This window comes from Epinephelus lanceolatus, chromosome 19 (genome assembly GCF_041903045.1).
Source record: "Epinephelus lanceolatus isolate andai-2023 chromosome 19, ASM4190304v1, whole genome shotgun sequence".
NCBI classification, from domain to species: domain Eukaryota; kingdom Metazoa; phylum Chordata; class Actinopteri; order Perciformes; family Serranidae; genus Epinephelus; species Epinephelus lanceolatus.
Window position 1 is genome coordinate 38,487,368 of NC_135752.1, and position 102,737 is coordinate 38,590,104.

The window sequence follows — 102,737 nt, forward strand, 5'->3', positions numbered from 1 at the left end:
CATTTCCTGTCTCTGTATCTCGTCACATTTTGTTTTCAGTAAATAAATTAAACACAATAACTGAGATAAATCACATTTTACTGTTTGTGCCTTTTTACTTTGTGTTTGTGTTTCTTCCAACTCAAGGAATCACGTTTTAATTAAAATCTGGAGTTTGACCTCATTCATCCATGTCAGGAGTTGGCAAACTTTAAATAAAAAAAGACTGGATTACATAATCTAATCCAATTTTAGATATTTGTATTCTCTTGAACAACTTATTTTCAAGATTTGATCCAATCAAATAGCTGAAATCTGATCAGACAACCATCCAGATGGTCGGACTTAGTAATTTGAATATAACAAATGGAAATAAAAAGAGCTGGGAAATAAATGTCTTAAGTGATGGAAATAACATTTTGGAGTTCTTAGTCAAGGTGTTGTTCCCATTTTAACCCCCAACCCAGTGGCATGAGGCCATTACAATGGGCCCCAGTGAACACAATCATGCACATACTGTCTCGTCACATGATCAGAGACTTGACAGTGGATAACATTAACATACATATTACACAGCAATCATCACTGCATATCTGTATATAACAAAAAATACCTAAGAAAAGAAGAAATTATTGATTTAATTTAATAACTTTAAATGCTGATTTATAGAATAGTTAATTTATAGAATACTGTAAAACTTCAATTAAAAGCCCAGTCGCTTTTACGAGGCTTGTCTCTATTAGAAACCTGGTCTGGTTGCCAAGCAGTTCATTTTTATAGAAGTTCTTTGGATGTGTAAAACGGGATTGTTGACCACCTACTTGAACGAACGTTAGTTGTCAGTGTGGAGATGCTACATATTGTTAGCTCACTTCAGTTTATTTTACTGAAACCATGAGCACCAGAAAAGACCTTAAGTTATTCTGATTTACCGGCATGACTTCCCTCTTCCGAAGCTGTCATAAAGTCAGAATAAGTGTCCATTCCTCAGTTATGTGATTAAGTTATTTATATTTCTTTAGTCTGTAAGGGTCCACAGATCAAATGAATCAAACATGTTTTTCATAAAAATTAATCCAAGTTATGAATATTGTTTAACAGGATAAAGTGATGTTGTGTTGGTATGCTGGATGCCATGAAAACAGTGACATAACATTACACATGATTGATAGGTTATTTAAAGCCTAACTTTTATACAAGTAATATTCATACTGGCTCAAATAAACAATTTGAATTTGAATCTTTGCTGAGCAACAGTTTTGCGTTAAACACATTTAATATAGATACCTGTCCCAAATATAAGCCTGTTGACTTCAGTGATGTCAGCCAATAATAGCCCAGGCTACTATTTGAAGTTTTACAGTAGCTGATTTATAAAATAAGCATGTCCATCCATCCATTTTCATCCGCTTATCCAAGGCTGGGTCGTGGGGGCAGCAGGCGCAGCAAAGCACCCCAGACGTCCCTCTCCAGCTCCTCCTGGAGGACCCCGAGGTGTTCCCAGACCAGATGAGATATATAATCCCTCCAGTGTGTTCTGGGTCTGCCCCGGGGCCTCCTACCAGTGGGACGTGCCTGGCACACCTCCAGCAGGAGGTGCCCAGGAGGATCCTGATCAGATGTCGAACTACCTCAACATGAAGGAGCAGCGGCTCTACTCCGAGCTCCCTCTGGATGTCTGAGCTCCTCCTCCTCCTGTCTCTAAGGCTGAGCCCAGACACCCTACAGAGGAAGCTCTTTTCGGCCGCTTGTATCTGTGATCTCATTCTTTCAGGCCGTGTTTAGACGACAACGATTTCTCTAAAAACGGAAAAGTCTGTCCTTTGCGTTTTAAAAAACTTCTGCGTTTATATGACGACGTTATTGAAACGATCCCGTTCACACAGAGCCGCAAAATCTACTGGAAACGCTGTAGTATGCACGCCAGGCCAATGGGTGGCAGTGTAAATTTGCAAAGCAACACCATGGCGTGACGCCATGCCTGCGCTGAAGCGCCTTCCTCTGCAACGCTGTGATTACAAACCAAAACAAAGAAGACACAATGGTGAAAGCACGCACAGATAACTTTGTCTGGATGGACGACGAGGTGGAGTTGCTACAGTAACAGATCTACACTTCACTTCAAATCAACAGGGTGAGCAGCACAAACAGAGCTCGCCATTGTTGTTGTGACGGTCAGCATGCCTCGTGACTGGAACCGCAATGCGCATGTGCGAAAAGTCTCCGTTTTCAGAGGAACTGCATATTGCAAGTTTACATGACAACGGAGACGCTGCCGTTTCCAAAAAGTTGCACTCTGGAACCCGTTTTCAAAACACTGCATTTTCAGGCACCCAAAACGCCGCTGTCGTGTAAACGATCGGCCAAAACGCAACTAAAGTTTACTGTTTTCAGTTGAAATCGTTGTCGTATAAACGGGACCTCAGTCACTATCCAGAGCTCATGACCATAGGTGAGGGTTGGGACGTAGATGGACCAGTAAATCAGAAAATAATTCTGTTATACATGCTTATTGACTATTGTATAAAAAAAGAAAAAAACAAACATGACTGAGATGGGTTTGTGTTTTTCAAGGGCATGTATAGCAAATGAAACTGTTTTTAAATTAATGAGAGTTCTTCTTTGAACACAGGCATATTTTCAAGGGCCCATTCTGCACTCTACACATCGTTGGAGGGCCCACTCTCACTGTGGGCCCCCCACATCATGGGCCCCAGTGCAACTACACTGCCCACACTGTCTGTGTTTACGCCCCTGCCCCCACCTTCCTATAAGTCCAAATGCTGTTAGTCACATTTATTTATCAGTGTATCTCTTCTATTTAATCTTTATTTACAAAGCGCTTTCAAAACAGATTTACAAAGTGCTTTACATGTCTGTTATTAAAACAGACAAGGCATTAAAACAACAACTTTTAAAAGAACTGATAAAAAAAACACTTTAGTGTATAAAAACTGAGGAAATAAAAGACAGTTTAAAACAACGTAAAACTCAAGTAAAATCAAGAAAGGCTTTCTCTCTTTGCTGCCTATCACAATAAGATAATCCTTAAACTTGTGCAACTGCCTGTTTCATAATTTATTTTTCCAAATGATGGTTCCAGGGTTCCCTAAACTCCACAATTAGCCGATGTAAGTATGGGTTGAAAAAAGGAGTTCGGATGTCCGAGCTTAGGAGCAGTCCATGAAAGCATCAATAGTTGCCACGATGACGTCATGCTGGGGCTGGGCTGAGAAACGATGAGCGGCTGGAAAAACATGTAACGGTGCAAAGACACGGCTGCACCCACCCACACCATCCTTTACTGAGCCTCAGTTCACCAGCGGAGACCAAGTAAGCTTCCACGACAACTTTCTACACACCTGTCTGCCTTTATTTATATTTAAACACCTTCTCTGTAGGGCGTTGTTTGATGCTAACGTGAAGCTAGCTAGCTTTGGCAGTTGGAGCGCATTCCAACAGGGACCAAAGCTCCAGACACCAGATATGACATCAAGAGATAAGTTTAAGCACTCTGTTAAATAACATGTGTGATCAAAATAACCTGACACTTCGATTTTTAACACGTAGGGTGTTTAATAAGAAGTGTTACTAAGTTAGTGGCTCCAGAGATGCAGCAAGTAGAGCCCAGCCCAGACACAAACAACACGGTGTCTCATCATCTGTTGGTCGGCCAACAAAGCATCAGCAGTGATTTATTTAACATGTAACGGGTCATGTGTGATGGTGTAAGGCTGGAGATACAGGAGGCTGAGGTGTTAGCAGATACAGGGGGACACAGGAGGGGTTTGACAGCTGTAGGTGTGCTTGTTGTTTTGGTCCTGCAGCACCGGCTGGGCAGGGGGAGCAGCACTGTTGAGGTAATGTTACAGCAGGTTGCTCAGGTTACCTGCTCACTGGATGGACTGAAACACACCTGTTTTCCTCCTGTGCTTAAGAGCTGAAAAAGATGCTACAAAACAGATATATATTTAAACTAAAACATGCTTTTATTGGATGGATATCTGTGGAAAATACCTGCAACACTGTCACTTGTAGAAGAAGTATTCACATCCTGTTCTCAAGCAAAAGTATTAATACCACACTGTGGAAATACTCCACTACAAGTAAAATCCTGCAATCAATAGGAAAAGTACTATTACCACTAATAAATATAATAATACACTGGATTTATTTAGCTCTTTTTCTGGATACCCAAAGACGCTTTACAAAGAAGAACAGCACCAGAACAAAGATGAAATAATCCATAAGATGGGAGACAATGCTAGAGAGGAAGAAGAAGAACGCAGTTTTGAAGAGGTGTTTTAAGGGATTTCTTGAAGTTGGAGCATGAGGGGGAGATTCTGATGACTTTAGCGAGGGAGCAGCAGTGGAGAAGGCCCTGTCCCCTCCAGGTGCTGTGTTTAGTCCTGGTGAGGAGGGAGCAGGACATTGGAGGAGCTCAGACAGGTGGGAGGAGCCAGGTTGTTGAGGTGATGTTGAGGAGTTTGAAGTGGATACGCTGGGGGAGAGGGAGCCAGTGGAGGTTAAGAAGGACGGGTGATACAGTCAGAGGTTTGGATGATGAACCGTAGAGGAGACTGTTGCAGTCATCCAGTCTGGAAGTGATGAATGTGTGAATGAGTCTCTGCGGCTGAAGAGGAGAGGGATGGACGGACGCAGGTGATATTTCGGAGATGGAAGAAGGCTGTTTGAAGTCATGCAATCAAAACCTTACTTCCGTAAGAGTTTGCTTCTTCAAAACATACTTAAAGTAAAAGTATTCATTGTGCAGTACACTGTTCCCTGTTGGTGTTTTCCGAATCAATATTCCTGCTGCATTAATGTGTATATGGCATTTTTCTGCTGTAGATGTTTAAGGTTGTGCTCATTTTAACTCCTTTATACACTGTTGGGTAGTTTAATGTGAAGCAACACATCGTATTCTTGAAGATCATCATGTTTGTAGCGTGGCTGTCCTGTGAGTGGAGTTGCAGCGGTACACGATATACCGTGCTATAGGCTAAATATTGACGGTACATCTGGTTATCTATGTCACTGAAAAAGAACGCTACCGGACAGAGTATCTCACCTTTGTTAATTTTCAAAAGAGAGATTTTTTACCCATACGTGTATGGAAAAAAAAAAAAGTTAGAAGTTTCAGTTATTATAAAATGTTTGTTCAACCAAAAAACATTCCTTTAAAGGTCATTGTTACTGATAATAATAATAGTTTTATTCTGTATATCGTGGAATATAGAGGCTCATGCACACCTTCAGAAACTTGTAGTGGAAAATGTCCATAGGTGGAGAAAAAGGGAATTCCTTTATTTGATAAACCACGGTTCAGTCACCAGGCCTTCACCAGGTTAAGCACCCTATTGTGTACGGTATTTGTGACAAAGCATTTTCCAGCTGATAAAAGAGGTTTTTTTAAAGCGTTAATTTTGCTTAAGAGGGAGGAGAATTTCCTCAGCACATGAAGGAACTCTTTATCCTTCAGTTTATCACAAACATTTAACAAAAATCTGGAGATACATCACCGGACAGGAAGGGGATGAAAGCTGACAGACAGATGTAGTGGAGTAAAAAGTACAATATTAGTCTAACCTCTGAGATGTGGTGGAGTAGAAGTATAAAGTTGCATTAAATGGAAATGCTCAAGTAAAGTACTACTGCGTCAAACATGTACTTAAATACAGTACGTGAGTGAGTGTAATCTCTGGTTCTGCTGATTTTATAATTCTTATAATTCTATAAACGGTCCCAGTGTGAGTCCAACAGTGTTACTGGCTGCTGAATCAGTGGAGTGCTCTTAAATGTAGCGTGTGATATGTAAAAACACAGCCTCTACTGCACTGTATGAAACATATTATCTGTGTTGACCTAGTTGCACTCGGAGTGAATCATCTGCTTTATGAATAAAATGGCCGCGTGGTCACGCTGCTGCTCGACACCTACGAAACAAGACCTGCGGAGAAATGAAGGTTTTACAGTGGATATAAAAAGGCTACACATGCTTGTGAAATTGCAGGGTTTGAAATGTTAAGACAGAAAGATCAACAACATAAATGTCAGACTTGTTCCATCTTTAATGTGAGCTTACAACAAACACAAATCCAGAGACAAATATTTTTTTACTAGGAATATTTAAAGGTCCAGTGTGCAGGATTTAGGGGGGTATATTAGAAAAAATTGAATATGATATAATCACTGTGTTTTCTTTAGTGTATAATCACCTGAAAATAATAATTGTTGTGTTTTCGTTACCTTAGAATTCGCCTTTTATGTCTACATAGGGAGAAGGTCCTCGTCTACAGGGATCACCATGTTGCATCTCCATGTTTCTACAGTAGCCCAGATGGGCCAAACCAAACACTGGCTCTAGACAAGGCCATTTACATTTTTGCTTTTTCGCATCGGCTACTGAATTATCAGCCCCTCTGCAACGAGCAGCCTTGGAAAAACACAGATTTTTTAACGTGAAACTGCTTTATTCAGTGTTTTTAGTGGCTCAGGTCAGAGGGTTTGTTTATTTCGGAGAGGCTGGATGAAATCTGCGATCTTCACTGACAGATGCCACTAAATTCCCCGAAATCGTACACACTGGACCATAAATTAAAGAAAACTAAAACACCCTGATCATAAGTCTGCACATCTTTTATAACAGGGGCTCTAGCTGTGTTCAAAGTTAACTAATCACATTCAAAATCATGCTTGTAGGTACGTAGCATACACCTGCCATCAATGAAAGTGATCCTGATTAAAACCAGTGAAGTCAGCTGTTGCTGTAGGATTTGCTGGAGTGTTTGGGGTTGCATCCTAATGCTAAAGCCATGTTCCTCAAAGAGTTAACAACGACACTGCCAGATCTAATTGCTCAGGACAGGGATGTAAAAGAATATAGAAGGCATTAGATGTACCATGGAGCGCTGTCAAAACCATCATCACAACCCTCCAGAGTTGATGAGAGGATGAGGTGAAAGCTAACCAGGGAGGCTATAAGGAGACCAGCATTAAAGGAACTGCAGGAATGTCTGGCAGGTGCTGGTACTCCTGTAATCTCCACATCTATGGGGAAGGGTGGCAAGATGGAAACCCTTTCTTCCAAGAGGGAACCTCAAAGCTTGTCTGAGTTATGCCAAAAGACCTAATCAGTCAATGCAAACCATGTTGTGTGATAGTCTGATGAGACAAAGGTTGAACTTTTCAGCTTTAATTCTTAAAGATATGGTTGGCATAAAAGGGCTTCTTGATATACCACTATTGAGGAAAATGGCATTATTTAAAAGTAAAATGTTGATATCATGTTAATAATACACACATGATAATGTTATGTAAGTAATGCAGCATCTCTTAGTGGTTCCCAACTGGTGGGTCACGGTCCAAAAGTGGGTCACGGGTCCATTCTGAATGGACCACAAGTGTCTGGCAAAGGTGTCAAGTTTGTAAAGAACACACTTTATTTTGAAGTACAGTGAATTTCTGGTACAGAGCTTTTATTCTGATGTGCCGTTTCTTGCTGTAGGGTGAATGACTAACAGACAGCTACTTGACAGAAGCCCCTTTTACACTGCCAGATTTTCGGCAAATGTTGGGCTGTTTTGCCAGCCAGCTGCGAGCGTTTAGACACACAGAGCCGGATTGGCGAGTTGATCCCAGGTGCCCAATTTTCTGCCTCGTAGGGTAGACATATTGGCAGTTTAAACAGACCGAAGTGCCCTTCCGCAACGGGAGGGGCTGTTGATGAGTTGTGGGAGGAGCTGTTGATGACGCCGCACGTGCGAGCCACTGGCGGTGGATAAACAGGAAACAGCTGATAGCAGGAATTAGCGAGCAGCTAGTAGCAAGAGGGAAACGAACTGACAGACACTGTAAAGATGAGCAACTGGGGAGACAAGGAATTGCGCGCCCTCCTTGTCCTCGCAAACGAAGAGGCCATTAACCGTCAGATGACGGGGACGGTGAAGGACGGGCCGACTTACGAGAGAGAATCGCCGAAGGACTGACCAGCCGCAGCTTCCCTCCCACGTCACTGTTTACGTCACACGCTGAGCTACACGTTTTGTTACTTGCTCACGCCCCCCATTGCCCCGAAAAAGGCACATTCTGTATAAACAAAAGTAGGTAGGCGGCATTTTGCTGCACTCCCCGATTTTGTTTTTATACTGCCAATGCTGAAAAAACACTGATTGGGCTTTCCTGCAAATCTGCACAACTCCTATCTAAAAAGGGCTAGAGACAGCAAACTAGCTCGATGACATGGCCAAACACAAGTATGACGCTGTATGTATTGAACTGTGTGGACCTTGAACTGATGACTAAGGAGAAATCTGGACCCTGTGGCTGGACCAGTTGGGAACCACTGTCTTAAATCATTTACATTTCTTTCTGTTGTCACTTTGTCTTCCTCCCCCAGTGCCATCTGGTTGACTTTCACTAACCATTAACTGTAATTGCTCTTTTGTACAGTTATGGTTGTAAACTCTCCACCAGCCTACACTTGTATTTTGAGTGTAATTCATTCACCACGGAAAGAGACAAAACTCACAATAAGATGATTTGGACTGATGGCAGTTTCCCCCCTCTATTATCTGTATATACCGGGATAATATTGTTATCATGAACACTTTTCGCCACAGTAATCTTGTATTTAAAATCTAATATTGTGCCAGCTCTCGCTCAAAGACAATACAGAGGAATACCCTACCCACTGTGAAGCATGCATGCATCATGCTTTGAGGCCAGCTTCTCTTCGGCTCGACCATGGGCTCTTTTCAAGATAGACGGGATAATGATATCTCCAAATATCAAGATATTGTAGTGCAAAACTTGCCGGCCTCTGTCAGAAAGCTGAAGATGAAGCAGAGTTTCTCATTCCAACATGACAAAGACCCAAAGCACACGTCCAAGTTGACCGCAGCATGGCTTCAAAAAATGAAAATCATGGTCCAGTCAGAGCTGAGACCTCAGTCCCATCAGAAATGTGTAATGACCTAAAGAGAGCTGTGCACAGGAGATCCCCTGGCAATCTGAAGGAATTTTAATCTGCAAACAAGGGTGGGACAACATTCTTAAGTCTAGACGTGTAAACTTAACGGAGACTCAACACTAACAAATGCAAAAAGATGCTTCCACAAAATATTAACCGGGCAGGGTGCATACACTCAGGGTGTTGTAGTTTTTTTTAATTTAAAATGTTCCTAATAACTATTTTTCTGTCTGGATTTCCTAAATGGATTCTTGTCTTTACATTTAAAGAACATGCAGTTTCATAAGGGTGTGTAGACTTTTTATATCCACTGACTTTGCTTTAGTGTCTGAGGTGGAAAATCAGCTTCACTACATTTCATTAGTTCCATAAATTCTAAGGTATTTGTTTTTTTATGGCTGTTATAGTAGAAACATTAGAGAGTCTAACTGTACACAACGTGACACGAGGTCAGCTGGGCTTCACATTTATTACATGGGTGATGATAAATAGCTTGCTAATATACAGTGGGTTGTGACTAACAGTAGGAGGTGTTTCGAGAGTGTCATTATAACAGGGCAGGGTTTAATATGTGGAGCAGCTCTCACAGATACTGATGTAGTTATGGGTGGAGTACAGTGGCTATAAAAAGTATTTCCCTCTCTTTTACTGACTCAGTGGATTTTTATTATTGGTTAGTTGGTCAACAGAAGAATGATCTCAGTTTTTTTATGTAGTTTAGTAAAAGTGCCTCAAATTCACTGGAAATAGCTTCTCAGAATCAGTTTTACTGCTATTTTTTATTTTCACATTCAGGGAATTATTATCCTTGGTATCTTGTTGTGTAACAATAAACACTAGAGAAAAGAGAGAGTATTTAAAAAGTCAAAAATCTTAATTATGAAATAGAAACTATCACAGTAAATTTCTGTTTTTGTTTTTTTTAAAAAATGGTTTAAAATGAAAACAGGTGTACAGTCATTAAAACAATAGATACTATATTGTGATCTGTATCGTTGATTTTATGTGATTATGAATGTAATGTTTTTGAGTTTTGGACAGCATTTGGACGAAACACAGATATTGTGATAGCAATGGGCAAATTTTCAGTATTTTTTAAAATTTTACCGGCCAAACAATTAATGAATTAATCATGGAAATAACCAGCAGGTTTATCGACAATAAAAATTAGCATTAGCATTAGTTGAAGCCCTGATGAAGATCAACTTGACAACTTGAACCATCACATTTGAGACTGAGAGTGAACTTTGTAATGACAGGAACAGCCACATCCATGTTTGCTTATAGAAGGTTTAATTAATTGAGTTTCTGCTTCTATTACCAAGCACGATGAAGGTATCTCTGACAAAGTTAGCTGAGAAAATATGGACTGTAATGAGGTTTAAGTCTCTGAAAGTGGTCGGCAGCAATATATGACTCACAGTTAACAGAATATAACATGAAATGGATCTTTTTTGTTTGTAAAACCATCTCCGTTAACTGATATTTAATAACAGTAATAATAATCTCACATAACATCCTTCTAGAGAGACTAGCTACCACTGGTATCACTGGTACGGCTCTCGACTGGGTTAAATCATATCTCTCTGGCTGTACTCAGTTCGTTCAAATTAGAAATTTCAGATCCAACTCTTTTCCAGTTCCTAGTGGTGTTCCTCAGGGCTCTGTCTTAGGTCCCCTTGTATTTATTATCTGTCTTGTACCTCTTGGCCATATCTTCAGAAAATTGGGCATTCAATTCAATTGCTATGCTGATGACGCTGGTTGGGGATTATTATTATTATTACAATTATAAAAATGAGGTATAAAATCATCATCACTGAGTCATCATCCGTGCAAGTCTCGATATGTGTGTCACCATTAAATCGGACCGAATATGCCGGCTTGAGAAGGAGTTTTCAGACAGGATTTGGAAGTAGAAAGGGAGGTGATGTCATGGGGGAGAGAGTTCCAGAGGCGGGCGGCAGAACGACTGATGGTAGTCAAGCAGGCAGATGGTGATGTGAGCTGGATTGCAAAACAGGATCTAAGAGTCGGGGAGGGTGTGTAGATCTGAAGGAGGTCAGAAAGATACAGAGGCGCTTTTGTGTGACATTCCACAAAAATGTTGTTTTCTGTTTCAGCTGATTCATGGGACTTTTTCTGTTTTCCAGTTCCCTTCACATCACATTGGGACTTTGTGGGGTGGTGGGGAAGGCCTATTCCCCCACCTTGATCAGGCCCGACACCCCACAGATCCCCCCGACACTATCCATGGAAAAACAAGGAGCCATGAGTACACCAGGCAAAGTCAGCGGGCTCAAACCCCCGAGCAAAATAGTCCGACCGTCTGGGGTGCCATCAAAGACGTCTCCATCTTCTGGTATGAAATTATTCAAATACTTTTTTATTTAATATCTGAGGAAATATTAGTGGATGATGCGATGAGTGTACGTACATACAACACAACAGGGAGAGACAAGAGAATGTGTTTGAAATACTTTGTAAACAAAGGGAATATCAGGCAGCTTTGAAGACGATGTGGGATGTTGTGTTGTTTGTTCTGACTAACCATTTGTCAGGGTTCATACGGGTAATCCTGGAAATCCTTGAAAACACTTGAAGCCTTTTACCGACCGACCCCCCCCCCCCCCCAAATTGGATATCAGATATTGATTTGACAGCACAGTGCTGCAACTTCAGCTGATTTGACTGATCTGATAAATCCCAGCATCACTGGTGTATCATAGCACAGTGAAGACAGAGAACACAAAATAGTTTTCTTAACAGAAATTAGTGAAATGCTGAGATATAGGGCTACTGATTATTTTTGAGGACAGTTTTTGCACATCCCATAAAATCAAGAAGGTTTCAGGACTCCTGTGAAGTTTTGGGGAGTTCTAGTATGGGTTGGGAAGCAGTGATGTATATAGTATGTACTGTATTTAAATATGCAATTTACCACAGCTGTAAGGTGCTGGAAAAGCTTGGAAATGCACCTTGAAAATGCTTGAAAAGTGCTTAGATTTGACTTAAGAATAAGTGTAAGAACCCTGATTTAAGGCCCGATCAGACAGAGCACTTTTTGCAGGTTGCAACAGATGAGGCATACCGCACTGCAGCCACCCAATCACCTGTCTTCTCATTTTATAAAATTAGACAATGAAATAACCCCCACAAATGATGTCGGGTGCTTCTCTGCTCTGACTTAAAGTCATCACAACTTGTTGTGATGAGGGCGCTCCTGCAAAAACACGAGGTGCATAGAGTGGAAAAACAGGAGGCGCACAGGAATGCAGAGTCAGAGAGCAAAAAGCTTCACTCTCATTGAAAACAAGGACGACAGTCCGTCTGCTTGCCTGCTAAAAAGCACACTGTCTGATCGGGGCCTTAGGCCGCTCTAAACCACAGCAGGGTGTCAATCAGATTACAAAGTCCATCCTTTAATCAGCCAGCAACTGTTGGAGAGCACACCAGAGAGATGTGGATGTGATCCTCTGACCTCCATGTCATGGGAGAGAAAACAGTGCTTATCTTTTAAGTGATTAAGCACCCTATAAACTTATTCACACTGAACAAAAATGTGAACGCAGCACTTGTTTTTGCTGTCTACTGCACTTCTGACTGCAGGTGCTTCAAAGCCAGTTCCTCCAGAGAAGTCCCCTGGCACTGTGACCTCCCCAACCCAGGATGGAGCGGCAGACTTCCAGGTCGGGGACAGGGTCTGGGTCAACGGCAACAAGCCCGGCTACGTGCAGTTCATCGGCGGCACGCAGTTTGCTCCCGGGCAGTGGGCTGGGATTGTGCTGGACAAGGCCATCGGGAAGAACGACGGGTCTGTGGCAGGGGTCCGGTACTTCCAGTGTGAGGACGGGAGGGGGATATTCACACGGCCGTCAAAGCTATCCAAGACTGCACTGCCAGAGAAGGAGGCCAACGGGAGGCAGGCCAGTCCGGCGCCAGCAGCCTCTGCACCGAGCGAGCCTGCACCTGCTGGCAATACCTCAACTGGTAACATCCTAATACATCAGTGAAAACAGGAGTATGAACTGTGTGTTTATCAGAAGAGTGAAGGTGTTTTTCTTTGTTCAGCTCAAGGGACTGGCATAAAGACTGCACTTAACCGAATGCTCACGTCCAGCGAGTCAGTGTCTAACATCTCAGACACAGAGTCAATGAAGAAGAGGAGGGAGCTGAGGCTCGGAGACCGTGTGCTGGTAAGAAGCACGATGAGAAATCACCTAATGTACTCTGAATGAATGATTATGTTAAAGTCATTTTTGGGGCCTGTGTTCCATGTCACATTTTATAAGACTAAGTATCATCAACAAAATAAGTCATAGTGGCAGGCCTAATTCCAAACTGGCCCAAGTGTTCGTGGAGGTCAACAAGAATTTATTTTACTGGTACAATTTGTTATAATATCATTCCATATACATTCCACGTGGTATTATTGTTGGCGCCGCGGTTGCAAAGACAACCACATCACTTTTTTTTTTTCTCAGAGCCTGGCAACCCCCAACAACACAGAGTGCACTTTGTCCTCCACAATTACTTTGGTTGTTCCACTGTCTGCCATTTCTGCTACTGGGGACAGTAACTGCAAAGAACTTACAGTGATGCTCTTCAGTAGCTGGGGACAACTACCGTCAGCTACCGGGGAGAAAAACAAAGGCGCTATCCTCTCTGCAATGGTTAATGCACTTCCTTTGTGCTGGATATTAAGTGTTTAATTTCCCAGGAGATTTTACCAGGTGGCAGAGAGAGTTGCATAGTGAAAATGAGGCTTACAGGGAACCAATCTAAACACAGATGGGGTCTTTATTCTATAGCCATTATGTTGTGTAGTCAGCATTTACTTAATTATGATAAGTTAAAGCAAAAAACTGTTGGAGTGGAGCGTGAGACACCGTATCCACAGAGTGACGACTTTAACGTTAAATAGAGGACTGAAGAACATGATTAATCATTTGGTTTTTGTGTGTAGGTTGGTGGTAACAAGGCAGGAGTGGTGCGGTTTCTGGGAGAGACAGACTTTGCCAAGGGGGAGTGGTGTGGAGTGGAGCTGGATGAACCGCTTGGCAAGAATGATGGAGCTGTGGCAGGCACCAGGTAAAGACCACTGACAGAGGACACATGTTTAACATTTGTTTTAACACAATCATGCTATAACCTGCGAAGAAAATGTTCCTAAAGCTCCAGTTTCTTCCTCTCAGATACTTTCAGTGCATGCCCAGGTACGGTCTGTTTGCTCCAACGCACAAGGTGACACGTATCGGCTTTCCCTGCACCACGCCGACCAAGTCGAAGAGCTCACGGAGGAAGTCCACGCTCAAGAGGAGCCCGAGCGCTTCCTCTGTCAGCACACTTAGCTCTGCCACCTCCTCCATCAGCGGCAAACCCAGCCGGGCAGGACTGGTGAGACTCACACTGCTGTTATCCAACTGTTTTTGAATTTTTCTCTTGACTTGAAAGAAGTCATTGCAGTTAGTAAATTCTCCATGGTGGGACTGCGTATCGAAAATTTCAAGGAGCCTCTGACACAGTTTAAACACCAGGTTGCACTTTGGTCTGGAAGACAGTATCAGATAACATGTAAATGTTTAAGTCACTGTATCCTTCTCCTCCTTCCAGCTGACGGAGACATCTGCTCGGTACGCTCGTAAGATCTCTGGCACCACAGCGCTGCAGGAGGCTCTGAAGGAGAAGCAGCAGCACATCGAGCAGCTGCTCGCGGAGAGAGACCTGGAGAGATGTGAGGTGGCGAAGGCAACCAGCCACGCAGGGGAGGTGCAGCAGGAGATGGTTCTGCTGAGGAAAGGACGGGATCAGGTCAGATACATGCACACGTAAAATGAGACAACAGATAAATGAATATGAAGTAATTTCGCATTTTCATCCAGGCCTTTTTTTGTTTGTCCAACACAACTCATTTATCAGGAATGACGTATATTTTTTGCCCTCTCTTTTAAGTTTCACGTTTCTCTAGAGAATTTGAAAAAAAGAAAAACTCTAGTAGTGGAGATGAATGTGACAGTCACCTAGCTGTTGTTTCAGAACCATGGACAGCACTGTTATTTGTGTGTGGGTGCGGTGCTGTCCACAACACTGAAACAGAGCAAAGGAAAGACAGATAAGCCCTGTTTCCACCAAACACTTTCAGTACAGTACCTTCAGACATGGTACCTAGACCCTCGGTGTGTTCAGACAGTCCTCTTAAATGTGGGCGGGGTTGTTGTCACTCACTGCTCCGTCCAGCACTCGCTGTATTTCCTCATCAGCGGTGACACAGATGGAAGTCTGCACCTGGTTTATCGTCCACAGAACGAGGCTGCACGCCCACATTTTCACAACAAAATAGAACAGGCTGCAGTGAGAGTCTCTCTCCATGGGATATTTAAAAATAGCAGCTTTGTGCATTTAGTCCTTCTCAGGCAAGCTCAGGGGTTTAGTGTTGCTGTAGCCCACAGGAAGTGAGGATTAGAATATATGACCTTCACATAATCTGCTCCAAATTAATCTATATTTTTAAAGTCATTACTAAAAGTATGTGTCATATAAAAACTAAAGTGATGCTCAAAGTTGTCACAGTGAAATTTAAGGTGTGCTGATGGATTCACGTCATCAACTCATGCATTGAGTAACATTACAAGTTAACGTTCCACCTTAAAAGTTGCCGGCAGTCGGCCCAGTGAATAAAGTTATTTTTTCTCTTTCATTTTATAGTTGTAGTTTACTGATGTATGAACAGAGGTTACATAAAACCAGAGTGAGCGTCCTCTACTGACCAATCAGACTGCAGGGTTTCTAGCTCCACCTTTTAGTACCAGATCTGTGTGCTAGGTACCCCAACAGAGGGGGGACCAAACATGGGGACGCTAAGGAATGCTTCTGTTGGGACCATCCACAACTTTACACTGTGGAGACAGAAAAAAATGTAGCGAACAGAACTGTACCATACTGCTTGGTGGAAACAGGGCTATAGACAGACAGACAGAACATATCACTTTGTTCAGTTTCTTAGCCTGCTTGTTTTTTGTTGTTCGAAATACAACTTTCGTCCCTAGTTCCATTTACCCCGCTCAGTTATAGCAATCCACAGAGAGTAAGCTGCAAACAGCTGTTTCTATGCGCCTCCCCCTGCTGATTTTGATTCTGAGAATTGTTAGTAAATTCAAAATATATTTAATGCTCTACTAGACTGCTCTGATTAATAAATGTATTTGAAACAGTAGTCTTGTGCTGCTGTTATTCAGCCTTGCTGAGGCTATATCCTGGTGAAATCAATGAGTTTTATGTTATGAAAATAATTACCCCCTCACAAGTTTTAACAGCCCCCTCAGTCACCTCACCCTGGTGCCTGGTCTAAATCAGGAGAACTGCTTAAACCAATTTGTTTGTGTGCATTCACTGAGTCAGCTCATGCTGAGTGTTCTTCATTCTGTGTGTTTGTAGTATGCAATGGAGATGGAGGCAAAGTTGGACCAGCTGCGTTCACTGGTGGAGGCAGCAGATCGAGAGAAAGTGGAGCTGCTCAACCAGCTGGAGGAGGAGAAGAGGTAAGTCTGACTCCACCTATGAACTGCACATGACAGGGCAGCAGACAACAGGTATTTGCACACCAAGTCCGTATTTCTATGTATGCGTGATTTTAATCCATCAACTGACCTTGCACGCTGAGTACGATGTATTTTGTTATTCTATCTGTTGTGAATATTTGCAACACTAGACAAATGGAAAGACACATTTCTTATTTTGCTTCTCCACTGGAGGTTCCTCCCTGGCTGTCACCACTCTCTGCCAGCGCCTTACATTTGGCACTGCAGCTAATTGAAAAGGCTGAGCTGTCCTCTTTGACTGTCTCGACGAGGGTTGCAAATTGTCAGCACTTTCCTTAACTGATTATAGGTGACAATAAACTATCAGTAATGTGATTGATTGTGATTTAAAAAGAACATTAAAACTTTGTTCAGACCAAACAATAACAAACAAGTTCTGTTTTCTCAATCAAAGCTCACAGAGACATGTTGAATATTCTCTGACAGCATTGCAGCCTATGAAACATATAAAGACATACAGGCCAAGACATGTGAAACACATTGAACTTAACTGAAAAATGCTTCGCCTTGCCTGCGTCGTTTTCTGGTGTTGCCGCCACACTTTTCTTTGAGACCCTGAAATGGCCGCCTTGTCATATCATAGTTACACTGTGCCCTTTGTTTGCTAATGCTAGTCATTGAAACACACTTTCAAAATGCACAATTCTACTGATATGTAGAATTAAATCGGAGACTTAGCATTGTTTATATTTCGGAATCAGAGCATTTGTTCAATTGAGATTCACATGTCCGATCAAATTCTTGACGACCAGTTGATCCTTTGTAAAGTCCCTACCTTCGAACGCAGACCAGCCAATCATAGCATAGCATCGAATAGCTCAGACAAGAGTCCGACAGCAACACAGCTGTGCTCCATTGACTCTAATGCAGTCGTTTCAGATTTCCTTCATTTTCAGGCTGGTTTTGTGGATGTGGAGCTAAATGTTGTGCCTGGGGCACGTTGTGTATTAATGATACTCGTTACCTGGAGAGGTTGGAAAAAGATATACGTTTCTTCCCTGTTCCAAAACCAAAATCAGACCCTGAAAAGTGTCGGGTTAGCTAGCTAGCTACTGAAGATATAGCCTACTGAATGTATACACATGCTGCTTTTGCTTTGTAATGATTATAACAGTGAAACAAAGACTGACCCTGCTGTACAGGAACCAGTGAAGGGAAGCAGGGAAACTGATATTGAACTGATATATCACAGTGTGTGCAGATGAATGTTGTTAAGGGGCATGGCTTAGTGAAAGGTCAATCGATCATGGATTTATTGTTAGCATCCCTCGTCTCGACACTGCTGTCCTCTCTCAGTCTCTCTCTGTCTGTGTATGGTCTTCATCCTTTATTACATCCTCCTCCTTGTCATCATCATCCACCTGTATATCACGGTCTGAGCCATTGAAATCAGAGTTATGAAATGATTCTGCGCACCCTGTTCCCCTCTTTTGTTGCGATATTTGTGTCCTGCAGGTTCCACCACGTTTTTGTTAACAACTCTTTATTAGAGTCTTATAAAGGCTCTTTACGGGTGTGAAGAGACACAGAAAATCAAACCTGTTCCCCGTGCAACAGTTTTAGACAAAAAGTACGCAAAGGTCTTCATGTGTCCAGTTGGAGAATATTTTATATTTGTCCCTGTTTGACAGAAAAGTGGAAGATCTGCAGTTCAGTGTGGAGGAGGCCTGCATCACCAGAGGAGACCTGGAGGTAACCTTTGGTTATATAATCTTCTTCTTAATTAAACATTTCTCTCACTCACTCCAGATATCTTCAGTATCTTTCACTTGTCAGACTGGATTGATTTTTCTCAAATTCATGTGTGAATTATTGACAAACTTGGTGTATAGTTGATTAACTTATTTCACATTCTCACTCAGTTCTTTATTCTGTTAAGTGACTTTAAAGTGTGAAACTACTGCTTTGCATTTTCCTCCAAAGAATAAATACGAGCTGATGATTCAGTCAATCATTCTGTCTCAGGTTTTTCCTTTTCCTTCGCTCTTTGAATCATTCATTTGCTTCCTTGTTCCGACGCATCTTTCTTCCCACTCCTTTTATTTATTCATTCGCGCTTAATTCACTCAACCTTTTCTCTCAGATTTTTTCACCCCTCCGCAGCACTTACACAGCCATCCTCTCCGCATCGTTTCATCCACATGCCTGTTCTTGAAAGCTGTTTTTGCCCTCACCTTCAGTGCTTTCATCTTCCTCTCTTGTCTGCATCTTCTTCACCCGTCAGAGAAAATTAGAGTTCAAGTGCTGGAATACGAGCAAACAAGTGTGACGAGAAGAGAAATAAAAGTGAGGAATCTGAGAGTCAGAATGAGATGATTGAAATAATTAACTCCTGATATTCAGAGCAGAAAGAGTGAATAACAATATCTACTTTTGTTTGCAACCAACTGATGTGACTGATCAGTGCTTTTCTTACTGACTGGCCTTCTCTTTAAAGTCTTGTCTTCTCTCTGTTCGTGGCCTACAAAGCCGGCATGTCAGTGCATTGGTGTTTGTTCTCCTCTTCTTCCTGCTCTCTCTTACTAACAGACGCAGACCAGACTGGAGCATGCCCACATAAAGGAGCTTGAGCAGAGCCTGCTCTTTGAAAAGACCAAAGCTGAAAAACTCCAGAGGGATTTAGAGGACACTAGGGTAATGCTGGCAGTCCCAGTCCTCCAGCAGGACTGAGTGATGTGCTTTTCCCTCCACTGGGTTTAATAATGATGCACAGACACAGAATATACTGAAGGAAGCACAGCGTGCAAACATTATGCAAATCACCAGATTTATCACAAGTTGCTTCCCTCATGGCCTCGGTTGCGGTTAGCCCTGACACAGGGACATTAACATCTCATCGGCCTTGAGCTTTTCTAATAACCAGGTCTATCATACTCAGAGTTATGCATGTGTGCATGGACGTTTTTTTAAATGATAGAGTGCCTGTGCTTTTGACGATGCCGGCCATCATTTTTCTTTTTCAGCACATCCCATGAAAAGACCAAAACGAACAATGTGTTTGTGTTTTTTACTCTTTCAAACTTCTCTTCTCTGTCGCACCCATACACAGACACACTGGTTTACTAGGGCTGGTCGGGACCTGATAACTTAAGGTATTGAGTGAAACAACCCAGTACCAAATAGTAGTGTAATTACAGTTGTCAAAGCTCCAGAAAAATTTACAACCTGAACTGGACCGACCTGTTTGAGTTTAAAGCCCAGACCTGGCCTGTCAGACATCATCACATAAGATACTAGGACCAAGCCCGACCCCACCCCTAGTCGGCTCCTAAGCCGACTGTGTGACAACACAAGACACGTGTCTCCAACAGAAAATGGACCTGATCACCGGCTCTCCACACTGTCCTGCCAGAGAAGCTTCCTGCTCCAGCCAGGAGGAAGGACAGAGAGCCTGGCATGGAGCTTTTTTTAAATATCTATTTTTTTTCCACAGCTTGAGCCGTACCTGACCCGGCCAATCAGTGTACATTTTTGGCCCAACTTTGTTCAAACCCGTCATGCTTTCTGGGGCCCGTCGAGCCTGGGTTGAGATTGAGAACTCAATCAAATCAGAGCTGTATTTCCTTATTCGAACTGTGTTTCATTTTCCTGCAACACTTAGATCCCTCGTCCGTTCGGATATTTTTCAAAAAATCCTGAGTAAAAACTTCAAATCTTTCATATGATTATTTGACATGTACACGTACTATAACGTCTCTTGTTTACGTTAAACACAGTTTAAACACACGTAGGGCTGCCACGATTAGTCGACTAATCGATGACTAATCGACTATTAAAATAATTGGTGACTATTTTAGTAGTCGACTAATCGGTTTGAGTCATTTTTCATAGAAAAGTACTATAAAAGTACCCCAACGTACTCTTACTACAGTTTTTTACGTTGAAATATTGGCAGCTTTACACACTCTCCTCTGACAGTGAACTAAAACCCTTTGGTGTGAGTATGAAACAAGACATTAGATGACGTAATTTTGGGGTTTGGGCAAGACAGACCGACATTTTTCAACATTTTAACACATTTTTCGATGAAATGATTAGTCGACTAATCGAAGAAATAATCGACAGATTAGTCGACAATGAAAATAATCGTTAGTGGCAGCCCTAAACACAAGTGATCACCTCACGGTTGTTAAAAAAGGGGCCGTGGCTTTACTGCAGTCCACTTTAGAAGATGTGGAACACTGTGATTGGCTTATTGACATCCCATTAAATAAGTCTGTGTACCTGGGTGGAGTCTGATGACAGTAATCATAGATCTGGTGGTCTGTGCTTGGTTTTTGGGGAAAATAATATCTTTAATAACAGAATAATAAAAATTCTTGATCTATCAGTTTTCTACTATTGTTTACTTCCATTGTGCATTGTGCAACACCTTCTGTTGATGACACATCCTTGATTACATCCTGATGGAAATAGGCACTCGATCACGAGACCAAAGTTCCAAGAGGCATGAATGAAACCGGTTTAAGAGCCAGAGTGGAAAAGAGATACCACTGCAACAGTGTGGCTCACTGATAAGATTTCAACAGCTTTTTGACAACGATGGAGCTCGATGACACAGAGGAACAAGATATGTCAGGCCATAGACACACACACAATACATTTATTGTTGGTTTTGGTCTTTTCATGGGATTTTTGTTGACAGTAAGAAAAATGCAGAACACTGCTTTCCTTTATCCTTTAACCAGAAGGTTCAAACTTTGACCAGTCTTTCTCTTGGAGCAAGACTGAATTTCGATTCTCTGTCGGTGGTTAAAACTTTCCTCAGGTCGTCCTGTGGAGAGGATTTTTCTCTCTGATGAATTAATTATTTTCAATCAAAATGAATGTGGTTTATTTTAGCCTGTTTTTATATTAGATCAATGACACAAGGTTTAAAGACTGAAATTCTTGTTTTAGAAAATCTTCTTGCATAGTGATGGGAATTGATACCAGTGCCATTATCAGTTCTGCTTATCAGTCCGATTCTTTATCAATTCCCTTATTTATTCCTGATCAATTTACAGTGTGGGGAAAAAAGACTATGCCTACACAGATTTTCAGCGTCAGCGCGACCGCTTTATGACCTCCAAGTCTGAACACAGTGTGGAAACAGAGTAAAGAAAAGGCACGCGTGTGACTCAGGTGTGCAGAAGCTTCGCTCTCAAACCACCACCAAGAAAAAATCTGCAAAACCTCCCTGTGTGGTGCTAATGTTGTTACAACAAGATATTTCCCCTCTGTAACAGACGTGCTGCCTGGTTGGGAAGCGGTGACACTCATGTGTAGAGTGACAAATTCATGGTATTCCTGGAATTTACACCCACGTTGAGTAGAAACCCTTGAAATGATCATTTTAGAGACATTACATGCAACACTGCTGTCATATTTCTCAGTGAAATGAAGCCACATTTGGACCGTTTCTTCCTCTCCACCATGACTCCTTGTTGTTGCAAGTTTCCAGCAGCATAGACGCATGAGTTTGACATTACTGTTGTGCAACTGTTAAAAAAACATGCCTGCATGGATAAGAGGAATTGATAAGCTTGGAGGTATGTGATTCCCATGGATCAGACAACTCTTTTTCAACTGGAGCTGGTTCTCACTTCCCATCCCTATTCTTGCAGGTGTTTACAGTCCACAAGAAATATTTGAATATCAAAGTTTTGAAAATATACCCTCTCAGATTGGGGTCCCTCCACAGGCATCAATAAAATGTTTGGTAAGAAAGTGACGATGTTACTGAAGGTTTATTCAGCAGAACTCTGTTTTTGACATCAGTCTTTCCAAATGAGACTAAACTATCTAGATACAGCTGTGTCCCTTAGTTTGCTGCTTTTTTAATACACTGAAATGTTCAGGAGTCACAAATAAATAGGGTTATTCTGTGCTCAAAGTAGGAAACTTTATTTACCTCATTGGGTTTACATAAAGATCCAAACTTAACCAGTGATTTCCAATTATTTGACAAGTAAAAACACAAATTCTTTGTTAGGTTATGAAGGGTTTTAATGTCTTATTAAACTGGAACTGTGTAATTCTGACTATGACAGGTAATGAAAGTAAATAATTGAAGGTATTTGCATAAATACTTCAGTAAGGTAAGATAATATAAAAGAGATATGAGGCAATGAGATTAGTAAATTTAGAGCTGAAACTATTTGTCGATTCACTGATTTTGATAATGAACTACTCGTTAAGGTATTTAACTGATATTTTTGTGAAGTTAAGTTGCCAAAAAAAAATCTGGTTCCAGCTTTATTCATTCATTTATTTATTGTAAATTAAATATCTTTTGGTTTTGGATCAAAACCAAAAATGTGAAGATGTCATTTTGGACTCTTTCACGTCCATTTTTCACTATTTTTCGATGTTATAGACAAATCTAATACCAAAAAATAATAAAAAGTGAAAATAATTATTGGTTGCAGCCCGATGATAATCACGGTGAATCAAAATACGTCACTGTGGCTGAAAACTTTACCAATTCAAAGTTATTTTGACACAGTTTAATCCCACATCTCTGATATAATAGTGTTAAAGGTCATATTTGTTTTACACTGATCAGCCCAAGTCTACTGTTTCCACCACTGCTCTGCTCTGTCACCTCTCCTGTCTCCTCGTTCTCTGTCTTCATGTCTCCTTTCCTACACCCTCCGCTGCAGGTGGCCACAGTGTCTGAGCGCTCCAGGATCATGGAGCTGGAGAGGGAGGTGGCCGACCTCCAGCTGCGGCTGCGGGCGTCCCAGCAGAAGGAGGACGCTGCGTCTCTGTCCCAGCAGCAGATCAGCAGCCTCAAGGCCCAGGCACAGGCTCAGGAGAAGAAGGTTTGTGGAGTCTGAGCAGCAGCTTTATGATACTCCCCACCTGTAAAATGTATTATTCATCATTATCATCATCATATAATTTACAACCTGTCCTTTAGTCCCAAATGTAAATAGTCACATGTTCCTTTTTATGTGCAATTTGTTTGAGCTGCTGTGACGATGCATAATTTATGGCTCTGCTCAGATGTACATATGTAGACTTTATGGTCTATACTGTGTGTCCCCAACAGATCAGCGAGCTGAGTGTAGACGTGGAGAGCAAACAGAAGGAGCTTCAGTCTGTGCAGCAAGATAAGAGCTCTCTGGAAGAGGAACTGACCGGCCTGGTGAGAGAGGAGGAAACTCAGAGCTTAATAATCACAAATAAACAGAGGAAAGATCATGTTGAGACTCCAACTCATGATGAGAATCAAGTCAGGGGAATCTCACATGTAGAGTTAGAAACACAAAACTGCCCAAAAAACATGACTTTTTTGCTAATAAAACAGCTTGAATCATAAAGTAATTACAAATATATTAATTAAAATAGTTGAATTTTTTTTATGTTGATCAGCAAATCAATGAATCCAGTAATTGTTTCAGCTCTAGAAGTGTGACAGAAATGCTACAAGGTCTGACTTTTACAGAAAAGTGATTCTGGTTTAGAGCTCTGATCAGGCCCAAAAAATCAGGCCTGACCCAACGTGAGCCCGCACAGTTTCTGTCCAAGCTTGACCTGAGCCCCGAACCACGGGAGCAGTTTTGGGCCTGAGCTGGGGCCTGCTGTAAAATATAAAACAATTATATCTTAGCCCACATATTTCCATCCATCCTTCCATTTTTGTCCTCTCATCCGAGGCCTGGGTCACAGGGGCAGCAGGCAAAGCAAAGCACCCCAGACGTCCCTCTCCCCAGCAACGCTTCCCAGCTCCTCCTGGAGAACCCCAAGGTGTTCCCAGACCAGATGAGATATGTAATCCCTCCAGTGTGTTCTGGGTCTGCCCCGGGGCCTCCTACCAGTGGGACGTGCCCAGAACACCTCTAACAGGAGGCGCCCAGGAGGATCCTGATCAGATATTGAACCACCTCAACTGACCCCTTTCGATGCGAGGGAGCAGCGGCTCTACTCTGAGCTCCTCCCCCTATCTCTAAGGCTGAGCCCAGACACCCTACAGAGGAAACTCATTTCGTCAGCTTGTATCTGTGATCTCATTCTTTCAGTCACTACCCAGAGCTCATGACCATAGGTGAGGGTTGGGACGTAGATGGACCAGTAAATCGAAAGCTTCACGTTCCGGCTCAGCTCCCTCTTCACCACACCAGACCATCACAGCGCCCGCATCACTGCAGAAGCAGCACCAAACCGCTGATCCATCTCACACTCCATTCTACCCTCACTTGTGAACAAGACCCCAAGATACTTGGACTCCTTCGCTTTAGGCAGTAACTCTTCCCCCAACCTGGAGGGGGCAATACATCGCTTTGCCGCAGACAACTACATATTATATTTTTTAAAATTCAAAACATTTATTACAGTTTCGTCGCACCATTTCTTCCTCATTTCAATAGTCTGTCGTCTAGCGCACGATACGTTAGGCAGAGCAGATTACACCCCTCAAGTTGCACGACAGTCTATGGTGATGCAGCGCCCAGGTGATGATCACCTCTCTTTGCTGCATGTGTCACACATCTCTTCTGCTGCTGGGGAGGCAGAGGCAAACACTGCCAACCAAATCGCCTTGGAGCCCCCGTCTCTTCCTCTTTCTCTTGTTTTTTGTCCCTTTCTCACGCACACTCTCTCTCTCTCCCCTAGCTTCTCCTCTTGTTTTGTCACTTTCCCTCTCAGTCGCAGTCCCTCCCTTTCTCTCACTTCCCCTCTTGATTCAGTCCATTAAAACTCCATCTATGCATGAGAACTTCAGTTTCATTAAAAAAAAAAATCAATTTAACATCTGGAACCTGACCTGATTTGAGCCCAGGGAACTAATGAAAAATTACAGCCCTGCAGGTTGGGTCAGGCCCATGTTGGCTTGGGCAAAGAATCAGAGCTCTCCTCTGGTTGTTTATTCAAACACATTTTGGTTGATAAGTTCACATCTGTTAGGGTGTGATTTGTAACTGAGTTTTTACCTTATTTGTCTTATTTTCCCCTGTGAGGTGTTTTGCTCGTGGGCATTGTGAAAGTGGCCTCATTAACAGAGGCATTTTATCCACAAACCTCGCATGTTTTCTGGACCCAGTCATCGTTAGCTCAAGGAACAGGAATGTTACTATGTGAGTGATTAGCTCGCTGATGTTTCTCCATTTCAGAGACAAACGCTCGAGACAGCTGAGGAGGAGAACAGGAGGACAGCGAAGACCATGCAAGGTAAACACAGCACGTGTCCCAGCTGACTTTGTTAAGACAGTGTGTGATGTTTTATTTTGTCTGCATGAAGACGACTGTTCGAGTTGATGTCGTCTTTCTGTGTTCTGACAGAGTTGGAGCAGATTGTGGAGCAGTCAAAGAAAGAGGTCCAAACCCTGAAAGAGGAGAATCAGTGCAGAGAGAAAGAGCTGACAGAGGTAGGTTCACACATGCAGTCACTGCTGGGATGTAACTGAGTACATTTACTCAACAGCTGCACCTAACTACAGATTTTAGGTGCTGGAATACTCCCTGATATGCTGGTATAACAACACATTTAAAAACATCAGTGTCACATTAAATCTCAACCTCATGTCACTGCACACAGAGCGTCTTTGCTGTCTCTGAGCAGAGCTGAAGTCACGGCTCTGACTGCAGCGAACAGTCGGATAACGCCGCATGTGGACGATGAATCAGCGTGTTGGCATTTACTGATTCTCACCAGGACAGCTCTGTCTGCTTCTGGCTGTCACCAGATTTCAGTTAATTATTTCTGGTATTCTTGGTTGTGCTGAAAATGTCACAACTAAAAAAAAAAAAAGTTTGGGGACTTTGAAGTAGCCTTTCCTTTAATAATCCCTCCTAAAATAATCTCCCAGCATGCTTTCATTCAGACTTAGTGAGGCTCTCCCACTCTAAAGCTGACTGCGGCCTCGGGCTAATGTGATGTTGTTAAAACATTACTAACACACACATGCACACGTTACTCTCATTCCCATTTGAGTTTGATAAGTCGACGCAGCAGTCTCCTTTTTTTATTCAAGCATCACAGTTTTGTGAAGTCTATCAGCTGTGGCTGCTTGTCATCGTGATGCGTTCAAATGCCCAAAACACTGCCTGAAAAGGAGTTTGTAGAATTATTAATTAGAGTAATGTAAAGGATGTATGAGGATGAAATTATGTGGAAAAGGTGATGGTGGAAGAAGGACTATGCAAGAATTTAGTTTTAGCAAGCTAACTAAGCTAACCACCAGCACTGACCTGTCCAACAGAAAACAGGCCATCTTTGTGTCTTTCTTCATCCCATCCTCTCCTTCAGGGCTCAACCCAGATTCACTCTTGTTTCAGAACGAGCTTCCTCCACTTTGCTATATTTGCATTTCGTCTGTGTTGTGTCCATGTTTGTTGTAGCTGCCTCTTGGATGTGTGCAGCTGCTACCTGGTCATTACCTGTTTTTATAAAGTCCCAACGTTACCTGCACGCTGTACCCAGAAACATCCCAAACACAGCAAAATAAGAAGAAAATAATGCACCACCACACACTTCATGTGGGTCGTAAATGATGATTGAGTTGGATTACTTTGTTATGAGTCTGTACTTTTTTTAGGGAAATCCTGCTCTGTAGACATTTAAAGGTAAGTAAGTAGGAATACTAAAGTATGATGGAGGATGAGGGCCATGTATAAGAAGAACAATCATAGAGTTTGAGAAAAAAGTCGTAAATCTAGGAGAATAAAAGTCATAATATTACGTGAATAAAGTAATAAATCTGCAAGAATAAAGTCATAAATCTACAAGATGAAAAGCCATAATTTTTACGAGAATAAAGTCGTAAATCTATGAGAACAAAGTCGGAAATCCATAAGACTAAAGTCGGAAATATACGAGAATAAAGTCGTAAATTTATGAGAGTAAAGTTATAAATCTACAAGATGAAAAGCCATCATTTTACGAGGATTAAGTTGTAAATCTGCAAGAATGAAGCCCTAAATCTACGAGATGAAAAGCCATAATTTTTATGAGAATAAAGTCGTAAATCTATGAGAACAAAGTCGGAAATGTACAAGAAAAAAAAAGTCATAATATTACGAGAATAAAGTCGGAAGTCTTTGAGACGAAAGTCGAAATATTACAAGATTAAACCTTTAATTTTAGGATAAAGAAGTCACAGATTAAGACTGTGTTACCACCGGAAAATCGTTTTGTTTAAATTTTTCATTCATTTGGGCCGGCAGTAGCTCAGTCCATAGGGACTTGGGTTGGGAACCGCAGGGTCGCCTGTTCAAGTCCCTGTCCGGACCAAATATGGAGCGTGGACTGGTGGCTGGAGAGGTGCCAGTTCACCTCCTGGGCACTGCCGAGGTGCCCCTGAGCAAGGCACCGAACCCCCCAACCGCTCGGGGCACCTGACCAAGGCTGACCACTCTGACATCTCTCCACTTTGTGCATGTACAGGTCCTGTTTGTGCATGTGTGTGTGTCTTTCGGACCTGTGTGTTAATGACAAAAATTGAATTTCCCCTCAGGGGGATCAATAAAGTATATAAAATTAAAAAAAAATAAATAAATAAAATTTTACACTGATCCACACCGCTCCACTTCTGCCAGTGCCCCATCACCTTGAAATCAATTTTTTTTCTTAAATGTGGCTCTAATCTTCATTCTGAATGTTTTTTTAACAAAATATATATTGATGTTAAGACTGAAACACTTACAACATAAATACTCATCATACATAAAATTAACTTTGATTTTCATTTTAAGGTGCGTTGAATGAATGAAGTTCCATTTACACTGTGATTTTGGGTTATCCCAGAATACAAACACGTGCAACATCAGCACTAACATGAACAGAATATTAAAACAGAGTCCACTCTTTCTGCTGCTCTAATATTTCTTAATCTAAAACCTCAGCAGACAAAACATTTTAACATTTTGCAGCAGCTACAGGAGAGTGTTTTGTTCTCTCTCCCCAAAGTCAGAGCTTTCTGCTCTTGCTTCACGTGACTTGTTACAAATGGATGTAAAAGTGAAGCAGCTGAACAAGCTGGAGGCTCTCTTTCCTTTTTTAGCCAACATTTTTAATGACCTCTGAGCACTCCGCTCTATTTATGGGAATGCTGTATTTTAAGTGCTGAAGTTGTTTGGGTGGTGTGTAATATAATGTCGAGATCAGGGAGTAATAAAACTGTTTTCTCTCAGTTGCAAAACAAATATCTTGTGTTCTCAGGAAAACAAGCTTTTCCTGCACGGTCTGTTACCATACCATGTGGAGCTGAATATTATTATTGTTTTCCAGGCAACTGAAAAGTCAGAGAGGACGGAGCGGTCGCTTGAGCAGCTGACCAATGAGAATAAGACACTGGAGACACAGGTGAGCAGACACATAAAATATGTGTGGCAATATTCAGCTCCAGCAGAAGACTGTAAACATCTACTGTCACTGAAGTCACCATGCTGTCATTCTATAAGTCGTATTTTAATTCCTTGGCCGTCTTCTCTTTTACACTCTCAACTCATATTCTGTTACGGCAATAAAAGTGTCAGATTTACCACACAAAATTAAAAATAATCTTTGACAGAATTTAAGATGGACCTAAACAAAAGCAGCTTCTCGTTTCCAGCCATGACAGCTCTCGCTAGCAGATTTTATCACATGTGGCTATCCAACAAAAAAAGCTAACGTTAGCTCCAAGAGTCTCAGTCTGACTTTTTAATGTTTGACTCATTTTAAAACAGGAAACTTGTTCAAAAGAGTCTTAAATATGCACTTGAGGGCTACATACATTTTGTAGTGCTAAAAGACCGAAGCTAAAGCTAACAGGTCCCAGGCAACATCACCTGCTTATCTTACATACATTACCCACTTTCCTGTCTCTCTCCAGCAGCACTATAATAAAGTCAAAAAGCCCCCCAAAATTTTTTTTAAAAAAGTATATAGCTCCACAAAATACTGTCGTTGGCTCATGACATTCTTCTTGGCCTCTGAACGTTTGTAGCTTAGCATACAAACACACTGTTAAAGCAGTTCCTTGCACTCCTGCTCCTTTTTTTGGTTTTGGAAAGGTTAAAAACTCATAAATATGTCTCTGACTGCAGCCTCGTGCACACCGCTCCAGCATTACTTTAATATGTCCACAGCCCCGTGACAGGAAGGATTCACACATGCACATACATAAGTTTAGCATTTATAGCCTGCAGGGTTTTATTACGTATTCACATCAGGATTTTCACACTGACCGCATGTGACTGTGGAAGTCCCGGTCATCGCATTCAATCAGCCACGCATGAAATACTGTGAACCATCTCTCTGTGTCTCATTCACTCTCCCCGTCTCGTCCCTCTCACCTCCATCTGTAACTTGATATTTTTATCATCTCATACTGGATCCAAGCTGTTTGTCTCACTGTGCTCCACCTGCAGCCGTTCACTCAGTCTGCAGCTCTCTGGTGCCCTCTTTCTCTCCCACTGTCACTCTGACTCCAGCTGTTGTTCAGCTCCAGATGTTCGGTCTCATGACAGCGAGGGAAGCAGGAGATTAGAGGCTGAACATAAACATGCTTTCTGTTGGGTCGTATCTGTTTTAATCATCCCATGACATAAACCTTTTCATGCACTACATTTCAGCGCTGCGACATGACACACAGTCCTCTGCCTGCTGTTCTTTTGATTCAAGGATTTGAGGGGATGATTCAAGGTGGAATAGATAATATAAGATGAACCTTTACTGATCCCAGCAGAACAAGGAAAGAAATGAGTACAGATAAATAGAGAATGATACAAAATAATGTATATAAAATAATGAAAAATTATACAAGAGCAATTAATCTCAACATTACCCACAACAGGTTTTGTATTGTGTCTCATACATTTGCCTGCCTGATGTCATGGCCGCTTTTGTAAAATATTTTGATGCATGTTGTGATGTTTATGGGCGTAGGTTTAGGGCAAGTGGAAATTGGAAAAAAATAGTTGTGATGCTATCTTGAATTTAGAGCCTATTATTTTGGATTTCAGTGTTTTCTGTAGAATTGTGATTAGTTGGACAGAGCTCTGAAAGGCGGTCTCTCTGAGTTGCTCTTCTTCTGCTCTTTTTGCCCTGTTAGCACGAGCTAACACAGCAGCAGGAGCCAACATTCACTGAGCTCCCAACATTCTCACACCAAGACCAAAACCAGTCAACTCTGTTGTTAAACCCGTTATTAACCGTTGGGTAACATTAGCTTGTGATGCTAACAGTTAGCCCTGTCACTGTGTGTAACTAAGCAAGTAAAATTTATTTATACAGCGCTTTTCGCACACATAGGTCACAAAGTGCTTCACAAGGGCAATATACAATGACCATGTGAGCCACGTTGTGAAAAGTGCACTACTAGCAAAACTATTTGCACAGTGCACACACACAAGAAAAAAAAAATAATTCACACTACACAACAACAATACACAAAATTTGAAAAAGTCCAGCTCTGGTACATACAAGTTACCCAAACACCTGTCTAAACAGGTGCATCTTTAGCTGGCTTTAAAATAAAACCACAGAGTTAGCAGATCGTGACGGAGCAGGCCGAGCATTCCAAAATTTAAGTGCTACAGCTGCATATGCTCAATCACCACGTGTCTTAAGGCGAGTGCGAGGGACAGACAAAAAATGTAGCGTATTTGATAGAAGAGTGCGATCTGAAGAATACGGGTGAATACGGGTGTTTGACTCTGACCAAGGTACAGAGCTCGCAATCCCGAGACAGGCAACAAGGGGCTGAGCGAATCAGTACGCTGCACGTAACTGTTCTTTGCGTTGTTGTGTGCCTCACGTGCTCTGAACTCCTCAAGTTGAAAAAACTTCAACTCAGAGCCAAAAAGGGCCTTTTCCCCGTCGTCCAATGGGATGATTTGAGAGACGGGGCTTCTGTGGTGGTCACAACAACAAGTTTACAGTTGGTAAACAATGGAGGAGAAACTGGTGGTAGTGGTTGCTGGATACCCAGAGCTATACGGCCTGATGATAGACAGCAGGTTGTCAAACTGCCCCTGAGTCGTCCTAAAATATGCCTGTAAACATCCATGATGGAGGAGAAGCTCCTGGACCAACTGGTGGTACTCCCCATGATCCAGCCTCTTTTTTAGGGTCTCATGTACCCACACAGCTCTCCGCCCATTTTGACTACAGCTATGAATACAGATGATGAGGTACTCGGCCATCCCTACTAATGATACTGTCTATAGATGATAAATAAGGGGTTAAAATAAACTGTTACCTGATAGGGTGTTTATTTATTTATTTATTTATTTAACAGTAGTCATTTGCAGCCCATAGTTGTAGCTGAGCTCAAACATAAAGAACAGAATTGAAACAAACCACGGACTGTTCAGCGTACTTTAAATACACATGCTTTAAGGAAACTGAAGGGATCAGCATGATGTCATCAAAAATTAAAAATATTTTTGCAGCTACAGTAAAGAGAGAGTGTCGTCTCTATGGAGGAAAACAAACACACGCACACACACACACGTAATTTATTCGGCAGGGATGCTCTTACATCTGCTTCTTCTGTCCACTCAGCCGTGTTGCTGTAAGTTGTGATGTAATAGTGCACATGTCAGAGTGTGTGTGTGTGTGTGTGTGTGTGTGTGAGATGCCTGGCTGGACACACAGCATTGCTTTAGTTAATGCTCGGTTGACTTGAGACTGCCCTTTTGTGTTGTGCTGTTATAAATCTGTTGGATCTACAGCTGAAACGATATGTTGATTAACTGATCAAAGTCAGCCCGCAACAATTCTGATAACCAGTTAATTGTTTAAGTGTTAATATTATTATTATTATTGTTATTGTTATTATTATTATTATTATCGTGTAATTTTTAAGACTTTTTTTAGACAGTGCCAGTAAAGAGATGACAAGGAAAATGTCCTGGTTGCAGCTTCTCAGTTGATCTTCTGTAGGATTTAAAAGTCAAGTGAGACAGCGACAGAATATAAACATGCTTTTTGTTTTGTAGTATTAATATTTAACATTACACAACATTTTTGTTTGGCTTCGTTGGCTTGATTAGCTGTCAGTAGTGGTTAGGGTTGGGCAATATGAAGATATTATATCGTTATCGAGATATGAGACTATATAGCGTCTTAGATTTTGGATATCGTTGTATCATGATGTGGCAAAAATTGTGTTTTTCCCTGGTTTTAAAGGCTGCACTACAGACAAGTGATTTAAATTTATGAACTTATCAGACCTATCTATTGTTTTAATGCTTGTCTTAAACCCATTTAGTCATTATATCCACATCATTGATGATTATTGATCAAAAACCCCATTGTGATAACATTTTCTGATAGTCATCCCTACAACTTTTTGGCATCAGAGAGGGTGTTTCAGGATCAGAAATACTTTATCGATCCCCGAGGGGAAATTACGATTCATTACAGTTGCTCTAATGTACAGAACAGAGAATTATAAGAAGAAAGAATAAGAGTATGAAATAAAAGTGTGTAAATATAAAGCAATGAATACATTAAAATAGAAATAAAATGTGTATTATGCTGCAGTGTTTAACACTAGTACTTAAGATATAAAATTAAAATATTAAAATAAAATATATATCGTCACTGTGCTGAGGCTGTAAGTGTGAAAATTTAACTACAATATATACATCAGAAGAATAAAACAACAATAGACTGAGAGTAAACATAAGAAATATAAGAAGTCTGAGCATTAATGAAGTGCTTACAAAATCAAGATACATATCGTGTATCGAGATGTAGCTGAAAAAATATCGTCCAGCCCTAGTTGTGGTTATTTGCTGGTTTTCTGATTTATTCAGATTTATTTTTATGATAAATAGAACACAGTTGGGTTTTGGAGTAATGGTCAGCCAAAGTGGGCTGATTAAATATGTCGAAAACAACATGGTTAAGGCAGCACAGTGGTGCAGTGGTTTGCATTGTCACCTCACAGCAAGAGGGTTCCTGGTTTGAACCCAGGGTGTGGGAGCCCTTCTGTGTGGAGTTTGCATGTTCTCCCTGTGTCAGCGTGGGTTTCCTCCAGGTGCTCTGACATGTTCTCCCTGTGTCAGCGTGGGTTTCCTCCAGGTACTCCAGCTTCCTCCCACAGTCCAAAGACATGCAGGTTAATTGGTGACTCTAAATTGTCCGTAGGTGTGAATGTGAGTGTGAATGGTTGTCTGTCTCTATGTGTCAGCCCTGTGATAGTCTGGTGACCTGTCCAGGGTGAACCCCGCCTCTCACCCAGTGTCAGCTGGGATTGGCGACCGCCATTGGTTGTACATATAAAGCTGTGTGTCCTTATCTTGTCCATGTCTGATGAAGTGTTGTCGCCTCAAACGTCACACGTGGTGATCAGATTGAAATTTCCAAAAGGAGCAGTTTCTGGTGTGCGGACCTGTTTTTGTATTGTTGTTTGTTCTTCTGTCCAGCACCCAGTATTTATCGAGTCGTGGTATTAATATTTGTCATTATTTGTCATTCCACAAACCTTTTTCGGTTGTGGCTATTTGCTGGTTTCTCAGTCTGCACTGATAGTTAAACTGTATATCAGTGGGTTTTTGAGCAACGGTCAAACAAGAGAAGCTGTTTAAATATGTCAATAAATGTAATCACCATTTTTCACAATTTTCTGGCATTTTATAGACCAAACGATTAATTACTAATGATAATAATTGTTAGTTGCTGTTATGTTGTCTTGGCACAGATGCCTCTGTATGAGGGACAGTGTGAATGGCTCGTTGTTTCTATCAGACCTCCGACTGTAAAACAAAACGGTTGCAGGCACCAGCTGATTCTTGTATTTGCTGTGATTCATGTTACACACTGTGAATGAAAGGTGAATCTTTTAGAGGAGTGCACATATGGTGTTGGAGAGCAAAGGAACAAGACTGTGAGCATCAGAGAGCTGGGGGGGTGTGTGAGTCTGGGAGGAATTTATCCTGTCGCGCTTACATAATGGAAGTGCTCGGCGTCTTTAATGCAACTGAGAGAGAGAGAAAGCGAGGCTGCTGAAGCGACACGCTCTCCATTTCCCTCTCGCAGCCGTGCACAGCAGGGGACGAGAGCTGATGGTTTATTGATGCCCAGCTTGTTTCAGTGCGTGCATGTGATGCTGTAGAGAGAGGCTGACATAGCAACAACGCTGCTGTCGTTTAGCAGGTGATCAGAGGTTGAATTCCGGCAGTGGAGAGCTGTGCAGGTATGGACATAGCTGCTCTGCATCAGGGTTACTCCAGTAACATCTACTCGCCTCGCTACCAGGTAGGTTTTGCTTTTTAGCTGGGGATTCAAACCTGATCAGTGCAGCAGATACAAGTGCATTTTGCTGTCAGTGTAATGAGGAGAAGATGGTGTTAATTTGGGCTAATTAGATCTCATGAATGATCCTTTTTCACAGTGTAAATGCAAGATTTCATGATGTATGTTAATGTGAGATCTCGTGATGTAGCCTGTGCTTGTGACCCAGCAGATAACATGTGTATATTCTGCATGTTTGCGTGTATTTGTGTATGTTTACACGTGTATGTGGGCATGCTCTGCAGACGAGATCTCACTTTGGAGGTGTAGATAAATACTGAGGTGTTTAAGAAGTCAGATACTCTCACTGAAAGGCGTCCAAAACACGGCTGATGTGCAAACAGAAACATGCTGCAGACAGTGTGCATCATGACACATGGTGTTTTACTTTATCTGAAGCCAGCTGCAGCAGAAGCATTGATCTTAAAGTCATACTTGTTAATTAAATATTGATTATTGCTATTTTAAAGCCGCGGTGCTGCACGTGTCTGAAAACCAGTTTGATGATTTATGAGATGTGGGTTTTTTTTTGGATTGTCAGACTTGAATGAGAGCTAAAAAGTTTGCATGAGGTGAAGTTGAAGGCACTGACGTCTCTGGGGATTTTATTTTTAGTTTCACGTGGATTGAACCCATTCTGCTCGCTGCTGACTCATCGCAGATACATCAAGGCTTTGTGTATTTTAAGAATTAACTGCAGTTTCACTCTTAATGACCCAGAAGTCCTCTTGTCTGGCGGCAGCTTTTCCTCTGATGCAGAAACTCTTAAACTGGAATATGATGTTGAATATATGTTTATGGCATATAGTGGAGCTGAAAGAAAGATTGAATCAGCAGGTTTTTAGAAAGTATTTTGGGGAAGGGGATTGGAGAGATGACAGGAAAAGTTTCTGACAAGTAGAGCTGCCACTAACTTTTAATTTCATTTTTTCCCCCAGTTTATTGTCATTTTCTTATATTAATGACAAACGATTGAAGAAACACGTAACAACAATACAACCGTTTGAAACTAAAATAACATACAATACACAGACAAACACATCATACACTCACACACTCAAATTATTTCCTTACATTTTTTTCACAGTTTCTGATCAGGTAATGTCTGTATTTATTAATTTCATTAATTAATTGAGGAGTTGTTTGGTCAATAAAATGTCAGAAAATGGTGGAAAAAAATTTGATCAGTGTTTTCCAAAGACAAAGACGACGTGTTAGTATTTCTTGTTTTGTCCACAACCCAAAGATGTTCAGTCTACTCGCATAGAGGATTAAATAAACTAGAAAATATTCACTTTTAAGAAGCTGAAATAACAGAATATTTACCTTTTTCCTCAAAAAATTACTCAAGAGTTGGAGATTAATTTAATTTTTTACAACTAATAGCTTAATCACACTACTAATCAGACTCCAACCAGGGACCTCCTGGTTCATGGTGGCCATCATAAGCTTCTATGATGTCCTACTCAGCTACTACATCAATAATTGCTCAGTTGCTTGAGTAATTTTTCAAGCAACAGTTTCAAACATTTGCTAGAGCTTGCAAAAACATTTCTGGCTTAACTTCATTTCAAATTTTTAAGGTATACTCTGCAGGATTGTCAGTTACTCTTTGTTAACAGTTCACTAGTGAAAGTAAAGCCAACCCCAGTTTCACTCCCCCCCCCCCAAAATCTGTTTATTGGGATTTTCCAAATAAAGCAGACAGAGAGCACAAAAATATTTGGTCAATCCAATAATGACACAACAAAAAAGTAAGTAGTAAGTAAAACAAGAACGATGTGAAGCCAAGACAGGACTGAGACAAGACAAATACTACAAACTAAATCAGCACCCCGAACAAGACAAAGAACAAAACAACATAGTAGTAAAATTAAAATATAAAAATGTGTGAAAATACGTGCATGGTGATAAAAATCACATGAAATACTAAAACATAATATAGTGGTTGTTGGTCGGACAACTGCCTGTCACGTCACATTTAATGTCTGTAAAATAGATGATCAATCATACAGGAATGTAAAGTCTAGCTCTTCTACATACTCAAAAAAGGATTCCCACATCATGCGAAGTTTCCTCAGGGAGCCGTTCATTATGCAGTTAAGTTAAGGACTTCACTTACCCATAGAGTGTGTGGAGGAGGTGTTGGGGACTTCCACTTGGCTAATAAGGTAACAAAGGCTGTAAAGGTTTCCCAGATACACTCTCATTAAATGTTTCACCTCGCTGTATTTGTGTTTTTCGGCACTGTTTCTCTTGGTTGCCTTCTATTACGTGGTCACTTCCTTTTTGTAAAGCCCTGACCTCACCTGAGCACTGTGGGAGTACACGCCCATAAACATCCTATCACAGAAAATAAGAAAATACAGAAAAATCTCTGCAGAAAGATACGCCAACACATTGAGGGTGGGTCATAAGTGATGATTGAGAGGGATTACTGCTGTGTGAGTATATGCATTGTTCTTTAAGAATCTCCTGCATAGTATGCCTTTAACACTGACCTCATTAAGAGATAAATAAAGTAGGAGGACAAGCAGCTCCTCATGTGGAAACATACTCACAAGATCCTCGTTAAAACACGAGGCCGTCGCTCTGGACGGGATTCAACAGTCAGTAATTGCAGCTGTTCTTATTACTGGAGTGAGGAGGAGAAATTAAACCACATCCACGCTCCAGATGGGATTAAAGTCACTGAGCAGCACAGGTGATGTTAAAATCACCCCACCACCCCTGGAGAAATAAAGCCAATCCAACCTATCAGCTGTAAATGTATAATTAAGATGGGAAACAACGACACATTATACCTCCCGTGATGTCTTTTTATTGTTGTGAAGTGGAGTGCATTTATTCTTCTCTGTGTCTGTTCCTCTTCAGCTCGAGGCTTTAAAACAGCAGAACTCCAAATACCAGGAGGAGCTCAGTCTGTCGAAGGAGCGCAGCAGCTCGGAAACGCAGCGCATCGGAGTCCTCTGCAAGGAAATGTGAGTACTCGTGATAACTAATGTGTTTTTTCCTGCCGTGTGTGTCCTGTAAAGGTGACCCCCAGCCAGCCAGTTCATTAGACTGGTGTGGTTAATGTGTCCTGAGGGTATGAACAAATGATTAAAAATCCACTCTGCATTTCTCCGAGCTCTTGATTCAGCACAAAGAAGCGCTGTGAAAATGTGGCTCGATTTAATTGCATTTAGACGTTTAGATAAACATGTGAAAACTGTCTCTATGCTGCAAATGTCAAATGTGGTATTAACGAGGCTCCATCTGCAGCGCTCCACAGAGATGCCTCCACTTGTAAATACGCCATAAATTGTTGTGTAAAGCCCATAATTAAGCCAGAGGGTGCTATTATGTGATTATGGATATGATGGCAGAGTGGAGTACAATGCACAACACTCATTATCACAGCAAAAAAAGAAAAACCTCTTGAGTGTTATGGCTTCCACATAAAAATATTTAAACCATGAGTCCTCAGTGTCGTCGTAAAAATGTTGTACATCAATCAAGTTGAAGATCCTTAACTACAGATCACATATACTTACATTTTACATTACACTTAATACATTATTTAATGCACATTATATAAGTACATTTCTGGTAACGTTTAGTTTGCATTCGATTTCTGAATGGATTCAAAACCAAGTCAGATGCTTGGAGTCTCCATCAGTTTCTGTCACACGTGTTTTTATTTAAGATTTGTTTTATTCCAAGATGCTCAATTTGCAGTGCAGCAGTAATATCTAAGGTTTATAAACATTTACATTCCTTCGTGAGAAAACAGATGTAAAAGAAAGGAAAAAGAAAAAATACTTGTGTGTGCACAGAAATGTTTTTGCAGAACAAAAGCTTATCTTTAAACTTAACAAAGATCGGTGTCTGGCAAGTTACTCAAAAACTGTGATCAAGCACTCATTCCACATGAGTCACAAGTCATGACATTACTTTATTAATTACTCAGCAGTAAAAGTGATTAGTTGTATAACTTATTGCTTTCCTTAGAGCGTGCGTCCACCTAGCGTTTTGTTTTTTTAGCAGCAAAGTGGTGGCAGGGCGCTGAGGAGCACTTCATGCTGGTGCTTATATTAATGACATGCTGTGTGTGGGTTTTGCTTCTATGACACTAATATCTTGACACTAGCATTAGCCCAGTAGCTAACATAACGCTACATTAACAGAGGGTTGACACAGGTAACTTCAAGCAAGTGATAAAAGCACAAGACTCACCAGCAACAATCAGTGTCCACTGGCTGATCTGCTCCCAAAAAATAAGCTTTTCTGTCTTTGTTGGGACAGCAGACAGTAGCTTAGCTAAAGAAGCAGCCGTGATGTCACTGGTGCCTTTTTGAAAAGTTCAGAAATATTCAACTTAAAGCGCTCAGTGCGGCCGCACAAAAAAGCCCTCTCTTCACTGAGGACAACTGAAAAAAGATGCTGGCGCTGAGATAAAAAAACACCATGTGGACACAGGCTCTCACTTAGCTTAGTGTACATCTCATTGGTTATGAATGAATGAATGAAAGCAAATGGATCCACAGAGACAGAACGTCACAATCTGAAAACCACGCTTACTGGAGGGGAAAACAGTCGGAATAACAATGTGCAACCTCAGGCTGAAAAGCTAACAAAACACTTGGAGTTAGCTAAAAACATCAGATTTCAGCATGTCAGAGGATTATTTTAGCACCTTCCATCTACCAGAGAGGAAAAGGTACCTTGACAAACTCAGTGTTGTCCGTCTGTCTCAGTCTCCTCTTCTCCTCACCTGGCTTATCTTTGAGAAGTAATTCCACTGAATGCCCAGAAGTGACATACCTTAATATTTACAACTATTTAATGGAATCATCAGATAAGATAAGATCATTATTTAACCTAACAAAGATCAAAATCAGTCATTACATAGCTTAGTTAGCTTCAACCTGTGTATAAGAGTTTGTTTGGCCAAATTCACGCCTGTAACTTTTTTATATAGCTTCTGCTTCATGACAGTTAGCCACATCCTGAATATAATATCCACTTTTCTCCTCCTAAAGGCTCAGTTTTCTGTTTGGCAGCTTATAAAACTTAGGAATTTTTGCCATGTTGGTAGTGCATCGCATTAGACAGCAGCTTTAAGACACTTTTCTGTTGTTTGCTAGCAGACGTAAGTAACAAGGAGGCAACTTCATGCAATGCAAAGTCAGTGGAGAGCGATGAATTGTTTCCCCTCCTGTGTGGGCGGGACCTAAATTGTGCACTGTCTCGTGGCGTGATTAGAAAATGCATTCAGACTTGTGAAACAGCACCATGTCTTTGCAAAATGGACTAAATGAAAACATGAAAAAGCATTATTTTGGTCCTTTAAAACCTCTGAGGACAGAAGAGCAAAACATGACTCAGCAAAATTTATTATCAACGACTTTGATGCTTCTGTGTTTTTGATGCAGAGTAAAAATACTCCAGCGCTTAACGATGTGTTTTTATTTTACTTTGTTGTGTTTGTGCTGGATCTCCAGGCTGATGTTGAGGTCTATTTATAGACCGTGTGTGTGTGTGTGTGTGTGTGTGTGTGTGTTGAAGTATGTGGTGTTTATGAGTCTTTACATCATCCTGCCACACCTCCCCTGAGTCATCAGAGGCCCCGAGCTGTGATGTCAGAGCTCCAGATGGATCTAACTGGCTGAATTGTAGTCATCAATATGTAGCGTCCTGTAGGAGGAGCAGATGGAGATGTCAACAAATATCTTTAGATACAGTGGAACAAACGCAGCTTCATCCTCTTTACGGAGCGTCTGCTTCTCTATATGAGCCTAAATAATGTTAAAGCTCAAAGAGGCCTCATGTTTGACACGTCTGTGGCTCTGTCACAGTTTCCTTCCCTCCACCTCCGTCCTGTCTCATCTCAACAATGTGTTCCTCCATCCTTCCTCAGTCTGCTGCTGTTATGTAATCCCTCCGTCTCTCCTCCTAGGACCGCCTGGCTCCAACATGGCCGCTACTCTCACTGTGACATCAGTGTGTGTTTTGTGTGTGTGTGTGTGTGTGTGTGTCACGTTGTGTGTGTGTGTGTGCTGGTGTGGAATCAATGTGGCTTTTGTGGCATCTGAGAGAGCAGCTGTAAGCACCACAGCTCAGGTTTTTTATTGTTCTGTTTCGGTGCTACTGTAGGTCAAACTGTGATCGGTTTGTCTGTTAAATACAGCAGTTAATATCAAAAATGTGTTGTTGCCGTGTAAATACAGGCTTTATTTCACCGTGACAAAGAGTCGTCGTTTACAAATCATGATTAAATAAGACTAACGCTGCGTCCAAAATCACATGTGCACTACATGTCCAATATGTCATCATACTTTCGTGTAAATAAACAGTAATATGCATCGTTTCGGATGAACAGAGCTGTAATTACCACGTTACTTCCTGAGAGCCTCCTTGCCAGTTGGAGACGTGTAACCATGGTAACTCTTGCCAACCTCAGCTCTTATGGCAATTTAGAAATAATTTAAAACCTATATTACGTCTAGTAAAGTGAAACTTAAAGTGTCATATTTTAAGTGCACAAGGATGTTCACACTGCATAGTACGGGAAAATGTAGTGTATTACTGCCGCACTCAAAATGGTCCAAAAGTTGAGTAAGGAATGACGGACACTTCTCACCCTCAATGGTCGCCGTCTTTGTGATGTAGTGGAAGCTACTGTTAGCTTGCTAGCTAACTTGCTCCGAGCTATCGTGGCACATTTTAATCGGCATTGACGTTGTGGCCTGTTTGGTTTGGTTTATGTGTGGGTGGAGATAGCGGTCAAATGTTGGCGATATTGCTCTAACGTCCATTTGTTAATTCGCCGTTTAAAAAGGAGACAAAGAAGGAGAAGACATAGTTTAAAAGATTTTTTAAAAAGCTGTTGTCAGCTGTTGTTTGGAACACTACCCTGCTGAAATTAGTGCCCCACGCAAGAAGTACATGGTGCAGATGCAGGATTTGAAATTGTAGTTGAGACCTTGACTGTGTTTTATTTCACAGTAACTCTCAGTAACATCTCTGCTGCTGGCATCACATCCTCAACAAAATCCTCAACCATGCAGGGCAAGAGAAAGTGAACTTTTTTAAAGAAATAAATCTCCTACTCAAACAGTAATTAACATTAAAAAAATGCATCAAATAAAAATAAACAAAACTGTCAAGTTAAACTAAATACGACTGAATCAATCTGAAAGGAATAAATGACCAACATAATGCAGGACGCTGACACAATGCTCACCTCACAGGACAAGGGAAAGTAAACTTTGAAAAACATGGCGTCCTAAGCAGAGCAAATGTCAAAGCTAAGGTGTCCTGCCAGGGACAAACAGTGTGAGCTGCCATGTTTTTTGCGAAATAGACAGCACAACAGCACCTCCTAGTGGCTAAAACAGGTAGCTGTCTTACATTTACACAGTAGACTACTTTGAAGTGTGCTTATGGAAGTATGCGGTTTAAGACACACTCTAACACTTCTCACATATTTACGCTTAAAGTGAAGCGTTATTGACGTTACAGAGTCTTGTCCTGCTCGCTGATCATTATGAACGTTTTCCTCGACAGCGTTGCACTGTGAGATATTTATGTCGCTGCAGTGTCCAGTGTTTGCGTACTGTCATATTTCATGGGAAATAGTTTGCATAAGGTTACGGATATGCTAAAAAATTCACACACTGTTTAAGGGCACTGAATAGCATGTTAGCATGGAATGTCGGACACAGCTTTAGAGTCTACAGCCAATGCTAGCAGCTCTGTGAGCCTGCATATTCACACGACGGTGCTTTGAGCTACATGCTAACAGCAACATGCTAACATGCTCACAGTGACATTAGTGACATCGTGATGTTTTGCAGGAATGTCCACCATCTTAATTTAGCCTGTTAGCATACTAAAATTCGCTAATTAGTGCTAAACACAAAGCACCGTTCAGGATGATGGGATTAGGATCAGTTTTGCAGGTATTTCGTCAAAACTAAGTGTTGAAAAAATAGTATTTTGTCTTCATGTTAAGCTAAGGAATTAAATAAAGCTGTTTAAGGGCATGAATGTTAAAGCCGAATTTCAAGGCTATTTATCTGATAGTTTTTGAGATATATCTCTAAAACACAAATATCAACCTCTTGGTGGCGCTAGAGTAAATATCGGGATCAGACAGTCATCAGGATTCATCTTCTTGAGAGCATGAATGTCTGCACATAACTTATTTGCAATCCATCCAAAAACTGATATTTTTTCTGGACTTAAGTGTTCAAACACACAGAAACTTATTAATGCAGCTTTAAGATTTCATGTAGTTTTCTTCCATGTGTTTTGGTAGAAATTTTATTTATCTGTTTTTCCTTTTCAGTTCTCTTTGGTGAAACATGAAGCATAAAACTACAGTAGTAAACTATTAAATCATTGATGACGCAGGAAACAATTTCCCCAAGTTAGATTGCAGAAGCTGAGCCTCAGCTGCTTCACTCTCTGTCAAATCTGTTTCTGTTTACACCCTGATGGAGAAAACAAGTGACAGAGACAGCAGTGATGTTTTATTTACAAAGTCTGTGTAATAAACCATATTTATTTTAAAGTGTAGTTTCCCTTCAACTCCTCCCTTGGCCGATGTGATTATACAGCAGGCAGCTAAACATTTCCCCAGCTGGTGCTCAGACCGAGCCATTCGTCACACATAGCTTCTTCCTTTGACACAAATCCTAAGAATGACCCACATGGAGCTAATTTCAATTTCTTCAGCAAATCGTTCGGCTCCAGCATCGACAAATATCCAGACTGATCAATTCCCAGACAGCACAGTCTGTGCAGCTGTCTCTGGGTCTAAATCTGATCTCATGCTCAGATTACAGCATCACTTTTATAATATTCTGATGGTATTTCTCTCTCGTGCATGTATGCATACTGTATCACTGCTGAATCTCAGCACTGCAGAGCGTATAAACCACTGAAACTGTGGGTTTTAAAGCTGTCAAATCCTTTAAGATGTTTAAAGTAGGAGGGTGTAGTAGCAGCAGATATGGACTAACAGATGGCTTTTGAGTCTGTAGATTATATCAGTGTAAGTCAGGTCCATACGGTTCTTTTACTATTGAATGTTCAGAGTGTTTTAAGTTTAACTGATTTCTTTTTTGACATTTTGTTGCTTTTAAAATGCTGAGAACATAAGTGACTGAAATAAATCCTAGATTTATTTTTCAGTAACCTTGGGGTGCTTTAAAGTTGCAACAGTCAATATTTTGTTGCAGATTTCCCTGCTATGGGACAAATAAAGGATTATCGTATTTTATTTTTATACTGACAATGAATGAAGTTACTTTTGTGCGATGTAAAAAGGGCTTGATCGTAGTGATGAACCCACAGAGAATTGTCATCTGACTCTGTAGGCCGTTGTTTTCAGCAAACAAACCCCTCAAAAACCAGATGTACATCGTGGAACATTTAGCAGCGAGAGACAGATATTTTCCTGAGGAGTTGGTGGAGACCAAAGACAGAGATAAAAGAAAGAATGACTGATGGACCTCACCTTCAGACTCCAAATGATGCTAATGTTGCTCTGTATCTGCTGGATGTTTAAACAAGACTTTATAGCAGGGGTGTTCAAAGTTTTGATTGAGGGCCGCACAAGGAAAGTGCAGTTGGAAATTTTCCACCGAAATAGCAAACTTAAGGTGACAGCACTAGCGTTGATGACAGAACGTAATTCCTGCAACACTCGCGAGGTGTCATACCTAACCAGCCAAACTCTTGTTAGGGGCGCCCCAATAGTCGATTAAACGTTAGACGACCAGAAAGGTCATTAGTCGGCAAGATTTCACTGGTTGCTTCGTTGCAGGAAAAACAAAAACAAAAGTGAAACTCTACTAGGAGCTGCACCTTGTCAAAATAAATCCAAACCTATATGACTGGAGCAGGTGTGACTTTACTTTGAAAGGACAGACACAGGAAGTGTTCTCGTCAGGTTAATTTCCAGGGCTGGTACCTGCGGTTATTCCACAGGCTAGTTAATAACATGTCGGGCAGGAAATCCAAAGTGTGGGATCATTTTGAGAAGGTGAAGGACGAACCCAAGGTGATATGTAAACTCATCTTCATTGGTCGACTACAAACATGACGCATCATCTGAAACATGGAAGTAGCTACATGCCCATTAGCCCACAGCGTCATTAACAGGCGGCTCGCTCAGTGTGTGACGTGCGCTTGTAGATAAAATATAGGCCTATATTAATGAAGGTTCATTAGTACGGTTTGTATTACGTATGTATCATTTAATCATTAAACTAACATCAGAAACATGAGGGCGACTCGTCGACTAATGGCCCTAAATGACAACTGTAGGTCGACTAGGAAAATTTGGGGGCAGCTCTAGTCTTCAAGTCACACATTTCATAGAGCAATGTTTATCACTCACTCACTTAACAGCTCATAATCAAGTCTGTAATAACTAAATTTTTGCACCCAAAATCAAACCAGGTGAAACACTGGATTCTCTTGTGGTCTGTGTGTGTGTGTGTGTGTTTAACAGATGTGAACACATCTGGCTCCACACCAGATTTAAGCAGAGAGCAGTGATGGTGACACAGATATACCATCACACACTCTGCTCCTTCACTGCAGCACTTTAAAGTGTGTCACCTCTCCTTTCTGTCTCCTCCCCCCTCAGTGAGGAGCTGAAGCTGGCCTCCCAGAAGTCTCAGCATCTTGAGGAGGTACTGACCTTTCTAAAACTGTATATTATTTTATTAAACATATGAACGATTTCCTTCATCCTGTTATATAGATCAGGGTTTTGTTAAGTCAGAAACGGCGATTTGATTAATAGGTTTTGGCATCGTGAGGATTTACTTCCTGCTGTGACTGAACTCTTAAAGCTCAGACGGGTTTAGCTTCTATTTAAATGCCTCTATATTTGTGTGTGTGTTTGCTTCTCAGCACAATGAGGAGCGTAACAGTCAACAGCCAGACATGAAAACCAGGTAAGAAACCAGGAAATGTGTTAGTTATATGTGTGTACGCTTTATTTCTGTCAAGTTCTGATGTTTTAACACAATCTGATGAACTCTGGCTTCAATGTAATCAGAAAAAATACTCTATTTTTTTAATTTATGTGATTTAATTAATAATTACAGCTCTCTATTAACTGAGAGACAGTTAAGTTAATGGTTATTAAGTATTCCTCCACCTCTGGCAAGATTATTCACTGGCTCATAATAGCCAGCACCTTTTAAAGGGATAGTTTGGATTTTTTTAAGTGGGGTTGTATGAGGTACTTCTCCATAGCCACTGTGTTACCTACAGTAGATGGCAGTCAGCATGCCCCTAGTTCGGTGAAACAGGCAGGAGTCCAACACAGAAGCTAAGCAGTGTACTGCTGTGGAGGGGTCAGCAACATAATATATTTGGCCACCTAAATACATCGATATCCATTTAAGCGTACGCTATATTTAGAATATTTTCACTGCTTTATCTTGCCGTCAGACAGCAGTTTCTAAATGGGAACTGAAGCCATTATCTTTGCTCTCTTCAAAGCCAGACTCCATTCAGAAAAACTGTAATTTAACATTGCTGAACACAGGAGCTGCTGGTCTACTGCCGCCTCGATCAGTTATATTTTGTTTGTTTTAGTGTGAGTTCGGCTTTTAAAAGGGTTAGTTCAGATTCACCAAAGTCACACAATAACACATACTAACTTAAGCCTAGTTCACATTACACGATTTTCACCGCGATTTTGACGTCGCAGAGGATCTTGAGAGCCACCTTGGGTCAGAGGTGAGTCAGCAGATAGTCTGCCACAACGAGTCCTCATGTGTGAACAAGCCTATGAGCAAGTCGCCCCCTCGTCTGTGACTGGGACTGGATATCTGGCATGCTAGAAAACTGGAGTCTGGCACAACCGACAAAGAGCATCAGCCAATGAGAGGTGGGATACGTCCCACGTCAGCACGCAGGAGGACGGAAGAAATGTGAGGAGGACAAGCCGCAGGGTTGCCAGGTCCACTTATTAGCCGCGACTTTGGGCTTGTTTTTTTGTAAAGTTGCTTACAAATATTGGTGGTCGCAGGTTGCGTTTTTTTGGGCTTGTTTCTAAAATGGAGTTGCTTATTTGGGTTTGCTCTCTAAACGTCGCCTTTCTCTATATATATCCATCACTTCTTTTGGGATTGTTTCCATAGCCCTGGTTGCTTGTTTCTCTCCCAAGATCTGGCAACACTGACAAGCCGGCAAGCAACAACAACAATGGCGGCGCCCACAGGATCACGGGGAGCGCGTTGTGTTTGGACCCAGGATAATAAAGAATATCCATGCCTTTACGATGTGTCATCTCCAAGTTTGGTGACGTCACTGCGTTATCTGGGGCTCTGTCAGCGAGGGCTCGGTGGAGAAATCTTGTGGTGTGCACACACAGGTCGTAAGACAGTTGGCGAGACTCCCGCTGACAGAAACACACGTCGCTGGGTATGAACACTCAGAAGATAGGATAGGATAGTCTCTGCGACGCAAAATCAGGGTGAAAATCGTGTAATGTGAGCTAGGCTTAACTGATCGTAGCAGTCGTAGACCAGCAGCTCGTGTGTTCTGCGAGGTAAAATTACTGTTTTAATTTTGTTGGTGTCGCATACTGTAGGGAACTGATTTTATAACCAGTTTATTTTTGGAATCAAATCTTAGTCTTCAAAGCTGTTAAATACATGTAGTGGAGTAAATAAGTACAATATTAGCCTCTAAAATCATAGGAGTAGAACAATAAGTTACCCTAAAATAGAAGTACAAGTACTGAACAGAAACAGAGTTTATTCCTGACTTTTTAAATGTTTTACATCTGTTCGTCGTGTCTGGTCTTATTTTAATCCCTCTCTGAGTCTGTAAACAGAAGAAAGTTTGTGTTCAGTCTGGAGTTCAGTAATCAGAGGATAAAAACATCCAAACCTTCAGAGCAGCCACGGCTCTCAAGCTGAGAGTGAATGTTTCTTATGAAGTGGTGATGATAGATGTGCTGAGGCATCAAAGTCGTGTATTTGACATAAGATCAGAGCGACAAAGTGAAGCAGAGGGGAGGCGGAGAGCAGCTGACGGCTCGGTGGAGTCGGCCGGAGGGAAGTGAAGAGGTGATGCTCAATAATTAGAGCAGAAATAATAGATTTGGAGGAAGAGAGAGCTCTCAGGTAAACACGGAGGAAAGACAGGAGACGTGATTCAGTGAAACGACCTGCTTCATATCCAGTTTGATTTATCATGACAGCTGTTTACAGAGATGTTCTCGGGGTGTCAGCTGGGTGTCACTGATCTGTCACGATTGGTTTTGGAGGCAGGTGGTTAAAATCTGAAGCTCTATTAATTCACTGAGCTGCAGAGAAGATGATTTTTGGTGATGAATTGATATTGAATTCTTGGTTTCTCACTGTTTTATTAGTGTTGATAAAAAAATCCAGCATTATTTATGTGTTAGATTTGTACTGATGTTGGAACCTGAATACAATTTTCCAGTGAAGTCAGGCTCAACAAAATGTAAAAAGCTTTATATTTACATGCATTTATTAGAGGTACCCTGTGGAGGTAGAGTGCTTGCTTTGGATGAGGGGAAGTAGGGAGAGAAGATCGACCCGCCGTCTTCTTGTGTTGGTTCAAGAAGAAGATATACTATCATAATGCCCACACTTTGTGACTGTAACTCTCTCCATGTTTCTACAGAGAAACGATCTCTAATCAGGAGACGGAGGGCGAAATAAACTTTCAGAAGTCCACTGGAGCCTTATTCTCAGACAAAGACCGGGAGCTGGAGACGCTGAGGAATGAGGTACTCACACGTGACTGTCACATCATGTCTGTAAAACTTCACTCTGTGTTCTCTGAGCTGTGTGAGGATTCATGTGTGTGCTCCATCGCTGCAGATCGCGGTGCTACGGGGAGAAAACGCCATGGCCAAGACGCTGCAGACGGCCGTGGAGACGTTGGAGAGAGACAAAGCTCAGCTGCAGAGCCGTGTTCACAGTCTAGAGCAAAGGCTCGTGGGAACGCAGGCCTCGGAGGAGGAAGACAGGGAAGCTCCACCGTCAGGTGAGGAGACGACAGTTAGAGCGCCCACTGTTTGGGTGAGGTGATATTTCTTTTTGTCAACCTGTTTCCTGGTTTCTTCTGCAGGCGACGCGGCCCTGGAGCAGCTGAGGGAGGAGAAGGAGTTCGCTGAGGGGCAGGTAAGACTGTCAGGATGTTATCAACCCAGTTCTCACTTCTGATCTGTGCCCACATGAAGGTGATCTGTGTCTCGATTTGTGTCCCTCAGATCAACTTCCTGAACAGTGTGATCGTGGACCTGCAGAGGAAGAATGAGGAGCTGAAGATCAAACTGAAGAAGCTTGCTCTGGCTGAGTTCAACGGCAACGACGGCACGGATGGGTAAGACATAGTTTAAAATCCATTAACCGAGACAATAGTGTACTTGTTGGGGACTATTTTCAGTGGCGGATTCATCCTCATTTAGTGCGCTAGTGGAAGAAGGAGATAAGTCACACACTGTTGTCTCCGTCACACAGGTTTGTTGAAGGTGTGTCAAAGCGGGAAAAGAAGGCGACGCCGCGTCTGTTCTGCGACATCTGCGACTGCTTCGACCTTCACGACACAGAGGACTGTCCCACTCAGGCCCAGAGCCCCGACTCGGTACCTCACACCACCTATCACGGCAACCCGGCGGACGAGAGGCCCTATTGCGACATCTGCGAGGCCTTCGGACACGCCACGGAGTCCTGCAACGATGATCAGACCTTCTAGTAGCTCCAAAAAACTCTTTACCTGCATTTCCTTCCCTTTCCTCTTAAACCCAGCTCACCTCTTACTCTCCCACGACACAGCCCGACTAAATCCCCTTCAGATTTTTCCATATTGTATTTTTATACTGTATTTATGCATATCACTGGTAGCCACCGTCCTGATCTAAATCCTTTCTCTAAAGGTAAACTGTAATGCAGAATGCTCGTCCAAATATGCTGCTTTGGTGCAATATTGATGTTTATAACAAAAAGGAATCCGTCCTCTGCACTTCGTCGTTTTTATCGTGTTGTTTTGCATTTAAGTTTGTTTCTAAAATAAGAATAAGTGTTGTTTTTATGGGCTTTTTTGTTATTTAGCGAAAAACGATGCAACTTAATGAAGCACAGTTCAAACTGAAGGGAAAATGAAGAAGCACCTCTCCGACTCTACATTCCTCAAGTCTGTAAGGCTGCACACCAATCAGAGAGTGATACTGCCATGTCAAACCTTTTACTAATTTTTTAATGTTTAGTGATATTTTACAAATCATCCTCCAGCATATCAACCTATGACGGAGTATCAGGGTCACACAGGGAAACAAATTCATGTCAGATTTGAGGAAATAAAATGTAATATTGTTAGAAAAAGGTGGAATTTTTTGAGAAAAAGTCTTAATATTTTAAGAGGAAATGCAACATTCAGAGGGAAAAAAGGTGTAATATTTTAAGAAATAAAAGTTGTAAAATTTCAAGACAAAGCTTACAGTTAAGAGGTGAAAGGTTGTAATACTTTAAGAAATAAAAATTATAAGAATTTTAGAGAAAATGTACAGTTTAGAAGACAAAAGTTGTAATATTTTAAGAAATAATAGTCATAAAATTTTGAGAGAAAACAGATAAGAGGAAAAAAGTTGGAATATTTTAAGAACTTAAAGTCATAATGTTTTAAGACAAAACGTACCGTTTAGAGAAAAAAAAAGTTATAGTATCAGAAATAAAATTAATAAAATGTCAAGAGAAAACATACAGTTTACAGGCAAAAGGTTAAATATTTGAAGAAATTAAAGGCATAATATTTCAAGACAAAACCCAAAAACTTGTGATATTATAAGAAATACAATTTATAGTATTTCAAGAGAAAACGTACGTTAAAAGCAAGAAGTGAAGAGAAAAAAATTTAATGATTTTTAAAAATTACAAAACAGTTAAACGACTTTCACAGTGAAATCTTCAGACTTTTATTACCTACAACAAAATGAATGACTGATGGAAACATTTAGTATCAAGTAGACGTAGAAATTGATGTCAGTGCTAAATACTTCATCTTGCTTTCTTTTCCAGGCTTTTGAGACCACGTTGGCAAACTTAAGTGATAGAATAAAATATTTCAGTATTAAGTCAAGTCACTTCATGGGAAATAAACTCTTAAATGTTTAAATGTTTTAGCATTTCCTGACAGTCCATATAAACTGTACTGTTACTGTCTTTACTTACTGTTCATACTATGACTGTGCTCTTTAATCATATTATAATTCTAACTTTTCTCCAAATATCACAACATTGTTTTCTGAATATTAAAACTTAATTCTCCAATATTATTACTCATATTCAAAATATTTTGACTTACAACTTTATTTTTTCGAAATAGTGCAACATTTTCTCAAAATAAAAATTCTTGAAATATTTCCAAAAAATAATTCTCAAAATAGTAAAACTTTATTCTTTAAGTATTTTACATCATTCTGGGCTAATAATAATATGACTATTCTTGATAACAGTTTTATTCTCTAAACATTAAGACTCTTTTTCTGACATTTTTTACAATTTTTTCTTGAAAAATTATTTACAGTTATTCTCATAATATCAGGACTTAATTCTCACAAGAGAATATACTGACTTTTCTTGAAATATTACATCTTCATTGATGATTGTATTTGATAAAGGAAAAATATGACTTTTTATTAATTATCTGACTATTGTCGTGGCCCTTATATTCCATCGTAACCAACTTATATGTTAATCTATGGAAAACTAATAACACTTTGTAACATGAGTGAAGTTCAGTCTTGACGTTGGTAAAAGTGGCTTCAAAGGTTACTCTCACTGTGCTCCTCAGTGGATGCAGTTGAAAGAGTTAACTCCTGTGTCACTCCATCATGAAAACCACTGGGTGCAAGTGAAGACTGGAGATAAAATTCATTAGGTGGCGACTTTGACTTAAAGGGGCAGTTTAATTGTTTACTTTTATTTTTTATATTAAGTGGCTTTACAACATTTCTTTTTTGTCTAACAAAATAATTTCACGACTTAAGGTCCATTTAACAGTCAAGGAGCTTTCATCCTAATTATGTTTTTTTCAGTTGTCGTAATCTTCTAAAAACCTAAACCTGAAATCTGAGCACTTTAAGGACTTGAGATTTTAAGTTAAACTACATTTACATGACAGCGTGGCACCTTGACCAAAAGCTCCGGAGCTGCTGTCAAATGGACCTCGTGATCAGATTCTTTTGTTTCGTCTGAACTCTTGTGTATTAACGACTTTTTTTCCATAGATCAGCATACAGGTTGGTGTCCTCGTATAACGCCACTGAGAGTCACAGAGGATTTGTTGTAGTTGACGATGAAGTCGTTGCATTTTGTTATTTATTGTCTGATCTTAAACTAACCAGTGATATTCCTACAGGGACATAAGCTAGCACTGATGTAAAAGTGTATAGTCTGAACTAGGACTACTGTAGTATAGGTGGGCTTTTGAAATTCATCTGCCTCATGTTACAGAATGAAAACTACCCAGATTGAAACTTTGGAAGCCTCTACGAACTACGGGCCTGTCTACATGTATACAGATAATTTATTGTCAGCACAAGCTTTTAAAAAATATCCCCATCCACACTAGAACACAAAGGTCGCCAGCTCAGAAGGAGTTGAGTCGAGTCAAGCCGAGCCGTAGCATGCTGTGGAAATTCGGCATAAAAGTTGTAAACCAGTCATTAGACCTAGCAGTGCTAGTGCTAACAATACGTAACAAACAGATAGTCTGCCATTGTTGTTTCTGGCGCATACTCACTGCAAAAATCAACGATAGACATGCACAAATTGACGAGATATTTTTCCCCTTCCTTGTTAAAAGTAATGTCCACATGACCTCCGTTTTTTAAAATATCTCTGTCCACACTAGAACGCAGAAACGACTCCAAACACTTGCTGTGGCCAGTAGGTGGCGATACTTAAACAATACATTAAATACCAGAGAAGAAGACATGAGCATGCAGAGCGAGCTTAGCGGTACTAACAAATCAAACAATAGTAAAACAGCAGTAGCTAAATATTTCTTTATTTCAACATACTTCACGCCTAATTTATTAACATATCTCTGGTAGACGGCCTGCAGGTGCTATGGAAATTGAAACGTGACTACAAACTGGCAGTCCGTTGTTGTTGCTGTTTCTGGAGCTCATTCCAGAGACACAAAAGGCATGCACAATTTGATGGGATGACGTTTCCAGTCGGATACAAAGCGACTGGGGTTTTGAAAAAGCTGCACCTCAGAAGGCGTTAAAAGAAATCTGTTGAGTGATCTAAAACTTTGTGCGTGTGGACGAGAGCTCAAAACGCAGAGGAAAACATCCATTTTTAAAATATCTGTATCCGTGTAGACATGGTTTTATAGTTTTGCACTGTCCACTTTAAAGATTCATCAGAAACAAACAGCGCTTTAACTTTATGATTCTAAACAAAAGTGATTTTATCATGAAGGTCAGTGCAGATTATTTTGTGTGCTGTCCCATTTCATACTGCCCCATTTAAAGATGATGTTTGACACTTTGGGAAACATGCTTATTTGCTGTCTGCAGAGAGTTAAATGAGAAGATTGACACCTCTCAAATGTCTGTAGGCTAATATGAAGCTAGTCAGGCAGGTTAGCTTAGCGTAGCACAAAGTCTGTAAACGTGGGGGAAACAGCGAGTTCTTGTTTTAACACTTTGTTTTTGTACGGATTAAACAAACGAGACAGTGAGATTTAGACGTGATTAAGGCTGATTTTGTTTTTGGACAAAGCTAGACTAACAGTTTCCCCCCGTTTACAATTTAAGCTAAGCTAACTAGCTGCTAGCTTTAGCCTTACACTCTATTTAAAGGGGAACTAGTTTTACAAATCAAAGTCTGTTTACAGGTGTTGGGAGTTAAAAAAAGTAGTTCAAGGTCTTTAGTGTCACCTGAAGGAGCTGTGAATAGTCTGATAATTTGCCTCGAGTGATGTCACTTGAGTCAGCCGTAGCTGAAGCCTGCAAGTTTGAAAATGAAAAGAAATTTGGAAGGTATGGATTTAGAAAGAAGTGAGACTTCTGTAGCTCACTTCTCATCTCTGCTGTAGACAAGAGGCTCCAGGGTACATTAGCCGCGACTAGCATAACACACCCATAGACTGTATTTAAAGATGAGCAACGTGTCTCCACTTATCCCCACTTTATAGAAGTGAAGCTAAAATATCCGGGAACTGGTGACATCATTTGGAGCCAGAGTCTGTGCAGTCACAGTCTCCACAGTATCAATCATCTTTAAGACCTATACTGCAGCCAGCCACCAGGGGGCGATTGTGATGTTTCAGCTTCACTTTTGGGGAGCTGTCATGTCGTCCATCTTTACATACAGTATATGAACATACCTGAATCCGATAGAAGTCCAGCTGTATTATAGGTAATGTGGGCGACAGTTTTCTGACAAGGAAGAGGAATGTGTTGAATTTAAAAAAGGCGATATCTCTGGTTCTGCTGCATTGATTTTGCCACCGTGACATCACCCATTTGTTTGTCAACTCCCGTTTTGAAGCCTTGAGTTCGACATTTTGGCCATTGCCATCTTGGATTTTTGGAGCCAGAAACAACCAAATTTGGACGAGAGGGTGGAGCTAACACCAACGCTAGCTACTTGCTTAGTTAGCATGATGCATTTACAGCTATGGTTATCTAGGCTAATGCTAATTTTTGCGAGCGAAAAACAGGCTTAAAACAATGACAACAAAATGTACTTATTGGTAAACCTGAAAATCTGATGCCTTAGATGGTCTTTTAGTACAACCAAACACTGAAAAAGAATGTTTTTACAACTAAAACGTTTGTGTCAGTCATCTTATCTCACTCTGCCAGAAATCAAACAAGCGTGTTTCCCGAACTGTGGAACTATTCCTTTAAATTGACCGTGTACAGCGACATGTATTTGACTTATCTTGTTCTTGAGCACAATTTTGGATCATATTGAATCTTCCAGTGTAACAGTGTATTATAATACATGATGTGACTAACCGTCGACACAAGTCTTTGTAAATACTAATCAGAGGCGTCCTTCTGATAAATGTGTACACAGTGCCATGAGACAAGAGATAGCTTTTATGTGTACTACATTTTATTTTTCTGCCCTGTTGATAAGATTGAAAAAAAAGCCCATTTGTATAGACTTTAAAAACATGGTGTACTTTATAAGTGATGCGTCTAATTATTAGTGTAATGTTTTATATCTGTAACTACTTCAGGCACCATCTAGAAGTGGTTACCAAACTATTTTACAGGTGTTGACGTGGTGTAAAATGTCACTGTTTTCTATGTACTGTATACTCCTCAACAGTCCAATAGAAATACTAAGAAAAAAAAGCTGGTGTTCATGTGTTTTTGTTTTCACTTTATTTGATAAGACAGATGGTATGAAAGGTGGAGAAAGAGGAGAGGGGAGGACAAAGAGCCAGAGCTGCAGCTAAGGACTCATCCTAGCTGCTAAGGACTCAGTCTAGTTGCTAAGGACTCAGTGTAGTTGTTGAGGACTCACTTTAGCTGGTAAGGACTCATCCTAGCTGATAAGGACTCAGTCTATCTGCTAAGGACTCAGTCTAGCTGCTAAGAACTCATCCTAGCTGCTAAAGACTCAGTCTAGCTGCTAAGGACTCAGTCTAGCTGCTAAGGACTCAATCTAGCTGCTAAAGACTCAGTCTAGCTGCTAAGGACTCAGTCTAGCTGGTAAGGACTCAATCTAGCTGCTAAGGACTCAGTCTAGCTGCTAAAGACTCAGTCTAGCTGCTAAGGACTCAGTCCAGCTGCTAAGGACTCATTCTAGCTGGTAAGGACTCAGTCTAGCTGCTAAGAACTCATCCTAGCTCCTAAAGACTCAGTCTAGCTGCTAAGGACTCAGTCTAGCTGGTAAGGACTCAGTCTAGCTGCTAAAGACTCAGTCTAGCTGCTAAGGACTCAGTCTAGCTGGTAAGGACTCAATCTAGCTGCTAAGGACTCAGTCTAGCTGCTAAGGACTCATTCTAGCTGCTAAAGACTCAGTCTAGCTGCTAAGGACTCATCCTAGCTGCTAAGGACTCAGTCTAGCTGGTAAGGACTCAATCTAGCTGCTAAAGACTCAGTCTAGCTGCTAAGGACTCAGTCTAGCTGGTAAGGACTCATCCTAGCTGCTAAGGACTCAGTCTAGCTGGTAAGGACTCAATCTAGCTGCTAAAGACTCAGTCTAGCTGCTAAGGACTCATTCTAGCTGCTAAGGACTCAGTCTAGCTGGTAAGGACTCATCCTAGCTGCTAAAGACTCAGTCTAGCTGCTAAAGACTCAGTCTAGCTGCTAAAGACTCAGTCCAGCTGCTAAGGACTCAGTCTAGCTGCTAAGGACTCAGTCTAGCTGGTAAGGACTCATCCTAGCTGCTAAAGACTCAGTCTAGCTGCTAAAGACTCAGTCTAGCTGCTAAGGACTCAGTCCAGCTGGTAAGGACTCAGTCTAGCTGCTAAGAACTCATCCTAGCTGCTAAAGACTCAGTCCAGCTGCTAAAGACTCAGTCTAGCTGCTAAGGACTCAGTCTAGCTGGTAAGGACTCAATCTAGCTGCTAAGGACTCAGTCTAGCTGCTAAGGACTCATTCTAGCTGCTAAGGACTCAGTCTAGCTGCTAAGAACTCATCCTAGCTGCTAAAGACTCAGTCTAGCTGCTAAGGACTCAGTCTAGCTGGTAAGGACTCAATCTAGCTGCTAAAGACTCAGTCTAGCTGCTAAGGACTCAGTCTAGCTGCTAAGAACTCATCCTAGCTGCTAAAGACTCAGTCTAGCTGCTAAAGACTCAGTCTAGCTGCTAAGGACTCAGTCTAGCTGCTAAGGACTCAGTCTAGCTGCTAAAGACTCAGTCTAGCTGCTAAAGACTCAGTCTAGCTGCTAAGGACTCAGTCTAGCTGGTAAGGACTCAATCTAGCTGCTAAAGACTCAGTCTAGCTGCTAAGGACTCAGTCTAGCTGGTAAGGACTCAATCTAGCTGCTAAAGACTCAGTCTAGCTGCTAAGGACTCAGTCTAGCTGCTAAGGACTCAGTCCAGCTGCTAAGGACTCAGTCTAGCTGCTAAGGACTTATTCTAGCTGCTAAGGACTCAGTCTAGCTGCTAAGGACTCAGTCTAGCTGCTAAGGACTCAGTCCAGCTGCTAAGGACTCATTCTAGCTGGTAAGGACTCAGTCTAGCTGCTAAGAACTCATCCTAGCTCCTAAAGACTCAGTCTAGCTGGTAAGGACTCAGTCTAGCTGCTAAAGACTCAGTCTAGCTGCTAAGGACTCAGTCTAGCTGGTAAGGACTCAATCTAGCTGCTAAGGACTCAGTCTAGCTGCTAAGGACTCATTCTAGCTGCTAAAGACTCAGTCTAGCTGCTAAGGACTCATCCTAGCTGCTAAGGACTCAGTCTAGCTGGTAAGGACTCAATCTAGCTGCTAAAGACTCAGTCTAGCTGCTAAGGACTCAGTCTAGCTGGTAAGGACTCATCCTAGCTGCTAAGGACTCAGTCTAGCTGGTAAGGACTCAATCTAGCTGCTAAAGACTCAGTCTAGCTGCTAAGGACTCAGTCTAGCTGCTAAGAACTCATCCTAGCTGCTAAGGACTCAGTCTAGCTGGTAAGGACTCAATCTAGCTGCTAAGGACTCAGTCTAGCTGCTAAGAACTCATTCTAGCTGCTAAGGACTCAGTCTAGCTGGTAAGGACTCATCCTAGCTGCTAAAGACTCAGTCTAGCTGCTAAAGACTCAGTCTAGCTGCTAAAGACTCAGTCCAGCTGCTAAGGACTCAGTCTAGCTGCTAAGGACTCAGTCTAGCTGGTAAGGACTCATCCTAGCTGCTAAAGACTCAGTCTAGCTGCTAAAGACTCAGTCTAGCTGCTAAAGACTCAGTCTAGCTGCTAAGGACTCAGTCCAGCTGGTAAGGACTCAGTCTAGCTGCTAAGAACTCATCCTAGCTGCTAAAGACTCAGTCCAGCTGCTAAAGACTCAGTCTAGCTGCTAAGGACTCAGTCTAGCTGGTAAGGACTCAATCTAGCTGCTAAGGACTCAGTCTAGCTGCTAAGGACTCATTCTAGCTGCTAAGGACTCAGTCTAGCTGCTAAGAACTCATCCTAGCTGCTAAAGACTCAGTCTAGCTGCTAAGGACTCAGTCTAGCTGGTAAGGACTCAATCTAGCTGCTAAAGACTCAGTCTAGCTGCTAAGGACTCAGTCTAGCTGCTAAGAACTCATCCTAGCTGCTAAAGACTCAGTCTAGCTGCTAAGGACTCAGTCTAGCTGCTAAGGACTCAGTCTAGCTGCTAAAGACTCAGTCTAGCTGCTAAAGACTCAGTCTAGCTGCTAAGGACTCAGTCTAGCTGGTAAGGACTCAATCTAGCTGCTAAAGACTCAGTCTAGCTGCTAAGGACTCAGTCTAGCTGCTAAAGACTCAGTCTAGCTGCTAAGGACTCAGTCTAGCTGCTAAGGACTCAGTCCAGCTGCTAAGGACTCAGTCTAGCTGCTAAGGACTCAGTCTAGCTGGTAAGGACTCATTCTAGCTGCTAAGGACTCAGTCTAGCTGCTAAGAACTCATCCTAGCTGCTAAAGACTCAGTCTAGCTGCTAAGGACTCAGTCTAGCTGGTAAGGACTCAATCTAGCTGCTAAAGACTCAGTCTAGCTGCTAAGGACTCAGTCTAGCTGCTAAGAACTCATCCTAGCTGCTAAAGACTCAGTCTAGCTGCTAAAGACTCAGTCTAGCTGCTAAGGACTCAGTCTAGCTGCTAAGGACTCAGTCTAGCTGCTAAAGACTCAGTCTAGCTGCTAAAGACTCAGTCTAGCTGCTAAGGACTCAGTCTAGCTGGTAAGGACTCAATCTAGCTGCTAAAGACTCAGTCTAGCTGCTAAGGACTCAGTCTAGCTGGTAAGGACTCAATCTAGCTGCTAAAGACTCAGTCTAGCTGCTAAGGACTCAGTCCAGCTGCTAAGGACTCAGTCTAGCTGCTAAGGACTCATTCTAGCTGCTAAGGACTCAGTCTAGCTGCTAAGGACTCATCCTAGCTGCTAAAGACTCAGTCTAGCTGCTAAAGACTCAGTCCAGCTGCTAAGGACTCAGTCCAGCTGGTAAGGACTCAGTCTAGCTGCTAAGAACTCATCCTAGCTGCTAAAGACTCAGTCTAGCTGCTAAAGACTCAGTCTAGCTGCTAAAGACTCAGTCTAGCTGCTAAGGACTCAGTCTAGCTGGTAAGGACTCAGTCTAGCTGCTAAGGACTCAGTCTATCTGATAAGAACTCATCCTAGCTGCTAAGGACTCAGTCTAGCTGCTAAGGACTCAGTCTAGCTGCTAAGGACTCATCCTTAGCTAGCACTTCTCCTTTTCAAAGATAATCAGTCCACCTGACAGGTGTGTCCTATCAAGATCCTGATTAAACAGTGTGATTACAACACAGGTGTGTCTTGGGATGGTCACAGTAACAGGACACTCTTAAATGTGCAGTTTTAATCTGAGAAAGGACTTTTGGATTTTATATAACTAGTGCTACAGAAAAAAACATTCTTGGTCCCAGATACCATAAAGAATCAGTCAGTATGTGGTGTGACACCACTTTGCCTCCTGCAGTGCGAAAAATCGCCTTCACATAGAGTGGATCAGGTTGTTGATTGTCAGCCCACTCCTCTTCAATGGCTGTGTAAAGCTGCTGGATAACAGCAGGAAGTGGAACACACTGATCCAGAGTGTCCCGAACATACTGAATGGGGAACATGTCTGGTGAGTATGCAGGCCATGCAAGAACTGGGATGTTTTCAGGTTCCAGGAATTGTGTGCAGATCCTTGCAACACAGAAATATAAATTATGCTGCAACATGAGTTCATGGCAGTGGGTCTCAGGATCTCATCACAGTTTCTCTCTGCATTCAAACTGCCATCAATAAAATGCACCTGTGTGTTGTATGTAGCTAATGCCAACCTGTACCATATCCCCAACTCCACCATGGGGCACTCTGTTCACAGTGTTGGCAATGGCAAACTGCTCACCTGTGTGATGCCCTCTACAGTGTAAACTCGGATTCATCTGTCAAGAGAAGACTTTGCCACAGTGCTTGACACCATCAAGGGCGAGCATTTGCCCATTTATGTTGGATATGATGACGAACTACTGTCAGGTCCAGACCCTGGTGAGGGCGATAAGCACGCAGAGGAGCCTCCCTAGCAGTTTGTGCATAAATTCTTAGGTAGTGCAAACAATTTGCTGCATCCGCTGTCCAGGTGGCTGGTCTCAGATGATCTTGCAGGTGAAGAACCTGGATGTGGAGGGTCTAGTTTGGTGTGGTTAATGTGGTCTCGTTTATGGGCAACAGCTCTGGTGGACACGCTCCCTCAAAACTTATAACATCTGAGGCGTTGTGTTGTGTGAACTGCAGATTTTAGTGTCCTTTTATTATGACCATCCCCAAGACACACCTGTGTAGTGATTTCATCAGCATCTTGATAGGACACACCTGTCAGGTGGATGGATTATCCTGTTAAAGGACAAGTGTTTACTAATATGGCTTTAACAAATTTGCGTCCAAAATTTGAGAGACGTCTGTTGAGTGCCTAAGAAAGTCTTGAAATTTTAACTTAAACTTGTGAAAAAAGGGAGCAAAAAAAGTATTGCATTTAAATGTTTGTTCAGTGTAGTTAAACCTCCTTTATGAGACGTCTTTTGCAAGTATTTAAACCTTTGAACCCTGAGTATATTGGTGCAATTTCTTTCAGGAACATAGGAAAAAAGGCAATAAGCAACTTGGTAAGAATGTTACACAAATTGCAAAAAAAAATAATAGATTGAGAAAATAATTTAAAAAAAAAAAAAACTAGGGCAAAAGACAAAAAGCTAAGGAAAATTTATATTGAATTATTTTCTTTACATATTTATAACCATGGTACAGAATTATAATTTTTAATCCTGTTTTCTTTTGATTTTAAACAACATCTTTTTTTAAACAAATTTTCTTTTTTTCTACAAACTTTTTGGGTCATTTCTTCTCTCATTGCTCGTTGCCTTCTTCTCGTATTTTTGAAAGAAATCAAGCCACTTTGCTCAGGTTTCAAAGGGTTAAAACCACCAATGGTACTTCAACCAGTAATGAGATAAAGAAAAAGAGATATCCCGTATTAGAAACTGTCTAACTCTGTTCTTTTCCCTGTAAACACTGAAGACAAACACCAAAAACTTTTGTGAATTTTATTAAGAAAACAAAACCATTGGACATGATAAAAACCAAGCACTACTGATGGAATAAATAAGTCAAACCAAACCATAAATCTGTACAAGATCTAAACTGAAACAAAATGGTCCCAAGAAAAAAAAAACAACATACAAGATTTTATATCTCACAGCTCTTTTTTGTTTTAAACACACAGTTATGAGCAAACTATAAGCAATCGGCTCAATCAGGTGAAAGCTACAACATAAGTGAGATTTTTTTTTAAACCAAGTGTACATAATGCTGTTTATAACTGTTAATGTCAATACAATAGCATTTTAAGTTCCAGCGCTGCTGGACTGGGAATGAGGTATATGCTAATCCATCCTCTAAACTGAGACAATTTTAAAAATTTCTTTTCTCTCCATCCATGTGAATGCTGATTTGCTGAAATCTGATCAAGTAATTCTGCGTATTAAAGTACTTCTTATAGCCCCTGTTACGTCATGACGTCATTGGTTTGCAGTGATTCAATTGATTTCAATCCATATCCGCGAGTAAATGTTAATGAAACTGAATCTTCCATGTGTGAGGTTGTACATTAGAGGTCACAGGTCTGAATCCGCACTATATATATATATATGTGTGTGTATATATAAAGTTCAAGTAAATTGCACAAATCTGCACAAAAACCGAGAGCGTGCTTGATGCCACACGTGTATGGATTCAGCCAATAGACAGCACCTTGAAGGAGGATTAGAACCAATGCTTGAGCTAAAAGACTGGACCCTTCTGTCAGAGATAAGTAGTGACACACAGAACATGTACAGAGGTGGGAGGTGATTAAATACAAGTCATGATGGTGGACCAGACGGGAAAACCAGTCCCAGTAACTGTAACTGGTCGGTTTCTACTTCAGAGGGGGGGGGGGGGGGGGGACACACCACATGAAGTACAAACAGATCAGCATCCGGGAACTCTGAATTATGAGGTTTGCAGATGTTAAAATATCCAGAATATAAAGTTCTTCTGGGTAGTGTTCAAATTCCTGTTTTTAACTGTTTAAAAGAAACAGTTCCACATTTTGGGAAAAACAATTTCAGGTCGGTGCAGTAAAGATGAAGCTACAGCTGCCAGGAGATGGTTAGCTTAGCTTAGCTTAAAGACTGGAACGGGGAAACAGCTAGCCTTCGCGTAATATGTGAAAAAACAAAAGGCTTTTTGATGCTACGTTGACTCGGAGAGCTTTAGCGCCCCATTTCGAAAAACTATCCATTCAAAGGTGGTGAAATTTTAGTTTTATGATGTAAATGTCTGCTTTTATTTTATTTTCTGTTGGTTTTGCTAACAGACAGCTGGCTAGTCATGTTAACATGCGGAAACATTGCACCCACTTGCCCACCCATCAATGGTTAGCTAACGTTAGCCTTGACTGCTCTGCAGTGCACACCACACTGATCGGGTAGGAGCTAGCTAGCGGCTGTGAGATTGTACCCACCCTCTGATCTTCCCCCAGGTAGCTCCGGTGAATACGCACCTTCATTTTGAGCCGCAAAACCCCTTTAGCATTATTTACTATGTTAGCACTACTACCAGCTGTGCTGACACTGCTAACAGTAGTTAAAAATGCTAAAGGGGATTTGCATCTCAAAATTAAGCCACTACTCCAAGGAGTGCCCTGGGGTAGACTGGAAGAGGGTGGGCACAATGTTTCCACAGCAATGCTGTTTGGTTGGGATGGTGTTACAAGCGGTAATCACCAAATGAGCTGTGCGGCTAGCTAGTTCCCACCAGACCCGGGTGGTGCACAGTGCAGAAAAGTGAGAAGCAGCAGAATGAACTTATGGTCAGACACGTGTACCTGGTCAAAAATATTCATGGTGTGTAATCGATTAATCGCTGACGTCCCTAATACAAATTAAACAAAGATATGTGTTAATTAGTGAGCTAATTCCGCCTACCAGCACCTCTATTGCTCATTAATTAAAACATTAAGTCTACAAGATTAATTTGTATAAAAACAGAAGCCTGAAAACAAATTTTATGTCGGGTATTCTTTGGACAGAAACTGGCTAGCTGTTATTTCAAGTCTTATGCTACGCTAACCTGTTATAGAGAGCAGCAGGAATGCGTTAGCATTTTAGCTCTCTGAGTTCCCTCATCTTGAGGTCAACAGGTTTTTGGTTAGAGGCCTGAAATAAGATCTGTGGTTAACACAAGCTGAAGAGACTTTAATGTTTTGTTCTATGACATAAAATAAGTCAGTAAACTTTAAGCATCTTAAAAGAGGTGGTTGCTAACAAGTGGCTAAAGGAGACTACAGAATGTCATCATGATAAACATGGCTTTACCGCCTCGTTATGGTGGTAACGTTAAGTCATGCAACCGTGGTGTAGTTCATTATATCTTAACGCTTCAAATCTTGCTGAACAAAACATCTAAGTGTCATATATATTTGTTTGCCACAGAGCTTGTTTTCTGCAATAATCCAAAATCCAATGAACAAAAAAACCTGTTGCTTTTTGACGAGGGAACCAGGGCAATGCTAACATCTGGGTCGACCTACAGAAAAACGTCTCCCCTGCAGCACTCTTAGCGGCTGTTTTATGGGGGGTTACTTTGCACAAAGCCAGGCTAGCAGTTTCCCTTTGTTTCCAGGCTTTATGCTAAGCTAAGGTAAGCGAACGTAACTGGCTTCACATGTAACACACAAACATGAGTGGTATCAACCCTCTCTTTTAACTCTAAATATTTCCCAAAATGTTGAATTATTCCTTTGAATAAAAACAAGTGTTGCAATTGAACATAAATCTTGGATAATGCTAATTAGTGATGATTATAAGGCAAAACAACAAAACAAAAACATGGCACCAAAATTGTAATTCGAAAACCTGCTTGACCTAAAACGTGTATTTAATCGTAGCAACTCAAGGCACACCTTCAGGATCTACGCTACCTGCCTTCACTACTTATCCAATCTTGACCAGTACCTTCTTCTTCTTCGTCTTCTACAAACCACAAACTAACTCACTTAAAAAAACATGAATGGAGAACTTTTCATGGATAGAGAAAAAAGACTTCCACTACAGCAGCAAATCTATCTGTGATCGATTGTGACATACCATAACAGTGCATTGACCCTCCTGAGAAAAAAACCCTAAACGTTTCCTAAACAAATATAGAACATTAGTCTAACAGGAGGCGAATCGGGAGGATTGAAGTGACGTGGTCTTAGGGTGGAGGTTCCCCCCGCAGCCGCTGATCTGAGACCAGGTTAGCCTCGTGGGTATCCTGAGCTAAACCAGTAGCACTAAAACGTTTTGAAAAGCGGTCTCAGAGCAGCGCCCGGGATCAACCTCGTCCTAATCTCAGATCCCCAGTGTTAACTCTTTCTAGTCACAGATGCAGGTCAGTGTTTGTCGTCTGGCCTGGCGGTGGCTGGGGCTCGGCTGACGGCGCTGCCCCCTGGTCACGGAGGGGACTGCAGCCCCGGGGTTCAGAGCTTCTCTTGGCATTAGTGAAAAGGTGTGGAGAAACTGGAAGGAAGCACGGAGGGGACCAGTGAATAGAGGTAATATCCATTCTCCCTCTGTGGCAGAGGAGTGTTAGGGCAAGAGGAGGAGGAGGGGAAGAGAGACGTCCATTCTCCCTTTGGTATTGAGAGGGGGAGGTGGGGTAGTGAGAGGAGAGCCGGTGCATCCATTAGCCCTAAATTATCTAGAGTTAATGGAGGGAGGTGCAGAGGGAGGGAGGAGGAAGGGAGGGAGGAGAGGAATGACTCAGCCCCAAACATTTAACTCTCCTCAAAGTCCTGAGATGAGGACTCCACTTTGCTTTTCTTGCTGGGCGGAGCCTCCTCCTCTAGGTCCTACGAGAAAAAAATAAACGCGTCATTAAGACTCAGACATTTTTCTTTTGTTAAAACTCGTACAGAGCATGTACAATAGCAACTTTAATGCCAAGAAGAACATCGACATTTCCATGACAGCTAAGCTAACGGCATCTGCTGGGGTCACACTTTTAAAAGTCCTTTTTAATAACACGTAGAATGTAATTTAATATTTATCGAATATCGATCTAATATATAAGTATGATGTAAACCAGTAGGGATGATATGACCAAGAATTATTTTTCGTTATATCACATTCTTTCAGTACTTCTCAGCAGTATATAACAATAATTCCTTGAACTATGGTGCTTACTCACTCCACAAATTGCAGCACAGTCTACTGTTGCAACAAACCCACGACTGCCTACAGCAGATGAGAAAATATTTCCGACTTCAGTTAAACAGAATTTACAGCACACAAACCCTTGGGTTCATGCAGAAAGTATGTTTTTAACATGATCAAAAGGGAACTTGAAACAGGGATGTGCTCAACTAGTCGACTAAACCGGTGGTTTCCAACTTGTGGGTCGCGGGTCCATCCTGAAAGGACCGCAAGTGACTCGCAAACGTGTCAAGTTTGTAAAACAAAGCACCTTTTATTTTGAAGTACAGTAAATTTTTGGCACAGAGCTTTTATTTTGAAGTTCTATTTCCTGCTGTAGAGTGAGTAACTAATGGACAGCTACTTGACAGAGACAGCAAACTAGCTCGACTACATGGCCCAACACAAGTATGACGCAGTATGTATTAAACTGTGTGGACCTTGAAGTAACGAGGAGAAAGAACAACTGAGATTAACAGTTAAATGTTGCTCTCCTTGCTAGCTGGCACCAGGAACAGGTCTACGAGTGGGTTTAACTTAGTGCTACACAGTTCAGCTGTAATTAAAACAAGACCTGGTGATTGAAAAATGTGATCAACGATTTCAAACAGCTCTTAAAATATACGCAATATTTTCCAGACAATGTTCAAAGCGCTAGTGCGTCGGATTTAGTGGCATCTAGTGGTGAGGTTGCAGACTGCAGCCAGCTGAAACTTGTGTGTGCCACGCATGTAGGAATACTACTGTGGCTGATGTGAAAACATGAATGTCCCTATATAGAGCCAGAGTTTGATTTGTCCATTCTGGGCTACTGTAGATACAACAGTGTGGAGTTTGTACATATAAACAGCTCTGTCTAAAAGGTACTGAAAATGCAACAGTTCTTATTTTTAGGTTATTATAAACTAATGGAAACATAGTTATGAATTATGTTTTATTTCTGCCCATAGCTGCCCTTAAATCCTACACACTGGACCTTTAAGGTTAGCATACTCTTTGTGGAAGCTAACAGGGGATTAAAAAAAGCATAATGCATTCAGGCCTGGTGTTTGTTGTGTCGAGATATTTACAACTTTCATTAAACAGGCACACTGTCGCACACATGCTCCAAGGACATGTTGTTATTCAAGGTCCTGCTGTATCTGTGCGACTATAAATATCTACTTAACATTCACTGAGTGCCCGGGGCCAACATATAATATGGTGTGGCTGTTAAAGCAGCAGCTACAGAGGAAGGGGATAAATGTTGATAAATCAGACACAGATTTTGTTTGTTTTCTGGATTTTCTTAAGTTTTGTTTGTCCTGGTTTTCAGAGTTCTGCCTCCAAACCAAAAATGTTTGTTTGCAGTGCTCACAGAATTTAAAATTTAAGCAACATTGTGGTTACATCTCTTCCTCACACTTCACTGTCAACAGTTTGAAGTGTTGGGGAATTTGTCAGGAAGAGATGGAGCTTTACATGATGATAATTTCTGGGATAAGTTTAGAAATCGCAGCTATGATTCGTCAAAACCTGAACACATACGATTGCAAGTACCTGCACGGCCAGATACCATTACAAGAAGTGAGAAAATGCGTCTTGAGCGTAGTTTATAAGCTGTGTTCGTACCTGAGTGGCTTTGCTGTCTGAAGAGTCCCTCTCCCCTGAGGACAGACTGTCTCTCTTGGCACTTTGTGCTCTCTCTGAGGTCTCTGATGACGGGGTGGTCTTACCTGAGGAGTTTTTAACACATCAACAAATCAGAACAGGAGCGTGTTTATTCATCTGGCAGTAAACACAGAGGAGGACTGAGATATGTATCTGAGAGAAGACATGTTGTAGCTGCAGACGCCTGTTGTCTGACCCTTTAATGACACACTGTGGTGAAGAGAAGTAACTGCACACTAACATGGAGTCAGCGGAGACACAAACTAAAGGTCAGTTGAGTTTAACTTTCTTTTTATTCTGTGGACTTTTACTCGTCTTTTGTTAGTTTGTTTTGTTTTTAATATTTTACTGTCTTATTGTTGTAATGTTCTAGTCTTGCAAAACTTTCCGTTTAGTTGTTTGTGTTGTCCTTTAAATTGTGTCTGCGTCATTCCAATTTTGCCATGTGACGCACTTTAGGCTGCGTGTTTGTATGAGAGGTGCCACATAAATGAAGTTGAGTTAACGAACAGATCCTGAATCAATCAGATCGATCAACAGGAAATTACCAGTAAACATTTTGATTATTTACACTTTCTGAAATAAGAATATTTGCTGTTTTTCTCAGTCTTCAGTCATGGTTGATTTTTTAAAAATTATTAATTTATCTTTTACATTTTCTCAATCCAACAGTTGTCGTACAGTCATGAGCTGCAGCCCTACTCTTCATTACTGGCTTCATCCATCTGTGTAAGCGACGGCTTTTTGTTATTCACACAGAGGCGTCTTTGAAGCTTTAATTAATGACAGTCGTGTGTGATGGACACATTTTCTTTTTAAATTTCATCATTTAAAGATATCAGATAGCAAATTCTGCTGCCTGTCTTATAATGTTCGACAGTGCACGAGCGTTGAATGACAATCAGTCCCTCTGGGATTTTGCGTGCTGATTTTGGGATTGTTGCAACTTGATTTCAAGTCATTTATGTTGCGATGTTTTTCAGGCATTTTTTTGCAATTAAACTGTGAGGGCACGAGAAAACTGCAGAAATACTGGTGATGCTGACTTGTATTTCAAGCTTATTATTATGAGCATTCAGTATTTCACTGTTTTCCGAAAGAATTAGAATCTATTCATGATCACCAACTGTTTGACGCAGCGCTTGAGGACCATCTCCTTGAGCTGCTCTCCCTCCTGCTCTCATTTCGCGCTGGCACGATTAGGAGGAACATTTTTGTAAACTATTTTGAGAACAGATTCATTGTAAAGTCATTTTTCAAGCAAAGACGCACAGCTTCCAGCTTCTTAATTGTGACGTCCTGCTGCTTTTCTCTGTCTTACATGATAAAATTATTTGCTTATTTCGTCCAACCAAAAGTCCAAAACATAATGTGAGGACATCACGTTGGACTTGATGAAGCTTTACTGGGCATTTTTCACCATTTTCTGATATGTCATAGATTAAACAATTACCCAAGAGAATAATCCAAAGATTGTGATTGGGCGATATGACAGTATATACCGTGTAATGTGTCCATTGGTAGAGACTTGGCAATACCGTTTGTACCGCAGGAGCTACTCAGGACAGGCTGAGCAGCAAGTCAGGGCTGGATCTTACGTGATCTTGTAATTCTTGCAAAACCAGCTGCCTCGCAGCGTTAACGTGACTTGGGCAGTTGAAAATACAGAAACCCGTAACACTTGAAAGAACCGACCTCAGGAACCTTAAAGCTTCTACTTTGAACAAAGTTTAGTTTTACCGATTTGAGTTTTTTTAATTTTTAAATCAATTGTTCTCTGATGTGAGGCAGCTGTTTTTTGTTCCAAATAAAAGAAGAAAATAACCGTACTGCACTTCATCACATTTAATTATTTTAAACCAGTTCTTAATTGACTTTACAAAACAATTATTGTATCATGATATATACTTTTACATTGATATAAAGACCATGAGGGAGTATGTATGAAGATTTTGGTCATATCTCCCACCGCTACAAAAGATTAACCAATGGAGAAAATACTCGTTAGCTGCAGCCCTACTGTTATTTTAGTCATATTTCCTCACAGGCTGTATGTAAAGTGTTTTTTACAGCATATTTATTTATTCATCCACGCAGCTGGCATGAGTAAATAAATGCCAAAGATCCAGAAAATAAGAGGCCTCGCAAGTGGTTGCACAAGGGTTTGTTTTGTTCGTAGAAAAGGGAAAAAAATGTTTTCTAGACGGATGTGAGAAGAATCTACTCAAAAACTTAAAACTGTCATATTCAAAGTGTTTCATGATTTATCTGTTATACTGTTTTAATTTATTAGGAGCACAAGAGATGCTAAATGAGTAATATATTTGTGTTATTAAGTGTTTAAGATGTTCACTCTCTGCTGCTTTTCTCTTTAACTGACAGAATTCAGTTGATACTGTGCTGTGTTTTAAGTGTTACAGAAATGTTCATAGCTCTTCACTAGTACGACTGTCAGTTATTCAGACATGAGACCAACATGTTGAGTCGCCATCAGGTCCATGTCTGAGAGTGTTGGAGGAGGAAGAAGGTTGGCGGTTAAAGTTGTATTTAACCATGAGGTGGAAGTAGTCTTTTAAATTGTCTTTCAGTGTGATGTCGTTGGTCCCGTTGTTACAAGACAAAGACAAAATTAGAGCGGCAAAACAAAAACAGGAAGTGGTTAATCATCCATCCAATGAGGCGTACAGCTACACTGACACCTGCTAGCCGTCCTCTCTGAGTTGGAAATAACAGTGAGGAGATCGTTCGTAATGTCAGATGTGTGTGTGTGTGAGAGTGTGCGTGAGTGTCTGACCCCTCTTGCTGTCCGGGCTCTGGTCAGTCTTGCCCTCGCTGTTCTCGCGGTGAGATGTTGCGGTGGGCTCTGGGGCGGGGCTGGTGCTACAACTGTTTTCCTGTTTGACTGGAGATGAGTCGGCGATGGAGCTCTGGTTGCTGTTGTCATCTGAAAAAGACAGAGATGGAGTCATTTTAGGTGGTTTATGTTATTAGGAGATTGTCAAACACTGATCTTGAGACACAGAACATAAATTTTTTTGTCGTTTTGTGTTAGATTTTTTTCATCAGTGTGTCATTTTTCATGTAAGACGCATAAAAACCATCAGGAGCAGTGGGTACAAATGTCTCAAAGCACAGGTACTTCAAGTATCTGCAGGTTTTAACACTTTAAAATGCTACAGTTCATTTCTAAACTCATTTTAAACTGTCAATGCCTCAGACAAGAAAGGGTGTGGCTGTGTTAAGAAGAAGCAGCCACTTCCTCCAGGATTTCACAGACTCTTTTTGGGGTTGCTGCAGCTTAAAATTTGTGATTTCATGACAGCTTTTCTCAAACAAATTGCAATGCTATGTTTTTTAGCATTGTGAAAATTGCAATTGTTTTTGTATGATTTAATAAAATCGAAAGCAACTTGTTCCACTGAGAATAAAACGGCTGTGTACTGAGTCTGTGACATCACCCAACGTTACCACTTCACCAGCATGTTTAAGCATGTTTAAGCTAACACTTGATTCTTCGAGCAATACGTAGATCTGGATGCAGCAGCCTCGGTCAGGTTGATTTGTCTAATCTGTTGTCGACGTGTTTCAGTCGTTCTCTGGGTACGTTTTGCGGTAGTTAAGTATTTAATGTCAATCGATGAATTTCATTTGTGTTCCACCACGATGTTGCACATGCTGCTGAACAGTTTAGTGCTGTTTTTGTGCAGAATATCAGGGAACGCCTTGCTCGGTCTTCGGCAGTAATTTTCTTGGGGAATATGAGACGTTCATGTCGCGAATGTCTGCGTTGACACGACCAGAAACTGAAGTTTGGTGATATTGCAGTGATTGGACAAAAGTGCAAGGTTGCGCAGAATTCGTGGGGGCTATGACTTTGCTTTGTGATCGCAACATCAGCAGCTGAGCAACAGATTAAAAAAAAAAAAAAAAGTTTTGTGAATGTCTGAATGATTCCTCTCTTTGTAGGATTTTAAAGATCTTCCTTATAGTCAACAAATCCTGTGACAAGATCAAAACCAAATGTTAATGCATCTACTAACAAGTAGAGCCTGATCTGTGCCATAGAGCTCCATTGTTGTCCAAAAAATATATTTAAAACACATCATTGAGCCACACTGTTGCACAAACATTATATATATATTTTTTTAAAGATATACATCTACAGTAGGAGCCAATGGGCTTGGAGCTGAGAGCCACAGGCAGACGTCAGAACGTATTTAGAGATGGGCTAACAGGATGCTGATTTTCGGCTTGTCATTGGATTTGTTGGCAGTAAGAAAAGCACAGAATATCACCGGCCGTGTCCATAAAGATTTTCAGTATGTACCGTGCATGTCCATCATTCCCGGAGAGGAACTGTTCTCTGGAGTCGTCAACTCTGAGCCGTATTTCTCATCTTTACCCTTCTTCTTATTTTTGTTTTTCTACAATGAGAGAAAAAGTCACTATTAAAACACACAATAGAGAAAATATAGATACATTTGGCTCTTGACATTAAGGGAGAAAATATTATTTTGTATATAAAATGACCTGTTACACAGTGTGTTTAAGGCTTTACTGTAACTGACTATTAATATCACTTAGAGAGGCAGAACTCACATCATCTGATTTGGGCTCCGTCACCGGCACCCACTTGTAGATGCGAAGGGACGTGTCTCCAACAGTCACCCATTTCTTCTCCCTGTGTAGGAGCAAACACAAGCTCACTCAAAGGCACCATACATTACATTATTTCCCCCGGCATTTCTAAATTAAGACACTGTGACTTGACATAAAGCAAAGACAAGAACGCAGCTCGCTGTCACAAAGAACACAGTCATTCTATAAATAATATAATATATAAAAAGGGTTCCTGGTGGGCTATCATGGTGACATTAGTTTAAGAGTACAGGCTGCAAATTATTATTTTTACTCTTCATCATTTTTTCAACCATTTAGTCCACAAATTGTCAGACATTTATAAATGGCCATCTCAATTTCCCGCAGCCAATTATTACATTGTCAGATTGCCTCCAACCAACAGCCCAAACTTGAATAAATTAAATATAAAATGATATAAAGCCAAGAAGAAGAGCAAATTATCATATTTTAGAGGCTGGAGTCGGTGAGTGTTTGGCATTTTTGCTTAATAAATGACTTCATATCTGTCTGTGAATGGAAAATATTGTGATTAGCGCAGCAGGAGACATATGATGTTAATAATAAATAGACACTAAAATCACTACTGAATCCCAAAGGCTCATTATGTCTCTGAGTACAATTACACTACAGCAGATAAAATACTTTTAAAGACATCACATCAGGCTCTAGGAACATTTTCTGACATTTTGTGAACTGAAATGAATAATTAAGAAAATAACTGGCACATTAGCTGATGATGAAAACACTTGTTAGATGCAGCCAGAAAATAATTTGGCTATAAAATGTTAGAAAATTGTAAAAAATCTCCCAAAGCTTTAGTCGATATATTTAAATGTTGTATTTTGTTCAGGTATTTTTGCATAATTTTTACAACAGTGGTCAGTTACTTTATTCCAATCTAATAATCATTTAATCAAATAATAATTTTAGCTTAAATTAAAATTTAGAAACATCGACTCATTGAAAATAACAATGGGAATGAGTTATGACAACAAACTATAAATTAAAATCAAAAGGAATATTGTTTAGGGCTGCAACTAATGAATCATTATTGATCTATCTACAGATTATTTGCTCCCTTGATTGATTAACCGGTTAATCATTTGGTCTATAAAATGTCATAAAGTAGAGAAAGTGCCTATCATGTGTCCAAATGTCTTATTTTGTTCAATCAACACTCAAAAACTGGGAATTTTGGGCATTTTGGATTCTAAACTGTCACTAAATCATTTTCTGCTCAGCGACTAACAGGTCAGCAATTGATTGTCCGGCAGTGGTGGACCAAGTATTCAGTTCATTTAAGTATGTCTCAGTAAAATGTACTTAACGTGTCAAAGTAGGCCTCCCCATTATTCAGCTGGTGGTATAGTACTGGATATAATAGTACTGTAATAATATCAGTGCTAAGTTAATGTGCAGGTAGCATTTAGTTAGTTAAAGTGGAGCAAACAGCACTTAATATTCTATAATCAACTGTATATATTTATGTATCATTTGTGTGTTAAAACTTGATCTGACAAATAAAATATTTACCATTAAAGTGGAGTTAAGTTTGATTATAAAGTTGTATAAAATGGAAATACTCAAGTAAAGTACAATTTTGTTATAGACGTACTTCAATACAGTGCTTGAGATGACGTACATGTCAGTAAGTATTGTGTTTAGACAGCTTAGCAGCACACAGTGTTAGCTTACATTACAGCAACACAAAACAAAAATCATAAATTTATATATTTGTACCTGAAAGCTTAACATCCAGTTTGACAATTCGTTTTATTTTTAATTTTAAAAGTTGACCATTAAATTAACATTATTTCCAAAACACTAACTTCTCCTGACTTTGACCTGGTTTGATTAAACCACCTGATAAATTAAAATTGTTGCTGATTAATCGACTAATAGTTTCATCCTGAAACAGTGGAGGAAGTATTCAGTTTATTTACTTACAGTAAAAGTCCTTCATTTACAATACCACTTAAGTATGTATCAGTTAAAGTTTAAAATTACTCATAATTCACTTAGAGTTATGCTGTTGGATATATATAACATACCCAAATTAAATAATTAACATTTTTAAAATGTTATATTTGTACCCAAAAGCTTAAAACCCAGTTTGACAATGTGTTTTATTTTTAATTTCAAAAAAGACTTATTAACTATTATTTTAAACGACCTGACTTTCATCTGGGATGTTTGATTAAACCACCAATGAATAAATTTGTTGCTGATTAATTTTACGCAGATCAACTAATTGATTAGATTATTGACTGATAGTTTCAGCCGGAAGTGGTGGAGGAAGTATTCAGTTAATTAACTTAAAGTAAAAGTCCTGCATTAACGAGAGAAACTTTTGTTGCTAGTTTAGTAGCACAGTGTTAGTTTACATTACAGCAAGAAAACAGAAAATAAACAACCTAAATTAAAAAATTAAAATTTTATTAAATTATATATTTGTACCCAAAAGCTTAAAATGTAGTTTGACGATGTGTTTTATTTTCAATCTTAAAAAAAGGACGGTTAAATTAACGATATTTTAAAACCACTAACTTCTCCTGACTTTGACCTGGGGACGTTTGATTAAACCACCTGATAAAAAACAACACCGTGTTAATGCTGCCGCCGGGCGGAGTTACCCGCCTAAACGAGCCTAAATATGTCGCCGACTCTAACATGTGAAGATGAGGAGGGTTAAATGTGTTTAAAGTGTGTTCTTGTTGTGTTAAACGTGAAGACTGAGTGAATACGTGTTGAGCCATGCACTCCTGTTAGCCTACTTCCCTCTCCCAACCCCCACCGAGCCTCCTCCGTCTCTCTCGGACCTAAAGGGCGACTCAAAGCGCTTAATTTAAAACTCCACACGGACTAAACTCCTCCGACTCCGGAGCGCCGTCGTCAAAATGTTTCGCCGTCAACACTTTGAGAGGTTTCGGCCCTCAAACAGCCGCTACGGGCTCAAACAGCAGGCAGCAATGGCTTCATGTGACTGCATCGAAATGGCTTCTGGGTTCAACCCTTTCGCCGTTTAGAGAAAAAAACCCGGGTACATGATGTTATATGTCGGATCCTCAGCCGCCAGACGACGGGCTGAGGCGGTGCACCGCACTAGTGCGCCCCGGTGCAACCTGAGCTGCAAGTACATCTGCCGTGAATCCTCCGTTCACAAATCATCCTTTTCTTTCAATTCCATCCCGTCTCCTTCCCTCTCCTCCCCCAACAAGCCCGAGCCTTTCTCGTGTTAGATAACCGAGCCCGCTTCTTTCCCTCTTCCTCTTACCATTTTCGTACTTTCTCAATAGCGGCCATAACCCTCTTGATGTCATCTTTCGCCCTGCTCCGGGTCTCAGCTCGGACCGACCTGCCCGACATTGCCGCGGTGGGTATAATATTTTTAAAGCTCAGCCGGCAGTTCAGACACAATGCAAACAGTAGAGCGCACAGAGGAGCCACTGCGCATGCGCCGACTGATAGAGCAGAGAGAGGAGAGGGGGAAGGGGGGGGGGGGGGGGTGGCTGCAGCTGCACTGTGAAGACAGATGTGTCTCCCTACTGTGTGTGTGTGTGTGTGTGTGTGTGTGTGGAGGAGAACAAAGAGGCTGCTGCTGCTCCCTCATCCAACTCAAACACCCCCAAAACTAACACAAGCTCAGGGTGAAACTTTCAGGTCTGTCTGCTGAGGCGTTCAGCAGGACCGGAGAGTAACGGCGGGGGAAGTAATCACGTCATTTACACCAGTAAAAGTACTCAAACACTACTGTAAAATTACTCTGTTACAAGTAAAATAATGCCCTGCATTGAAAATAGAGTAAAAGTAAAATACTGAAGTAAAAGTCCAGCATGGAAAATGTAGTTTGGTTACTGGTACCACACTGTGGAAAATACTCTGTTACAAATAAATATCCTGCGTTGAAAATGTAGTTAAAGTACTCATACCACAATGTGAAAATACTCTGTTACAAGTAAAAGTTAAAAATGCAGTTAAAGTACTATCACAACAGTAAAAATACTCCATTGCAAGTAAAATTCAACAAGGCAAATGTAATAAAAGTACTAACACCCCACTGTGAAAATACTCTGTTACAAATAAAGGTCCAGCACTGTAAATAGAGTAAAAGTAAAAAAACAACAACTTCGTAATAAGTAAAAGCCCAGCATGGAAAATGTAGGTTAAGTACTAACACCATGCTGTAAAAGTACTCGGTTACAAGTAAAAGTCCTGAACTGAAAATATAGTAAAAGTACTAATACCACACTGTCAAAATACTCCATTACAAATAAAAGTCCAGCAATGTAAATGTAGTAGAAGTACTTGTACCACCCTGTAAAAATAGTACGATACAAATGAATATCTTGCATTGAAAATGTAATTAAAGTATTAATACCACACTACAAATATACTCTGATAGAAGTAAAAGTACTAATACTACTCTCTAAAAGTCCTGGTTTGAAAATGTAGTTTAAGTACAGTACTACTCTGTAGTGAAGGTACTCATGCCACACTATCAATATACTCTGTTACAAGTCCTGCACTGAAAATAGAGTAAAAATACAAATACTACACTGTGAAAGTACTTAGTTATAAGTAAAAGGCACGCAATGAAAATGTAGTAAAAGAACTAATACCACACCAAACATCATATTTTATAAACTCTTTATTTGTTTTGTGTGTGAAAATCTTATTCTGAGAAGTAACTAGTAACTAAATCTGTCAGATAAATACAGTGTAGAATAAAGTACAATAGTTCCTCTGAATTTTAGTGATGTAGTTTACAGCAGCATGACACTAAAGTACAAGTACCTCAGGTTTGTACTTCAGTACAGTACTTGAGTAAATGTACTTAGTTACATTCAAAAACTGACAATGAGTGTCGCAAAGAAGAGGTTCTGTGTTGATTTTATCTCATTTTGATGCAACAATAAAAACAAAACTGTGACCTCAGTGTTTCTAAATCCTGGCTACGGCCCTGCACCACAACATATCTTTATTAACTTATTCTTCATTAACATTTTGATGCGACTGTTTGTGTCACAACATGATCATGATCTTCCTTTGAGAACACTTTATGTTGTTGACAAATGTAATTCAGTCAAAGTACATTCATACTATAGGGGAATTATGTTTTCTCTTTTAGAGCTTTCCTCAGATTGTTAAAATGTCAGCCAGAGTCAGTGCAGATATCTCACTGATTATTTTTTTTTTAAATGTAATTTGTGATTACCTGTGCAAACATTAAAACCTATATTATATATTTGATAATAAATTACCTGTTGTAGTTTACTGACGATATAGCTTGGAAACAATCTAACTGTGTGAAGTGAAATATAAGTGATCATGTTGCTCTCTGGTGGTGTAATTTAAAACTGCATTAATGGACCTTGAAGACTCACATGCTTTGATCAAATTCAAATAAGCTTCAACAAAAAATATTATTCTGACTGTTCTGAATTATTGTTTATCTTCAGTTTTCCCTGAATGAATGAGGTGAAGAGAACCTTCCAATGAAAATGTGTATTTGTGTTTTCTTTATTTTTTACATTACTTTATACAAGATGTATAACTGAAGTACACTGTACAGTTTAATTAAAATAAAACTCATTTAAGATATACAAGATAAATCTTCTCAGCTTTTACGCTCTTCTCATCTTTAATTAGGAAGCTGCAGTGAAAGCAGGGTTTGGTTCCATTTAGATTTGTGGGTGTAAAATTTAACAAGATTGATCTGCAACTGATTTATGTCAACCATAGATTTCCATAAGTCCAGAATTTAGACTTATATTTTATATTTCATACAGAAGTTTGTGGTTATGGGTAAAAAATACATTAAGCAACACATATCTGATGACAGCTGCATTATAACAGGTTATTGATTAAATGTTTATATCTGTCTTATAAATGCTAAATTAGGGGACTTAAAGAAAAGTGTTACCTCATTTTCTTTTTAAAATACACTCATTATAAAACTGCATGTCTACCCAAAATAAATGAGTGTAAGGGCTTATGAAAATAATAATAACAACAATTATAATGGTAATTAATTATAAATAAGTTAAAACTTTATTTATCCTGAGGGAAATCACTGTGCAGTAGTTGAAACACAAAGTAGAAGAATGCAAATTGAAAAATAAATTGATTATTTTCATTATTCAAGATATAGTAAGAATTATTTTTTTAATTTAATATAATATATTACTTAAATAATATCTGAATATTTTAATGTTCAAATTATATCATATTACATATCACATTATATCATAAGATATAATAAATATTAATATCTTAAAAATGTTATCATTATATATCATAATATATTTAATGATATTTAATATTTTAAGAATTTTGTTTTAATATTCTTAATTCAATTAATAATAGTAAAATATATGTGCAGGAGTTGCAATACAAAGAAAAGTGCAAATTAAAAACATAAAATAATAACAATGATGATGATTATTATTTTTTTTATAATTTTGATATTATATAAGATATAATAAGGATTCATATTTTAGAAATTCTAATATCAGATATTATAGTATATTTAATATTTAAAAAGCACAGTTGCAATACAGTGTAGAAGAATGCACATTTAATTTATTATTATTATTATTATTATTAATAATAATAATAATAATATAAAGCAATAACTTTTTTTCTGGAAATAGCTGTTCAGTTGTGATTTTAAAAAATAAAAATAAAAAAAAATAAATTTAAAAGTGTCTCTTTATATACATTACAAAAATCAGTTTTTCGCCTAAATCTTTACAACAAAATCCAACAAATTTATTTCCGACAGCACGTGAAGACCACACGACGCTCGGGGAGGAGAAAAACGTCCTACGTCATCTCTCTGCGACACGTCGACACGCTGTGAGATGAGCTAACACAGTGCAACCTGAGTGCAACTCAACAAATATTGTTAATAAAACTTTCCAAACGGACTCAAACATATTTTTTTCTGACTGCATCCTGAAAAGTTTAATTTAATTTGTTTATTTAAAACCGTAACTTTGAGTTTCGTCTTTAATCCGGCCGGACTGAGGTCAGTAAACATCCACCGACGTTTGTTTTGACAGCAGGTTTCAGGCTCTCCTGTGAGTGCGTCAGGATGAATGAAGAAGGCAAGTTGTTTATAGTTTACTTATTTCCTCTTATAGTGAGTGGTTAATGGCGTCATTAAACACTGACTGTGTTTCTTTATTGTGTTCAGAGCTGGTGGAGTACTTCAGGGCTCAGATGAGGAAAGATCCGGACATGGCCTCTGCTGTGGCTGCTATCCGCACCCTGCTGGAGTTCCTCAAGAGAGACAAAGGTGAGTTTATATATTTTTAAAAAATCACCTTTTACTGATGTCAGAAAAACAGGCCATGTGACTATTTATTTTCCAGCTGATCCAAGAGGAGTTTAAAGAGTGTATTTAGCTGAAGCAGGAGGAAGGAGCACTTCACCCTCCAGCTTATCAAGTACAATATTTACCTCTGAGATGTTGCAGTAGAAGCATCCTGTGTTTCTATTGAACCACAGCCTGTTTGTAACCTTCAGGTGAGACGATCCAGGGTCTGAGGGAGAGTCTGACGGGGGCCACAGACTGCCTGACAGGAGTCGACTCCTCTGTGGCCGTGTCCTCAGGAGGAGAGCTCTTCCTGCGCTTCATCAGTCTCACATCACTGGAGCACGAGGTGAGTGGCCTCCGAGCGACACTGACATGCACCCAAACACACTGATAGTCCACATCACATTAGAAACACCCATCCATCTGTCATCTGCTGAGTCATGGTCTAGTTAAAGCCCCATCCAAATGTCCAGAGTTTGGTTGGTGGGTAGGATTGTGCTGAGGGACTTTGGACTCATCACCTCTGAGGATTTTTCTTTGTTGGCATAAAGAGAAGTATTTGTGGGGAAATGCCGTAACTACTTGCTCGTCCTCTCTCAGCTGCACCCAGGCTGCCTCCTCTTTGATTTAACTCCCGACTCCTAGATGTCAGTGGGACCAGTGAGAGTTTTAATTTGTCCCTGCAACACTAACGTTAGTCTCTGTGTCTGTCAGGATCTGTCCCGCTGTAAGAAGGTGATGGAGGAGAGAGGAGAACTGTTTCTAGACAAGATCTCGATGTCCAGGAACAAAGTGGCAAAGCTCTGTCACACCTTCATCAAAGACGGCGCTGTAAGTGTTTCACATGCACTTCTTACTGTCATCATCTAAGCTTTATTACTGCAGAAAGTCTCCCTGAGATGAAGATCTCTTTCACCTCACACCAGATACTTACATCACAACAGCACACTGCAGTCACCACACACAGAGACACAGGAATTTAAACAATCACAAGTATTATTAAAAATATAATCAAGTTGAATTCGACTGATCTTGTTCCTCATCCTGGAAACTTAAAGGATAACTTATGCATTTTCACCCTGGACCCTATTTCCCTGTGTAAACTGGTCAAAGAGACGGGCAACAAATCATCACACTTTTCTTCCCCAGTGTAGCATTTGTAAAGCAGGACAGAAACAGTTAAATAATAACCTATTCTAATGTAGCTGTGAGCAGAAAAACCTGAGTTTGTGAAGTTCTTTAACAGACGAAGTAAAAGCTAGATACTGAAAAGAAAGCTAAACAATAAGGCCAAATAAAAACATGGCAAAAATAATTATAAATAAAAACAATAAAATGTAATAAAAATACGTCAAGAAAGTTTAAAAAAAATAGAATTTATTCATATTGAATTATTTGAAAAAATTTAGTATTTTTATGCCACTACATTTTCTGTTTACAAGCTGTTCTCCATCTGCCTATTTTATGTCTTTATGTCTCATTAAATTTTAAACTTATGTGATTTATAATTTTATTATATTCTTTATTTTTTTATGCCTCCGTGCCAGCAATCACCATGGCTGGAGGCGGTGTATTTTGAGGTTGTCCTTCTGTCTGTACGTCCATACGTACGTACGTACGTCCCATTCTTGTGAACACAATATCTCAAAAACATCTCGAGGGAATTTCTTTTTGTTAGCAACTTTTTTAAAAAAAAATTGTTTTAACATACGTAACAAACAAGAAACAATAATACACAACAATTACGCCCACTCCCGTAGGTTGATGATTTGGCCGTAGTAAATCAAAAGAAAGTAAATTGATTAAGAGGGAAATAATGAATAAAATAAATAAATAAATAAATAAATAAATAATGAGATCAATAAATAAATAAATAAATAAAATTACATTGAATTTAAAAATAAATAAATAAAATAAAATAAAGATGAAAAATAAATATTTTAATGCAAGAATAAAGTGGCAGTAAATAGGATATGGGGTCTATGACTTGAGGGAATTTCTTCAAAATGTGGCACAAACGTCCACATGGACTCAACAATGAACTGATTTTGTGGTCAAAAGTCAGTGTGACCTCACAAAACATGTTTTTGGCCATAACTCCAGAATTCATACATTAATTATGACAAAATTTCACACAAATGTCTAACAGGATAAAACAATGAAGGTCAAAGGACAGCTTGACTGTGACATCATCGTGTTTTAACGTCATATCTCAGGAACAGAAGGGGAGACATTTGGTCAGATACTGAATTGGCGACTCTAATCTTGAAACTGTGCTGATTGTATAGATCTTCTGGGGAAGACGTGCCAACGCCTGCGTCACTGTAACTGTTGTGCACGTGACATTTAAGAACTTTAACTATGAGCAGGTCTAACACGTAACTCTGTGACTGAAGGTCGTCGTCCTCCAGAAAGACACGTAGCTGTGAGTTGGTAGGATTTGGACGGTGCAGCTCAGATATAAGCAGACATACAGTACACTGTTTGTGCACACACAGTATTCAGGCTCCTCACTGACTAATGTTACCCTCCTCGTCTTCAACATGTTCCTCTGACAGAAAATCCTGACTCACTCGTACTCCAGAGTCGTCCTCCGGGTTCTGGAAAAAGCTGTAGATGAGAAGAAACGCTTCTCTGTCTACGTGACTGAATCGCAGCCTGACTCAGCCGGGTGAGCGAGCAGTGTGTGTCAGCAAATTGGGTTTTATTCTGAAGGGGACGGACACACACACACACACACACACACACTGATTGAATCAGATTTGTTTCCCCCTTTATTCAGGCGGCAGATGGCAGACGCTCTGAGAAAACTCAATGTGCCAGTAACTGTAGTCCTGGATGCAGCTGTGGGGTAAATATATTTATGATCACGTTATAAAACACTGTCACACGTTGAGAGCATGAACATTTAAATCATATTCCTCAGGTACGTCTTAGAGAAAGTAGACCTGGTTATCGTTGGTGCAGAGGGAGTCGTTGAGAGCGGAGGCATCATCAACAAGGTGAGTGTCAGTGAAGCGTCAGTGTCACCAAAAGACGGTTTCTCTGTTTCTGCTGCATCGATTTTTAAGACTATTGTTTCAAAGCCTCTGTCGTGATTCTGACAATATTGAGTCCAAAGATGACCAGCTCAACATGCTCTGTGATAAAGGGCCTCTTTATTAGTGGTGGGAGAAGTCAGATCATTTAAGTAAAAGTACTACAGTACCACAGTGTGAAAATACTCTGTCACAAGTTAAAGTCCTGGGACTGGTTGCACAAAACACCTTCTCCATAAGTATGTCACTTAAGGCTTAATTCCTCCTTAGCTGAGGGACTCACACGGTTGCACAGAATCCCTTACAAGGTTTCCTTTGTTAAGGAAAAACATTAACTTATTTATTGCATTGAAAGAGAGTTTACAGCAAGTTGCCATGGAGATTGTTTGTTTGCGTGGGCTCACCCCAGCAAGCAATAGTCGTGATTTAAACGTATTGGCTATATTTAGCTCTGATTTAGTCTAGCTACACATAACCCAAATCTAGCCGATTTAATTTTGAAATTGATTAAATGTAATTTTCACCATTGCAGATGGCGTGCGGTATGATATTCAATCACGTATAGAGTGTCAACAGTAATTAAAATATGTTTATCTCCATTTTTTGGACATGGTTTCTACATAGCCGTATAATTGATGACGTCTACACTTTGGCTATGGTTAGACGTCTACCAAATTTTCACTGACAGCCCAAATTCAGCCGTGATTTAGCCTAGACGTCAGGTCTTCATGTAGACGGCTATTAGACGTTTTTTTAAACCAGAAAATGCTTGCTTGTGTCTGATAAATGTAGTGAACATAAAAGTGTAAAGTAGCGCTAAATAAAAATATTCAAGTACAGCTGCACTAATTACCAGCCTGACATCACCAGAACAAATGGGTTCTCTGGAAATTTTAAAGGTAACTTGTGTATTTTTTAACCTGAACCCTGTTATACCATGTTTTTGAGTCTAAATGACAAACGTAGACGACCATTTTTGAATCTGCTGCAGTTTTGAGAGAGAGCTGCAGCCAGCAGCGGTGAAACAGCCTGCAGTGTAACCACTCAGACATATCCGCACCGTCAGTGTACGTCCACTAAAAGTGTTTGTCACTGACAGGCTTAGATTGTTATTCCAAGTGTCTGATAACATTATGAAAGGATCCCTACAGAGATAGAGCTTTTTCTGTTTATTGATCGATATTCTTATTTTTTACACACCAGACAAAAGACGTGAAACACAACTTTTGTTATAATAGAATGTATTCTGTCGAGCGCTGTTTCTTGTGTGTTTGAAGACAGCAGCAATGTCCTCAGGACTGAAATGGAGCAGCAAGGATAGCTTGGTTCCTGTTTGCTTTCTGTGGTTGTAAACAGAAATTCTGACTTTTTGTTTGAAAGATAGACGAAGATGAAAGCCACAAACAGCTGTTTGTACGTGCCTCCCCCCGCTAATCATGACAGAGAATCATTCCTAAGTTCAAAAATATTTGGAACTCTTGCGGTGATTAATAAATGCACACCAAAACAGGTGATATAGCATGATTTATTGGGAGAAACCAAGCAATTCTATGTAAAATCAGGCATTCAGCACCTTGACATAACCAGAAGAGAACAAACCACATTTCCTGCAACAGTGAGGATTCGGCTGTGAGATTGGCAGTTGAATCAGGCTCCTTAGATCGAACTGTCAATAGATGACAATTTGGGGTCACTCCTGACAGAGATAGAGCTTTGTGTTAAAGAGTCAGATCCTTTTTGTTTAACCAGAAACAGCCCTGAAATCACCATCACCAAACCCACCAGACTCCATTTAAATAAACAGTCATGTTAGTGTGTATAGAGGCAGCATGCTGTCACATCTAACTGGGTGTGTTAAGGGTTAATTTCAACCAAACCAGAGCTGGTGATTGTTGGAACAGTGGAGAGATGAACTAAGATGGTTTCTGTGAGTTTGAATGAAGTGTTTTTAATGATGATTAAATGACTGTTGATTTAAATGGAGTCTGGTGGGTTTGGTGACGGTGATTTCAGGGCTGTTTCTGGTTAAACAAAAAGGATCTGACTCTTTGACACAAAGCTCTATCTCTGTAGGGATCCTTTCATAATGTTGTCAGACACTTAGAATAACAATCTGAGCCTGTCAGTGACAAAAACAAACACTGTCAGTGGACGTACTTTGTAAAGTGGTTACTTTACAGCCTGTTTCACAGCTTACAAACAAAAACATGGGAGAATAGTGTCAAGGTTAAAAATACCAGACTTTCAGTACTTGAGTAAACTGTACTGTGCTATTTGTGACACAGACATTTCAATGTCTGACCTTTGCTGTTGCAGATCGGCACTTATCAGATGGCCCTGTGCTCTAAAGCTCACAACAAGCCTTTCTACGTCGTGGCAGAGAGTTTCAAATTTGTCCGTCTCTACCCGCTCAACCAGCAGGACGTGCCCGATAAATTTAAGGTATGTCGGCAAAGAATTTCACGTCCAGGCTCCTTTTATTTGTCAGAGTATTTCTTCACCAGTCGTCTTCTCCTCGCCTCCTCCACAGTACAAAGCCGACACCCTGAAGACGGTACAGAACCTGTCCGAGGAGCATCCGATGATCGATTACACGCCTCCATCCCTCATCACCCTCCTCTTCACTGACCTGGGAGTCCTCACCCCGTCGGCTGTCAGCGACGAACTCATCAAACTTTATTTATAACTCTCAATAAAATCCATTTCTCAAAAGGTAAACAAATGTCAAAGGTTTTATTAAATTGTACAAGTTGAACACAGCCGATCACACCTCTTCGTCCCCCGAGCCGTCCAGCGACAGCCCTTCTGTTTTGTATTTTGGTCCACTCGTTATCTGTTTCTCAAAGTCCTCCTCGCTGATCTGCCCCTTCTTTAGTTTCTTGAGGAGGCGAGTGTCATTTAAAAGCTCCTTCATGTCCTCGTCGTCCACATCAGAGCCCTGCAGACACACACAAGATATAATAAGAGAGCTGTAAATAAATCCGGCCCGCTGCTGCACTTATCAAACGATCTGAAGTGTAAATACCTCTTCGTGCTTCCTCTTGGCCGACCTCTTCCTCCTGCGCTCCTTCTTGAGCTTCTGCTTGGACCAGGCCTTGTTCTTGACGAAGGTCTTTCTGGGTAAGGGCGTCTTGTCTTGTTCTTTCAGCTCGGCCAGCATCTTCTGCCTCTGTTTCTCCCTGTGCTTGTCCTTGTAGCGGATGGTTTCTGTGTCCACCGTCGTCTCGATGAAATCAGGGAACTTTTTCCCCCTCAGCTCGGGCATCTTCGGCAGGCGCAGGAGGGCGAAGCCGCGGGCCAAGGACGCAAAGTCCAGATCTAGACAAAGAAATACACATATTATGTCTGTGCTTTATTCACACTGAAGAAAAGGATCAAAGATCTAAGGGTTAGTTTTCACCTTTGATCCTGAAGATGAGGCTGCACTCGTGTTTGGCGTAGGCCTGGACATACGACACGAAGGCTCTCATGCCTCTGTCAAACATGGCTCGGTCTGCCAGAGCCATGGCCTGCACTTTGGGCAGCACGTCCACGACTTCACCTGTGAGGACCATCTTCTCCAGTGGGCACTGACCAAAAGCCAAAAGACAGGTCATGAGTTTCAACCAAATCTCTTTCCACTGAGTAACAAATCTAACAATATTATCAATAGCAGTCAGTAAATAATGACCTTTAAACTTATGTGGTCAACATTCCTGTGTCTTTAATGTCTTTAGCAGGCGGGTCCATTTTTTATTTACCTATTTTACTTTTATTTTTTGGAGCAGTGGTATTTAAATCCCTCAAATTCTCATTTTAATCAAAGTGTATTTTCCATTGCCCTTCTGACATTTTCCCATGTGACCTGACGCACGTTTCTGCATGATGGCGTTGCAACATGTTTCAGAAAGCAGGTTTAGTGACAACTCTTGAGTTAGTTAACGCTGAGATGAGGGAAACTCTGTGTTGTCAGTTCCAGCTTACAGAATACATCCTGTGGATGCTCGGGGATGAATCGGCAGTGACGTATCCTGGGGTCATCGGATGTTTCGGGTCTTTTCGAACATCAGACACCCTCACCCAGGCGACCCAAGAGAGGTGACTTAAACTTTCTTCAACAAACCCGAGTTTGTCTCCGTCTCCTCCCTCTGACAGACCCAGACACGCTGATTCATTTCCTCACTGATTCAGTCTGTATCAAAGTGCACATTGACGCGCATTAATTAGCAGAGGTTCACTGTGTCAGAATCAAAGTCTTAGTTGGATATTAGTTTGTTACTCAGGTAGATCTAAAGTTACTACATTTATCTGCTGTCAGTCACTTCTTTGGACAGTGGTTTTTGCCCTCACTTAGCATCAAGTTGGCCCTAATATCTATCAACAGATCTGCATATTTCTGCTTTATCGTCATCAGACGATAGCCGATGGGTTCTGACTTTAAGCTACCCCTGATCAGAATAAATCCTCTGCATGTCCTTCTTTTCACGAGTGGAAGTTCTTGATATTTAATAGGTAAATGTTTCTGACTCTTTACACAGCTGTCAGTCTGTTAGAGCACTTCCACTAATTTTTTTTATCGTGCATAATGTGTAATCTCATTTTGAACTTTAGAAATAGGTGTGAATGAATAATGGTCGCTGTAGTGGCGTTCCTTCTGGACGTCAAAAAAGCAACTTCACGAGCTGTAGGCACAGTAACTTCAATCTGACGCGAATGACAGGAGATGTTATCCAGTTTAAAAATGTTTAATGAAAAAATAAAGTTCAAATTACACTCTGTCACACGGTAGAAAAACTATATGCTCCCGTGCCTGCTGCAGCTCTATCTTCACTCAACTGCGCACATGACTCACTAAATTAAAAGGTGCCATAGGCGAGTTTTGTGGAAGGGAGCATAATGTATTATACAATCAATATGAGTTAGCTTTTAACCTTTTAACATTATTTATCTCGTATATACATTAAATTACACAAAATTATGAATTATGCATAATATTTAAGTTAACTTATCGGACTGATGGAACATAATCCCTAATATTTGAGATTATAAGTTAATATTTCTGAGTGAGCAGGACGGTGCTTCAGCTGTGGAATAAAAGCAAGTCTTCGGCTGCGTGTCGTGTGAACATGTTTCAACAGCATTTCAGTGACTGTTTAAATTTACAACATTTAAGTCGTAGAAGTCACTGAATGCTGTTGAGCCACAGATCCAAATAGATGTCTGAAATATAAAATCTACTTTATTTTAACCTCTACGCACCGGTCAGCGAGCGATTGTGCTCTCTGCTCTGTTTAAGTCACATGTAGGGCTCTGTCTCTGTCTGCTCGTCTCCTTGATACACAGCTGACAAACATGTGGAAGCATATTCTGTCATTTATAACAATCAGATCATGTGTATCATATCCTCTATAGCCTTTATATATTTTATAATAGATTATAAGTGCAAAACATCACGATTCCAAACTCATGTTTTAGATAAACTCACTCACTTTCTGGTTGATGGACAGAAAGCTGACGTAGGACTCCTCCATCGGCAGCAGGAAGACAAGAGCGTTGCCCTGATTGCCGATTCGTGCTGTGCGTCCACATCGATGTACGAAGGCACTGAGACAAAGACAAAAAAAAAGAAATATAGCTTAGCAACTGTAAAAGTCTAAATCATAAACTTGTTCACTGTGCAGTCTTGAAGTTTAAAAAGTCTGCGTTACACCAAATAATGACTTCAGGGGCTACGCTCACCTGGCACTGCTGGGAGGATCGTACTGCAGCACCCAGTTCACATCAGGGATATCAATACCTCTGGCCATGACGTCTGTGCACACCAAGATCCCACTGCAGCACAATACAAGGATTTGAAATGACATACAAGTCACAGAGTGATGATTGGTTGTGGCTGTACGTGGTCCACACAGTTTCACCTTTTCAGGGCCCTGAAGTCTGCAAAGATCTTGTTGCGTTTGTTCTTCATCTTGCCGTGGATGCAGCAGACGGTGACCTTCTTGATCAGAGTCTCCAGAGCTCGACCGTAGTACTCCACACACGCACACGTACTGATGGTCAGATAAGAACAAGTCATGTCAGTCAATAACGTCACACCAGGGACAGAAAACATTTTAAACTTTAAGATAAGTGGCGTCGGGCTGACATCGTAGTTGGCGTTATTGATGTTAACCAGAGCCAGATTAAAACATGCCGTGTGAGTTAATACAATGTACAAGATTAATAAATTGCACAGCGTCTGCCCAGGTCAACATACCTGAAGAAGACCAGATGCTTCTCCTGCTTGCGTTGCCGTAGAAACGCCACCAGGTTGTTGAACTTATCCTCTGATCGACACATCTGAAATGACGACATAAGAATTCATGTGGTCACTATTACATTTTGATTCTAGGATGACTGATGTGAAACTGTGTGTGTGTGTGTGTGTGACTCACAGTGTAGTAGTTGGAGAGTCTGGAGGGAGTCTTCTGGACGGCGGTGGCAGCGACGCCTTTCTCTTTGACAGTGATGCGTACAGGGTTCCTGAGGCCGGCCCTCACCAGCTTCTCCAGCTCCTGAGTCTGAGTGGCTGAAAACAGGCCTGTGCGCCTCTGTTTGGGGAGGTAGCCCAGGATGGTGTTCAGACTGCACACAGAGACAGAGAATCTGTTAGTGACACCTTCAGAGTATAAAATACATGTTTATCTATTTAAAGAAATACTGCAGGACACGTTTCTTCTCCTTTAACAACATAAGTTCACTTTGACTCGTACCTGGCCTCGAAGCCCATGTCCAGCAGTCTGTCAGCCTCATCGAGGACCAGCACATCGAGACTCTTGACTGAGCTCGCCAAGTCCAGACCGTCTGACTTCCTCCTGAACATGTCCTCCAGACGCCCCGGTGTCGCAATCACAATGTTGGCCCTGAAACACACACAGATGTCACACTCGTCCTGAAGGCCCAGGGGTCTCAGAAACTGATCATGTAATTGTAACAGGTCTTTGCTGCATTTCACCCCCTACATGTCAACTGTCTTGTGTGTATGCTGCCTAATAAAGAAAAAAAAGCCACCTGAAATTATTTTGACAGTCATAGTTTGAAGCTTGTAGCAGGAGGGGATGAACAAAAAGAAGTACAACCTGGACAGCAGAGGAAGGTGAGGAGATAAATGAGACACCTGTGAGTCAGGGGAAGGGAAACAACTAACAGAGGCAGCATGGAGGAGAACACAAAGAGAAAGCAACATGAGCTAAAAGTTTGATCCAGTTTCTGGTCTTCTTCACACGTGTATATAAAAGTAAACAGAGTGAAAGTTGTTCCAACAACCAGCTGTATGTCCTGGACTTCCCGGGCAACATGTCTGCTGATCCCTGGAGCTGTTTGGATGAATCTTGTTCAGCGACCTGTTTGACCTGTTCGGACGTAGCTGTGGACTGCCTCGACAAAACTTAAGGTAAGTCTCCTTTCCTGCAACTCTCCAGGCATTTCCTGCCTCACGTTAATGTGCATTACTCCTTATACTCTCCCCTCTGCACTGTCACTGACCCTGCTCATTGCCTCTGGAAATAAAGTTTATTTAGGATGCTTTCACATACAGTCCTTTTTAAGTCCTTTAAATATTTAGGTTAAACCTAAGGTACACACTTAGTCACTTTGTTGCTGAGAGTTAAATGAGAGCTGTCCCTCTTAGCTTAGCTTAGCATAAAAGCTGGAAACAGGGAAACATCTTGTTGAGCTCTGCCCACAACGACCTCTAAAGCTCACTAACAAACACATTATATCTGGTGCGTACCCTTTTTCTTTGAACTTCTCCACATCCTCTATGGGGTTGCTGCCACCGATCAGTAAAATCTGCCTAGAAAACAAACACACATGAAACATTGATGAATACGAATTAAATAAAAATAATCAGCCCTGATTAGTTCACAGAAAATCAGACGAGGGTGCTGTTGTTCTTTCCACATTAAGAGGTCAAACTGCACCACCTGTCTTCAGTGACTCTGTACTCACGTAAACTGTGGAAACTTCTGCAGGAACTGCTCCATCACTTCACTGATCTGAAGAGCCAGTTCTCTTGTGGGAGTGATCACCAGGGCTCCAACCTGCAGGAAACATCAGCTTTAACAGAGTCTCTGAACATCGACAGAAACACTCTGAGGTGGAAGATAAATATGTCTGCATCATCATCCTCACCTGCATCTTCTTCAGCTTCTCTTCTCTCTTGAGCAGCAGCTCGATGATGGGAATCACAAAAGCGAGCGTCTTTCCGCTGCCAGTCACCTACAGTGATACGACAGTCAGTGAGCTGCACAGGAAATGATGGAGGAGATGTTCTGGATCCATATTGCAGAAGGTAGGTACCGACTGAATCAATCAGTCGACCCAAAGAAAATTAACTGGCCGCTATTTTGACAGTCGATATTTGAAGTAAGAATAACAAACATCTGCTGGTTCCACCTTCTTTGTGACGCCGTATAAATGATAGTAAACTTAATATTTTTGGGTTTCAGACTGTTGGCTGGTTAAACCAAGCTCATCTTGAGCTTTGAGGAAGTGTATTTTCACTATTTTCTGACATTTAATAGATAAATTATTAATCAAGAAAATAATCACTAGATTAATTGATAGTAGGGCTGCGAAATATGCAGGGCAAAAAAATCATATCGCAATTATTTCAACATATCGCAGTATTAGTTAGAATGGTATTTTTTGCATTTTATTTTCACTGAAAAAATAAATAAATAAAAATCATGATGATGTGATTGTTGCTGGAGTCTGCACCAAACATGCACATTACCTGACATGCTGTGATTTTGATAATATTTTGATTAATTGTGCAGCCCTCATGGATGATGGCACAGTCTGTTGGAGTGGTGATGAATGAAAGAGCTGGCTAAAAATACTGTCATGCTGCAGAAGGATTTTCCACAACCTGGCAACCCAAAACCTGCTCCTAATATCAGTGTCTTATAACTGATGATAACACATAGTAAAATGATTTATAAGCCATTAGCATATAAACCTCTGATATTTATTAGAAAGTGGTACCAGTGTGTTTCTCCGCCACTATAAATAAACCAGTTAACAGGAGTAACTGGTAGTTATGGTTAACTGGTTAAATTCAGAGATGAAACAAGTACTTAAGGTCCGGTGTGCAGGATTGGGGGGCGGTTATTGGAAGAAATTGACTATAATATAATCAGTATGTTTTCTTCAGTGTATAATCACCTGAAAATAATAATTGTTGTGTTTTCGTTACCTCAGAATGAGTCGTTTATATCTACATAGGGAGCAGGTCCTCGTCTACAGAGATCGCCATGTTCACTGCCATGTTTCTACAGTAGCCCAGAACAGACAAACCAAACACTGGCACACAGTGTCAGAAAACACTGATTTTTTTGTTTTTACATGAACTGTCTTTATTCAGTGTTTTTACCAGTTTAAATCACCTGGTCTGTTTTATATCGGAGAGGAAGATTCCTCTGTGGATAATTCAGCTCCTGAACAATGAACTCTGAAGGAATTCTACCCAGCAGACGTTTCAGCTGGTTGCAATCTGCAGTCCTCACTGCAAGACGCCACTAAATCCCCTTAAATCTTACACACTGTTCCTTTAAATATTTTACTCTCCAGTAAGAGTAGCAATGCTGAATCGCAGAAATACTCTGTTACAAGTAAAAGTCCTGCATACAAAATCTTTAGTTAAAGTAAGAGCATCAAAATATTGTTTAAGTACTAAAATTAAAAATACTAGATGTACAGAACGGCCCATCTCAGAGTAATCTATGTTACTGGTTTATAGCTTGTAAAAGTGGAGCTAATGTTAAATACTTAAGATGCTGCTGTAATAATAATCTAATTAATCTGAATCTGTAAAGTAACTGGTGTTTAATGTTGTCAGAAACATGTTGTGCAGTAGAAAGTGCAGTACATCTCTCTGGACTGTAGTGAAGTGTTGGTATACAGCAGCATGACATTAAAATACTCCTCTATACTGTACTGCAGTTCAGTACTTGAGTAAATGTACTCCGTTACACTCACCGCCTCAGCAGCCACATCTTTGTTGCTCATGAACAGCGGGATACAGGCAGACTGGAGAGGAACAACAGTAATGTATCAGATGATGTGTTCACTGACCAGGTGTGTTACACAGAGGCAGGTATAAAGTGTTGTTGTTACCTGAACAGGTGTCATGTACGGGAACTTCACTTCCCGGAGCGTCTGTAAAATCCCGTCGTTTAGTTTGACAGGTAAACTGTCCCACGTGCCGTCTGTCGTGTTCTCCATGTTGGATATTTAACATTAAACTCAGTTTGAAGCTAACGGTGTTAGCCGCCGCTCCGCTCACTCCCCACGTTGCTCCTGCTTCCGGGTGCGTCGATGTTTACACGCCGGGTGGGAACTGAAGCGCTGTCACGAGTATCGTTCCGCGTACTTCATTTATTTCCCCCTTTCTTTTTTATTAAATTCATTTTTAATTAATTAATTATGGTGCAAAAAAAAAAACTATGTTTGAGTATTTCATTTCCATTTTTTTTTTAAATTTAGAGAGATTAAATTAAATGGCTCTGAGTACAAGTTATTGCTTTTTATTCTTTAATGTTACTTTTGGGTGTTTTATTTTATTTTATTGAACGAAAGAACATAATACAGAGTCAGTAGCCTATACAGGAGATATTATACAAATGAAAGAGTAACAAAAGAGCCAGGGGAGAGAAAGATATCATAATACACACAGAGGTGAGGTGTCTGAATTACCTTTTAGTTAATCGAATTAAAAAGTGGTCAAACGTATTGTCCAACATCCTTCAGGAAAACGACAAAATGTGGGTTTTATTGCTAAATTTACATTTATCAATGAAACATTTGCCACTATCATTATATTAAAATATATTTGTCTTCTTTGTTGGCTTTTTGAATAAACAAAACACCACATTTTTGTTTTTATCTAGTTTTAACTCATTGCAGTCCCCAAATTTCTATTTTATTTTATTTATTTTTCAATAGCTGATACACACTGACCTGACGGGGGAAATTGAAATGGGTTTTATATTGTTGTGTTGGGTTTAATTTAATAAATCTTTAATTTCAGAGTGACATATTATCACATATGTTGAGCAGCATTTTATTCGTCATTAGTCAGCTTTATCCACTTTATATTTACGGGCCATTTATCTTTTAATAATGCATCATAATTTATAAGTTGATTTCATGTTTTGGATGTAGAATCTTGATGTAGAAAGTGCAACGTGACTTGTAAGTTTCCACATAAATGTAGTGGAGTAAAAAGCGCAATATTTCTCTCTGAAATATGAAGTATAAGCATAAAGAAGATGACAAAACTGTGCTTGTGCACAGAGCTCGAGTAAAAGTTGCTTTCCACCACTGCAGCTATTTTACTGAAGTTAACTAGTTAAAATCCTGCCTTCAAAAGATTACTTACTGTATATAATAGTAGACGAGTATTATCAAGGAGGTTCGAGGTGGAACAGAAGTTTGTGTGTGTGCTCCTGTAGTGTCATTAACGTGATCACTGCGCTCATCTTTAACAAGTCGAGTCAGATTCTTGGACCTTTCAGACGTTCTGATTCGTCAGAGCAGGAAAAACAAGTGAAACGAATTAACTCCGGCTCAGTTCCCTCAGTCTCCGCTGTTACTGCGAGGCTTTCCAGTGTTAATATTCTTTACAGAGACACTACTGTCACCTGTGAAAACTTTTAATTCCACGTTACCTCCTGGTCTTGAGCTCCACTCTGATTAAAGACAATTCAATTAGAGTCAAAGTTTCTCCATATAAAGACATAACATCCTGTTTAAAAAGACATCAGAGTAATTGTACAGAATATTGGCTTTATTATGAAACCTGGGGCTTTTTCCACAGACAACCATTCTACATTTGTACAGATCCATATTATCAGATTTAGTTTGTTGTAATCACAAAAAGGAGAGACTGTGTACAGAGCAGTTTACCTGCCAGAGCTCACCAAAGATTGTTTTTAATACAAAACTGGAGCACACTCTGCGACACGCAACACTTAACGATGGTGCAGCTGTGTGCTCGGTGTGAAGCCTCGGACGTTTCTTTGTTTTCTTACATCAACGGGGGAGGAAACAGGTAAAAGACTTTAATTTTGAAAGGCATCATCCAAACTGTTGCGTGTCACAGGGTGTGCTCCAGGAAAAAACAAACAGTTCAAAATTGTATACAATCATAATTTAAAATCCCGAGCCCCAACAAAAGAACTATAGTAGAAGCAACTAAAGCACACAGCAGTCATTAGGTGTCAGACCCCCCCGCCCACCCACACACACACCCACCCACCCCGCCTCAATCAACATGTAACATCAGTATTTCTCTACACTTTGCTTTGGAGTTTCACTCCAAGTAGTTCAGTTTAAAATCCAACCTCAGTGCTTCCAGATCTTACAGCTGAAGTGGAAATTTAAGTGTTTAAAAATTAAATCAAGGTGTGAACTCTTAGGCCAAGAAACCACTCGCCTGTTTTTTCTGAACTACGTAGGGAGTCGCGCTGTTTCCCTGCAAAAGATGTCCACTGAAGCCCCCTCCCCGTGGCATGGATCGCTATGAATCAATAGACAGAGCTAGAAGCTGTACAGTTTCCCTTAAAGACCAGCTGCAGTGTAAATCCTTCGGTTATTTAGATGCATTCGTCAGGAGTGCAATTTGTTGTTTTAGAGCATAGACACGATGCACAGATATCACATATCTGCCTTTACATTGTCTGACTTGGCTTCGACACTGGAAACAAAACTTCCTGCATCTCACACAAAAAGAAATCAAATGCATTCTGTTTTCATGTTTGTTGTTTTATCACTTAAAGGGTCCCGTTTAAATCTTTACATCCTCCTGTGGAGACTCCACACATGCCTGCTCATATATGTGCATTCTAAGTCTTTTTCACGTCACTGCCTTTACTTAAATTTATGAGCCTCACAGGCACTCACACAGGCAAAACTGTACTGGCAATTAATTATCAAACAATATTGGACAAAAAAAAAAAACTCTTAACAAAAAAGGAAACTAATCAAACTGACATTTAACCCAGAATATTTTGGCCATTCGCTCCAAACAAACACTAATTACAGTTATAAAGAAGGAACCAAACAGGTAACAGGAGAACAAAACATCTGAGATCCAATCATAATGTGGGCTTTACTCAAATCTGCCAGTCTCATTTCCAGAGTGTAAATAACGTCTTGGTGTTGGAGAGATCAGTGGAGGACACAGAGGGATCGTTTAAAGTCGCACTAAACCACCCGCCGTACTTCGAAAAATCTCTTCAGGTAGTAAATCTGTCCAAGTGTCATTGCCACCAGAACCAGAGCCTCGAAGAACGACCACAGCACCACTCTGCTGTTTGTGTTGTCGTTGACTGGAAACAGAAGAAGAAGAGAGTTTGACAACGTCCACTCAAACAAAATAACCTTTGATACACGTTCTTATTGGCTTTTCACTCACTTGCTCTGTGTATCCTCTCGCGAACCTCCATGTACTCCTGCTCGTGCTTTACAGCTGTCATGGCAACTGCCAGCTCGTTGATCATCTCCTCCAGCTTGTTTTGGTGGGCTAAAAAAAAGACACGAGTAATCATCAATAACAGGCCGAAACACACTTGATGTGCACAAAAAAAAAAAAAACATGCATGGAGGTATGCAACACATGCATAACACTTAAACAACTGTGCATGTCGCAGGTGATGCCGTCTCATCACCTGCGACATTAGTAGACCCTAAACATTCTCACTGTGCAAGTCGTCAGACCATTCACAAACATCACAGCCTCCTATGTTTTGTAGGAATGCACAGTATTAGTTTAAACAATGGAAACAACACTGGTTAGAGAAAGCTCTACAGTGCATCACAAACTCAAAAAGTCTATGTCACAGCAGCAGTTTCGCCCTGCGCCCTACCATCCCAGCTGTCTCCACCTACAAAGAGGAACAGAGTGTCCGAAATGAAGTCAAAAGGGGAAAGAAACTATCACACACAATGACACAAGATCAGCAGAACACAGAGAGAACAACTCGTTTGTACTCTGCATGATCCTGACAGAAAAAGGCTGAAGTACACGGGATATAGAATTTCTTAGTGCCCCACTCATCACATACACCGCTTACGTACCTTCCGTCTCCATGTCCTGGCCTTTGGGTGCTTCTCCGATATCAATCGTGAACATGACGATCTTGGGTGTCATGGTGGACATCTTGTTGCTGAAGCAGAACTTGTAGGTTCCGTCCATGTGCGCCGCCACGGAGTATTTCCCGCTGGACTCTCTGTCGCCTTTGTAAATCTGCTTACCGTCAGGCCCCGTTATCTGGGAAGGACATGAGAAACACATATGCATAAAGAGCACTGCTGCAGAAAGGTACCGTAAGATGGAGCCTGTATTGATTCCCAGAGGGGAAATTCAGGCGCTGCAGCAGACAAAAGACTCAGTGACAGAAATAAATGCTGTTAAACAGAAATAAAAAAATTAAATAAGAGGTATACACATATCATATAAGAGCAGAAAAAATATGAACCATAAACAGAGCATGGTCTAGTGACGAGGTACGACTAGTAGCAGTGAGTCATGGAAACACTGCAGAGAATAAAATATACTGGAGCCAATAAAATCAGTCAATATTGGCCTATCACTGATAAATAACTGTAAATGCTTGCGTTAATTCCCAGTCATGTTCTTATATGTTGAATAACGATTGTAGCAAAGAACATATTTTATATTTCTGATTGTAACACTAGTTTACACAGTGTAATGTGGCACAGACTCATCACAGGGAAGATATACATTTATTCTTATGTTAAGTATTAGCGTTTAACATTGTAGCATAATGCACATTTTTACTTCTATTTCATTTCATCTCTTTTGTTGCAATAATAACATCTGCCTCTTAATATAGATTATTCTTTATTCTATTTTTAGTGATGTGACTGAGGTATTTTTCTGTGTTGTCATGGGTTTGCAACTTTTTAACTTGCACTGTGTACAGTTGTAGCTTTTAAAAATGTCACTGCAATGACAATACAGGACTTCTTTATATTTACATACTTATATTTCATACTCTTAATCTTACTTCTTGTAATTCTCTATTCTTTACATCAGAGCGACTAACAAATCACAATTTTCCCTCAGGGATCAATTAAGTATTTCTCATACCGGTATCAGCATATGTATGTTGTCAGACATGCACCAATATGAAACCTTTATTCTTTTATTAAAGAACATAACGCAGAAAAAGATGCTTGGGATGACTTATAATAATTCAAATCACATAAGTTTTCTGTTTCTGTGCACTGATGTCATTTTTAACAGTAAAGTTTAATGTTAAACTGTAAAATGTCCTGCCTGCATTATATATCTTTGCCACAAGTGTGTTTTAGTGTGTGTGTATATATAATCTCAACTGCTGGATCAATGTTGGCATTGTTTACCAAGTAATATTGGTATCTGCATCGGCCCCAAAAATCCAGTATCAGTCAGGCTCCGATATAAATAGTGGTGAAGTAATGACACTTAATGTAGTCTGTATTAATACAGCAAAATTGAAATATAATGTAGTTTGATTGTTTTAAGACAGAACAACATTAACACAGTATACAATGAGTTAATACAGTGCAATATAGAATGAGGAATAAGATTTAATGTAGGTGCAATGTAATAACAATAATAATGTAGTATATTACAGGAGGAAATCAGATTATCAAATGTAGTATGGTGCAGTGTGATACAGTTAAGTACAGCCTAAGATATGTAATAATATACACTAGTCATCATATCTAACATAGTGCAGTATAGCATGAAAAAAATTATAAATACAGTGAAATATCTTAAATAAAAATGAAGAGCACTGATGTGACATATGGCAGCAGCATCTATGTACACAGCACACTCAGTTGCACCTTAAATCACTGCATCGTTTCCACAGACAACAAGTTTTAAAGAGGATATTAAATATTTTTTGTTAGATGACGCTCAAACACTGCCATAGTTAACGTTAGCTAGCATAACTTAGCCGGAAATCAAGCTAACGCCGCACTTCCTGATTCCTTATGAATAATTCAATTAACCCTGTCACGCGCCTGATTAACAGAAAGCTGCCCAAATATTAACAATTTAACTCTGACATTAAAATGTTTAAATTAAAATGAGTTAACAGCGATCAATCAACTAGTTTGACTTGACGTTACGTAGCCAGACGGCGGCGGCTAACGTTAGCTAGCACAGGCCTGACGTGTCACAGCCGCAGGTAAAGTTAAAAATAACACCTGTTTATACGCGTCAGGAGGCTGCGTTTATAAAGTCAGTGAAGTATCTCACCTCGACGTCGATGTCCAGGAAGCCTCCCTCGGCTACCTCGAACATGAGGCCCATCTTTGTGCCGGAGTTGACCCGCTCGTAGAAGCACTCCTCGGCATGGGCGTCTATGCTAACGAAGTAGCCGGACGCGGTGGCGGACAGGACGGCCAGCAAGACGACCAGCTCCGACACGGTGAACATGTTTGAATCGGTCTCACAGCGGGCGGCACGACGGCTCTGGTGATAGAAACAGTGTCCTCGCTCCGGTGTATCCTATACGAGAGCAGGATGTCAGTGTGTTTGAGTGAATTGTTGCAGGAGAGGAGCCTCGGCTCTCCGACTGCCACGTACAGGCTTAAACGGCGACCGGCGAGGGCCAAATTTAAGAATGCGTGGCGCAAAGGCTGTCAAAACGAATGTGACTCTTCAGCTGCTCAGAGCAGGTCATCACATCTGCCTCTGCAGGAAGTGTGCAGATACTTTACTCAAGTAAAAGTACTTATAATACATTGTAAAAAATACTCCACTACAATTAAAAGTGCTGCAGTCAAAAAGTATTATTATCAAAATGTACTCAAAGTGCTTATTGTGCAGTAAATGTTCCCTGTTAGTGTTTATGAGTCAATCTGGTGTTTTTGGATGAATATTCCTACTGCATTTATGTGTGTGTTGCATTTTATTGCTGCATTGTGCTCATTTTAACTCCTTTATTCACTGTTTGGTAGTTTAATCTACAGCAGTGCATCATACTCTATATGACTGATTGATTTTTATTTGTGTCATGCACACTTACATGTGCCCAACCCTCATGGGTTTACAAGACACTTCACTTCATCATCACATCAGCCTCTGGAGGAAGTACTCAGATACTTTACTTCAGTAAAAGTACTAATACCACACTGTAAAAATCGTCAGCTGTAATTAAAAGTGCTGCATTTAAAAAGTAATTATCAGTAAAATATACTTATATTATGAAATGTAAAAGTGCTCATTGTGCAGTAAATGTTCCTTGTTAGTGTTTACTAGTCTATCTGATGTTCTTTCATTAATATTCCTGCTGCATTCATGTGTATGTTGCAGATTGTGCTTACTTTAAAGCCTTTATTTACTGTGGGGTAGTTTAATCGACAGCAGTGCATCATACTCTATAAGACTGATTGATTGATTTTTATTTGTGTCATGCATCCTCATGGGTTTACACCATTATAATGAGATTGCAGTAACTATCAAAAGTACATGTTATTTATCCACTCGGTCCAGAAACAGAATACTCTGCCCTCTTTCCCAAGCCTGGCAAAGAAATTCGGCAACATTAAAAGTTCCCTTTCTGAAACAAAACTCAAATTTTTATGGTCATCCAGCCAAAAGAAATCAACATAGATAGAGGTCATGTTACTCAGAAAGTACATTCCTTATGTCTTCACATACAGGACAGTAAAACAAGAAGCGAACCTCATTCTCAACTTCACCTAAATTACATGACAAACAAATTCTGTCCTCCTCTGCGGTGATGTTAAACCTTGCAGTCTCTAAGCTACTCTTCTATGAGATCATCATGTGTTTGTGGCATCGCTGTCCTGAGAGCCATGAATCTGAGGAGACATGTTTTTCACTGGACAGGAAGTGGAAGAAAATTTGTAATCAGACAACTGCAGTGCAGTGAAGAGTTTAATATTGGGGTAGAAGTAAAGTTGCATAAAATGGACGTCAGATTTATTGCCAAGTAGGTTTTCCTTTACATTCTGGTGCATAGCAATAACATAGTAGTGAAGTGAAAGGATCCCATCTGGGCCCCTAGGTGACCACAGAGGAGCCAACCTTCTGACACACCCAGCCTGTGGTGGGCCCCCCTCAACCGAGGGTGTCTTATGATAAAGGCCGAAACACCTGATGATGTTGAGGTGCACAACTGAGGATGTGTCCGGGGGTTGCTCTGCTGGGTGGTCACGGCTGAAACACCTCTGCTCTGGCAGCAAGCGTGCTGAAACCTCAGGTATTGTAACACCAAGTCTTAACTGATGAATAGTAAGAGAAAAGAGAGAGGAAAACATAGACAAGACAACTTATTTTAAGAAGCTGGTCAGACTCAGAAATATTTTTGACACTTTTGATTAGGGTGTAATTAAAATAAATAAGTTAGAACATCCTAAATAGAATAATTTGACCACTAAATATCGCCACAACTTTGGGATGAATGTTAAGTTGATTCAGCTGAAGTTTTTCGAGGTCAAAGCAAATCATGTTGATTGTACTAAGCTGAGTTTGTCAGATTAGTTGGATCTACGTGAAAAGATGCATGCAAATTGTTGCCCTAATTTTTTTTTTTAATTGAACCAGTGGACTCTTTTCAGCTTGTGTAAAAGTCAAGACCTATAAACAAAAATAGAAAATGGTTACAGTGAATAATATGAAAAATATATCTGTTATTAAATGAAAAGTGCTGCACAATGTTTGAAACAGGAAAATGTTGTAGTCGCTTCTTTCCTGGACTAACCTGCACAGGCAGATCTCCATCTTTGACTCTACATATGTCGTGCCAAAGAAAAGTCTGATCATCCTGCAACAGTCATTAAAGTTTTATCACCAGTTTACTGTGATTATGTGGTTCAAGTTAAAGATACAAGCAGCATCTGTATGAGAATAAAAACTGCTGACAGTGTTTCTAATCTCACATGTTAAAACAATCCTGATGAAGGTCACACCCTCAGAGTCTAGTTAAAGACTTTATGACTCGTGCTTGAGGTTAAAATCAGAATTAAGAGGTCATTTATTAGTTTTTTTCTTGGTTTTATGACTTAATCTGGTAATTGTTAATAGCAGTGGTGGAAAGTACATTTACAAGTGCTGTGTTTAAGTATGTTTTTAAGGTACTCTGCTCTCTGCTCATCCACTTTAGAAATAGATATACTTTTACATATTATTTATATTTTTTTCATATATTTCCTATTGTACATTTTAATATTTTACACTATGTCTCTTGACTTTTGCACAGTATTTGACATCATGCACCAAAACACCAAGACAAATCCCTTTTTGAGTCTGATTTACTTGAGTATTTCCATTTTCTGTTACGTTACATTTCAGAGTTAAATATTGTACTTTCTTCACTACGTTTGAATACTTTAGTTACTAATTACTTTCCAGATTCTGATTAAGAATATTATGATACTACAATATCAAGTAGACTTCACCACAAGCTTCCCAGCATCCTATGCAAAGTGATATACGTGAATAAAATATGTATGGATGATTTAAAATTGGTCTCACATTTACCAGCTGCAACATAAAAGTGACGAACACATTAATGTGCCAATAATTATAAACCAGTAATATAATAGGGTATATATAGCCATTCTGAAAACATTGTAATTTTAATTTTAGTACTTTAAGTATATTTTGATGCCATTATAGAGCTGCAACAATAAATCGATTAATTGATTGTCAACTATTAAATTAGTCAATAAAAATAAGTAGATAAAATGTAAAAATTCTCTGATTCCAGCTTCTTAAATGTGCAAATTTTCTATTTTCTTTACTCCTTCATGACCGTTAACTAAATTTATTTGGGATGTGGACAGAACAAAACTTTTGAGGATGTCATCTTGGGCTTTATGACACACTGATCAACATTTTTTACCTTTTCTGACATTTTATTGACATAACTAATCAGTTAATTGAAAAAAAACATGATAGACAATGTAATTGATAGTTGCAGCTTTGCTAAAGCTTCTGTACTTTTACACAAGTAAAATTTTGAATGCTTTTACTTGAGTTAATGATCTGATTACTTCATTTATCAATGCAGAACAGTCAGCCCTAAATATCCTAATTAAGATAAAGTTGTTTTTTTTAAAGCTGAGACATTTAAGGTAAGTTGTATTTTCAGAGTTGTCTCCTTTAAAAAAAAAAATCTTAAGTTTTTTATTAACATTTAAAAAAGGCAAGTCAATAAAGACACTTAAATCCAGATTACAGTAGCACTATAACCGAGTTATTTAGGAAGGAAGGTGCACAGATGTTCATACAGACACAGGACTTTTCCAACTTAAAAACAAATAAATAAATAATTATCTAATTTAGAAATTAAATATATGGCTAGTTTAAAAAAACGACATTTGGGAATAAAATATTTTTGCTAAGTTAATTAAATCATTAACCCCAAACTCTGCTCTCTTGTCCTCCAGTTGGATACTAACTTGTATATTTTCATAATTTACAGTCATAATATTTTTCTCATTCTGGGTTGTCTCTTTTTTAATTTTTTTTTCTTTAAGAATTGTATTTATAGTTAAAAAAGGCACGTCATATGACACTTAAATACAGATTACAGTATTAGTATAACCGAGCTAACTGCAAGGCAGAAATAAATAATAATGAAACACAAGCCAAAACTTTAATATAAAACAAAATGCAAGTAGTCGTTTAGGAATTAAGGTGCACAGATGTTCATACAGACATAGGGCCTTTCCAATTAAAAAAAAAAGGAAAAAAAAAAAATCTCATTTAGAAATTAAATATATGTCTCGTTTTCAAAAAACGATATTTGGGAATAAAATATTTTAATTAAATTAAATGAATAATCTCAAACTTTCTTGTCCTCCAGTTGTACACTAACTCGATATTTTCATAATTTACTGTCATAATATTTTAATTTTATAAA

At 40.3% G+C, this 102,737-nt stretch overlaps 6 protein-coding genes across 9 annotated transcripts in view; 3 read left to right on the forward strand and 3 right to left on the reverse strand.

Annotated features, from left to right (window-relative positions):
- Positions 1-73, forward strand: part of LOC117270218 (hydroxycarboxylic acid receptor 3-like) — a 3,390-nt gene extending 3,317 nt beyond the window's left edge. The window contains exon 1 of the mRNA XM_033647746.2: positions 1-73. This exon is cut by the window's left edge and continues 3,317 nt beyond it. The gene's annotated coding sequence lies outside the window, so the exon portion shown is untranslated.
- Positions 74-3,190: 3,117 nt separating this feature from the next.
- On the forward strand, positions 3,191-49,774 carry clip1b (CAP-GLY domain containing linker protein 1b). 2 transcript variants are annotated; one of them, XM_078161841.1, is made up of 23 exons: positions 3,191-3,312; positions 11,104-11,312; positions 12,560-12,940; positions 13,022-13,146; positions 13,917-14,041; positions 14,146-14,347; positions 14,564-14,761; positions 16,385-16,488; positions 18,180-18,240; positions 19,078-19,182; positions 23,193-23,354; positions 23,585-23,680; positions 25,644-25,701; positions 25,813-25,898; positions 28,760-28,834; positions 37,634-37,740; positions 45,405-45,450; positions 45,674-45,717; positions 48,431-48,536; positions 48,631-48,796; positions 48,881-48,933; positions 49,023-49,135; positions 49,273-49,774. In XM_078161841.1, the coding sequence occupies exons 2-23, from the start codon at positions 11,204-11,206 to the stop codon at positions 49,505-49,507; spliced, it is 2,757 nt and encodes a 918-aa protein (XP_078017967.1). In that variant the 5' UTR covers positions 3,191-3,312; positions 11,104-11,203; the 3' UTR covers positions 49,508-49,774. The 2 variants fall into 2 exon arrangements, with proteins under 2 accessions (XP_078017967.1, XP_078017968.1); XM_078161842.1 differs by lacking the exon at positions 19,078-19,182.
- A 13,775-nt stretch (positions 49,775-63,549) lies between these two features.
- On the reverse strand, positions 63,550-74,889 carry bcl7a (BAF chromatin remodeling complex subunit BCL7A). Its single transcript, XM_033647246.2, has 6 exons — positions 74,717-74,889; positions 71,401-71,482; positions 71,129-71,225; positions 69,596-69,745; positions 66,763-66,866; positions 63,550-64,808 (listed from the first exon to the last, which is right to left on the reverse strand). The coding sequence occupies exons 1-6, from the start codon at positions 74,806-74,808 to the stop codon at positions 64,734-64,736; spliced, it is 600 nt and encodes a 199-aa protein (XP_033503137.1). The 5' UTR covers positions 74,809-74,889; the 3' UTR covers positions 63,550-64,733.
- Positions 74,890-78,295: 3,406 nt separating this feature from the next.
- On the forward strand, positions 78,296-84,523 carry eif2b1 (eukaryotic translation initiation factor 2B, subunit 1 alpha). Of its 2 annotated transcripts, XM_033647140.2 has the most exons (9): positions 78,296-78,551; positions 78,641-78,742; positions 78,973-79,109; positions 79,478-79,594; positions 81,322-81,434; positions 81,546-81,614; positions 81,690-81,765; positions 84,118-84,243; positions 84,332-84,523. In XM_033647140.2, exons 1-9 carry the CDS (start codon positions 78,539-78,541, stop codon positions 84,485-84,487), a joined length of 909 nt encoding a protein of 302 aa, XP_033503031.1. In that variant the 5' UTR covers positions 78,296-78,538; the 3' UTR covers positions 84,488-84,523. The 2 variants fall into 2 exon arrangements, with proteins under 2 accessions (XP_033503031.1, XP_078018038.1); XM_078161912.1 differs by having other exon boundaries at positions 84,118-84,523.
- On the reverse strand, positions 83,313-92,148 carry ddx55 (DEAD (Asp-Glu-Ala-Asp) box polypeptide 55). Its single transcript, XM_033647138.2, has 14 exons — positions 91,939-92,148; positions 91,801-91,851; positions 89,953-90,039; positions 89,770-89,861; positions 89,552-89,614; positions 88,533-88,682; positions 88,215-88,404; positions 88,037-88,119; positions 87,699-87,830; positions 87,520-87,612; positions 87,270-87,384; positions 85,202-85,370; positions 84,827-85,119; positions 83,313-84,739 (listed from the first exon to the last, which is right to left on the reverse strand). Exons 1-14 carry the CDS (start codon positions 92,044-92,046, stop codon positions 84,566-84,568), a joined length of 1,800 nt encoding a protein of 599 aa, XP_033503029.2. The 5' UTR covers positions 92,047-92,148; the 3' UTR covers positions 83,313-84,565.
- A 1,441-nt stretch (positions 92,149-93,589) lies between these two features.
- Positions 93,590-98,476, reverse strand: tmed2 (transmembrane p24 trafficking protein 2). Of its 2 annotated transcripts, XM_033645977.2 has the most exons (5): positions 98,099-98,476; positions 95,902-96,094; positions 95,691-95,708; positions 95,240-95,347; positions 93,590-95,153 (listed from the first exon to the last, which is right to left on the reverse strand). In XM_033645977.2, exons 1-5 carry the CDS (start codon positions 98,276-98,278, stop codon positions 95,029-95,031), a joined length of 624 nt encoding a protein of 207 aa, XP_033501868.1. In that variant the 5' UTR covers positions 98,279-98,476; the 3' UTR covers positions 93,590-95,028. The 2 variants fall into 2 exon arrangements, with proteins under 2 accessions (XP_033501868.1, XP_033501869.1); XM_033645978.2 differs by lacking the exon at positions 95,691-95,708 and having other exon boundaries at positions 98,099-98,470.
- Positions 98,477-102,737: the final 4,261 nt, after the last annotated feature.

Excerpts from the sequence above, each read along its gene's own strand:
- clip1b (XM_078161841.1), top strand. The coding sequence starts at position 11,204 with ATGGAAAAACAAGGAGCCATGAGTACACCAGGCAAAGTCAGCGGGCTC. Across the intron at positions 11,313-12,559 it reads AAAGACGTCTCCATCTTCTG|GTGCTTCAAAGCCAGTTCCT; the intron begins GTATGAAATTAT and ends TTCTGACTGCAG. Across the intron at positions 19,183-23,192 it reads GGGATTTAGAGGACACTAGG|GTGGCCACAGTGTCTGAGCG; the intron begins GTAATGCTGGCA and ends CCTCCGCTGCAG.
- bcl7a (XM_033647246.2), bottom strand. The coding sequence starts at position 74,808 with ATGTCGGGCAGGTCGGTCCGAGCTGAGACCCGGAGCAGGGCGAAAGAT. Across the intron at positions 71,483-74,716 it reads ATTGAGAAAGTACGAAAATG|GGAGAAGAAATGGGTGACTG; the intron begins GTAAGAGGAAGA and ends GCTCCTACACAG. Across the intron at positions 71,226-71,400 it reads CGGAGCCCAAATCAGATGAT|AAAAACAAAAATAAGAAGAA; the intron begins GTGAGTTCTGCC and ends CTCTCATTGTAG.
- eif2b1 (XM_078161912.1), top strand. Across the intron at positions 81,615-81,689 it reads GTCCTGGATGCAGCTGTGGG|GTACGTCTTAGAGAAAGTAG; the intron begins GTAAATATATTT and ends CATATTCCTCAG. Across the intron at positions 81,766-84,117 it reads GCGGAGGCATCATCAACAAG|ATCGGCACTTATCAGATGGC; the intron begins GTGAGTGTCAGT and ends TTGCTGTTGCAG.
- ddx55 (XM_033647138.2), bottom strand. The coding sequence starts at position 92,046 with ATGGAGAACACGACAGACGGCACGTGGGACAGTTTACCTGTCAAACTA. Across the intron at positions 89,862-89,952 it reads AGAAGCTGAAGAAGATGCAG|GTTGGAGCCCTGGTGATCAC; the intron begins GTGAGGATGATG and ends TGTTTCCTGCAG. Across the intron at positions 87,831-88,036 it reads AAGCATCTGGTCTTCTTCAG|TACGTGTGCGTGTGTGGAGT; the intron begins GTATGTTGACCT and ends TCTGACCATCAG.
- tmed2 (XM_033645977.2), bottom strand. The coding sequence starts at position 98,278 with ATGTTCACCGTGTCGGAGCTGGTCGTCTTGCTGGCCGTCCTGTCCGCC. Across the intron at positions 96,095-98,098 it reads TCCTGGACATCGACGTCGAG|ATAACGGGGCCTGACGGTAA; the intron begins GTGAGATACTTC and ends TGTCCTTCCCAG. Across the intron at positions 95,154-95,239 it reads CGAGAGGATACACAGAGCAA|TCAACGACAACACAAACAGC; the intron begins GTGAGTGAAAAG and ends TTCTGTTTCCAG.